The sequence below is a fragment of the Chanodichthys erythropterus genome, chromosome 17 (assembly GCF_024489055.1).
Source record: "Chanodichthys erythropterus isolate Z2021 chromosome 17, ASM2448905v1, whole genome shotgun sequence".
Classification (NCBI taxonomy): Eukaryota; Metazoa; Chordata; class Actinopteri; order Cypriniformes; family Xenocyprididae; genus Chanodichthys; species Chanodichthys erythropterus.
In genome coordinates, this window is record NC_090237.1 from 39275131 (window position 1) to 39419309 (window position 144179).

At 37.5% G+C, this 144179-nt stretch overlaps 4 protein-coding genes and 1 pseudogene across 4 annotated transcripts; all 5 read right to left on the minus strand.

The window, feature by feature from the left end:
- Positions 1–18623: 18623 nt before the first annotated feature.
- prss16 (serine protease 16) lies at positions 18624–32567 on the minus strand. The gene is made up of 12 exons (XM_067364451.1): positions 32510–32567; positions 30380–30525; positions 30109–30208; positions 29416–29545; positions 29208–29331; positions 28796–28873; positions 22749–22796; positions 22393–22677; positions 21624–21756; positions 19150–19329; positions 18817–18968; positions 18624–18683 (listed from the first exon to the last, which is right to left on the minus strand). Exons 1-12 carry the CDS (start codon positions 32565–32567, stop codon positions 18624–18626), a joined length of 1494 nt encoding a protein of 497 aa, XP_067220552.1.
- On the minus strand, positions 31455–47538 carry ech1 (enoyl CoA hydratase 1, peroxisomal). Its single transcript, XM_067365312.1, has 10 exons — positions 47273–47538; positions 41759–41927; positions 40016–40104; positions 38967–39091; positions 38653–38701; positions 35225–35289; positions 35035–35105; positions 34870–34941; positions 34636–34786; positions 31455–33317 (listed from the first exon to the last, which is right to left on the minus strand). The coding sequence occupies exons 1-10, from the start codon at positions 47301–47303 to the stop codon at positions 33213–33215; spliced, it is 927 nt and encodes a 308-aa protein (XP_067221413.1). The 5' UTR covers positions 47304–47538; the 3' UTR covers positions 31455–33212.
- A 31210-nt stretch (positions 47539–78748) lies between these two features.
- On the minus strand, positions 78749–106560 carry LOC137004269 (NACHT, LRR and PYD domains-containing protein 12-like). Its single transcript, XM_067364452.1, has 13 exons — positions 106469–106560; positions 96976–97085; positions 93151–93267; positions 90071–90184; positions 89859–89933; positions 87965–89755; positions 87608–87778; positions 84351–84524; positions 81459–81625; positions 81122–81287; positions 80762–80950; positions 79332–79505; positions 78749–78920 (listed from the first exon to the last, which is right to left on the minus strand). Exons 2-13 carry the CDS (start codon positions 97023–97025, stop codon positions 78749–78751), a joined length of 3360 nt encoding a protein of 1119 aa, XP_067220553.1. The 5' UTR covers positions 97026–97085; positions 106469–106560.
- A 28536-nt stretch (positions 106561–135096) lies between these two features.
- LOC137004820 (ladderlectin-like) lies at positions 135097–136912 on the minus strand. The gene is made up of 6 exons (XM_067365463.1): positions 136895–136912; positions 136681–136759; positions 136297–136391; positions 135624–135749; positions 135351–135462; positions 135097–135164 (listed from the first exon to the last, which is right to left on the minus strand). The coding sequence occupies exons 2-6, from the start codon at positions 136739–136741 to the stop codon at positions 135097–135099; spliced, it is 462 nt and encodes a 153-aa protein (XP_067221564.1). The 5' UTR covers positions 136742–136759; positions 136895–136912.
- Positions 136913–141032: 4120 nt separating this feature from the next.
- The window catches only part of LOC137004270 (zinc finger BED domain-containing protein 4-like), a 5093-nt pseudogene continuing 1946 nt past the window's right edge, over positions 141033–144179 (minus strand).

The window sequence follows — 144179 nt, forward strand, 5'->3', positions numbered from 1 at the left end:
CCTCTAGTGATTATGTGTCTGAGTTTTAATTTCCAACCTATTTTGGGTTCATTTTAAGACAGCCATATAGTAATTTTTAAACAATAGTTGGGTTAAATAAAACTGTCCAGCAAGTTAGTCAAACATTTAACCCAACTGCTTGATTTGTCCATATTTAACCCAACTTTTTAGAGTGCAGGTAACCTCTTTATATCTGTACAGTTTAACACCAACTGCGATCTTCCTTTAAAATCAATGCCTCTTGGTTGGACGTTTTGTTATGTGAAATAATGGCTTTTTTTTCTCTGTTAAGTGTCAGAACAGTTTTGTGAGCCATTGTACACCATTTTATGCTGTAGAAAATAGAAAAGAAATGAGACAAATGCAATCAGGTACCAATCAGCTGATAACACTAACTGACAATTGTGCCAACTTAACTTACTATAATAAATAACAGCCATGTAATTGTTTTAATTGCAGGGCAAATTACAGCAATATGTTCCTCTTATTTATGACTGTCTTAAATTTGAGGGCTAGCCCTTATATGGAGAATCTGTCAGAGGGACTAAACACTTAATAAAAACACATTAAGACAAATGGTAAATTACATAATGAAGTTTAACAGGGTTTTCTCACGCCAAAGCTATTTTCATTGCAAGTTGTCACGTGTTTTATGTTTTTATACAAATCATTACTTGCGGTATGCCCAAAACAATTGCTTTTCTTTTGTTTGATAATTGTTTTACTGCTTTAAAAGCTATTAAATAACATTTTAAGCACCGCGTACGTGTGAACAATCGGCTTTTAATATGTAGCCAACCAGCATAACAATCATTTAGAGCAACCTGTAACGGGAAAACACAGTTCCACGGCGGACCAAACGTGGTCTTGTGTTGTAAATCACCCTTAAATAACATAATAATTATTCCATACGTCCCCTGAACTCCTCTCCCGCTGGGCGAGCCCTCAACAGGCGGTCAGGACTTCAATCACCGCGGCGCTCTCCAGCGCTCTGCGGCCGGACCGACGCGCACGGTGGGCGGTGGGCGGCATGACACAAGCGGGGCAGAGGACCTGGCGATCTGCGGCCTTTCAACACCATGGGAGGGCATTGGCCAACAGAGATGATCATAGCTAAATAAAGGCATTAACAGCGGAACAACAGTGATTGTAAAGGCTCTCAAAGGAGCAACGCCTTTTGAATGCGACCTTTAATCGGATATTTCCACTTGTAACGCATTGATAACACAACATCTGCACTACTATAATTTTGCAAATAGTTTAGATGAATAATAATAGCTATTGATAAAATCATTTTTAACTACTGTGTGAAATAGCCTCTTTGTTGAAACCCTTTATTATTGCTATAGCAGGTCTATGAAAAGTATAGCCTACATCTTACCCAAGACTGAAAAACTCACAATGGTTTAGTTTTTAGTATTAATTGTGTGTTTTTGTGGGAGTGAAAGTGAGGGCAGGTTGTGTTTAGAGAATAAGCTCATTAGTGTTGTGGTGTGAGGCAGGCGGGTGTGATTTTTTTTGTTTAATGTGGCTGTTTGTCACTTCCTCTCAAAATGTGAATGTTTGTTCTGGGGCATTTGTCACTGTATTTGTCATGTGTGAGAGACATTGGGTAATGTTAGTCAAGACAACAGTAATTCATACAAAACAAAACGCATCGAATGATAAAGTTTACTTACTTACTGATCTTACGGCCTTTCCTACGTTTACAGTGTATGCTAAAGAACTGACCTCACAAATTAACATCCCAGCAACCTCACGCAGTCTCTCAGGCCTGACCTTTGACACCTGGATCAATATCTGCTGCTGTGAGCGCTGTGTATCCCTGAGGGAGTCGTTCTCTGGTGTCCGTTCACCCCAGATCCTCGGGTCAGGATCTCTCGGTCATTTTTGGTGCCTTTTTATGCTTATTATTAGGCATGTTTATAGTCCTTAAGGCGCTTCTCGTGTTACACAGAACGTCTGTGGTTTGATTTCAGTCAGACTCAGGCAATTTGTCTTTTAAAATGCACTGTAAACTTTTTTGCCAAGTCAGACCTAGATGAGATTGTAGCATGTGTTCGTATTAATCAAATTACGATTGGTCTTGGCATTGTGCGCATCCTCCGAAATACAGAAGTGATGCGCGACATGCTTTTAATCCTTCAAATATTTGATTAGGTATTGTGTCATAAGCAACAGATGAAGACTGCAGCCTGACTACGCAAAAGAAGACTGTAGCTCGATATCAAATATAAATATATAAATAAACATACTGACTGTGTCTCTATATAGGATGAATCGCTTTTGTTGCAGCATTCCTCACTTGTGAGTGGCTCTGAATGAAAGAAGCTGTTCACACTTTAGATTAGGATCCAATTTTGACTTTTAACTATGACTTTTTCCTCAATAAACCCCTAATTGCTCTTATTAATAGTTAGTAAGGTTGTTAAGTTTAGGTATAAGGGATGTAGAATATGGTCATGCAGAATAAGGCATTAATATGTGCTTTATAAGTATTAATAAATAGCCAATATCTTCATATGCATACTAATACACTCTAAAAAAAAAAAAAAAGCTGTGTTGCTTCAACCCAAATTTGGGTCAAAAATGGACAAAGACCAACCCAGCATTTTGTTTTAGTCTAAGCAACTAGTGAGAATTGGACCCAAAACTCAAGTGTTACCAAGAATCTGCTCAATTAATTGATTCATATAGCAATTAATTGCTGCTTTCCTGTTTATAAACAATAAACACTTTTTTTGTGAGGAACAAATTTACACTCTTTTCAAAATACTGGGTTAAAAACAACCCAAGTTGGGTTGAAAAACGATGATATGTCTGGCTTAAAATGAACCCAAAATAGGTTGGGAATTAAAAATCATTACTAGAGTCAACAATAATAATTAAAAGATGAACAATTATTAATAAGCAATTTAATAAATGTTTATTGTTTTTATTTATTATTCATTAAACTTATTAATACATGTTATTAAACATATTAATAAAATCTTAATTTCTAACATACTTTGAGTTCATTTTAAGTGAGCAATATAGTAATTTTTAAACAATAGTTGAGTTAAATAAAACTGCCCAGCTGATTGGGTCAAACATTTAACCCAACCGCTGGGTTAAAACAACCCCTTCACTGGGTTTAACCCAACTTGAGTTGTTTTTAACCCAGCACTTTTTAGAGTACAATTAAACGATAAACGTTTAGTAAATTGCTTATTAATAAATATTAATCTTTTGATTATTATTGTTGCCTCTAGTAATTATGTGTCTGATTTTTAATTTCCAACATATTTTGGGTTCATTTTAAGCCAGACATATAGTCATTTTTAAACAAATTGAGTTAAATGAAAACTGCCCAGCAAACATTTAACCCAGCCGCTGAGTTAAAACAACCCAATTTTGCTGGATTTGTCCATTTTCAACCCAACTTGGGCATTTTTTACAGCATAATTCTCTTTCTACGGTACAGGCTTTAAAAGAAAATAAAGAGGACACAGCAAAGCATTAGCAGATGTTATTAACATTTAATAAATCATGGTGTTTTTGATGTGGCATTGTCCAGTGACAAGACTTTTCTTAGTTTTCAGAACCGAGACAAGAGGACCACCACTATACTAAAAGGTGGACATGTTTAATTTTAAAATATTGGTCAACATGTACCATGGTAATACCATGCTATTCTTCAAAGAACATAGAGTACCTCATAAATACCACAAAGCCAGTAAACATGATACTTGAATGTGGAAATGTTGTTTTTCGGTGTACCTGCGCTGGGATGACACCTCTGACATGCAGCAGGTTAGTGCAGAGCATCAAAGAGAAGTCCGTCATCAACGGCCAACGAGGGGCGTAAAACGAGAGAGGGAGAGAGTGCTTTTTTATGAGCACGTTCCTCTCCAGTTACTGTGTCGTCTGGCCCAGCACCCATAAATATTATTTCACTTTTTCGATCTTTCTCATCAGGCCTCTTATCTGTCCCATATATGAGTTTACCCTCCGCCTGAACTCTGTTTTCTTTAAAATGCTTACCTCCTCTTATAGATGTTCCCAAAGTACAATAAAGCTGAATGTTTTTCTAAATTATTTTAAACAGAACGAGACACTATAAGTGATTAGTATTATTGATTGGTGTTTGCTATGACTGTTGCTCATACTTAGGGCTTGAATGAAATCTTAAATTGTGGGGCTTGTTGACGAGACGTGGCCCGTTACGTTGCGATGAGGCTTACAGTTTTCCCCTGATGGATGTCAATACTGGCAAAAAAAAAAAAAAAAAAAAAAGATAAAAAAATCACTATACATTTCAGGAGAGACCAGAATGTCACATAAAATGGTTGAAAAAATCCCCCAAAGACAAGAAACGAGACCACAGAGACGTCGGGATGGGCTCTTTTGACTTGGGCCAGTAGTATCCCATCCAGAATTTTTCAGCCAGCAAAAATGCCATTCAGCCATTAAAAAATGTTGGGTTAAAAACAACTCAAGTTGGGTTGAAAATGGACAAAATTTAGTTGTTTTAACCCAGTGGTTGGGTTAAATGTTTGTCCAACCTGCTGGGTAGTTTTATTTAACTCAACTATTGTTTAAAAATGACTGTATTGTTTGCTTAAAATGATCCCAGACTATGTTGGAAATTAACATTTTTTAGGGTGTAGTTTAAACAGAGATTAGAAGATTTGTTTACTTGGTTACTATTTTCCCCCTTTCTTCTTCTGAATTTATTCTTGTTTGTTTTCCCGGTTGTTCTGGTATTTCACCACATTTGGAAGCAAAGAAACCATGGCAGACTTTCCTTTCTTTCCCCAGAAGCCTAAGTCTGTCTTCCTCTTCATCCTCAACTCCCTCAATCTCTCCCCCTCTCCCTCCGATGGTCTTCTTGCAGATGGAGATTAACTCCGAGCCCGAGCACCATCCGTTTCCCTGACTGTTTGTTATTAAAGAGATGGATGGTGGCTTGCAGTGCCAGCCCGACACAACCGCAATTACAGCAGGGCCCATGATAGATAGAGGGAGAGAGGGAGGAGATGGAGAGAAGCAGATAGAGAGAGGGGCATCTATCACACCCCTTAATCTACCTGTCACTCCGGGGGGAGAGGCAGGGAATGAGTGAAAGAGAGAAATGAAGAGAAAAGATTTTGGTATGGCTTATCTTGCAAATCTTTCCGCTTTGATTGGAATTATCTTTAATTGCAGAAAACATGTAAAAATACTTCTAATCATAATCTTAACTCTGTGTAAGATTGTTTTAGGGTTAGTTGCTTGTAATTCTGCATGATTTACTGTTGTTATTGCAGTAAGTACATGTAACATGTAACAAAGACACTATAAAATAAAGTGTTACCAAAGAAATTGCTTCATTTACACTCAAAAAATGGGTACAAATGTAATATTTACGGATAATTCCATGTCAAATCAACCAAATGTCAGAACCGTTCCTAACTAAAATGTGTGAGATTTTTTTTTCTTTCTTCTGAAGATAGACAAACATAAATAGTGATTAAAGCCAAAATATTACATTTTCAGACAATTTTCACCTGAGATTTGGAGGGGTGTAAATGACTTTATAAAGACGGCAGCATCATTATTTTATTTTTACGCAGAGTTAGGTAGATCTATTAGTAAAATCTGTTGACTTTAGCAATCTTTGTTTCATTATATGCCAACAGTGACTGTTCAAAAATGTGGAAAAGCTGTTTTCGGGGGCTTTTCCCCAAAGTTTACATGCCTGTAACTCAAGAAGTATTCTTTTGATATCCTTTTAGATGTTGGTTCTTAACAAACTTTTCTTTGGGTATCTACATTTTGAAGGCTCTATATGTTTCAATCCCATGGGGGTCTCAATGTGAATAAATTGGTAAATTGTACACATTTTAAGTGGCCAAAAACCACATGTGGGTCACTTTGCATACAGCTGATACTTTTTTCTTTTAAAGACGAATGTCTGAAGAACAAATAATGTTTAAACTTGAAATGTATCTTGTTTCCCTCTTAAAAACAATTGTGTATAACATTCCTTTCTGAGTGCAATAAATTTTCCCTTTTCCCAAGTTTGCGTGCCTGTAACTCTAGAAGTATTGAATATATCCTTTTAGATTCTAATTATTACCAAACATTTGGTATCTTCATTTTTAAGACCCTATGGTTCAATCCCAGAGATCTTAATATGGGTTCATGTGCAAATGTGACTTTTCATTTGTATTTAAAGGGTTAGTTCTCCCAAAAATGAAAATAATGTCATTTATTAATCACCCTCATGCCGTTCCCCACCCGTAAGACCTTCGTTCATCTTCAGAACACAAATTAAGATATTTTTGATGAAATCCGATGGATCAGTGAGGCCTCCATAGCCAGCAATGACTTTCCTCTCTCAAGATCCATTAATGTACTGAAAACATATTTAAATCAGTTCATGTGAGTACAGTGGATCAATATTAATATTATAAAGCAACGAGAATATTTTTGGTGCACCAAAAAAACAAAATAACAACTTATATAGTGATGGCCGATTTCAAAACACTGCTTCAGGAAGCTTCGGAGAGTTATGAATCTTTTGTATCGAATCATGATTCGGATCGCGTGTCGGCTGAAATCACATGACTTTAGCGCTCCGCTGATTCATTTATGCTCCGAAGCTTTCTGAAGCAGTGTTTTGAAATCGGCCATCACTATATAAGTCAAAATGTTTTTTTTTTTTGGCGCACCAAAAATATTCTTGTCGCTTTATAATATTAATATTGAACCACTGTACTCACATGAACTGATTTAAATATGTTTTTAGTACATTAATGGATCTTGAGAGAGAAAATGTCATTGCTGGCTATGCAGGCCTCGTGGAGCCATCGGATTTCAACTAAAATATACAAATATTACAGTCCGTAAGTTTTGCCTCTTTGTCGCCATCTCTGTTTGAAACCTGCAATTGCAGTTATTTGTGGAATTACCATCTTTATGTGGGTTGTGCCTCGGCACGGCGCCTCAGAGTGGATGAATCTAATGTTTGCTGTCAGTCAAACTCTTGACTCTACCATCAGAAAGACTGAAAAGGGAAAACGGAGTGAAATCTCATTAGCCCTTTTCCACTGTTGGTCAGTATGAAACAGGGCTAACAACATGCCATGCTAGGCCAAGAGCCAGGGACCTCAAGTACCAAGGCCAAAATCAAGTTGAATTTCTAGTGTCGGCCCAGTAGCTCCGCAGTAGTTCCCTAAAACCCGCCCTTAACACGCCTCCACAGAACAATGTCACACGACCACACCATTTCAGCAGCTGACCGAAAACTAGCTAGATAACAAAATGAGCATGACTGAAGCAAATGTTTGGTCTTTACTTAAAGACTTAAGATTCCAACATCAATATTTGACCAATGTTTTACAATAAAAAACATTACAGTAACAGTAATTTATTAATTTGTGTCAGGAGTGCACATCAATCATGCTAAATCTGACTGATATTGACCATTTCACATAAAAAGAGTTTCAGTTGTATCTGCTTCCATTTATTTACTATCATAAGAATGCACAAAACAACTCCATTAAGGCTTTTAACTCCAAAGGGTTACACATTTAGAAAAATAATGATAAAATATCATATGTTTACAAACCCAATTCCAAAAAAGTTGGGACACTGTACAAATTGTGAATAAAAACAGAATGCAATGATGTGGAAGTTTCAAGAATACAGCATAGATGACATATCAAATGTTTAAACTGAGAAAATGTATCATTTTAAGGAAAAAATAAGTTGATTTTAAATTTCATGGCATCAACACATCTCGAAAAAGTTGGGACAAGGCCATGTTTACCACTGTGTGGCATCCCCTCTTCTTTTTATAACAGTCTGCAAACGTCTGGAGACTGAGGAGACAAGTTGCTCAAGTTTAGGAATAGGAATGTTGTCCCATTCTTGTCTAATACAGGCTTCTAGTTGCTCAACTGTCTTAGGTCTTCATTGTCGCATCTTCCTCTTTATGATGCACCAAATGTTTTCTATGGGTGAAAGATCTGGACTGCAGGCTGGCCATTTCAGTACCCGGATCCTTCTTCTACGCAGCCATGATGTTGTAATTGATGCAGTATGTGGTCTGGCATTGTCATGTTGGAAAATGCAAGGTCTTCCCTGAAAGAGACGACATCTGGATGGGAACATATGTTGCTCTAAAACTTGGATATACCTTTCAGCATTGATGGTGCCTTTCCAGATGTGTAAGCTGCCCATGCCACACGCACTCATGCAACCCCATACCATCAGAGATGCAGGCTTCTGAACTGAGCGCTGATAACAACTTGGGTTGTCCTTGTCCCCTTTAGTCCGGATGACATGGCATCCCAGTTTTCCAAAAAGAACTTCAAATTTTGATTCGTCTGACCACAGAACAGTTTTCCACTTTGCCACAGTCCATTTTAAATGAGCCTTGGCCCAGAGAAAATGCCTGCGCTTCTGGATCATGTTTAGATATGGCTTCTTTTTTGACCTATAGAGTTTAAGCCGGGAACAGTGAATGGCACGGTGGATTGTGTTCACCGACAATGTTTTCTGGAAGTATTCCTGAGTCCATGTTGTGATTTCCATTACAGTAGCATTCCTGTATGTGATGCAGTGCCGTCTAAGGGGAAGTTATTTCAAAGACTCACTGGTGTCTGAAAGTGAGTATTGAGCTGAAAATTGTTTAAAATGTCATAATTGTTGAAGTTAGCTGCTAGCCTGATATAATAACATGGGAAATGAGCAGCAGAGTTGCACATCTCCTGACGCCCTTTGTTCATGACCACTCCTCAAGCCCCAGTTGGCCCGCTTTGGACCAAAGTATTTGGTGGGCCCAAAGCCCCTGGCCGTTGGCCCCATGGAAGCCCAGATGAAGCCCGATCAAGCCCCGGAAGTGACAGTGGAAACGCGGCTACTTACATTTAGGGTTGCCAGGTCTGTGCAACAAAAGTAGTCCAAAGGCCAGTCAAAAATAGCCCAAAAATAGCTCAGTGTGATCTTCTCCATCAGGCAACTGAATTGTCCACTTAATTTGAATGTCTGGGGGGTAATTTGGGGGTGTTGAAGCACCGAAATCGTACGTATGGGGGTGGAAATCAACCTGCGGGAAAAAATTTTACCCAACGCAACAACTTAAAAGTTACCCAATTCCGTGGGAAAATCACAGATTTGGCAACACCTTTCACACTTCCACATATTCAAACCCATTACATTCAGCTCTTTTAACATGCAGTGAAATGGCATGAGGGTCCAATTGGATCTGGAAACTTCAACTAGCATGACCTACATAAAGCTCTACGTGTCTTAAAACAGGTGCTAAATGTATGCCATCGCTCCAATGGATATCAACTTGATACAGTTAATATAGTTAAACAGCTGTTTTTGAAGACGAAAGGCGCTAGAACAGTACTACACGAGAAAAAATGACTTAATTTTTCAAAATATCACGATCTACTCTCAGACAACCAACTAACACACACACCTGCAGCTAACCCAGAGTAGCATGTAACGTATGTGCTATACATTTGGTGTAATGCGATACAGTTTTTCTTTTCCAGTGCTACAAAAATGTTATGAAAAATCCAAGGTTCTCCCATTTCCTGCCCTCCCTCTCATCAGTCTAGAGGAGTGAAGGATGGGGTGGAGGGATTAATACTCTTCCGCTGGCCACCGAGATGATGGATGGACAGATGTGGAGAAGGACAGAGGGAGGTAAGAGAGAAGGCCAAGGGAGGAACGCTAAGCCAAGTGCTCGATAAATCTAATGGAAGGTCTGCTTTGCATCAGACACTGACAGACTGTTGCAGAGGTGTTATGATGAACGACTGCTTTACCGCTTGCTGATTGGACCAAATTTCATGCTTTTGGGGAGAGGAGAGCTGAAACTTTCATCTTTGTGCATAGTGTTTCACTGTTTGTAAGTATACACTGATGGGTAATAGGATCCAGATCAGTCTGTTCAGTATGAGAGGAGGCGTTTCTGAAGGTCCTGCTGACCTGGGAACAGTTATTATTTGAGAAGGGGTTTAAAATGAAGCTGAATTCAGCTTGAATTCATAAAATGACAGAATTCAGGTTTTATTAAATGCTGACTTTCTTAACTGCTTTAGATTAGTTGTTGGCATTATACTGACTTGACAAAGTACTGTTATTGAACATATTAAATGGTTAATTTGCTATGCTGAGATGAAACATTTTTCCTAAAAAAAAAGTTTCCTAAAGGGTGTTTTAACAGTGATGCCATAGAAGAACCATTTATTGTTCCCAAAAGACCCTTTCAGTGATCAGAAATATTTTTTCTTGGTGTGAAGAACATTTTCAGCCTAAAGTTGTTTTTAGGTTTATTTTTTATTCTTACGTGTTTGGTACTTTTTTGAGTTATTAAAAAAGAGTTGAGTTATTTAAAAAATGTTTTTTGTTAGAAATAAATGATTACTCTACATGCTATATGAAAAAGACAAAGTAGGAGACAGATTAGTCTGTAATCATCTTTTGGCATATTTAAATAGTGTCACCCAACAAAAAAAAAAAAAAAAAATTAACCTAAAAACATTTTCAGCTGGTTAAACTTAGAAATGAAAGTTCACCTACTGCCTTAAAAATGCGAGTTAACTCAACTTGAAGATAACCTTAGTTTCAACTCAAAAATACTCAAGACAATGCAATGCATTACTTCATGTTTGAATTTTAACTTAAAGTAATGCGTTGTGTTGACTATTTTTGAGTTTAAACTAAGGTTATCTTCAAGTTGAGTTAACTCACATTTTTAAGGCAGCAGGTGAACTTTCATTTCTAAGTTTAACCAACTGAAAATATTTTACAGTATACTGACATATAATGGCTATTGATATTTTTGCTATTTATATACCATCATATGTCACCAGAAGTCACCAAATTTTTATGTTTTGGTTTTCTGAACTTGCTGGATTTTTTTTTTTTTTTTTTTTTTTTTCACGAAAGTAAAATAAATATTAAATATAACATAAAACAAGCATATTTTTACGGAAGAGGATTAGGGCCTAGCAATAATAATAATTAAAAAAAAAACATCTCGAGATTAAAGTTGTTAAATTTCAAGAAAAAACTCATTACATTTCGAGAAAAAAGTCTAAATAAAATGTTGAGAATAAACTCAAGAAAAAACGTAATTTAACAAATTTGTTCTTGTAATTTAACGACTTTTTTCTCATAATTTAATGACTTTATTCTCATAATTGAATGAGTTTATTCTCAACATTTTATCTCGAATTTTTTCTCGAAATTTAACAACATTTTTCTCATAATTTACGAATTTGTTCTCGTAATTTAACAACTTTTTTCTCGTAATTTAATGACTTTATTCTCAACATTTTATCTCAACGTTTTTCTCAAAATTTAACGAGTTTATTCTCAACATTTTATTTCAACTTTTTTCTCGTAATTTAACGAGTTTATGCTCAACATTTTATCTCGACTTTTTTTCTCGAAATTTAATGATTTTTTTCTCAAAATTTAACAACTTTAATCTCGATTTTTTTTTATTATTGTTTGGCACTAATCCTCTTCTGTATATTTTACATTAAAAATATGGTACTTTTAGAGGTAAATAAATTCAAAAATACCCAAAAAATCTATCTATATATATATATATATATATATATATATATATATATATATTTGATCAAAGATAGTGAAATGACATTTATTAAAATAAATTTGGGATCACACCTGAGACCTTTGTGCCCAAATTTGTCCACAAATGACCAAATAAGGGCTGCTATATGAATGACGCTTGAGGGTTAATAATCTAAAGAACGTTTTCCACTGTAAAGAACCTCAGAAAGGTTCCATGGATGTTAAAGGTTCTTCATGGAACCATCAATGTCAATAAGGAACCTTTATTTTTAAGATTGCTACTGTAGCTGACTGAAGTCATCAAATTTGATGCTCATGTTATTTTAGAGCATGTGATGCTGTCCACTCTAATCAACAGACATATTTCACAACACAATTGTACATTGTCTGAAATGTTGTATTAATAACAAAGGCTCTGATGTGCAAGTACACTAGTTCTGTAGAATGGTGATCAGTATGTAGTTTCTGATGGCCTGAAATAATGGGCTGAACCATAGGCGAACTCCAAAATGATATACAATGATTGAAGGCAGTCAAGAACGGGAAAATTCACTGAATGCAGTTTCATTTCAAGATGTGCTGGAGTTCTAAATTGGTTTAGATTAGTTGTCATTATGTATACCATTATTGTACATACTCTTTTTCTAAATCCTTAACCCGAAATCAATATTTCTGACTAACTCCTCTCAGAGCTTTCAAGTCAAGTCACGTTTATTTAAGACGCACTTTATACAGTACAGACTGTTTCAAAGCAGCTTCACATTTCAAGCTACATCCACCAAACTTGGTGCAGTCCTTTCAGCCGGTTCTGACTTATATCTTGTCTAACAGACAAGTGGACGATCAAAGGGGCTGCATACATCTATCCGACCCTTAAAAGCACACTGAAGTGCCTTGAAACATGCAGCATTATCTGCGCCACTCTGTGCCGGAGCAGACTGTGTGCGGTTTGCGTGAACATGAAACCTGACTTCATTTGCTTCATTGGAAAGCATTTGCATCATCTGAATCGTTCCGGTGTTCATTTTGACAGCAAATTTTAACTTAGTTTTAGTCATAGTCTTTTGACTAAAATGCCATTTAGTTTTAGTCATATTTTAGTCATCTGAATTGTTTTAGTTTTAGTTGACTAAATATAAAATTTTAGTCGACTACATCCACTGTAGATTTAGTTGACTAAAATTAAAACAATTCAGAAAATCTAATGCCTTTAGTTAAATTGTAACACATTAATTCAGAATTTCTCTAAAATGAGTTTGAACGCATTAAAGACAGATTAAACTGCTGTGACATATAATGTTTTTATTTATAAAATTATGTAAAACACTTCTAAAGAAGCTTTTCATTGAATGATATATGCATTCTTTATAACAACATTCTTTATTCTTTCAAGCAGACATCTTTATTTGTATAAATTACATATATAATGAACCCTTATTAAAGCTATAAAAGAGCAGTGAATGCTTTTCTCTTCATCTTTTGTTGTTTGATTAATATGAAGCGCACAGGCGGCAGCAGGTTTATTAGGCTGCTGTCACTTAAAGACTGAATGCTGGGATCCAATACACTGATGCACATCCAATATACTCTCCAAAACTGACGTTTTGACATAATGTTGCGAAAGAGAGCTCATTTCAGTACTCGTGCACTGTCTGTATACACAGATGCACGCTTCAGAAAAACGTGTTGTTTTTTCAGATGTATCCACGTTTGCTCTTCTCCTCCTAGAATTTTTTGAACGTTTTATAAGACATGCAGCAAGTGTATGCCAACTTCCTGCCGGGTAGATCACGTTAAAACGTTACAAACCAGTTGAAATTCAAATGTGTGCATCATTCTGACTGGATCTATTGCCAAATCATCCCTTCCTAACATTTTCACGAAACATTTGATGAAAATGGCAATAGATTTTATTAATAGTTTTTAATATTCAAAACTGTTTTTATTTAGTTATCATCTCGTTTTCATCTGTGAAAGTGTCATAGACAAAAATAATGACGAATGTGATTCGGCAATGAAAATGAACACTGAATTGTTTCCTAGCCCCTATATATAGTGCATCATGTGCCATTCACCATGTAGAAAATAGTAATTGTGTGAACAAGTGACTGATTTTAGACACAGCTATTTATAATTTAGGGGGCGGGACACTTCAGATTCTAGAGAGCATTTGATTGGACAGAAGATCTGATGAGAAGCTGAAGTGCAGAGTGATGTCATCAAAATCATTTATCCATATTGGTGGAAGTGAGACTGTAAGTTTTGGACGCTTATATCTTTTAAATGTGAATTTTGTCATTGTTCTGGAGCAGACCAGCTATAGAAAACTGTAAGACTAACATTTATACTAAAAGCTAAAAAACTTGATCTCATGGGGACTTTAATGCTGCAGACAGTGTATACTTAATAAACTTTTTAAACTATAAGGGAAGGATTTGTCGAGCCATTTTCTTTGTTATTGCATCCTACCAAAATGATAAAGCAAGGTCAATCAAATCTTTCTTTCAGAAACAGAGCTCTTCTTGACAATGCACATGTCTGCAGCACGTATTTGTACAATGTAGCATGGCATCCCTGTTTACACAAGCGTGTGCTTTTGTTTCAGACCGCATGTGTGTTTTCAATCAGCATCTGTAGTCATCTGTAAGTGTCGTTGTGCTGTGACCTGGCTAAGATCAGATAAAGTATGCCTTCACCCCTCCCCTCCGCCTGCCGCCCTGCTCCATTTGTTATGGAGTAGCTGTCGGGCCGCTGTGATTGGTTGTTGTGGTAGACAGATAGCCGATAGGCCCTGATTAATAGTTGTGGCTCTGGCACTTGCTCATTGATCAAGGGAACAGGCTAAAGAGAGAGAGAGAGATCTACGACAGACTCTTAGCTTCTGCTTATCTGGTTGCAGTGATGAGATAAAGCCTGTTTGCAGACTGATTTTAAAAAAATGTAATTCATAGTGATATTATTTACAGTATAGTATGACTTAAATATGTATTTGGATGTGTTTTGCACAAAAGTCTAAATATAGTATTATGTAATGCAAACCTGATGTCATGCAAATATAAAAATGATGCAGATATTATTATTGGAAATGAGATACTCTCCTACTCAGAGCAACACACATACGTGCATATATATATATATATACTTGTTATATAACAAGTTGCTGTTAGATGTGTGAATTAGTGTTTTGAATATGGAATTTAGTGACAAATGCATATGGTATGTATAACATGTACTGCTTCAGCTTCAAATGTACAAATATTTATATAAATGTGTAATTTTAATTGCATATATATATATATATATATATATATATATATATATATATATATATATATATATATATATATATATATATATATATATATATATTAAATCACTCGTTGAAAATTTATTTTTTGCATTTACTTAAAATGCCTTGTGGTCTTAAATATGAGCAGTTGACAACAGCATCAGTGTCCTGGAGTCTGACAAATGCTTTTTTGAAGTACAAATATTACAAATATGTATACTCTCAGTTAACATAAATTCATATTATGACAAATAATTATAAAATAGTTGTTCAAAATAGATTTAGACGAAGTGTAGCATGTCACACTACAGGATCCTACTGTTATTTGTCATATTTAAGACATGATGAATGATCATTTACAGTATATTGGCAAGTGTATATGTATTCATATATCTGATTGAAAGGGAAAGAGCCAAATGGAGTGAATAGTGTGTGTGTGCTGAATGAGCTCTCTCAGAGGGGGGGTCAGTAGTGGGAGGTCGTGACCTGGTCGACCCTGGGGGAGTAGAGATCATCAATCAGCGAGAGGCAGGACCAAACAGCAGGAGCTGGACACACCCCCTGTCCCCTAAACCACCCCCTCACACACACACACACACACACACACACACTGCCGCCAAGCAGATGGCCTTGTAACCACTGGCTCTTGCTCACCTTACACACACTCATACATTCACAGATTGAGTGTGATTGATTTTGTGTTTCTGCCGTTGTTCAGACAGCATTGCACATGCCCCTATTTGTAAATTATTAGCATAGAAACGATTGATTACTCCTGTAATGTGCAGATCATGCAACGGGGATATATGAGAATACCAAGATAATCTTCTTAACATCATACATCTCAACATATTTTTCTTGATCCTGGAATTGCATAATTAAACTTGTAAAATGTACAGTATAGAAGGTTTTGCAAGACTCATCGATTATATAAATTAGATCTGGAGTTACATTTGAAGCAACTGCACTAAATCATTACTCATGCAATGCATTTTATAAATGTTTTCCTCCCTCTCTCATTCTGAGAGGTACTGACAGACCAACCTTCATCACAGCTAAAGACTGTTAATAGAAGTGGCAGTGTGTAATGCCAACAGCGCCTCCTATTGTATAAAACAAGCTGGCGGCTGGAGATATCCCATTATGGGTTTATCTGAATTTCAGGAATTTAAAGAAAAGTGTGCAAATTTGAGATTTTGGCAGAACAGCATGATCATTTGGAATACACAAGATGTGAAATTAAGAACACAAACACAACAATTATGAATTACTCATGCATTTTATTATCATAAAAGCTCTTATTAATCACTGCATTCTGAGCATTAATTAGAAGTTCAATCAATCAATCAATCAATCAAAGTTTATTTGTATAGCACTTTCAACACCATAACAATGGACCAAAGTGCTTTACATAAAGAGCATTATATAACAAATTAAAATCAAAAAGTTAACTTAGATTAGAACTTAAGTTTACTGAAAAAAGTAAAGCATAAGTAAAGCATATCACACAGCGTATCTCTCATTTTTGTTATATACTGCACACATATATAAATATAAATCTGTGAAAATACTGTGCATTGTAGTACAGGAACATTAAGAATATACTGTTGGGTTAAATATGGACAAACCCAGAATTTGGGTTGTTTTTACCCAACCTGCTGGACAGTTTTATTTAACTCAACTATTGTTTAAAAATGACTATATGGCTGGCTTAAAATGAACCCAATATATGTTGGAAATTCAAAATCAGACACATAATTACTAGATAATAATCAAAAGGTGAACATTTATTTATAAGATATTTAATACAAGTTTATTATTTAATTATTATTTATTAAAATTATTAATAAATGTTAATTTCCAACATATTTTGAGTTCATTTTAAGTGAGCCACACGTGGGTCGAACATTTAACCCAACCCAATCGCTGGGTTTGTTTATTTTTAACATAACTTGGGTTATTTTTAAGTGTAGCATGGTAGCATGCATTTCCATACAGAGTCAGTGATTAAAGGTGTAGGATGTATTTTCTGTGCTGCAGAACATTTTTTGGAGCAGCATACTAGCAATACTCTTTCAATTTCTGCCATATCGTAATAATGAACCCACTTTAAATTACTGTAGGTGTCTTTAACCGTATGCACTTACAAAGTTCACATTATTTGCAAGTAATCACATACATAATTACTCTGATGACAAAACCCCAACCCCAAATGTACTCCTAAATGCTGTAAAAAATGGCCAAATTTTGACAGTAACATGCTGATTTCCATTAAAATATACTGTAGAAAACATAAAAATGGTCATTTTCGCAAAAGTAGCCTACAGCACTCAAAGTCCACTCTCCGAGGCTGTGTTCAAAATCACACCCTAAACCCTCATTTACTACATTATTTCACTAATATAGTCCACTTGAGAGTGAATGAAAATGAATTAGTGAATTCAGACACTGATGAACACCTGCTGTTAACAAGCAGAACGACAGAAAGATAAAGAAAAAACAAGAACAGAAAAAAAGAAACACAAGAACTACAACTGACTTCCGACCACAGCCTTAGATGAAATCAACTGGGCCCGGTTTTTCAAAAGGTCTAATCCGGATAAAATTTATCCGGATTTAGTAATCCTTTTTTTTTGCGATCCATGATCACGTAATCCAGCTGACTTTTGGAGCCAGTTTTTTAAAGCAACATCGGATTGGATCAATCTGATCCGGATAGGAACTTTTCAGGATCACCAAATCTGGATTTCCAGTGCTCTACGGAGGCCCTAAAGGGACATGTTGATAGAAAGAATATGGGTTTTGAATTAAATATATTTTTGTTGGATATTTACAGCTGTTTAAGGATTGTTTTATGGCACCAAAATTTCTTTTTACTTTAGAGTAGGATACCGAAAGGCTACATATGTAGACTAATATCTGCATTTAATTTATTACTTTAACAGTTAAACTAATCAAGAGCAAGATAAAAATGTGTATGTATATTACATGATAAAAATGTTGTATTTTTTGACTAGTTTCTAAATTTTCCTCCTGGAATCCACCTTGAAATCCTACCCCCTGTTGGGATCAGGATAATCCTGTTTTTTTGGATCAAAGTGATCCAAATCCTACAAAAAAGTTCTGAAAAACCCAAACTAAAGTTTTAATCCGGATCAAAAACAAGATTGGATTACGTGATCTAATCCGATTATGTAATCCGTTTTTTCTTTTGAAAAACACATTTTCAAGATTTGATCCAATCCGTTATCCAAAATCCTAGTGGATTACTTTTGAAAAACCAGGCCCTGAAGATAAAAGAAGACATTAAAGATTTGATTAGGCAACTCCACAAACAGTATTAGCAGCTTCACTTGTTACTGTTCAGACTGATTTCCGTCATACGTCTACAGAAGCTCTGTTGGGCTCTTGACTTTTGAACATTAGTTTTTCTTTGGCTGCTGTAACTGTCTTTAAAATACAAGCTGGAAGAATGTGCGATCAGATGACTTTGGCTCATTATTAATGGACACAATCATCAGCTAATGGCCTGATTCACTGATCTCATTCAGAGTTTAATCTATAATTATATGGGTGATGTTTTATATTTTTGATTATGGTATCCCAGTGTAAGCAAAATTTTGGTTAGGAAGTCTAATGTAAAACAGATTTCAAGCACTCAGATCTCTCTTTTTCAATTAAAAGATAAAAAGAAACCCAGTTGGCACACTTTGATTATCATGTGATCATGAAAAAGTCATGCTGATCAAACCATATGGTGCGATGCTGCGCTTTTGAGCCACATGGCCACACGTCTTTCAATCTCCTGTGGGGATAACAACATGAAAATTGTTTAAGAAAAAAGGGTATGTCGACTTCCTAATTTTAAAAGTAAAAATAAACTACAATTATTAATTATTCCATAATCATTTTTCTTACAAACTCCATTACATTGTTACCTTCCTGGCGTGGTGCAGTGCAGGTTTATCCATTGATTTATCTGAGTTCATGTCCATACAGTGGGCGGTGCCGTCGATAAGAATGGCTCGTTCATCGTCCACCGAAGTGTCGTTCCAGACCACGCTCAACTCCATCCACGGGTCAATGTTGCCTTGGTCAGAAAATCAGGTCTTTACGAATCACATCACATAATGTTCAATCACTGCACTCTACACTGTCATTACATGCATATGAATGAACTCAAACATACATGATAACATTAGAAATTATGCTTTATCCAAGGTGAAATTATCTGAAGTATCCACATGAAAGGCAAAGGCACTAACGCTCACCATTGACATAAAGCACTCTTTGTGTTTGGGGCCGGTTCCCTCCATAGTACTGGTTGGTGAAGTCAATGCGGAAAGGCAGACTGTCCTGAGGGATGTTGAAGAGTCGAGAGCAGAGCTCCGCCTGAGACTGAAGGGTTACCATATGTGAGAAGGGGCAGAAAGTGTCCTCACATGTCTGATCTGCTCCATAAACCAACATAAAAGGTACAAAGTTGGATTATAAATTCATGAAAACTAAACTTATGAAAGATTACCTTAAACACCCTCAAGTTAAGTCTCCTTTATTTATATAGAGCTTTATACAATACAGATAGTTTCAAAGCAGATTTACAGTGATAAACAGGAAAATAGTGATTCAATGATGAAAACACAGTTCAACTCTGCTGCAAAGCAGCTCTGATAAGACAATAGTGTCATTGTTTAGTGTTGATTCAGTTCAATAACTGTGTAAAGATCATCAAATATGAAAAGTCTTTATCCAGCTCAGTTCAGTTCTCATTCAACAGTGTCAGTGAAGTCAAATCAATAATATTGCTGTATATTAAAGCGTTAGTTCACCCAAAAATCCCGTAAAACCTTCATTAATCTTCGGAACACAAATTAAGATATTTTTGATGAAATCCGATGGCTCAGTTCCATTAATGTACAGATCCATTAATGTACTAAAAACATATTTGAATCAGTTCATGTGAGTACAGTGGTTCAATATTAATATTATAAAGCCACGAGAATATTTTTGGTGCACCAAAAAATACAAAATAACGACTTATTTAGTGATGGGCGATTTCACGCTCCGAAGCTTCCTGAAGCAGTGTTTTGAAATCGGCCATCACTAAATAAGTCGTTATTTTTTTTTTTTTGGCGCACCAAAAATATTCTCATCACTTTATAATATTAATATTGAACCACTGTACTCACATGAACTGATTTAAATATGTTTTTAGTACATTAATGGATCTTGAGAGAGGAAATGACATTGCTCCCTATGGAGGCCTCACTGAGCCATCGGATTTCAACTAAAATATCTTAATTTGTGTTCTGAAGATTAATGAAGGTCTTATGGGTGTGGAACGACATGAGGGTGAGTAATTAATGACAGAATTTTAATTTTTGGGTGAACTAACCCTTTAAAGGGATAATGTTCTCAAACATGTGAAGTTTTGGGCATATTAGACATTGTATGTGTGAGTCACAACAACTTCCTGTTTCGTGGCATTAATCGCATACATTAGCGCTTAGTGTGTTATGCATGTATTAAAGGGATAGTTCACCCAAAATGTACTCACCCTCAAGCCATCCTAGGTGTATATGATAGGTCAAACACAATCAGAGTTATATTGAAAAATATTCTGGCTCTTCCAATCTTTATAATGGGAGTGAATAGTAACCGATATTTTGAAGCCCAAAAAAGCACATCCATCCATCATAAAAGTAATCCTTACGACTCCAGGGGGTTAATAAAGAAGTGAAGCGATGCGTTTGTGTAAGAAAAATATCCATATTTATAATTTATAAACTTGAATCACTGGCTTCCGTACTTTTCGTACTCGAGTCGAGAAATGTGGGAGGAGCTTGAGTTTGTTGTCCAGCTCTATTTGTTTGAACCGTGAGAGGAGCCTACTCTCACCTAATGCACCAATGTTGGACCTGAGAATATCCCAAATGAAATGTCCCACTTCAGACCTCAGTGAGTTCCAGTAAATCACACGTCAAGTTCACATGTTGACCACATGATGTCACCATGACAAATTGATGTTTTTGTGTCAATTAGAGCAAAAACACAATAAAAATAATATAAAATTGTTTTGAAAACAGCTGACAAAAAGAAAAAAAAAGAAAAAGTGAATGTAATGTCTAATGTTAAAGTTTGTTTTTACGTTTATGGTCATTGGACATCTTGGAAGGGACGTCATATGATCGATGTACCCTGAGTTCACATGCCGAATGTCTGACTTTGAGTGGCGTTTCAGAAGTTACTTCCTAGAAGGAGTTGGGAAAAATCCAATTTCCGAACAGCTTTTGGAAGTCAGTTATTATAGTCTATAAAGTTTTAAATATGGATATTTTTCTTACAAAAATCCATCGCTTCACTTCAGAAGGCCTTTATTAACCCCCTGGAGTCATATGGATTACTTTTATGATGGATGGATGTGCTTTTTTTGGCTTCAGAATCTCTGTTACTCTTCATTCCCATTATAAAGCTTGGAAGAACCAGAATATTTTTCAATATAACTCTGATTGTGTTTGACTGAAAGAAGAAAATCATATACACCAAGGATGGCTTGAGGGTGAGTAAATTATAGGATAATTTTCACTTTTGGGTGAACTAACCATTTAATTGTCCTTTGACGTTTTATTATCTAATGCAATGACTTTCAGACACTTTTAAGTGTGACTATACACTAGATGTTTGTGTGTAGATGTTTGATTGAGAACCAGAAATCAGAGAGTGATCATAAAGGTCTAGTACTCACAGAAGCCGAACTCAGTGCAGGTCTGGTAGAGCCACTGTCTGTAGCTGGACACAGCTTTAGTATTAGTGAGTTCAAGCACGAGCTTCTCATGAGAGACATCCAGACACGGGACATTCTCTCTGGCACGGTACATCTACGGAATATACGGCAAAAATACATTCACGATAAGACCTACACCTGTGCCTCAGAGGTCATGTTGAGCTTCATCCACAAAATCTCTGATGGTATTATCACTTAAATACTATTTTAATTTAGCAAAATGGATTTTATACAGTGAGAGGAAACTGTACAACTGTAAAAGAATCACATTTTTCAGTCAGTGATGCCCTCAGCTGGTTAGAAACGATATTGTGCTTTTCATTTTAGTTGCACAACATGAGCTCTGTGCAAAATTACAATACTCATATAATTCTGCTAGTGAATACACTGTATTAAAAATCCATGTGACACTGAAAGCAGTAAAGTGGATAGCAGTATGCTACATTATTGCTCAATGACCCTTGTAGCAACTCATAATGTAAAAACTTCACATAATGTAGTGTTCATTTGCTGCCTAATATACCCACCACTAACAGGTGCTGCGATGAAGAGATCATCAGTGTTATTCACTTCATCTGTCAGTGCTCATAATGCTATGTCTGATCAGTGTACATCTAAATGCTTACATTTGATGTGATCTGTTTATCTATTTATATTAAAGACACAATTTCACTTTTTATTGAAACCAAACCACAACATATTTTTAGGATACTAAATCAAGAATTGTTACCGCCGCTAGTTTGACCAGACGGTCATACGCCTCCTCCTTCTGCCCAAAAGCCTCACTCTTATTGGTCATGATGTCACACAGCTCTGCGATGCTGAATGCAACCCCCTCCTCATTGTACTGGACGGTTCCCATGAAGATATCAGCCAAACTCTGCAACAGCTCCATCTTGTCCTCTGGTTTCAAAGGGGTCTCACAACAGCCGAAGTCTTTTCCCACCTCTGTCTCATTCCCCATAAGCAGAGCTGCCTCAACTGCTGCAAACACGCCCTTCACTTCTGCTAGACACTGAGGACACACACTCGGATAGACACACAAATGCATAGCATAGCAACCCTAAATGTTTCAAAAACTCTTACCTTTTTAGAGCCGCCCACTGCCTCATTCATAAGACTATAAGCAACCACCTGCAAAAAGAGTTTTTAATGCCAAAACACCCAAAGGAATAACTACTGAAAGTCTTGTGCTCTAGCTCAGAGTTTCATGTGTGTATATGCAGTGAGTTTAACCCCCACACCTGAAATGTAACTTTTAAGTAAAATCAATGTAATATATTTTTTATTATATAGTATATTATGCAACTAATCAATATTTCTGCAGTAATTGTTTTTCTCATTGGAAATAATACATTCTTTTCTATGATGATGATGATGATGATGATGATTCAGTTAAAAGCAGTATTTCATGTTAAAATATAGGCAATCCAATATTAAAGGTGCCCTCGAATGAAAAATTTTATTTATATTGGCATAGTTGAATAACAAGAGTTCAGTTCATGGAAAAGACATACATTGAGTTTCAAACCCCATTGTTTCCTCTTCCTTATATAAATCTCATTTGTTTAAAAGACTTCCGGAAAACACTCGGATCTCAACATAACACAGACTGTTACGTAACAGTCGGGATCATTAATATGTACGCCCCCAATATTTGCATATGCCAGCCCATGTTCAAGGCATTACACAAGGGCAGCCAGTATTAATGTCTGGATCTGTGCACAGCTGAATCATCAGACTAGGTAAGCAAGCAAGAACAATAGTGAAAAATGGCAGATGGAGCAATAATAACTGACATGATCCATGATATCATGATATTTTTAGTGATATTTGTAAATTGTCTGTCTAAATGTTTCGTTAGCATGTTGTTAATGTACTGTTAAATGAGGTTAAAGTTACCATCGTTTCTTACTGTATTCACGGAGACAAGAGTCGTTGCTATTTTCATTTTTAAACATGTGCAGTCTGTATAATTCATAACCACAACTTCATTCTTTATAAATCTCTCCAACAGTGTGTCATGTTAGCTTTAGCCATGGAGCATAGCCTCAAACTCACACAAAATCAAACGCAACCATCTAAATAAATACTTTACTCACATAATTCGAAGCATGCATACAGCATGCATGACGAACACTTTGTAAAGATCCATTTGAGGGTTATATTAGCTGTGTGAACTTTGTTTATGCGATGTATATAGTCGAGAGCTGGTGGGGCCGTGCTGAAAAAATCAGTGCATAGTTAATGATGCCCCAAAATAGGCAGCTAAAAAAATTAATTTAAAAAAATCTATGGGGTATTTTGAGCTGAAACTTCACAGACACATTCAGGAGACACCTAGGACCAGAGGTTGCGTTAGACTTTAACATTGTCCGGACAGGGTCGTAAAAATTCTGTCATAATCTATTACTACCCGTCAATTTAATTTTCATATTTTAATTACAATAACACATTTAATTGCTTTTATTTTTGTTCACAAATAAAAGCAATTAAATGTGTTATTATAACATTTTAACAAAATTAATATGACTGGTAATTCACACGCGAAATTTCTCTGTAACGTGACTGTTGTATAGGCTATGTGTTGGTAGCCATTAAAGAAAACATAGTTTCATATTTATGTTTAAATAGTCCTATGTTATATTTTAAATTCATCTATTTGATTATGAAAAGTTAACAGCATTATGCATCATGAGATGCGCAGTATATCCGGAGACATGACATGTCAGACATGATTTTAAACACTTCATTAAGTTTTATTTTCTAGAAAGCCTTTCTTTAAAGTGAATTTCGTTTTGCAAAAATTGTATCTTAATTTTAATCAATGTTTCATTAACCAATTGCCTGGATGTAATAAATAAGAAGCAAATATAACAGACAATATAATCATGACATGGAGGCGCGGGCGCGATCACTGGCGCGTGAACTGGAGCGCGTCTTACTGGCTAAATGAAACGAAACTCAGTGGCTGCCTCACATACATGAGAAATATATCTACAGAAAGCTTTAAATACCTACTTTAACGAAAACGAATTAATTCAAAACGAAAAGAAATAGGCTACTCTGATTATGTAGACTAAACCAAATGAAGTGCATTCTCTCTCTAGCGCATCCGTAGATGATGAGAGTCAATATCAACTTCATCTTTGCAGCCGACACTGATTCAGAAAACATTACTTTATTAATAAACAATTAAAATGTCTCCTTGCTGTTTTGCGCATTCATGAGACCAATATCGATTCGTAAACCATAGTCGATCTCTTGGTAGGCTATGCTGTTTTCAGTTGATGATTAAACAGGGCATTGTGCGCCTCCCATCCAATAAATCGCAATAGGCTTAACGCTTTGTGTTGCTTTTCATATGGAACAAAAGTCTCAGATTTCAAATTCTGTCCATTTCATTAAGAAATTCAAGCAATAAATACCGTTTTGGCGCTCTTTAATGTGGCGTGATAGAGAGTTGTAGCTTCTGGGTAGGCCTACTCACCTGTGCGTTATCAGTATCAAATGCATAGCAAAAGATTCGTGCCAGTTTTTTTTGTTCTGGATCCAGTGCTCTGCTGCTACATTGGAGCGCACTCGCCACCAACTGGACAGGGGTGTGAATTACAGTTACAATTTACAGTAGATCACCCTGAGTGTAATCTGTCACCGTGACGGACGGCCTTCAGATTTTTCCGTCATTGATAAAAAAATTCCGTCAATGACGGAAAATTTTCGGTTAACGCGACCTCTGCCTAGGACTTATATTACATCTTGTAAAAAAAACAATCTAGGGCACCTTTAAAGCAGATTAGTGCCATCTCGTGGGAGTAAAAAAAACAATAACACATGTAATGTAATGGTGTAACCACTAGATGCCTGTATAGCTCTATACAAAGAGGCTTGTGAATTGTTTTTGGAAATAATTACTTACTTTTATTAGGTTGTGGATTTGGATATATATTTAGACATTTTTTTTGTAAAGGTTTAGATATTTGTTTGTTTGAAATGTTGATTTGATGAGTCAGTTTTATTACACTGGTCAACAGCCAAAATGCTTCTGCAGAGTTGTATTAAGCGCAGAGGCTTCACGCTTGCGTCCGTGGACGAGTCTCCCGCTCCTTCAGAGAGGAGTCCAGCTAGGGGCGTTTTGTTGTCACAAAACTTCCACGACAGACACATCCCTCACGGGCTGGGGGGCAGTCCGCTTGACTTTTGGAGTTTGGAAAGTGGCGCTTCGTGGACATAATCGTTTGGAGATGCTGGAAGTGTTTGTCACATACTGGTCAGACAAACCACATGACTGTGGTCTCGTACCTGAATCGCCAAAGAGGACTACGTTCTCATCCGCTGTGCAGGCTGGCGAGGCGTTTCCTTCTTTGGGCGCAGATCAAGGATGCTACACCCTCAGGTGCTGAGCCTCATATAGCAGATGCTCGGCCGAGTGGATTTGTTTGCTTCGAGCATGACTATGCTTTGCTGGTTCTCCCTGTCTCCTCCGTCACCTCTGGGAGTGGATGCACTGGCTCAGGAGTGGCCTAGGACCAGACTTTATGCCTTCCCGCCGCTCTCAGCGGTTCTGGTTAGGATACGGGTGGACGAAGTGAGACATCTGTTACTGGTGGCCCCATTCTGGCCCACTCAGATACGGTGAGTCTGGTCATTCTGCTAGTTGGCCCTCCTTGGGATGCTCCCCTCAGGCCAGGGGTATGATTTGGCACCCCTGTTTGATTTATGGAAACAGTGGGTGTGTGCATTAATGTGTTCTGGTCTCTTGGCTGAGATTGCAGACACTATTCCTAACTCTAGGGCACCCTCTCTGAGGCGCTTATATGCTTTTAATTGGAAGCTTTTTGCCTTTTGGTGCAGGAAGCAAGGCCTGGACACAGTTCATTACCCTGTAGGTTCAATACTGGAGTTCCTGCAGAGTATTTTTTTTGGTGAGGGCAGCCCCATTCTGATAAATCATGTGATTTCTGCAAGGGTCGAGATGGCTTAGGCCTTTCCGCCCTGCACGATTTCCTTCATGGGATTTATCTTTCATCCTGGAAGGTCTAACAGGCCTTCCATTTGAAGATCTATGTCGACCGCACAGTCCAGAGGCGTAGATCTGACCAATAGTTTGTGTGTTTTGGTGGTTAAAAACAAAGGAGCTGCTGTTACCAAGCAGAGAATCTGTGGCTTATAAGGCGCGTAGCATGGCTTCACCTCTAGCTGTGTGTGCTCATCCCACCAGAGGAATGGCTTCCTCTCAGGCTATCTTTAAGGGCTTTTCACTGGAAGATATTTGTGTTTTGCGGCAGGATGGTCATCTCCGAACAGCTTTACCAAGTTCTACGGTCTGGACGCGAGGATGGCTCCTGGCTCACAGGTTTTATCTGCTTGACTCTTTCCTCGGTCTTTCAGCTATCCTCAGGTATGGGAGGGCGTTATGGTATATCGTTCCCATAGTGACAGTACGCAGCGTTGCATGAACCTATGAAAGGGAACATCTCGGTTACGTATGTAACCTCGGATCCCTGAAGTGGTAATGAGACCGCCCTTTCCCATACCTTTCGATAAGTGCTTCCTTCGTACATAAAAAATCTGCTGAAATCACACGTAGCATATGTGAAGTATTTCTCGGGATGGTGCTAAGTGCTACTTGCCAATAAATGGCGTGATGGTATAAGGGCTTCAGACATCCGTCACACCAAAAGTGTTCCCCATAGTGACAGTACACAGCGTCTCATTCCCTATTTAGGGAACAAAGGTTACAAACATAACCGAGACATTTTCAAATAAGCCTGAAGGACTTGATGAGCTGGATCAGGTGTGTTTAATTAGGGTTGAAGCTAAACTCTGCAGGGCTGTGGCCCTCCAGGAAGTGAGTTTTGCACATTTTATCTCTGAAGCAGACGACTTCTAAAAAACTGTAGATCAGTGTTCTTATAATACAGTCAAACCTGAACACAGAGAAAGCATTTTGTTGCACATAACATCAAAATGTAATAAAAATTTAGCTTATCCATCTGGATCTGATCTGATTTCAACCTCTTATTTGAGTCTTCTGGCTCAATTTTGCCATTTTGTTACACCCACACCAGTTAATTTTTGTGTGTGTATAATAGTGTGTGTGTTTGTTTGTTTTCTTTTCTGTTCCTTTTTTTTTTACTGTATTGTGGGTGATTTGTAGATTGTACACATAAAAAAAAATGTATTTTTGCCTATTTCCCATTTATTTCCTATGCCGTTTTTTTTTTTTGTTTTTTTTACCATGAAGACCACAAGTGTTCCTATATGAGATAAATCAGACATACTGTATATAAACAAAATAAACATAATATTAAAATTTACACTGCGTTCCATTATGCAAGTGACATATCAGTAAGATTTCAGTAGAATAAACATTCAGATTTGTGTTGTTTGTTTGTTTATTTATCCATGTCTTTTTAGATAACTGGTATCAATCTCACACAAAATAATTTGCCAGATCTATGGAAACCCTACTTAGAGGTTGTTCCACATTATTAAGCAAGTCACAGTTCTCATGCAATACGGAGAGGAAGAAAGATCTTTCTGAAGATGAAAAGCATGAAATGGTGCAATGTTGTGCAAAAGGCACATGAAAACAACTATTATTGTGTGAAAAGTGAATGCGTATTATTGAATCATCATAAGATTTGTGAGTGATTTAGAGCACAGCAGAACTCGGTCAGTCTTATTAAGGAAAGTTCCTGTCAAAAAACGAATTGTATTAAAAGGGCAGCTATAAAGAGCACAGTATGTAATTGCACAAAACAAAAGACTGCGAATGCACAAGCAATCTTATAGTCATAAAGGTGTAACTCTGTTGTGGATGCGCTCTTCCCGTAACAGCGTGCTAAAACTCGCGCTGCACATGTTGTACTTAACCGTATTTTCCCTTTCAAAGTGATTCCAATCGTATTTCAAGCAATTCAAGACTATCATGACGAACAGTGTGCATCTGAAGTATCTCAGCAAGGAAATAACCCATTATTTATCGCTTTAAGATATCAGCCAAATCGGGTCAATAACAATAACATTACGAATAAACATATATCGGCCGATACTGAGTCTGATATGGTAGCCGATATACTGTGCATCCCTACTACTAATAATAATAGGTACAAGAATGAAACTCTTACCCTATTATAAGAGCTAAAGTCTAGCTGAGCTTGAACAGGGGCGGAGGATGCCACCGCTCCATAGATGAGATGAGGAAACTGGAAGAAAAAGACATTTTAGAAGATATATTATTTATTATTTTTGGAGTTTCACTGAATGGAAAAAAGCAGCTAAGGAAATCTCTCTAGTGTTACAAAAAAACAAAAGAAAATGATGGCAGAATTCAGTAAAACTTTAAAATAAGGTTCCATTTGTTAATATTTACTCAACATGAACATTGAAATATACTTCTAAAGGATTTAGTATTAATCTTAGTTAATGTTAATTTAATACACATTTACTATTACAATCAAAGTTTTTAATATAAAGTGGGACCAACACTTTTTTAGTGAATTCTTGAACTAAACAGCACAGATTTGTTTGGGAACAAACCTTTCCTCTTAGCCAAGCAGAGAGAGCTCCAGCGTAGGATCCTCCGAAGCTGATCCAGGTGTTCCTCTGGGAGAGGCCGAAGCGCCGGCTGATGTAATGATGGAACGAAGCCAAGTCGGCCAAACTGGGACAGAACGGAGATGAAGCAACAATTATCATAAATGTAATGGTGATCATCGTGATCTGTGAAAAGCTCTGTCATCATTACGCTTGCTGGCTGGAGAGATCTCTCAGTTTCTCCGTCTCTAGCCCATCGGGATTGATGCTCTGCCCGTAGAAGCGGTGCTCCAGCGACACCAGCAGCGCTCCATGTCTCTCTGCCATGTCCACATGGTGGCCTAACAGATGGAGTGAGGTCAAATGTAAAAGCCACCAATGTTTTATTTTCTATTTCTGTATTAGTATTCTCAAAATTAAAACTGCAGTCGGTAAGTTTTGCCTCTTTGTCGCCATCTCTGCTTGAAACTTTATTTGTAAGCCATTACTTTGGATAAAAGTGTCTGCTAAATGAATAAATGTAAATGCATAGGCTGTTTTTGAGGCGACCAGTAAATGCCGCGTGACTGATGATTCTATATTGGAAGTCTTCGCAGCCGACAGCTGGTTACAGCCCTCCAAAAAGTTATAAAAATATGCCCTGTAGTAACTGACAGCATGATGCTTTTCCTAACTTGTACTGAACCTGCAACATTCCTAAGAGCTCCGAGGATGCCATCATGCATTGAAAAAAATAACACTCGCATTTGGCGCCACCCAGTGGACATTTTATCTGGAAGCAGCAGTGAGATGTAGGAGGAGGTGGTGGGCTTTAGCAAAACGCATGTACTCACATTTTTCTCAGGAGATCAGGTTGAATGTAATAATATGACTTGAAGAAGAAGAAGAAAAAAATGGTGCTGACCGAACATCAGACTGAATTTGGAGAGGGGTCCCTCTCCTCCTATGTAGAGAAAGACTGGTCCATCTGAACTCTGCCAGTAAACATCGTTCACAAAGAATTTCTGTGCAGAACAAATATTAATGAATGATGATAACAAAATAGTTGACATGATAATATGATTAAAACGACATTTTATTTAAATGTAGAATTAAAGTGACACATTTCTTGTTCTTGTGTCACCCTGATGATTTCACACTCAGGATGAGTGCAAGGTCGTGTCTGTCATTTGTACCTGTGGGAAGGTTTTGTCGTTTTTCTTGTCGAAGTGGTTCAGGGCTTGATGAAGTGTGCCTTTTTTGGGAATGGCAGTGGAAGTGTGTTTTATTCTGGCCTGATGGATTTTATGCACATGGTCCTTCATTCGCCATAGAATTGGACCTAGAAAAAAAGAAAAGAAAACAACAACAACAACAAAGAAATATATATATACACACACACATAGAATGTTGAAAACACTGATACCATTCAAATTCAATTCAAAAATACTTTTATTCAAGGACGCATTAAATTGATCAAAAATGACAGAAATCTTTTGTGACCTTATGAATGTTTTTATTATTTAATAAATGATTCAATAAATTACGTATCACGTGCAAATAAATGCTGTTCATTGAACTTTCTATTCATCAAAGAATCATAAAAAAGGTGTGTAACAAAAATTCAGCTTTGATCACAGGAATAATTTACAGTTTATAACATATTCAAATAGAAAACAGATATCTTAATAATACCAAATATAAATATTTCACAATATTACTGTTTTACAATATTGCTGATGAAATAAATGCAGCCTTCATGATCATAAGAGACTTCTTTCAAAAACATAAAAAATTGGTAATTTACAATAAGATTCATTAGTTAAACATTTATTAATGTATTAACTAACATGAACTAACCATGAGCAATATATTCGTTACTGTATTTATTACTCTTTGTTAATGTTAGTTAATGAAAATACATGTTCATTGTTTGTTCATGTTAGTTCAGTGCATTAATTAATGTTAACAAGATTTTAATAATGTATTAGTAAATGTTGAAGTTAACATGAACAAAGATTAATAAATGCTGTATAAGTGCAGTTCATTATTAGTTCATGTTAACTAATGTAGTTAACTAATGAAACCTTATTGTAAAGTGTTTAAAAAAAATTAGTTTCAAAACTTTTGACCAGTACTGTATATGAAAACATAAGTGTATTTGGTAATGTAATAGTTTAGTAGGGTGGAGTAAGCATAAAACAGTTAGGAAGCATTTAGAAACACTAAAAAGAAACACTTTTTGTTTGACTTTTTTATACAGGATTCAATTATTCAGTACATACAATTTTGTTATATAGTATTTAATTAATTTTGTATTTGCGTTCTGTTTCATGCATGGGTTGTTCTCAGGAAACATGCCTGAAAAAACATTGATACTCAACCCTTAAGCGCTACATTACAAACATTAATTTCAACCCCATCAAATGACACTTTAGTACAATTTTGTAATTTTACAGCTTTGGAGTACCTTTATGTAAGTCACACACTATAATTAAAAAAATATTAATAACCAGTGATATTTCTCTCATGACATGCTGTGTGGTTATTAAAATATTTGGGGTCAAAGGTCAACTAGCATTACCACAACTGGAGCTTAAACATACTGATGAAGACTGTAAAGCCCCTTTAACACAGAGATTCTGGAAAATCCTGATAATATTTCCCCGGAATTGACCTGGGATCGTTTGATTTTGGTTCATTCACACTGCCAGTGATTTTCTGAGAGCTGTGTGGCATCGATGTGATTAGTAATGTCTCTAGAGCATCTTGTTTTTACACATACACTAGCGCACAGTCGATTGCACAGCCTCGGAAAGTATACTTCATTTAACTTGTACGAGTACAGACGTTCGGCGCATGCAGTTTTGAGCAATCTCTCGCCACGAGTTACACCCATGTAAACATCTTTGTATTCTTTCATGTTATAGTTGTACAAATGAGCACTTTCATTTGTACATTGAGGTACTTTCTAAACTCTTCACACAATCTGTCTATGTGGGCCTCAGTTGTCGCTGTAGCTCGCATGTGTTCCGCTCTGTTCTGTTTATGCAGTTTTTCTTTGACTACCTTGTGAATCGACGCCCCCAGAGCACGAGTGCCACCTTGTGGATAAACTAATTACTGCAAAAAAAAACCCTTAAATGCGCATGTGTGACCTGTGCAAACAATTACGCGGTTACAAAAATCCGGCGGTGCGCATACAGTACACACATACTCTTCTGACGACGAAATAGTAACCTGGTTATGAATAGATATATTACTTTCACAACTTCATGTTATTTTAATTGGGTTTTGTAGAAGTTTCAGTGCAGAATCAGTCTTACCGGAGTAAACCAGGTGGAAGAGCAGAACCACAGTAACCCAACTCATCACAGACATCATTGTGCCTGATTATCTTACAGACATCATTGTCAAAGATCCCTCTGCTTTGGTTGTGGACGATGGTTTCCAGTGTATACAAGACTGGAGCAGACCTTTTATACCCAACCGGAGAGTCAGTAATCTGATATGGTGCACAGTTCTGTGAACGCCTTCACAAAACTATATACCTGGACGCGGAGGAAACCACATGATATCCACGCTGCGATGATGTTCATATTACAAAACCAAACTAGTTTCTCTTCACTTCACTTAGTCCATACTGACATTTACTATGACCTGTACACTCATTTTAGCATTAGTTTTTTTATTAATGCAAAAATATTATCACAACATCATATCATTTAATGCAGAAAACTGGCAAATAATAGAGGTACAAACAGCCAAACTATGAATCATAAAGTACCTGTGCATGTTTTAGTGTGCATTCAGCACTGAACGTTTAGCATTTTTTGGTTAATTATCTGACATCTGTGAGCCAGAATTTAAGGCACCCATAGAAACTATTAAATCAGACGTTCATTTTAATTAACCAGTCCTAGAAAGACAACACCAAACCAAAAGAGTTCTTGAAATACATAATCACAAGATATACTTTAGATAAGAGAGCAGATCAAATCTATCTCAGCAGGTCTTGTGAGAGTCTTCTCAGAGCTTGGAGAAAATAATTTCTTTGAGGTTTTTCTTCTCCATCGCTGCCTGCGCGGACTTCATTAAGTCTTGGGTCTGGAGCATGCTCATATTCCAGGTGTTCTACACAAACAAACAAGAGCAGGAAACACAAGAACAGTTTCTCAGTTTAATCACTGGATGACAAACGTTGGTACTAGAGATACTAAATTTCTCCTCTGATCCCGATATCTGTTTATTCAGAGTGATATCTGCCGATACCGATAGTTTGGGGGTTCTGCCTTTTATACCTTCTTGTAAATTAACAATATTTTCATTAAAATTAATAATTAATCATTATATTTTGAAAGAAATCCAAATAAAAACTTTAGCCTCTCCATTTCATCAACTTGTTTCAGAATAACTGGTATCAGTTATAAACAAACACATTACTCAAATTAATATTAACACATCAACTAAATTCTTAAGATTAAATTAATCTTTCTTAAAGGTGCTAAAGAGGATGTTTTGTTTTATACATTTTTGCAATATTACTTGAAACTGTCTTTACTAACTGATAAAAGACTATTTATTAGGTGCACTGAAAGGAATAATATTAATATACATCATCTGTGCATGAGGTAGGGCCTTAAAAACATCAGCCAATCGTTTACGTGATCATCACGTAAACGATTGGCCCTCTGGCTTGTCAATCACTGCCATGACGTTCCTTGTGAGAGACGAGCGCGGCTGCGCGCTCCAGTAACTTTCCACACTCCACAGGCGCCGCATGCAATGTTTTTGTCCGGAGACAGGAGTAACAACTGCAGATTATGAGTTACCTGCGGTGAGTCCGACATAATGAATCCAAAAAACACGAAACTGCCGGTGGTAAACACTCGTGTTCCAATACTCGTGCCAGAGTTTTGGGAGGCGTTTCAGTAACAAAAAACACAGTAACAGTCTTTGGTTTCTCAGTCGACGAAAAGATCCTCTTTTGCACCTTTAAATTTCTGAATGTTATTAATTCATATAATTACAATTAATATTGAAAATCAAACTGGTTTCTTAGCATTGACGCCTTCACTTTTTTCACGTGTGTAAAGGATTGTGTATCACATGATTTTTCACACACGCTCACGACATTCATACCACATGGTAGAACTCCTCATTCTGAGCAACTTTACCTCTAGGACCGCCACACTGTTCGTTAAACTTTAATTACTTTAAAACTTTATTACTTTAAAAAACAACTGGAAAAACAACTAGATCTATGATCTAAGTCGTTAAATGTTTGCTACATAAACCATAATAACTTTTTGCGCATGTGCTCAAAGGCCTTAAAATGCTTGAACCCCAATATTTGCTGCTCGCAGCTATATTTATTATAATAGCTGTCACTTTGTCATTTAATATACACTTGTATGTTTGGATGTTTGACTGATGCGAGTTGTGATCTTACAATGTAGTTGAGGGCATCTGGAACACTGTGGTCTCTGGAGTAAATGAGGTTGACTTTGGTTCCCTGCACTGCGACAGGACTTTTGCTGGCAATCTCTCCTGCCATCTCCAATGCTCCGGCCATCATAGTCTCTTTATCTGGGAACACACGACTGTGGGCAACAAGAGAGAATTAACGCAACCATGTAGGAAAGATTTGCTTATTGCTTACTTACTTATTGCTTAAATATCTCACCTGACCAATCCACAGCTCTTGGCTTCATCAGCGTACAGCTTCCTTGCAGTGAAAGCCAACTCATTTACTAGACTGAATGATAGTGGGAGCAAACTTTACTATCAGTTGCATAAAAACAGGGCACTCCTACTGGATCTATAACATGCTTTAAAATTAAACAAGTACCTTCGACTTCCAATCACTCTAGGGAGACGTTGCAAAGTCCCGACATCAGCTGCCAAGCCAATGTCAACCTCCTGAACAGGAAAGGGTGATCAATTCAGGCATTCAAGTTTAAATCTCTGCAAATCTATGTTTATTCTAAAATGGCATTACATGATCAGTTAAAATGACAGTCTGATAAGAATATCCACACCTTGACCTGAAACCAGGCATCCTGTGTACACAGTCGAATATCACATGCTGTGATTAAGTCAACTCCTGAAAAAGAAAACACAATGGAATGATAACATTTATATATATGGTTACAAAGAATAGTTTTTCTATCTATCTGGCGAAGCAACAAACTTCTAGTAGAGGAAATAACTTCACTAGTACAGTTTTCACTAGTACAGTTTTGAAATAATCTCCAATATTTAACGAACAATTTGATGGACAGTGGCGGTCCTAGAGGCAAAGGTGCTCAGAATGATACACGATACATGATCATTTACGCACGTGAAAAACGTGAAGGTGCCCCCGGTGGCCAATTTCTTTCAAATTTCTTATGACCTCTAGGGCTGTGAGTCAATCAGGCCCAGCGAGTTTCTTTCCGATCAGCCTCCATTAACATTCTGATAGCTGCTTAAACTTCATTGGTTGATGGCAGACATGTTTTTTGAGATACGTCAATGTCCTTATATACCCCTTTTCCACCAAGGCAGTTTGAGTGCTGGTTCGGAGCCAGAGCCTAGTTTCAAATCAGTTCTTTGTCTTTCGACACACAAAGCACCAGCTCCGAACCAGGAAAAGTGGTTCGTAAGTAGCACCAAAACACTGCTGGGCTAGAAGTAAAAACCGCTTGCGTCAGGGGCTGGGGGCGGGATTACCGTGACCAACAAGACACCCTTGACCACCAATTTTGAAATAGCAGCTAATCGAGCTAATCAATTGTAATCTCCGTCTATATACAAATTACGGCAAGCCGTGTTTAGGTGCCGATGTAAGTTCGCAAAGCCATGAGCATCAACAGTAGTTAAACATCCGCGATTGTTGATAGAAGGCTTGTTCGAGATGCATCGGAGCAGCGCGGACCGATTCGGCGTGTGCCGTGGATCCGCGGAAGCGTTTGTAGAGCATACGACTCCTTGTGCTTTAGGATCGTTCTCGTGGAGCTTTGATGTCATGTGCCGACCTCTATGCGAGAAGCCGATGCATCTCGAACAAGCTTGGCAGGCGTTTTTATCTTACATTGCATTATACTATACATTTGTATCCGAGTATGTGCATTGCATGTACATTGCATGCCAATTTTTAAGTCAATTAGATTAACGGTGAAGTTGTTATAGCTATTTCCGTTTTTTTTTAGCTGTTATGATGCCACCAAGTGGCCAGTCACCACATCCTTTTTCACACAACCACAGAATGATCCCTTACATAGGTGTGCTGAGTTTGGTGAAAATATATGATTCCGTTCACGAGTTACAGCCATTTTATTCAAAGTGGCTCCGCCCACTTCTAACGTTTTTGTGGCCCTTAGTGATTCAAAATTTCAACTTTTTTTTTAATAATTATTGACAATCAGACTCTGGAGAATCTTGCTGCACTGGTTTGGTTTTCTCCAAAAACCTAGGACTAGTTCGCAAAAGTAGTTTTTCAAAAAAAAAAAAAAAAAAAAAAAAAAAAAACGAACAGAAAGACAAGAGAATCTGAGGCATGCATTTTGAGCCAAGGATTCCAGCGATATAAGGCCCAATCCCAATTCTACCCCTTCCCCTTTCCCTTTCCCCTTTGTTTCGCGCGTTCACGTGAAGGGGTAGGGGTGTCCCAATTCTCATTTGGTTGGAGGGGAAGGGGTAGGGGGAAGGGCCAGGTAGCCCTTCAAACGAAGATTTTTCGGGACCACACTTCAGACGAAGGGGTATGATAAATTTCCAACATGGCCGACCAAGCGAGCAGAGACCCATAAATGTAAGTATTTTTTTACGGTAAACAGTATTTTAGTAATAAATAATCACTTGTTTTATGTTGCCTTTAATCTTGTGTTCATGTATACGGTTATGTTCTCCGAAAAAAGATTTGTTAAAATCGCTATGAAAACAGTTCGCTAATGTTTTTTACTTTATGATAGTTCCACAACAATTTTTTATATGACTTTTTGCCGCATGCCTGATTAATGTATTGTTTTGAAGTAGGCGGGAACGAGAAGATAAACAACAACCATGGCGGACGATGCTGCTGAGACCAGTCAATGGAAGGGAAGCGAGGTCACAGATTTAATTAATATTTGGGGTGACAGCTCTATTCAGGCCAAACTCGAGGGCTCTTATCGGAACCGGGCGGTTTACGAAAACATTTCCAGCAAAATGGCCGAGCGTGGTTACAGACGATCCTGGCTCCAATGCCAGCGAAAAATAAAAAGCCTCCGAGCCAAATACAAGGAGGTTAAAGCCTGGAACAAACGAGGTGGCCGTCTACTTCCACAAACAACGAGTGACGTCGTTGACCGCTGCGTACTCTTCTGCGCATGCGGGTCACTTTTGGGTCATTTCACGTTCACACAGGAGATCACAAAAGGTCGCATTTAATTGAAAATGTGAACGGCCTTGCAAAAAAATCGAATTTTTTCAAAAAATCGGAATTGAGCATTAAGCCCTGCAGTGTGAACGTAGCCATAGTGGTTAACGTTACCTCTCTCTTTCGGTGAAGTGGTGCAGCTGCTCTTGCTGAATGGCACAGATTGCACTATGGACTATTGTACCTTTTGTATATTTTATTTTTTTTAACAGTATTTTATTTTGTATAATGAACAAGCTGCGATGTCAGGTTTCCACTGCTTTGTTGTGTGTGTGTGAGGCGCGGGCGCGATCAAACAGCTGTCTTTGCAGGGGACTTGGCTCATCATCATGGCAACGGTTCGTGGCCAGGTCAGATTACGTCAGAGTTTGTTGCCGTCTGTTGGAAAACTGTTCACACCGCGCAGACATCCCATGACCCGACAAACGCCAATGTTCAGTCGGGTGAAAACCGACTCCAACAGACGCCAACAGGGGTATCACACCGATCCAACAAACTCCAACAGACGAGTGTTGTCGGTGCAGTGTGAATTGGCCCTTAGAAGTGTGTGATAAACATCGGCGCATCTATGACGTAGGAGCTAGCGACGACTTATGATGACGTGTAACGGTCTAGTAGTGGTGTCCCATTTCTTAGGGGAATATTTTCAGCCCTACCCCTTGACACTCTTCAAGGGGCAAGGGGAAGGGGTAGGCGAAGGGGTAAGGGGAAGGGGTATAAATTAGAATTGGGATTGGGCCCAATTTGAGCCTATGCCTAATGGTTTAGTTGTTATTAGCCATTTCATACTTTTCCCTGCTGTAGCGCCCCCGTCAGCCTTGGTGACGTCGTAGATGGTGTATTACCAGTCCTCAAAGTTTCAAGACTCTATGACTTACAGTTTGATCACTTTTAGGGGAGATTGCTGATCCTTCGAAATTTTAACAATTACAAAAAAATAAATACAATAGGGTACAAATACTGATTGCTTCAAAATCAAATAATACTTAAGAAGAAATCTGATCAATATACCTGTTCTATAATAAATCTGTTCTATAAACACAAACTTCTTAACAGAGAGAAACTAACCTCCACCTATACATGCTCCATGAACGGCCACAATCACTGGTTTGGGACACTGTACAATGAAACACAAGAGACATGATGAAACATATGATTTGTGCATTGAGATAAAGTCTATTTGCCATTGAATGTTACAGTATAACCATATATTCCAATCCTCTAACCATCTTCATGTCATGCCTTTTCGACATAGTTCACAAATATGCATAAATGAGGAATCTTCATTTACAAGTACAATTCCGATATTACCTATATCCCATATATGGTATTCAATATATATATATATTCCCATATAGACTATATGGACATAAAATAGTAACCTTTTCAATAACAGAGAAGGTCTCTTGGTATTTAGCTATGATGCGGCGCACGTTCCATGAGATCCTGGCTGTGTCGTCTCCTTCAGGCTGAAGAATATCACTGGCCATGCCCATGAGGTCAATACCTGTACACAGATTATCACTGCTCAGTTAATGATGAAATATTCATATTATATGGCATATAATACATAAATACGCACTTATAAGTGTTAAACATTTCAGAAAATTATAAATCTAGCTATTGTTACTTGCTGAATTAGATCCCCACTATCAGTCTATGCTGTGTTCATTTCAGTTGCTAGTTGTCGAAATGCTGAGATAAAATATCATTTGTACAAATTTGAAAATGTATTTTCATATGAACACCAATCAACAAATCACACACAAAACTGAAAAAAAAAAAAAATGAAAAGACTAGCAACTGGTCAAATGCGGAAAGGTGTTTCAAGATAAATTTTCCCTCTTTTCATTTGCGTGATCTAAATGATCATGATGTGCAGCGTCAGTGCTATAAGTTGTATGGGCAGGCAAATATGCTGGCTCGTAAATTTTATATGTGCACAGATGATGTCAAAATAGCACTTTTTAGAGCTTACTGTACTTCATTGTATACAGTGCATCAATGGTGTAGATACAGTAAAGCTAAAATGAAAAAGCTTCAGGTAGCATTAATGACGCATTAAGAATTCTGCTTAAGCTCCCAAGGTGGACAAGTTCAAGCCAGTTGTTTGTATTCATTGATGTTCCTACTTTGCATGCTGTACTAAGGAATTATATGTATAATTTTATATGTCGATTAAGTGGCACACGTAATACAATTATAATGGTCATTACCGATCTTAAATTAAGTGATACAAGGTACTCCTCCTGGTTCTGGAAGCACTAGAACGCAAGTTTGTATGGTTCTTTTTAAATAATGTGTGTTGTATGTAAGGTTGTATGTTATTCTTTTCTTTTATTTTCTTTGTCTGATATGGACCTAAAGGTTTGGAATAAAGAATGAAATGAAGAAGAAAAAAAAAAAAAGCAATAGTGTTTGATATCTTTACCGGAAGTGAAAAGCTTTCCAGCGCCTGAGAAAACCACGACACGACACTCTGAGTCTTCAGCTATCTGATTGAAGCAGTCCACCATTTCACTGCAGGTGAAACAAAAATAAAGGTGTGTAATTCAGTCATGACGTGATTGTTTATTTTAGATAACTGAGATCAGTGTGCACTTCACTGCCATTCACATAAAGACATTTTAAGAGAACACAGAAATGGCATAAAATTGACACTTTTATATAACTCTTTCTAGTATAAATGATGAAATATACTTTTTAAACAATTAATATTTTATTAAATGTTACTGAACTGAATCAACATTGAATTGACTTGAGCTGAATAACAATATTGTCTTCTATAGAGCTGCTTATAGCTGAATTGAACTTGTTTGAAAACTGATAAACTTTACACAGTTAATGAACTAAATCGACACTGAACTGAATTATGGCACTATTGTCTTTTTTACAGCAGACTGATGAAGTTTGCATCAATTCTGTTATTTTGCTCCATATTGTTTTATAAAGCACTATATAAATAAAGGTGACTTGACTTAAAGTCCTTCAGTAGTCAATAATTGTATCCCTTAAAACTCATCTTTGATCACCAAAATGACATATTTCAACGTTTTTTCCAGCGATAATTTTTTTTATTCAAGCCTTAAATTAGCTTGAATGTATATCTACACCCTAACTTCATTTAATACATGCAGATCCATGAATATGCACAGCACAACCAGCTGGACATTAACCAATCTGGTTTCAAGAGCGGCTATTCAACCGAGACTGCTCCACTGTCGATCACCGAAGCCCTGCCGACTGGGAAGGCTGATTCCAAGTCATCAGTTCTCATTCTGCTGGATTTATCTGCTGTCTTTTACACCATAAATCATCAGATCCTTCTGTCCACCCTCTCAACAGTGGGGATTACAGGAACTCCACTTCACTGGTTTCAATCCTGGTCTTTCAGGATATCCATCTACTGGTCACTGGGGTTCCACAGGGTTCAGTTCTTGGACCTCTCCTCTTCTCCATATACACTACATCAGTGGGTCCCATCATACAGGCACATGGTTTCAACATTGCTATATTGACGACACAAAGCTCTACCAAAGTCTACTTTCGGCTTAACTGTTCAGAACATTTTTGTTCACAATTTCTTGCTGCTGGAATGATATCTCTGCGTTCATCTGAAAGTCTATTTGCCTCTTCATGATGAATTACTTGCTGTATTCCTCATTTGTAAGTTGCTTTGGATAAAAGAGTCTGTAAAATGAATAAATGTAAATGCAAATGAGCCCCTCCTCCACTCAATCACACTAGCTCAGAGATCCACTCGGTCAACTTGTATACGAGTCGATGAATCAGAACGATAATGCGTTTCTCAACTTTGCAGTATAGTTAATGATATAATAAAGCCCACCGTCACGTTGATGTGATTGGTTACAAAGCAGTTTGTGATGTCACAAACACCAGCGATTTCACACCGCCGGTCTTTGGTTCACTGCAGTTTTAAAGAGACAATACTCAGCAATGGTGTTGACTGATGAATTTGCACATGGTTTGTCTTAAAGCACATTATATACACCACACAGACATATAAACAACATTAAAAACTTGATTTTCACCACAGGGGGACTTTAAAACTACACACTAGTAAAATGTTTGTTAACAAAGCCTTACAGGAAATCTTTAAAGAAATGAATTATTCATATGGATATGAGCGTGTAACATGGATATGATGTCATACAGCCAGAATGCCTTGTTCATCGCATTGCGTTTCTCCGGACGGCAGATCTCAACGTGAGTGATGGTGTCAACCGGCCGGCTGACTGACAGGGTTGTGAAGGGGGGGGTGGGCCCTCCTGATGAAGACATTCCTCTAACAGCGTTCAGGAAAGGTACAAACAGACCCGTTTCTAGTCACAAAACACAATAAAATCACAGGTTTACACTTCTGACATGTAGAGGACATGAGTGTTTGAAATTACACTGCATAACTGGTGAGGAAAACATACATGCATACATGTGTGTTGGGAGTTAATATTTTTGTTTTATCATATAAACTACTCGTCATTTAGAGCATTTATCTGGATCTGCCAGTTCCAGCCTTACTGAAGAACCCCCAGATCATCACCGATCCTCCACCGAATCTCACAGTGTGGGTTGTAGTGTCGGCCTTTCCAGGTCACTGTCTAACATTAGAGGACCAGGTGTGGGCAAAGCTGGAAACTGGACTCATCAGAGAAGATCAGAATCATGCAGATCTGTCTTTGTGAAGAACGCGTGACTCCAGCCACGTACAAGTTTATCCTAAAAGAAAACATGCTTTCTTCTTCACTGACAGTGTTACCCAAATCGAAGGATTGTTTTGTCCCACAGGACAATGCTGCACTCCACACAGTGGAGCCAATCAAGGTGTGGATGGGGGACCACCAGACCAAGACCCTGTCATGGCCAGCCCAATCTCCAGACCTGAACCCACTGAAAACCTCTGGAATGTGATCAAGATGAAGATGGAAGATCACAAGCATCAAATTAAAGCAGAGCTGCTTGAATTTTTGTGCCAGGAGTGGCATAAAGTCATCCAACTGCAATGTGACCGATAGGAAGCATGTCGAGATGCATGAAAGATGTGATTGGAAATCAGGATTATTCCACCAAATATAGATTTCTAAACTCTTCCTAAACTAAAACATCAGTACTGTGTTATGCAAAAATGAACATAAACTGGTTTTCTTTGCATTATTCCAGATCTGAAAACATGGCATCTTTTTCTGCAAATAAATGCTCTAAATGACAATATTTTTACTTGGAAATTTGAAGAAATGTTATCATTAGTTTATAGAATAATAATAAAAAAAACATATTTAGCTCAAACAAAACACACACACACACACACTAGGGTGTAACTGTTCTTGGTAAATAGGGCTGTCAAACGATTAATTGCGATTAATCGCATTCAAAATAAAAGTTTGAGTTTGCCTAATATATGTGTGAGTACTGTGTGTAATTATTATGTATATATAAATAAATACACACAAATTAATGTATTATGTAAGAGAAATATCTTATTTATGGACAAAATATTTGTATTTATATATAATATAAATTATATAAAAATATAAATAAATACATATACTTGTAAATATTTCTCAAATATATACATTAATTTGTGTGTATTTATATATACATAATAATTACACACAGTACTCACACATATATTAGGCAAACTAAAACTTTTATTTTGTATGCGATTAATCGCAATTAATCATTTGATAGCCCTATTGATAAAAAAAACAAAAAAAAAAAAACGTATCGTTCTCTTTCAAGTCTTGCGCTTGAACATACAAATTCAAGCAAAAATTATGTCAGCATGCCCATCTCGGTGAATATCCTAGCAAACATAGTTGGTTATGTCTTAAGTGAACTTAAACACTGGAGAAAGAACGCATGTGTTCAGCATCAGTGTACTGATCTGTGCATTATCTTAAAGTGACAGCAGCCTTATTCCTTCTGTCTGTATCTGTTTTTAACGTTGATCAAACAACAAAAGACAAGGAAATCACTCACTGCTCTTGACTGAATAGCTTTTGTAACTTCATAATTATGATAAATCTTTATTTGATTTATACAGTGAAGATTATATGCAATGTTGTTTTACATTTGATTTGCTACTTTATTCAATTACTGTACCTGAAAACTACTGTTAGATACCTAAACAACCTGAAAAGCCCTGTTTATTTTAATTGTATCTTTGCTCTACTGTATTTATTTGTGCTGTTGCTTGTAGTTTGATTATTTGTTCTCATTTTCTCTATTATTGTCAGTAGTTTTTTCCCCCTGAACATAGCACATACCGAGCCGTACCAAAACCATACCCTAAAACCGTAATTATATATATATATATATATATATATATATAGGGAGTGCAGAATTATTAGGCAAGTTGTATTTTTGAGGATTAATTTTATTATTGAACAACAACCATGTTCTCAATGAACACAAAAAACTCATTAATATCAAAGCTGAATATTTTTGGAAGTAGTTTTTAGTTTTAGCTATTTTAGGGGGATATCTGTGTGTGCAGGTGACTATTACTGTGCATAATTATTAGGCAACTTAAAAACAAATTTATGCCCATTTCAATTATTTATTTTTACCAGTGAAACCAATATAACATCTCAACATTCACAAATATACATTTCTGACATTCAAAAACCAAACAAAAACAAATCAGTGACCAATATAGCCACCTTTCTTTGCAAGGACACTCAAAAGCCATCCATGGATTCTGTCAGTGTTTTGATCTGTTCACCACCAACATTGCGTGCAGCAGCAACCACAGCCTCCCAGACACTGTTCAGAGAGGTGTACTGTTTTCCCTCCTTGTAAATCGCACATTTGATGATGGACCACAGGTTCTCAATGGGGTTCAGATCAGGTGAACAAGGAGGCCATATCATTAGATTTTCTTCTTTTATACCCTTTTTTGCCAGCCACGCTGTGGAGTACTTGGACGCGTGTGATGGAGCATTGTCCTGCATGAAAATCTTTTTCTTGAAGGATACAGACTTCTTCCTGTACCACTGCTTGAAGAAGGTGTCTTCCAGAAACTGGCAGTAGGACTGGGAGTTGAGCTTGACTCCATCCTCAACCCGAAAAGGCCCCACAAGCTCATCTTTGATGATACCAGCCCAAACCAGTACTCCACCTCCACCTTGCTGGCGTCTGAGTCGGACTGGAGCTCTCTGCCCTTTACCAATCCAGCCACGGGCCCATCAACTTTCTGCCTTTCTTACCTTGGCCATGTCTCTGAGTATTGCACACCTTGTGCTTTTGGGCACTCCAGTGATGTTGCAGCTCTGAAATATGGCCAAACTGGTGGCAAGTGGCATCTTGGCAGCTGCACGCTTGACTTTTCTCAGTTCCTGGGCAGTTATTTTGCGCCTTGGTTTTTCCACACACTTCTTGCGACCCTGTTGACTATTTTGAATGAAACGCTTGATTGTTCGATGATCACGCTTCAGAAGCTTGGCTATTTTAAGACTGCTGCATCCCTCTGCAATATATCTCACTATTTTTGACTTTTCTGAGCCTGTCAAGTCCTTCTTTTGACCCATTTTGCCAAAGGAAAGGAAGTTGCCTAATAATTATGCACACCTGATATAGGGTGTTGATGTCATTAGACCACACCCCTTCTCATTACAGAGATGCACATCACCTAATATGCTTAATTGGTAGTAGGCTTTCCAGCCTATACAGCTTGGAGTAAGACAACATGCATAACGAGGATGATGTGGTCAAAATACTCATTTGCCTAATAATTCTGCACTCCCTGTGTATATATAAAATATATATATTATTAGTGCTGTCAAATCAATTAAACTCAATTAATCGCATCTATTTATATATTCTTTGTTCATATGTGTGTACATGACTGAAAATGTCATGCCAGTGGAAATAACAAACCAAGTAGAATATCTGCAAAAAAAGGACACAAGAATTAATAATAAATCTCAGAATTAATTTTGCCATTTTAGCAATCACTGGTTCCAGCTAACTTGTAATTTTTAGTGGATGTGGATTTATGAAGTTTGTTCCAGGTGTGCTTTAAATTCTAGCACTTTAAATTACAATCACATTATATTTCTATTATATTATATTTTCATTATATTTCACTGTCATTTTAGGCAAACGGGGGTGAGGAATTTGCCCACAGTACATCCCTGATCTGGCAAAATATTCTATTATTATTAAAGTAACATTTCCAATAAAGTTTAATTAGTTAACATAAGGTAATACGTACTAACAACAAACAATACTTTGACAGCATTTATTAATCTAGGTTAAAGTTAATTTCGGCATGCTGTATCCTAATACATTAATGCATTGAGAAACAGAGGCGGAGATGGAGACAAGAAATTGTTACAAAGGGAGGCATTTTGGATTTTTGAACTTAAATCTCTATTTCCTGATGGCATGAATGAAGAACTTGAACTTTCTTGTTTCTTGCAAAAAAATTGTTTTTGCAACATTTATTTTCATAGTTTTTTATGTATTTTTCATGTAGTTTATGTTCATTGCCTTTCAGACACTCTTGCTGTGACAATTGTGATAATTGATCATTATTGGTGGTAATTGATGATTGTGATAATTAATTTTTTTTTGCTTGTATGTGTTTTTATTTCGCTTATTTTATGTATCTTAATTTTACTTATGCAAAGCGCTTTGAGAAATGACTTTAAAAAGCACTATACAAAATAAAGTTATTATTATAACTGGATTAAGCTGACAGCTCTGAATTGCTTGTCTTTCTAGAAAGAGGGTGATTGTTTGTTGCATCTTGAGCACTGAGGATAGCAATCTGCTGAAATGTCTGCTCCTCTGTTTTTAACTCACTTGTACTTTGCACTTTATTGCACCATGCAATTTATATAATACATTTTTGTATTTTTCTAGACCTTAGTCTTTTTTTTTTTTTTTTGGATTCATTTTTCTGTTTTGCTCTAGTTGCTCTCTTTTGGTTCTACGCACCTGAAGGAAACAAGAATTTTGCAACTGTGAGCACAACTTTCTTTGATTTAATGCATTGAGAAACAAAATGAAATAATAACAGTATATTTATTATCCACATGAAATATGTTTACAGTGATTTAATACATTTTATTTCAAGTTAAATGTGGACAAAGTATCCCCAATATATATAGTATATTGTTTTGCTTAAAAATGGCTTGCGTTCTTTGCTTAAATATATTCCAACTGATTTGATATTTTGTGTAATATATATATATATATATATATATATATATATATATATATATATATATATATATATATAATGTGTGCTTTAAGTGTCCAAATACTAATTGTAACCAATAAGATCACCAAACAGAGACATTTTCATAGAATGTTTCCAATTATACATTATTATATTATTAATTTAAATTCACTGCCCTGCATGCTATGCCTTTTTAATATTTGATTTATCCATTAAATGCATTTAATAACTCACTCAAAGAGAGAAATAACATATAAGTGAGCATGTGACCTTTCACCCAGTGAACAGAGCTCGAGTCTGTAAGGACACATTCACCTACATTCAGTCACAGTAACAGTAATAACAAACTGGTTTAAAACACTAACAGACTTCAGAGTCTTGATTCTTATATTTTCCAGTGTTCAGTGCTTGTAGCATATCTAGAAACGATGAATGTGATTATTCTGAACAAATGCAGTTAGATGATCAAACTGGGTGACTTACTTCTGAAGGCAGAACTGAACACGAGTGCCATCGGTGCCCTTTGACCAGTTAGTTTATTCCCAATCACAGACTGTTTATGAAGACTACTGACTCCAGTGATGTGGGGTTATCTGTTTAACTGGCTGAAAATAACAAGTTACTCCTCACAACAGAGTGACAACCCTGATAATATCCGTCTCTGTCTTTAATATAATTGTTTTATTCTACACCTTTTATTTTTTTAGGACGTCGTCATGTTTATCTCTGACGTACGGCGGTGTAGTGAGTGATCTCTTCTTCTTCTGAATTCTGCCGTATTCCGCACCATAGGCACATACCGCCACCTGCTGTTTACATTCTTACATGGATTATAGTCAGGTCTCTCATTATTTCGGGTCTCTCGTTGTTGTATTTCTGCAGTGTGTTCAGTATGGAGGACCAGGGGTGCCACTTAAAAATAAAAAGAAGAACCAATTAATTAATTTAATAATTCAAACATAAAAATGTATATAAATGATTCACTTTTTATATGGGCAAATTAATAGACATATTTAAAGTTGTTTATTTAATTCCTGTTTTTAAATGTAGTTTAATAAAACAATAAAACAGTAAATTTAAAAAATCTTTTTTGAATGAGTAAATAAATAGACACATTTGAAATGGGATTTTTAATTCACTTTTTAAAACGTAGATCAATAAAACAATAAAAAGTACATTAGCAAATCATTTTAAATGCGCATTTAAATCGCTTTTTAAAAAAGAATTTGGCAAATGCTTTTCTTTCTCAGTTTGCCAAACGCTTTTCTTTATCCATTTGTCAATCGAGTGGTAAAATGCCATTGGACAGTACAAACGTGGGAGCAACCAATCAACTTTCGCCTCAATTTGAAGAGCCAACCCTCTTTCACTTGTAACACTCACTGTCATTGGACAGTGAGAAAAACTATACGTTACGTCATTACAGCGGGAGTTTGAAGAAGAAGACGAGTTCGAGCAACGCAATCACACAAAATGTCAGGGGAATCTGAACGTGTTTGGAGAGGTATTTTGGAGGATTTGTTAGCTTTAGCTGATTTTTGCGAAAGAAGTTCTCCTCTCGATTATCATTTTATATGTAAAAGGGTTTTTCAGTTGAGGGAAGATGTGGCAAACGCAGCAGATTATTGTGGTTGTACAATAAATGGAAGGGTTTGGGTTATGTTTGATGGGGTCATTCAGCGACTGACCGCAGCCCTCACACTATGGTTGTACTTTCAAGCATTCTTGAACAACACCAGTCGTTGGATGTACCAGCAGAAGAGACCGCAAGATGTATTGGTGTGTCGCTAAGGACAGTCCGACGAAAACTTGCACATAATGGTTTAAGGTATGTAAAAGAAAATGTTTTATTATGAATAGGCAGGTCAATCCTAAAATGTTTTTGGAAAGAATCGGCTACCATGCCTTGAGCGGCCTGCACACGTTTAACTTATAGCGGTCAATCGCATGACTGATTGATTCGTAGTATTATGTATAGCAGTGAATCTCAACCTTTTTTGAGTAATGGACCCCCATCATATTTAGAACCATCCTCAAGGACCCCAGAATAAAATTGGCTCATTGGTATCATTAATGTCTTTGTGACGAACAAATGCAATCGAATGTAATTTACTACTACTTAAGTTGACTTGTCCTATATTCATATCGTCAGTTATATACATGTCAAATGTCAAAGTATACAAAAATCATATTCAGATATTTTATAAGGTCCCCCTGACGTTATGTCAAAGACCACTAGGGGTCCATGGACCCCTGATGTACAGTATGTCGAAATATTAGGCTGACTATTAACTACAGTTAAGTTGGTTACGTGAAAGTAACACCCTAATGTGATTGCTTTAAAGAGCAGTGAAGTCGGAATTTGTTAAAATATTATAATATAATTGTATGTGAAACTTGTGTGTAATACCTTACTATAATTAAAAATGGTTTGTTTTTAGGAAACGTGACTTGTACACCTCCATTACGAATGAGGAGTTGGATAGAATATTGGTGGAAATACACCACAGATACCCTAATGCTGGCTACAAGATGATCTTGGGACACTTCAGATCCAGGCAACTTCTTGTACAAAGTAGGAAATGTAGCAAATATTAACATTTTTAATAATCTAATGTCTCATCCAGGGTTTGAAATTAACACATGCCAGGCCTGCTGAAAAAGACAACTATCATAGAATTTCTAATGGTTTCCATTTAAATACCATTATGAACCATTGGCTAGTGATGCACTGAAATGAAAATTCTGGGCCGGTACCGAAAATTCAGGATGCACTTTGAAGAAAAACTAAAAACACCAAAATTGGACAGAATATTTTTTTATAACAATACTAAAAAAATTATTCTTAAAAAAAAATTTCAGCCGAAATTCCGAGGCACACCACCCTACTGGCTTTTTCCATTAAAACCATTGCAAAATTCCTTTCTTTTATGTTGTGGGCATTATTTCAATAAGATTTAATGGTGTTTTATTGGTCCCCAACTGCCAGATAACATCCCATCTATAAAATCAATCACATACCAGTAGGCACCATTATAGTTTCTGTTATAAACAATTAAACCATTAAAATTTCTATTGTTTTGGGCAAGGTTCTATTGTTTTTTTCAGCTGTTTTTTTTTTCAAAAGTAATGCTGTCAAATCACTAGCCGATTTGGTAAGTTATGTTTCATAAATTGTTCCCTCACTTTATTGGGAAGTTTAAATCAAACCAGTGCAAATTGAGCACATTTACTCAATGTGTGAGCCATGTTTTGTTGTACTTGTACATAGCCATCACTATGCAAGAAATAACCGTGCACTTGTTCGTTTGAGTCTGCTTTAAATTATGTTTACTTTAAACTTATTGAAATTTATTCAAGGAAAGCCCCTTGAGATGCAGCATCTCGTTTTCAACGGGGACCAAGAACATACAACAGATACAGTGCACTCAATACAATACAATACAAAACAAACAGAACATTACAAGACAAATCTGCTCAAAAATCCCCCCACCCAGGACCATTTCAGAATCTGCAGGGTATACAAATGTTTACAAAGACAGTTGTTTCAGGAACCATAACAATTACAAAAACTGACAATCAGTTTTCAAGAACAACATATTTCAAGGAACCATTACAATTAAAAGCATTTACAATCAGTTTTCAAATAGTTTAACAAAGAAGTTCTAAAGGAGCCTAAAGTAGTATTAGATCTCACAGATGGAGGCAGATTATTCCAGTCTGAAGGAGCATTATAACAAAAGGACCTCCGACCGACTACTTTGCACATAACAGGTACAGTAAATGTCAGACATTGAGAATGTCGAAGAAAATAAGTTGGAGTATATTGTACAAAAAAACTTTTCAGATATGGTTGTAAATTCAAATAGATGCATCTAAAAATAAATTGAAACCAGTGATACTGTCGTCTTTTATCAGGCAGCAACAGGGACGGACTGGGACTAAAAAACGGCCCTGGACATTGACTAGGCCCAGCCCAAAGCAATCGGCGTGCGGAAACTCGACAACATTTGTGGCTCATGGTACTATACCATCCAAATTATAGCAATAGCACTGATGTTGACTAGATGTTGTGTTAAAAGCATATTATCCTAGATTAACTTGAATACTCATATAGCAGGGGTCTCAAACTCAAATTGTTGCGGGGCCGTTTCAGTGATTGACACCTCCTAGGAGGGCCATATTAACCTTCAAGCGCAAGAAAGCGCAACATTTCAGAAAATTTACTTTCCTTTGCATTATTTCTCATTTACTTCAAATTTCATTAGGCCTACTAAAATAATTTTATACCAATACTATAAATATCTTATTTACCATACTAAATGTAAACAGCAGTGTCTCTCTCATTGTTACAGAGTGTAATATAATTATATAATACTATTACTAACATAATTCTACTAATATAGTAATATAATACTACTAATGTAATACTATTAGTTGCAATAGTCTGGTGCAACTTCTCACATCCAACAAGATGCATGAAATAAAAAAATTGTAATTTAGGAACAAAACCAGCAACACTTGTGGCGTGGAGAGGTCAGAAATAAACAAAAAAACTAGAGCTATACATCAACTTTATTTTGCCAAAAAAAATAAAATCTCTCATTGTTACATACATTTAGTTTTTAACATCTAGTGGAAGTATTTTCCCTTACTTTATGTTAGCTTAAATAACATTAAAATCTTGCACTGAACAACTGTACTGAACACAATCCCTGAATGCATTTGTACACTTTGTTTCTTGACAGACACCCGCAGCGCTTGTGCTCACACAGCTGAGCCACACTTGTCCAAGATGCCGTTTGAGCATCGGTAACGTTTAATGGCTGCATCGGACGCGTTTCGGTGGTTTAAATCGGCGCTCGTGACTTAAAGTCGAGTGCTTTTACTGTAATTTAGGCAAGCGCGCTCATAATAGAAGCGACGCGGTTGAGAGCGCGGCTCATGGTTGCATAGCAACGACAGACGGAGACGCCACTGGAGCGAAAGCAAGAAGGAGAATGCGGCGCGGCCACTTATGTGACGCGATATGTGAATGCCCTCATAGAACGGCGACTTTTCTTTGCATATCAGACCGGTAGCAACTAGAGAAAAATAATAATAATTTAGAAGGCCCCATTATGTTTTATTTTTGAGATCAGTTGCGGGCCGGGTAGAGGGGGTGGGCGGGCCGGCAGTTGAGACCACTGATCTAACGTCTTTGCTGTTGGTTTCTTCCTACTCTTTCACTTCTTCTTCTCCTTACTTGGCGGCCACGGCCAGTGCAGCTGGCATCCAACATAAAGGTGCATTGCTGCCACCTAAAGTACTGTAGTGTGAAACAGATTAGTGGGGGGAAAAAAACAGGTGATGAACATGTGCGAGGCGGGTGGTGGGCCGGCCCGCCGGCCGTCCTGGAGTACCGGCCGTTCTGTGATTCTCCAGATCACACAGATGGCCAGTCCGCCCCTGGGCAGCAACCAGTTAAGCTGATTATATAATTGGCAATGATGAGTTCTATATGGACATTTTAAAATGAACCTACACAGATTATTAAATAGAACATCTAATGGTTTAAGATATACATTGTACGTGTTTTGATAAACTATATCTGCATAATCAATAATTGGTAAAATTAATTGGGTAATTATCTTTTTTCGTACTCTAAGTGTAAAACAATTTGATGACCTGTATAGAGGCATTAAACAAGAGTATGTTCGTTTTATTATGTAATCAATATGTGGTTTGACATTTAATTCTGGATCAAGCCAAATTCACAGATATTTAACAGAGGTCTCTTTTGTCACTGGAGTACCATTATCAAAATACAGGTTAAGTTCAGCAGATTTAAGAGAATGATGAGTACCAAAGAGCATACATAATGATTTTTTCATATTGAGTTTTAAGAAGTTACTTTTAAGCCAATTTAGAACTGATTTAAGATCTGTCTGTAATTTGTTCTGAAGAAGAAGTTTGAACTTGAAAAATAGACAACAGTATCATCTGCATATAAATGTACTTGACAATTATTACATACTTGGGGGAGATCATTAACAAAAATAGAAAAAAGAAGGGGGCCAAGGATAGAACCCTGTGGCACACCTTTTTCAATAATTCATTCATCAGACTGTGCATCTTTAAATTGAACAAACTGACGTCTGTTATGGAGATAAGCCTATGGATTTAACAGCATCAAAACTTGTGCCAAATAAATGTGGGTGATCCACAAGACTACTCTCTTCTTCGGTTCGATGAACATAATATAAAAAAAATAGCAAAAATGAAAAATAATATAGGCTCTTCTTTCAAATAAAAAGTGTTTTGAAATGCAAATATTGTGAACCTACAAACTGAAATTATGGCAGAAGAAAATGTTTGATGGTAAGACAAGCTCTTAGCAATGCAAGTGAAGTTTACCGTGTCTGTATTTTCATCTGATAAATCGATGAACAGTTGGTCAGTATTCTCCTCAGTGGGTGACTCGATGATGAGTGAATCACTGTCTGAAGTATGTGCATTTTGTTTTCCTAATAAGAAACTGAATATTAAAACTAGATTATGACCAGTCAGTGTTTTCCATACCTGCAGCTCTAAATGTGAACCTTAAGTTAATTGAAATTGAACTGTTTTTCACAGGTAAGACACCTCTCCATTGGCCCAAGCAAGGGAGATTCGCAGACAACCTTAAACATTTAAAGAGCAATCTCAAAAGTTTAGATAACTGTAAAAAAATAAAGAATAAATTCTATTGTGATTGTGATTGAAAAACTATTGTGTAGCCTAAAATGTAATAAGCACAGAATTTATCAAAAAAGTCATTAGCCGCTTTTCCACCATCAGGTCGAACGGTTCTTAAAATGGTAAGAAAGGGTTCCAGTTGTGTTTCCACTGGAGCCTGGTACGGCACAGCACGGCATGGTTACAAACGGTTCTCGGCCCAGAATTCTCAGCACGGTTGTCTAATAACTGTGCTGAATCGTGCTGGTAAAATTAGTGAACTGACGTCGGCACACAGGATTAGACATTTGTCTATTGCCTGGCTACCAGTTTCTCTGTAGCTGTCTAAGAGCTCTATTAAAGCAACGTAAACACAAATAAATAATGAAATTAAAAGAAATATCTGATCATCCTCCAGACGTTATTTACATCTCGTATCATCAGTAAACCATTGCGGTACCAAGGCAGCGACTGATGTTTTTGAATTACATTCCAAAGAGCAGCTGTTACCAGCCCCAGAGTGGAAAATGAAATGGAACCTTACCAGTTGATCCGGATCGGCACAGAATGGAGCGGTTCCGCATTGAGAAGCATTCAGCCCGACGGTGGAAAAGCAGCTATTTACTCTATAAAAAAAACCTTACAGAACAGGACAGATCTATGTCTTTTTGCATAGGACGTATGTAGATGACAGCATGTCCCATATTTTCTTTTAGAGTCTTAATAGTGTATCCTGTGTTTGGGCAAGGCAACACCACTAGCTTCCTAGATCGGGTCATGCCTGATGTTTTTAAAATCTCAAAAACCCCACAGTCACAGTTTTGGATATGTTGTTAGAATGTAGTTTTTAAATTCTTCTGCATTATTTTCATCACCTGTAAAACGACACAAAAAGAAAAGATAAAGCAAAATTTTAGGAAGCAAAACTTTGGCATTTTACCAATTCCTAAACATTTTACATTGTTTATAAACAGAAAAACCATACCCACCAAAAAATGTAACTTTTTTCTCTCCAAGTCCTGCAGCTTCAAGTTCCTCCCTTTCAAACGTTGTTGGTGCAACACTTTGTGTCATACTTCTTAAGCAGCAGAACACTCTTGTGAAGCTACTGCGAGGTCTTGTAGAACGATTACGACGACTTAAAGATCTTCTGCTGGCTTCTGCTCCATAGCTTGTGAAAAGTCGATTTACTTCAACTATAAATGTGAGAAGAATGTCAATGTAAACTTCACTCATAACAATGACATTTTAAAAATGCTTTGTTTAAAGTGCAGCTATTTAAAAAAAAAAGATTTAGAACTGTATAGACCTTAATAGACCTACATAGATATCCCGCAGGAATTTGTGAGACTGTGTCTCAAACAGTGTACACCTTTAAATGCTCGTGCTCCCCGCCCCCAAGCTTGCGACTCCATTAAACATTAATACAGAAGTTCACAGAGCAAATATAACTCTCAAATTGGATCGTTCGTGATGCAGCATATCAGAGCACGTAAGTATGGCATGTATTTTGTGGATGTTTGATAACATCTGATTCTGAATGAGTTTGATAGTGTGCTGCATGGCTAACGTGGCTTAAGTTACACACTGTTGGGAAAGACTCAATAAGAATGAATATGCGTTTATGAATTATACAAACTGCAAGTGTTTTCGGGTTAAAAACATAGACTGTAAAGAAATATGGACATAGTGTCCGTGATGTCACCCATAGATTTCTGAAGAGCAGTTTAGAAGTGAAAATGAGGCCACTGCCATCTTAGCTGCACGTCACCACACGTCACTCCCGGATAACTGAAAATGGGCAGAGAGGCGGGAGTGCCTGGTTGCTGAAACCACACCCACCGAGCACGACGTGATCATGTTAGCAGGATCTATCTATCTATCTATCTATCTATCTATCTATCTATCTATAATATCAATAAAGGTAAGCTATATCATTAGAAAGTTCTAAATGTTTACTGTCAATCTACAGTGTTTTTTTTTTTATGATCACGATATTTTTTTACGGAATCATAAAGGGACTTCATACCTTTTATAAGGTAACAGTGATCACGAGATGAATCCAATCCGATATTTACATCTCACAAACAAATGAGCCGCGTCCAAAGTATAATTTTTCAAAATACAGCATTTATATTTATATCATCCAAGCAATTTTGTCAGATTTTGTGGTGTCTTGGGCCATATTCTCAAAAATGGCTGGAGAATATGGCCCAAGACACCACAGAATCTGACAAAATTGCTTGGATGATATAACTATATCTGCTGTATTTTGAAAAATTATACTTTGTAGTAAATCTCACGAACAAAACTTTTAGCCCATACTAAGATGATCCAACAGTGTGTGTTCTGTTTATCTTCCGCATGTGTGCACATTAGGGCTGTGAATCTTTGGGTAGACAGCGATTCAATTCGATTCACGATTCAAAGGTGTTCGATTGGATTCAAGAACGATTTTTGCAAATTCAGAACGATTCGATTCGAGACGATTCACATTAAAATTCAATGCAATCCGATTAATTCGATTCGATTCTGCTTTTTAATATGCATTTATAGGGACACTGAAATACTACCCTCAATGTGTCTTAGTCAGGGTGTGAATTACACAGCGGCCTTCAGGGAGTCAGAGAGTAAGGGCAAAAACAAACAAACAGAAAAACCCTTTTGTCTGTTGTTAATGTTGGTTCATGTTAGTTCTCAATGATGCAACATAACTTTATTTTAACAGCCTATAAAAATTGGCATTTGTGGAAATTTACATAAAACAAAACTTTAAAAGGGCTTTAAAAGTATTTTTAGGCCTAGTTCATGTTAAATATAGTGGAGGATATTGTTAAAGGCTACACAACCTTATTAAACAGGTACATTAAACATATAATGCTCACATGGAGAGACTATCATGCACTTTCCCAACTACTAACTTTTCTTCACGGAATAGTTATAAAAGCCATCTTTGTTCTCTTTATATGGAACATTTTCCTTATGGTGATTCTGAAAGAAAACGCGCTGGGTTTCTATAGTTCTGTTGCTATAGTAACGAACGCAACTTTAACGCGCATCTGATTGATAAACCGCGCGCTCTTATGTCAGTGTTGTAGTTATTTCAGCAGTTTTGTCGCACATTCAGTTTAATGACATTAAGTTAATCATTTCATTTATCATTCATTGAACTGTGCGTATGCATTTAGACACTTACATTATATGTTTGCTCCGATCATGCAATAAATGCGCGCCTTGAAACTGCTCAGGTAATGTCAATGAACCATTTCCGACTTTTTCCACGCAATAAAAGCGTTTTATTTCCACAGTAGTGACCGCGCAATGACTTGGCAGCTTTATCAATGGCTTGAGCAGTCTGACTCAGGACTATTGTTGTCTTAATAGCGAACTGTCCCATGCTCATGTGAACAGCAGTGGTCGTCCTGAGGAGAACTCAAACGTGGGCTACGAACTGAGCACGAACGCAATCTATTATGGCGTTCGGACGAGCTCATTAATATGACGTTGCAACATGCACTCGTCTCACTGAACGTCACGTCTGCGTCTGCCGAACGTGACGTCTGCGTCTGCCGAACGTGCCGTCTGCGTCTGCGTCTGCCACATTACAGTTCGACTGCCTGGACGTGACGTCTACGTGACGTCTGCTTTGCTGCAAGGGTTTCCAGCACATTCCATACACTAATTAGAGCTTTATTATACCTATTCATTCTCTATTATTGTTTACACTTATCCTCAATTATGTTTAATTAGCAATTAAGTGCTTTTTACCTTTCTTATGTATAGCTTTTTATTCCAAAAAGTAAACATTTATACAAATGATATAACAAATTCTGTATGCAATTGCTTCTTCCACATATCCACGACTTCGGTAAAGTTGGTTTTATATTCGCACATTCGGACATCGGTATTCAATAGCCTTGTTAATCACACTATATTTTAAATTCAGTGGACATTAAGTAAATATGCTATAAAAACAATTGAATTGCCTATCTGTATCAGTGGATGGTGTAAGTTGACAAATTCGTTGGTTGTCAATATCATACAAAATTTGCAAACATTAATTTATTGCACATTTATTGGAAAGTCTGAATTTATCAGAAGTCTGAATGTGCGAATATAAAACCAACTTTACCGAAGTATATCCACGGATGTTTTGAAGAAATCATAAAAAAGTTGTTCTAGCATGTATTCACCACTAGGAGTCTCTAGACCAACACCAAAAGAACGAATGTTTAAACACTGCTATATTATGGGCTAATTTTACTAAAATAAACAATATTTGCAATCTTTTATTTTGGAGTTGTAATATTTAGATTTATAGTTTCGCCAAAGTGATTGACAGGCGATCTGTTAGAATACTATAAAACATTTACACCTCAAAAGACAAAAGCGAGCACATTTTATTATTATTTTTTGTTTTTATTTATTTATTTATTTATTTTAATCAGTAGTGCACATTTATCTAGGGTAATTTTTTTTTAATTAGTATGGTAAAATGCATGACATGTTTTTTTTTTTCTTTTTTCTTTTTTCTCATCCATAAATATTATTTTATGCAAGTCGTGTTGATTTGTGGGTGACAAACATATGCTCATTGTCGGCTGGCCGCTCGGTTGTTCCTTAAAAAAAAAAAAACTTGATTTTAACAAACATAGAATGTTCCCAAAATATTTCTAAATTAACTAAAGAAACGAAAAGAAATTGACCACCTTGCCATTAAAAACAAAACTGAAATATTGTAATGGCTGCACATCAGCTGTGTTTGGGAAAGAGAGAGAGAAAGACAGACTCAGCTAAAATGTAGTCTGATTATGGTTATGGCTAAAAATCCCAGAAAATATCGAGATATCATTTTTGTCTCTATCGCACACCTTTATATAGCCTATTCAATTAATCTTTTCTTGTTTGGTACACAATCCACTGATCATAAAGCTTAAAAAAACGTATCTTTTCTCAACGATATCTGGTTGTCCTGCATCTTCAATAAACAAGTTAAAGTTAGTCCATAATGCAGCTGCTAGAATTCTTTCCAGTAGTTTTTACTTCTATTCATGACTTCTTTGTTAACTTATCTGTTTTCTTTTCTTCTTGTGGCTACTGAAACTATTTATTTATTTACATACTTGTATGAGCACCCAATCATTTATTTCTGTTGTCGGATAAAATGAATTAAACATGGGCCAACGACGCCATCTATTGGTGAGCGAGTGCCAGCGTCGTTGTTTAGCTCTATTTTCATTTCACGCAACGATAAGGATCGAGGACACGACAAATAAATAAATAAACAAACAAATAAAATTGGTGAATCATTTATATAAGGTTTTATTTATTTATATATTGAAGAGGCGGGGTCTGGTTTATAGTGTTATTATAATATTGTTACAATTTAAAATAATGGTTTTCTATTTTAATATACTTTATATTTATTTCTGAGATGCAAAGCTGAGTTCTCAGCATCATACTCCAGTCGTCTTTGACGCATGATCCTTCAATGTCAACGTCGGAAAAAATCGTGCTGCTTAATATTTTTCTGTGATATTTTTACAGGATTGATTGATGAATACTGGCAGATTATTATTCAAAATATAGAAATCTTATCAATTTAACATTATTGCTGAATAAAAGCTAACATTTTCTTTTTAAAAAAGAAAGGAAAACATGATAAAATAATATTAGAATCCTAATTTATATTTTAAATGTAAAATATAAGAAGAGAGGTGCTTGAAAAACTGAACATTAATCAGGCATAATGCATTTTTCCATGTATTTTATTATTATTTACAGCAACAGTCTCAGATCTAGCAGCTGATTGCGATCGATGGGTTGGCCATCAAGCATGTAGGCTATATTAAAAATGTAAAAAGATTAAAAAAACAATAACCCCCAAATGTAAAAAATTTCAAAACGGATTTCATTAAAACTAAACGACATGAGTATACCTAAGAGCAACACAAACTTCGCTTTTAGGCTTTATACTTTTTATGTTATCTTTATACTTTTACAATTTAAAAAAGTAAAAAAAAAAAAAAAGTCTAAATTGTTATATATTAATATATGTATATTTAATATGCACGTAATTAATGTATATTGAGTTTGCCGGGGAAAAGTTGCACTAAAAACTGACAAAAAAAATTTAAAAAAAGTCAGACGCAGACGTCACGTTACAATTCAGACTGAGATGTCACGTCCATTGAGAGCAGTGAATGAAGTGCAGGTAAATACTGCATTGGCTCACACACTGCACTGAGCCGTGTGAGGACCGTGTTCTGATACGTGTTAGCGAAAAAATAAATAAATAACTTCACTGCTACACGTGAATCACGCGTGAACGTCTGACTCGACACTTCACTGCCACACGTGATTTACGTGACGTCTGCGTGACGTCTACGCCTCGTCTGCGTCTTAAAATGAATGGATTTAATAGCAAAAAATTAAGACGTCAGTGAGACGTTCAGTGAGACGAGTGCAAGTTGCAACGTCATATTTTTGACCTCGTCCGAACGCCATAATCTATTGAGTGGCGGTAAAGAGTGCAGCGCGTGTCTGTGAAGGAGAGCTGTGAGGGAAGGCGCAAAATGACAGCGCACAACGTCTCCATCAAATCGCACATGTAGTAATGTAATGTTTATATATTTTAAAGCATTGAATCAATATATAATCGTGATTAATCCGATTATTTACATTTTACATCGATTATCGACCGAAATAAACGATTCACGATTCAAAAAACATGTTTCAAGATCGATGCATATGCATCGTCAGGAATTATAATCGATGCATCGAGAAAACGAGTGAATCGTTACAGCCCTAGTGCACATGTACACAGAGATGATAGCATGTGAAATGATAATAACCACATGGCTGTTCTCTGTGAATACAGTAAGAAACGATGGTAACTTTAACCACATTTAACAGTACATTAGCAACATGCTAACGAAACATTTAGAAAGACAATTTACAAATATCACTAAAAATATCATGTTATCATGGATCATAAACAGTTATTATCATTCCATCTGCCAGTTTTGCTGTTGTCCTTGCTTGATGGCTTCACAATACCTGCAGAACTGTGCAGGTCCACAGTGTTAATACTGCCTTCCCTAGAAGATGGGCTGATGCAAATTTTAGGGGCGTACATAAAAATGATTCCGACTGTTACAAAACAGATTTACATAAGGAGGAAACAATGGTGTTTGAGGCTCACGGTATGTGATTACCATCTACAGAAATCTTATTATTCAACTATGCCAAGGTAAATACAATTTTCACTTCTAGGGCACCTTTAATTTAATTTAATTTAAATTTGTCTATTTGGTTTATTTTATCTATTTAATGTACATTTTACTTAATCTATGATGCTCTGTTCAGTTTCAATGTGTTCAAAGGCTTTCACGTATTTCTAGTGAATGTCTAGTTTTGCCTTGTAATTACAGTTCTGCATTCTTTAGTAATAAAAATAATTTATATATATATATATATATATATATATATATATATATATATATATATATATATATAAACTTATTTTGAGACGATGGTAGTGTGCTTATAGTGTGGTGTGTCATTTGGGACACACCTGCTCTGTCACTTTTGTTTCTGTCAATGCTGCTGTAATGAACTGAAGGAATGAACGAGGGAGCGGCTTCGGATCGGAGGGTGTCACATGCTATAGCTGCATTCACGCCACCTCGTATCTGAAACTCATGTTGATTCTACATTTGATGATGCAACTTTAATGATTGATGGATATAGAATTTTTAGGAATGATAGGAATATACATGGAGGAGGAGTGGCAATCTATATTCAACATCATATACCTGTCCAAGTGATGCCAGATTTAATGTATTCTGGTATTGAAATAATTTGGTTAAAAGTTAGTCTGAAATATCTTAAGCCATTACTCATAGGGTGTTGTTATAGACCTCCAAATGCTAATAGTGAATATTTAGATAAAATATGTGATATGTTAGATCATGCTAATAGTATGAATATGGAAACTTAAACTTAATGGGTGACTTTAATATAGATTGGAATTCTTCTGACTGTCCTAAGAAAATTAAATTAATGAGCACAGCAATAGCATGTGGATTATCACAGGTAATTAACAAACCGACTAGAATATGTTTGAAAAATAATGGTACTCGATCTGTTTCCTGTATTGACCACATGTTTATAAATAGACTACAAGTTTGCTCAAATTGTGTATCAGTGCCAGTTGGTTTTAGTGACCACAATCTTATTGCAATTGTAAGGAAAACAAAAGTTCCTAAATCGGGTCCAAAAGTAATAATGAAAAGGTCATTTAGAAGATTTAATCAACTACAATATGAAGATGATGTTAAAAATACAAATTGGTCAGAGGTAATTCTACAGAAAGATCCAGAGAAGGCATTTCAGATTTTTGATAAAACCTTAATGACTATTGTAGAAAACCATGCACCAATAAAAAAGTTTACTGTTCGAAATGTCAACACTCCATGGTTGGATCAAGAATTAAAAGATTTTATGAAAGAGAGAGATTTAGCTAAACAAGCAGCAATTATATCCAAATTTAAATCGGACTGGCAAGTATATTGTAAACTTAGAAATTTTGTAACTAAGGTAAATAAGAAGAAAAAGAAATTGTACTATACTAAGAAAATTACAGAAACAAAACACGATAGTAAACAATTATGGAATACACTAAATAATATATTAAGAGGTAATAATAAATCAACTCCAGCTTATTTAGAATATGAAGGTGAATTTTTTACTAAATCAAGTGACATAGCGAATCATCTTAATGATTATTTTATAAATAAAATAAATAAGCTTAAAAATACTACACAGCCATACAAGACAGATTTATCAAATATATTAATAAATAAAATGATGGAAGGTAAAACATGTAGTTTCAAATTTAAGAGTGTCAGTGGTTCTAAAGTGGAATTGCTTCTGATGAATTGTAAAAATAAACCACCTGACGTTGATTTCCTTGATCATAAGTTGCTGAAGCCAATAGTCTCAATCATTGCTCCCAGTATTGCTCATATAATTAATTTGTGTTTTACGAATAATATATGTCTACAAGCATGGAAAATATGTTGTCATGGTGTCTTCACGAATGTTCCTGATTTCTCTGTTTTGGTTTTCTTTGTGTTTTTCTTGTTTTGTGTTCGGACTGTTACTGTGGATTTTGACCCTTGCCTGTTTCTGGATTTACGCTTTGGATTACCCCATTAAATTACTGCAAATGGATCTTGCTGTTTCGTTTCTGTGATTTTACGTGACATGTTACAGTTTTTTACGATTGCTTACACACTAAAATGAAAAGTAGTACACTATTAGCAAAACCTTACACTCAAGAAGCAAAACATCAGCCCTATTTGCACAACTATAAGCACCTTGTCGACCTCACACTTGTTGCAAAACTCTACACACAGTGATTTGCAAAACACTAAACACACTTAACATACACTACACACAAAAATCTATCATGAAGTCACTTGCAATACCAAAGCACTGACTGTCAAATTACCGCAGTCATCAAATGTGCAAACACTTGTTTGCTTAATTGTAGACACACCAATCAGGTGTATAAGCACTATAAAAAGCAGCTGGTGAGTTCATCGGCCTTAAGCACAATGGAAAGAGTCAGAGAAAGAGTAAGACGAGGAGGAGAATGAGGAGGAGGACAAGGAGGAGGAGGAAGGGATGGAAGAGGAACCAACAGAGGAAGAGGAGGAGGAAGGGGAGGAAGAGGAAACAACAGAGGAAGAGGAAGAGAAGGAGGCCATGCTGGAGGTAGAGGTAGAGGAAGAGGAAGACAAGAAGGTGCTCAAACAGGACCGAATCTGACAAATAAGATCCGCGCAACACTGGTTGACCATGTTGTCAACCACGGCCTGACACTGAGGGATGCTGGACTGCGAGTACAGCCAAATCTAAGCCAATACACAGTGGCAAGTGTGATAAGAACATTTCAACTGGAAAATAGGTGTTGTAAAAATATCATCATATCAAAAACATCTGCACGGTTTCAGTAACTGCTTACAGTACTGTATTCTATGCACTATCAGCACTTCTGCTACCTTTTCCTGTGAAATTACTGTACTATTGTATATTGTTTTTTTTCTACATAGGATTGAGGGTCGGGAACGACAAGGGGGAAGGCTTCACAGAACAGCAAGAGAGGGAGATAGTAAACATGGTTTTGGCCAAAAATGCCATAACACTCAATCAGCTCCAAGCTAACATTGTCAATAACCACGCCACTTCCAACGATATCCATCAGGTCTCAACATCAACACTGGCACGCATCCTAAAAAAAAAACATATTACAGTTTTTTCCAATTGCTAACACACAATTTTTCAAACTAGTCTGGTTTTATCAAAACACTTACAGTTTTTTACAGACGCTAGGACACATTTCTCAATACTTAGGTCACTTTTGCAAAACTCTTCACACAGTGAGCACAACAGAAGTCTATGTGGGCTAAACTGAGGATCAGTTATCATTGCTTTGGCACAAAATGCATTCAATGACTACATCTCTCAAATTTCATGAATTCTTTTCTCACTCAGACACAACAACTGCCAAAACTCTTTGTATGTACAGACCGATTTGCACATGCTTACATACTGTTTTCAAAACTGTTAAACTTATGTTCAAAACAATAACATCATACAAAACTGAATAAGGCAGAAATATGCTGCATTTCTATAGTAATATTGTAATGAAATATATTCTGAATATAAAAAATCAAATACTATCAGAGGAATTAGATGAAACTGAACACCTACACAAGCATTTGTTTTTCAGTTTCATTACCATCCATTCAAAAGGGGAAACTTAGGAATAATTTTGTTCTGTAATGTAAACATGGACCATGTAACATGTACTGCGGTGAATTATAAGCAGTAGAGAGTGTCATTCTTGTTTTATAAAGAAATTTAAAAAAAGAAAACATTGTATAATGCTAACTGATGTTAGTGTTTTTAAGGTCGATGTTTTATGACTGACAAAGTGTGCTTGCTTGGTGAAAACCTTTGCTAGTGTTCTGGAAGAATGAGTTGATTTGAGACATGAATGAAGTGTTTTGGTAGATTTAGTGCATTTTGAATGTGAAATTAACTGCTGTGCCAAGATGAAAGTTGGTTAGGAGAACTGTGTGAAGAGTTTTGCAAAAGTGACCTAAGTATTGAGAAATGTGTCCTAGCGTCTGTAAAAAACTGTAACACAATTCACAAAACCACACACCCAAACTGCAAAATACCTCATATATCCTGCAAAATGAAGCACTGCAACCGAAACTACACAGAGCATTATCAAAATCAAACTTTTGCATGAAATGGCACACACTTCATTCATATTACCAGATTTTTGCCTAACCACCTACACACTGTTGGGCATAATGAAAAGCACACCCATCTTTAGTATGCTTTGCCATAATACTAAAATATGTATCAGATTGTTCACATGCACAGAAATATTTGCAGATACACACACATGCTGTTGCAACATTTTTATTTTTTTTCCTTCACTACAGTAAACAAGTCAGTACAACATAAGCACAGCAGATATATTTACATGGGACTGAACAAAAATATTCTTACAAAAAGTAAACTGAAAAAGAAAATTTCTGAAAAAATATATTACAGTAAAAAAAACAAACAAAAAAAAAGGCAAGAAAAATAATTAGGCAGCATCTTGCCGCACAGCCGGGTCTGGCCACAACGCCTCGTCAACATCACAGGCAATATCTTCCCTTGCCAGACAGAGGGAAGAAGCGCCTTGAGTGCCTTATCCATCCCTGAATTGCACCCACATCAATCTCATCACATGCCTCTTCCATGGCCTGCACAAGAGGCATGCGCACAAGGAGCTGCCGGTCGTATACCTTCCACCGCCATGCCGAAAAGAATTCTTCTATGGGGTTCAGAAATGGTGAGTATGGTGGGAGGTATTGCACGAGAAATGTTGGGTGGTCAGCAAACCAGTTTTGGACTGGGGCTGCACGATGAAAGCTCACGTTGTCCAATACTACAACGTACCGGTTTCTTTGATGGTCTGCATCATTCATACGCTCTGGTGGTATGAGAATGTTGTGAAGTCTGTCCAGAAATGTGAGAATATGGGCTGTGTTGTATGGTCCAAGTTTGGCATGACGGTGGAGGACACCATGCATATTGGAGATGGCAGCGCACATTGTGATGTTCCCACCACGTTGGCCAGGAACATCTATAATGGCTCTGTGGCCAATGAGGTTTCTCCCTCTTCTTCTGGTCTTTGCTAGGTTGAACCCAGCCTCATCTATAAAGATTAACTCATGTGGGATTGCATGAGCATCCATTTCCAGTACTCCCTGAAAACAAAGAACAAAAATCACTCAATATGGTGTTATCCAGTACACTGGGAAACAATGTTGTGTGTAGTGTACTGCAGTCAATATAGTACTTACATCCACATATGCTCGTCTGAACTCTTTGTTTCTTTGAGAGTTTCTCTCAAACGGCACCTTATAAAGTTGTTTCATTCTGATTTGGTTTCGCTTGAGAATGCGAGCCAATGTGGACAGACTAACTCGTTGAATGTTGTTGAATAAGGTGTTGTCTTGGATGATGTGGCTTTGAATTTCTCGTAATCTGATTTCATTATTTTCCAAAACCAAGTTTACAATGGCAGCTTCCTGTACCCCGGTGAACATTTGGCCCCTTCCTCCACCATGGTGTCGTCTCTCAGTCCTTTAGAAAAAATAAAATAAAAATATATATAGGGCTTGGACAATGCAGCCTAAATATTTTCCCCCACAGTAGAGTACATTGTACAGGAAACTTGTACAGTTCATGAATGGCTGATGTCATACACTAAGTAAACAGGTGTCACCCAACTGATACACTATGACATGGGGTATACTACATGTGTACTACATGAAATTTTGGTTACATACCTGTTCTCCAGTCTAAAGGTCCGGATGACAGAGGCGACAGTAAAACGGCTCAAGTTTGGCTGCACTCTCTGTCCAGCCTCACGCATTGTCAACCCATGGTTGATGACATGATCTACTAAGGTTGCTCTGATTTCATTTGAAAGTGTTTGTCTTCTTTGGCCATGAACTCCTCTACCTGCTCTACCCCTACCTCTCACTCTTCCTCCCCCTCTTATTCTCAACCTCCCTCTTCCTCTTCCTCTTCCTCTCTCTGCAATGTCTTCCATTGTTGTTGTAAAAAAAAAAGGTTCTCACCTGTGGTCTTTTCATAGTGCTTACATCCTGATTGAAGTGTTAACAATTAACCACTGAGGTGTTTGGCCAGGTGGCACATGTAATTGGCCAATTAGCTCATGTAGTGTCATTTTGAATGGCAGTGTTTTGAAATGGCAAACATGTGACTTTATGTCAGATTGTTGTGTCTTATGCAGAGAACTGTATTTAGTGAATTTAAAAAGTGCTATTTTGAAATGCAAAATGTGTGTAAAACAGAAAAGGTGTTTAGACTTTTGGAGACTTGAGAAGAAGTTTTGCTCTCTGTGTGTCAGTTTAAATAATTGTGCTGTGCATGTCATTTTAGTGTGTTAGCAATTGGAAAAAACTGTAAAATGAAGCAAATTTATCAAGTGCCTTTCGAGCGCAATTCCAAACGAGTGAAACGACTTCTGCATGATTATGCAGAAGTATGTATTCACTAGCAGTGTGATCTTGCATACTGTCTCATAATCTTACTGTACTGTAATATGTATACTAGATCTACACTGAACTACACAATTTTGCCTGACACTGTTCTTCAGAGAGTTTTACGAATGGATGGAGAGGAGATCCAGCATGAGTTCATTTACGTAGATGAGGCTGGGTTCAACCTGACGAGAACACGAAGGAGGGGAAGAAACATCATTGGCCAGAGGGCAGTAGTCAATGTCCCAGGGCAACGTGGGGGTAATATAACACTCTGTGCAGCCCTTACACAGAATGGGGTCCTCCACCGCCATGCCCATATGGGCCCTTACAACACAGCACTCATACTTACATTCTTGGACCAATTGCACAACATAACAGCAGCAAATCAAATCGATCATATGCAATGCATTGTTGTCTGGGACAATGTGTCTTTCCACCGCTCTGCTCTGGTTCAGAACTGGTTTCAGCAACATCCACATTTCACCGTCCTATATCTTCCACCATACTCTCCATTCCTCAACCCTATAGAAGAGTTTTTCTCGGCATGGCGGTGGAAGGTATGTGATCTCCGTCTCCAGGCTGAGGTACCCCTCATCCAAGCCATGGAGGAGGCCTGTGACCAGATGGAGGTAGCAGCAATGCAAGGATGGATTCGTCATTCAAAGCGTTTCTTTCCAAGGTGATGAAATTCTTTGGCCAGATCCAACTAGGCGAAGAGACAATGTCTAGTTTTTTTTGTTTTTTTTTGTTTTACAGTAAACTTACAGTACAATACGTAAAGTGACATTTTGTTACAGTATTATGAATCTCCATGTCAACATTTTGGGCGTGTTGACAAATGAGTTTCTTCAGTCTGCAACATTGGTCTTGTGTAGTGTTTGGTGAATTTACATTATATTTGTACTTTGTTGATGGTAGCCTACTCTAATCATAGGGAAGTAGAAGTGGTAAAAGTGTTTTACGTTTATCACAGCAGAGTGTAAATCATGCAAACAGAGTATAGTAAAGTGAAACGTGTGTGTTTCATATGGTAACAAAGTGTGGTTTTTAAACAGAAGTGTATAGTTTTTACAAGAGTGTTTAATTATGCAAAGAATCTGTAGTGTTTTGCTAATTGTGTGTGTGGTTGTGCTAATTGTGTGTAGTGTTTTGAAAACACGAGCTCTGTTTTGAAAATCGTAAATGTATTACAGTTTTTTACAATCACTTCTCAAACTCTTCACACAGTTCTCCGAACCAACTTTCATCTTGGCACAGAGGTTAACTTCACATTCAAAATGCACTAAATCTACCAAAACACTTAATACATGTCTCAAATCAACTCATTCTTCCAGAACACTAGCAAAGGTTTTCACCAAGCAAACACACTTTGTCACTCATAAAACATTGACCTAAAAACACTATCATCAGTTAGCATTATACAGTGTTTTCTTTTGTAAAATTTCTTTATAAAACATGAATGACACTCTCTACTGCTTATAACTCACTGCAGTACATGTTACATGGTCCATGTTTACATTACAGAACAAAATGATTCCTAAGTTTCCCCTTTTGAATAGATGGTAATGAAACTGAAAGACTAATGTAGGTGTTCAGATTCATCTAATTGTTTTGATAGTATTTGATTTTTTAGATTCAGAATATACATTATTTCATAATCATATTACTGTAGAAATGCAGCAAATATCTGTCTTATTCAGTTTTGTATTATGTTATTGTTTTGAACATAAGTTTAACAGTTTTGAAAACAGTAGTATGTAAGCGTGTGCAAAATGGCCTGTATGTACAAAGAGTTTTGGCAGTTGTGTCTGAGTGAGAAAAGAATTCATGAAATTTGAGAGATGTAGTCATTGAATGCATTTTGTGCCAAAGCAATGATAATTGATCCTCAGTTTAGCCCACATAGACTTCTGTTGTGCTCACTGTGTGAAGAGTTTTGCAAAAGTAACCTATTGAGAAATGTGTCCTAGCGTCTGTAAAAAAACTGTAATAGGATTGTTATTACTTAAAGGTCTCGTTTTTCGTGTTTTTTTGAAGCTTTGATTGTGTTTATAGTGTGCAATATAACATGTGTTCATGTTTCACGTGTAAAAAAACACAGTATTTTTCACATAATTTACTTATCTGTATACTGCTGTTTCCACTGTCATAAAAACGGGCTGATGACTTCCTTGTTCTATGAAGTCCTCCTTCAGAAATATGTAACGAGTTCTGATTTTGCCAGCGGTTCCTGTGTTGTGATTCGACAGCAGCTTGAGCGCACCTTGCCCGGAAAGGTCGCGCCTCTTACCATAACGTGTGCTGCACATAGTTTTACAAGTGGATTATTGTGGTGTGCCAAATGAACACAAAAGACAATAATTCCCGAGAGACTGAACTCTTTAATCTCCACAAGCAGCGACAGAAAATGTACAACGTTAGCACTCACTCAGAAGAGTACCTCATACGGAAAACAGCCATATACATAAACATAGTCCCCTCTTGTGGCCATTATGTGCACTGCAGTCCAACATGAACTATTGCAGTAAGGATACCACAATTATAATTTTCGGGAACCGAGTTAAACATAAATTGTAACCATTGATCTCTAAGTACAGCGTCCCTGGGAAGGCCAAACAAAGGTGATTGGACTGCGGGATGAAAATAACAGCGTTTTGACGACATGGCGACAAACACACTCTACAAACGCAACTCTTGCTCTTCTCCATGGGAGCGCAACAAGACCACGCCCCCTTTTTTGTGTATTCCTGTGGGAGGAGGTTAGTCAAAAAACTGTTTTAGTGACGTCATTAAAGAAGGAAGTAGAGGGATGTAGTCCAAACTGGCCATTCGATGTAGGCGACTTCTGTTAAATAAAATATCTCGCTTGGCATTGAACTTTGAGCTTTAAAATTTTACAGATTTTATTTATACTCTCACAACAACATTACACACTAACTAAAGTTTGAAACATGGGATCACGAAGAACGGGACCTTTAAGTACCTGCGAAATGTTTGGAAACAATAATTGATTTTAAAATAAGTCCCTTCTGCTCACCAGGGCTGCATTTATTTGATCAAAAATAAGGTAAAAACAGCAACATTTTTATTTGAAATTCTTACAAATAAAAAAAAGTTTTCTATATTTTATTAAAAAAATGTTTTATAAAATGTAATTTATTCCTGTGATCATATTCAGCATCATTACTCCAGTCTTCAGTGTCACATGATCCTTCATAAATCATTACAATTTGATCTGATGCTCAAGAAACATTTCTGATTATTATCAATGTTGAAAACAGTTGTGCTGCTTCATATTTCTGTGGAAATGGTGATATTTGTTAGTTTTCTTTGAAAAATAGAAAGTTCAAAGAACAGCATTTATTTGAAATTATATGACATGTATTTATCAAATATATTATTTATTAAATATTTATTAAATAGAAATATTCTGTAACATGTTTAATGTCTTCACTGTTCACTCACTTTATCACTTTAAAATATAACTGTTACAGATCCCTTGTCTTCCTGGACTCCATATCCCATGATCCTCCTGTTTCATCACCTGCACTCACTTCCCTCGTCAGCTCCTCATCATCACAGATCACCTGCACCTGGACTCTATCATCTGCACTCCCTTTATAATGCACTCACTCCCTGCACTCCTTGTCCGTTCTCTGTTGTGTTAAGGTTATGTTTGGTGTTCCTGTCTCTGTTTATTAAAGTACTCAACTTTACTGTGGAAATCCGTATCAGCCTCATCTCTACACCAGCGCACTGTAACAATAACGATTAAAAGTATTAATTTTTCTATTTTTTTAAATCTTACCACAAATGTTTAAATTGGATTTCCACAACAATTTTAAGCGGAAAAAAATGCATTTTAAACTTAATAATATAAATAGAATGTTTGAGCAGCAAATCAGCATCTGAAGAATCATGTGACACTGAAACTTCTCTTTGTAAACAACAACAGAATTATATACTATTCTAATAACTAATATTGCGTTCCCAAATGCAAATTTAAAGGTCACAATCAAAGTAGCATTTACAGTGAATCGAAAATGAAAATGCACCACTGTTACAGCAAGCATGCAGCGCGTCAGACCATTATTTATTTAATTAATTATATCACAGCCGTTGCGAATTTTATATTAAATTCTCACCACCATTCATAAAGTTACTGAACGAGTAACACTTTTCAGAGCTAATTTTACTCGCATTTTGCGCGTTGACCCATATGAACTCTTTTACGGATTTTCTCCTTTCCAAACCGCTGGGGTGCTGCAGTGGCGTCTGCCGCTAATAAGCAACCATGAGCTGCGCTCTCCATGACGAGTTTGTTTCCGCAAAGGATATGGATTTCCAGCACCGAAAATCACTTGCAGTAGCTTTGCCACAGCAGATTTATTTAAAATGTGTATCCGTGTACAGCTCTGATCAGATATTCCTACATCTTTGCTGACCTTTGTTCTGCAGATGGCGAGGCGCTGGACCATTCCGTCAGGGACGTATTAGAAAACATAAAACATTTTTGCGGTATTGCAACAAAAAATATTTAAGACCTATCCAATCTGAATTTAAGACATTTTAAGACTTTTTAAGGCCTTTTATTAGGAAAAATATATTTAAGACTTTTTAAGGACCCGCGGAGACCCTGGTTTCAATACTATAAAGCACCTTTGTTAAAAGGGTTCACAATCTGCTGGCATGGAAACTGTGATCAATATCTTCAGCATGATGAAGAAAATGAAGACAAACTTTGCGCTGTTAATTTGACTCTATTGTGGTCGCTACAGTTATGCATGGCTTGAAGTGAAATGGAGGCCGACCAGCCCGGCTCGGGCCGGGAGGCCCTCGTTGTATCAACAGGAACAAAGCGAAGAACTAGAAGTCTAGAATCACTAAAAACTGAGTGTGATTTTTGTGTGGGTTTTGAACTCTCCAGACAGTCGACACTACCAAATCTTGGCTTGACCAATGAGAAAGGTGCAATTCTCTGGCGGGGGATTTCATTTGTTTAAAAATGAGTTCATTTACATGGGTTTGTAGGTTTGTGTCCATTTATACTCTGATAAATATAACAAACATACAATGTATTCTATGATATTTCGATGTCCACCAACAAGTGAGTAATTTGATAGTAAACATCACCTAGATGAAATACATAATCTCATAGTTCCAACTTTCAGGCATGCCTAACACTATACAACATACGAAAGAACAACATACAAACAGTAATAATAGACACAATGTACTGGGGAAATGCATGTTCATTCATATAGACAAGGTTTTCAATGAATTATTGGCAAAGAATCCAGTTTGTAGACAATGTCTGGTTCTAGTGGCCTGTCTCTAAGGGTCTTTGAAATGTGTGTGAAGAGCACATTGTGCAGATGGGGTGATAGTGCTCAGTAGGGGAGCCAGACCTTACGGGGTCTGCATGGGTGATTGCTTTTTACAATTGTGTTTGATCGCTCCAGATGCTACAATGTTTAAATCTAATTTTCTTCATTATCTGCGAGTACCATGCTTTACCATGCCTCAGAGAAAAACATTATTTTGTCAAGTAGTTAACATTGCATAATCAGATTCAGCTTTATTTTTAGTAACAGTAATACAGCATTTTCTCCATCATACAATATGTTTTAAAATTAATTGCATGCCATTTATCAACACAAGCCATCCAGCATTTAATATGATATTGTAAAATCGATCTGTCTTACTGCAGTGTGTAACAGTGTCTCATACTACAGTAACATTAATAATCGCATCCATGAACATGATTTTTTTAGTCCTATCCCGATTCTATTCCACCAGAGGTGAAGACCACATTTCCCAAGATTCTGCACTCAAACTGTTTGTTTTGAATAGGTGACCTATTCAAAAAAAATCTACATATTGTAGCTTTAAGTTGTTTCCGCTTTTATAAGAAAATTCAAGTGATTGTACCGGCACCTACTGTTTGTCATGATCATGAGTTGACATGATCCAACATGGACTTTTGTTCAGCTTTGACTACATCACCCATAATTCACCTCCTGGACTCATTATCCTCATTTTATTGCAATCAGCTGTTTTGTGTTGGTTCATTAATGTCTGTCTACTTATACTCAGTTGTTTTTACTACTGTCATGATCATGAGTTGGAGTGCCCTGTTTAGCCACCAGAGGGCACACCAACATGGACTTTTGTTCACCTTTGACTACATCACCCATAATTCACCTCCTGGACTCATTATCCTCATTTCATTGCACTCAGCTGTTTGTGTTTGTTCATTAGTGTCTGTCTACTCAGTTGTTTTTACTTTTGTTTGTGGTTCGTTGTTTTTGATACGTGCACTTTTGTATTCCTGGCTTTTTGTTTTTGTGGACTGTTTACGTGGAGTTTGACCCTTGCCGGTTTTTTGGATTTACGACCTTGGATTTCCCTATAATAAAGCTGCGCTTGGATCCTAACATCTTGTCTGTGCATTCCGTGACAGAACGAACCACCATTGCAAGATCCAGCAGCAGGAGGGTTCTTCCGCCAGCCACGGGCAGGGAGCGTGTGGCTTTGCTGGGGGCGGTGAGGGCCTTGCGACAGGGAGAAGAGGAGGTAGGTGTTTTGCCCAGTATTTCTGGACAATGGCGGTGGGGCTAAGATACAATGATGAGGCTCTCAAGGACTTGTTTAATGGGGGTCTAAGGGACCCTCTGTCTCAATGGGAGATGGAGGGGCTTCAGGTCCTGGATTTTTGGGGCTTTGTTGGCTACCTCTCCCATGGAGTCCACTGGGCAACACCTGCTCAGCCAGAGAGGCCACTCCAGAGGCCGCTCCAGCCAGTGAGTCTGCTCCAGAGCCCGCTCCAGTCAGTGAGTCCATTCCAGAGGTTGTTCTCTGTTTTCCCAAGTGTCTTGCCCTGCCGGCGCCAACTATGCGCCTTGCCCTGCCGGTGCCGCTAGAGCAGCCCGAGCCCCCAGCCGTCGCAGAGCAGCCCGCTCTCCCTGATATGGCCACGGAGGGAGCTACCCGCTCTCCCTGATATGGCCATGGAGCACCCTTGGTCGGCCCTGCCCCCGCCGCCCAGGCCGCCAGCCCTCCTGCTGCCGTTTGTCCTGCCGCAGCCCCAGCCTGAGCCCGCTGCTGTCCCAGAGCAGCCCCAGCCTGAGGCCGCTGCTGTCGCCGAGTTGTCCGCTCTCCCTGATATCACCACGGAGCACCCTTGGCCAGCCCTGCTGCCACCGTTTGTCCTGCCGCCACTGCCCAGGCCATTTGAACTGTTGAAACCTGCCTGGTCTGTTCCTCCAGCAACGCCTTGGCACTCAGCCAGGAATCCAGACCTGCTGGAACCCGCCTGGTCAGTTCCTCCAGTGCCACCCTGGTAATCAGCCAGGACTCTAGACCTGCCGGCGCCCGCCTGGTCAGTTCCTCCAGCGCCGCCCTGGCATTCAGCCAGGATCCCGGCCTTCTTAGAGCCCCTGTGGTCAGTTCCTCCGGCCCCTCCCTGGCTTTCAGTCAGAGGCTCTGGTCTTGGCCAACCGTCCCTCCCCAACATGGACTTTTGTTCACCTTTGACTACATCACCCATAATTCACCTCCTGGACTCATTATCCTCATTTCATTGCACTCAGCTGTTTTGTGTTTGTTCATTAATGTCTGTCTACTTATAATTGGTTGTTTTTACTTTTGTTTGTGGTTCGTTTTTTTTTTTTCTTATGTGCACTTTTGTATTCCTGGCTTTTTGTTTTTGTGGACTGTTTACGTGGAGTTTTTTGACCCTTGCCTGTTTTTGGATTTACGACCTTGGATTGCCCTATAATAAAGCTGTGCTTGGATCCTAACATCTTGTCTGTGCATTCCGTGACACTGTTCACACACAACATAGCCCATCAGTTCTAGTAACTTGACATCACAGCCTGTTCATTGTCAAAATAAAATACAGTCAACCAAATATATAAAAAGTTACACTGCTCATCTAAAATAGTAAGTGTACATTCAAAGTGTTTAAATAATAAATATAGTTTAGCAAACAATGTGAGTGAAAATGAAAATTCTGTGGATACAGATACACATTTGAATGATGGATCAGATGTTGGCAATGACTGCGATAGTTGCTGCTGGAAAATGAATTGAATGATTCTGGTGAATAGAATAAAGAGTTAGTTCACACAAAATTTAAACACTGTCAATAAAGGATTAGTTCACTTTCAAATGAAAATTAGCCCAAGCTTTACTCACCCTGAAGCCATCCTAGAGAACAAGAACACCAAAAACACCAAGACGCAGCTGCTTTATTTGATTATTTAGTCTTAAAAAAAGCAGTTAAAATCTTGCTTCAAGAAACCCATACAGATTTATAAAATCAGGCACACTGGGTTGGAAATTGGAAGGGCAATGCACTATTGAGTCATGGAACAAATTTAAATGCAGGCATTGCCATTTTCATCACGTATTGGTAACCAACCAGTAATGCTAGAAATTATGGCTGGTAGAATTTACACTTTCTTTCTATGCACCAAGTGTTGGTCATATTTCATATTATTTAAAATTTTTGATTTTATTTTATATAGTACCTTTAAAAGTTGCATTTACATACAAATAAATTACATTGAAATAAAAAAAATAGAAACATACATCAAAACAAATTCAAGAGACAAAGATGTAAAAAACAAACAAACAAACAAACAAACATAATATTCAGTTGTATGCTAGCCTGAAAAAATATGTTTCAAGAGAAGATTTAAAAAGACTAAGAGAGGCTGCATGTCTGATATCAGTGGGAAGAGAATTCCAGAGTTTTGGAGCCACAGAAGAAAAGCATGGTAACCCATAGAATGTAAACACATTGAAGGAACAATATAAAAAAAAAATTAATCAGAAGAGCAGAGATTTCATCTTGGGGTGTAGACAGTTTAAAGTTCAGACAGGTATTGTGGCACTAAACCATGCAAGGCCTTGTAGTTAAGCATGAGAATTTTAAAATCTATGCGAAACCTGACAGGGATCCAGTGCATGGACTCCAAGAATGGAGTGATGTGCTCAGTTGTCCTGGACCTTATCAGGATTCTGGCAGCTGAGATTGACCAGTTTTTCACCCATGGAGAAAGATAACAAGGGGGCAGTCTTGCAAATGTGACCAGTCACGGAAAGTAGGGACACAAGTCGGTTCTGGGGCATTTTGAGTTATTCATTTATTATACTCAAAAAAGCTCAAAGGGCAGAAAAATGACCTAAAGATTTTGCAGTTCTCGCCTGTTCTCACCTGCTGGGAGTGACAAAAGGGCTTGTTTATATCTCATTTAGATAAGCCATACCCCCTGTAAAGCTGCATGGTTGCATAGCAACGACAGACGCAACAGGAAAAATCGGACCGCATACTATTAATAATAATGATAATGTGCATTGTAAATGTCAGTAATTTATCTTTTTTGACATTAGGGGCCCTATTTTAACGATCTGAAACGCAAGTGTCAAAGCGCAAGTAACTTTGTGGGCGGGTCTCGGCGCTGTTGCTATTTTCCCGGCGGGATAAATGGCTCTTGCGCCCGGCGCAAATCTAAAATGGGTTGGTCTGAAGTAGCTTCATTATTCATAGGTGTGGTTTGGGCGTAACGTGAAATAAACCAATCAGAGCGTCATCCAACATTCCCTTTAAAAGCAGGTGCGCAAGTTCCATTATGGATTGCTATTATTATGGCGTATTTACCAGGCGCACGCCAGGAGCGGTTCACAGCCGAGGAGACTGATGTTCTTGTAAGAGCAGTGAAAGACAGAGAAGTTGTGTTGTATGGGGATGGGAGAAACCCACCCAAAATAGCGTCGGTTAAACAGGTTTTTTCACATCTTCGTGGCACACCACAATGATTTCCGTCATCTCATGTGTTAATATTTTTTTAGTGTTACATATTAACATATGATTTGCAAAAATAACTGTTGCATCTGTGTAGATTACATAAGCAAAGTGTATGCACGTTGTGCACGCTATACATTATGGTCAAGCATGCGCCCTTAAAATAGCATAATGAACAACGCGCAACGCGCCACTGACTTTAGACTAGGTTTTTTCTGGTCAGTGGCGCAATTGTTTAATGGAACAGCAAAATAGCACCAGGGATTGTTTGCGCTGGAACACGCCTCCTTTTTTGCGCTGAACCGCCCAGGGAGCGCAAGTTCATTCACTAGTTTAGGGACGTGCTTCTGTGGAGGGAAAAGCGCGCTTTGCGCGGGTGCAAAATAGGAATGACACATGCGTCGGTGTACAAAGTCAATTGCGCTGGGTGCAAGATAGGGCCCTAGGACTTTTTGAACAGGATTCTGTGATAACCGTATAGTCCTGGTTTAGACCTCAGTTAGTGGTTAGACCTGGTTTGAGTCAAAGGATTAAAAAAATCCTGTACATTAAACTCTTCAATAAATACTTTTACTTTTGACTTATAACGCACATTTTACGGCTATGGATACTTTATACTTTTACTTACGTAGGAATTTAATCTGATACATTTACTATTACATTAGTAAATCCTTGTTAAGAATATTAAGTAGTAACTAGCTAAAATTATTAGCGTCACATTCAATTCAAGAATAGTAAGGTGTACATGAGCTAAGTCATTCACACCAGTCAATTCAAGCAGATGAAGCGTTATTCAAATTAATAGCAGATGCTAACATTACCATCTAAAAAGCCCATTATAGTAATGGGGGTTTTTGGCAAAACCCCCATTACTATAATGTTTTTGTTTTTTACATCTTTGGTTTTTGTTTTTTTCTCTTTGTCGGGTTCTTCTTTGTGGATGTAACCATCTCAGAAGTTTGCACTATGCGTCTGTTTGCCTCTAAATGTCCAATAATTCGCATTTTCTGCCACTATTTTTTCCGCAGCTAAAGAATCCAGCCGTATGTTGTACTTCAAAACATTTTCAGTGTAACGGCCACGGATCAGCTGGTCTGCGATATTCTTTGCGGCGTCCATCTTCATTAAATTTTGTTAACAGCTAGAGCTGGCCAGAGCGCTGCATAAATAAGTAGCCACGCTTCCCTTGGAGGGCGGCGGCAATAACAAAAGAAACAAAAGCCGGCGTATCCGATTCCAGTATGGAAATACAAACAGACAATGACACGCCCATACTGCGAGATAGAATCCCAGAAAAACAAGCCGTTTTCAACCTCAAAATGTACGCTTTTAAATAAACCAATACTGCTACCTAAAACACAGGGATGCTTCTTCGTGATCTCAACTAACAGATTCTGCAAAAAAACGAAAATCACCAATTTTTAAAAAAAAAAAAAAAAAAAAATGCTTCTTTCTCAGTTTGCTCAATAGTTGTGCTGCCGACTTGTGTCCCTGGTTTCTGTGACGGGTCACAAATGTTTCTGAGATTAAAAATGTCACTCGTGAAGGAATGAGGATCAAATGTTAAATTTGCATCCAATATATGTTTAATGTCTTTTTAATTGTGTAGAATAAAGGATATGTGAAAGTCAAAGTCTCTCTTTCCCTCGTGTTTCAAGTCTAATCTGCTTTTTGTAGCCCATTTCTGTATGAAAGAACTAGTGAATAATGCTTCCTTCTGCAGTAAAGGTCAGAAGGCCTTGGGAGAATCTAAGGAATCAAATAAGATGTTTCCAAGTAAAAAAAAATACTTTAAACATTTTAAAATAGCTTTTTCAATTGATGTGAATTGTGTATATCACATAACAGCTTCACTCCTCTGTCTCCTAGTTTATTCCCAGCCAGATCCAGTTCTCTTAGATGTGAGGGGTTTGATCTCAGAGCTGAAGCCAGAGCAGCACAACCTTCATATGTGACACCACAATAACTCAACCTGTAGAGAACAATGACATCAATAGATCAATGCCATGTAATGTAATAAAATAAAGGTTACTAATGAAATTTCCCAGTTTGATACTTTCATGTGTGATTGCATCCTTCAAATTCTGAAAATGTGAAATCAGCCTATAAATGCTATTTCATGTGTAAAGGTCAATTCACACCGCACAGGCTAACACCATAAAAACACATTTGTTGGGTTTTTTCTGATCAGTGTGTTGGCATCTGTTGGAGTGTGTTTTCACCTGACTGACCATGTTCAATCAGTGTTTGTTTGTCTGTTCGGGCAGTGTGAACATTACAGTTATTTTTCATAAAATTCTAAATCCAACTGCCAGCTTGTTTTTTTGGTGTTTGTTGCCGTTTGTCTGTGCATTGAGACTGGCCTTAAGAGTCATAATCTCACCTCAGTATTTCCAGTTTACAGTGAGGATTCTCCAGTCCATCAGAGAGCAGATTCACTCCTCTGTCTCCTAGTTTATTCTCAGACAGATTCAGTTCTCTCAGATGTGAGGCCTCAGATCTCAGAACTGAAGCCAGAGCAGCACAACCTTCACCTGTGATATCACATCTGTTCAACCTGTAAAGAACAATGACATCAGTAGATCAATGCCATGTAATGTAATGTAATAATGGTTACTAATGAAATTTCAGAGTTTGATTGTGCTGGTAGAATCCGTGAGGTGACGTCGCCACTCAGTATTGGTCACTTGCCTGTTCCTAGCTACCAGTTTCTCTGTAGCTGGCTATGTCTTCTATTTTCAGAGTGATGTAAACAAGTTAATGATAAATTTAGAAGAAATATCTAATCATCCTGCATTACGCGGCCGTTATTTACATCTCATATCATCTGTAAACCATTACGTTACCAAGACAATGACTGACGCTTTTGAGATCTCATTACATAACTGTACCGATCCGGGCCAGCTGGTACGGTTACAGTCTCATTTTCCACTGTGGGGAAGATAACGTCCGGTCTTTGAACTGTAATACAAAAGCGTCAGTCGTTGCCTTGGTAACACAGTGGTTTTTAGCCTCTTGTCTTCTATACTCTCTGATGTAATTGAGCCCCATTACACTATTCCTTCACGAGTAAATATTTTTTTTTTTTGTATTTGTTTATAACTACTACAATATTACATTTCATATACTGAGCTGTTTTTGTTGTATATGTTGCTAGGAAGATACCCCAGAAGATGGTTCAAGTATAGCTCCATCATTGTTCAAAGAAAAAAAAAATCACTTTATGATGTTAGTTTTAATAAATAAAAAAAAAATAAATAAATAAAATTCAAGGAAATTTCTCTGGCATTTCTTTCTTTTTGCTGTATCGAAAATGTACCAAACCATGACACCACTGTGTCGTATCAAACCGAACCGTGAATTTTCTGTACCGTTACACCCCTAGCGATTACAGCCTTCAAATTCTGAAAATCTGAACAACTGCCTACAAATGCTATTTAATGTGTGAGAATCATAATCTTTCCTCAGTATTTCCAGTTTACACTGAGGATTCTTCAGTTCATTAGAGAAAAGCTTCAATCCTCTGTATCCTAGATTACTCATAGAAAGCTCCAGTTCTCTCAGGTGTGAGGGGTTTGATCTCAGAGCTGAAGCCAGAGCAGCACAACCGTCACCTGTGACACCACAACGGCTCAACCTGTAGAGAACAATGACATCAGTAGATCAATGCCATGTAATATAATGTAATGTAATAATGGTAACTAATGAAATTTCCCATTTTGACACTTTCATGCATGATTACATCCTTCAAATTCTGAAAATGTGAATAACAGTCTGTAAATGCTAATTTATGTGCAAGAGTCATAAGCTTACTTCAGTTTGTCCAGTTTACAGTGAGGTTTCTCCAGTCCAGCAGAGAGCAGCATCACTCCTCTGTATCCTAGTTTATTCCCAGACAGATCCAGTTCTCTCAGGTGTGAGGGGTTTGATCTCAGAGCTGAAGCCAGAACAGCAAAACCTTCACCTGGGATGTCACAACTGTTCAACCTGTAGAGAACAATGACATCAGTAGATCAGTGCCATGTAATGTAATTTAATAAAGTTTAATAATAAAATTTGCTAGTTTGATACTTTCATGTGTGATGGCATCCTTCAAATTCCGAAAATATGAAAAACAGTCTGTAAATGCTAATTCAGGTGTAAGAGTCATAATCTTTCCTCAGTTTGTTCAGTTTACAGTGAGGATTTTTCAGTCCAGCAGAGAGCAGCATCACTCCACTGTATCCTAGATTATTCCCAGACAGATCCAGTTCTCTCAGGTGTGAGGGGTTTGATCTCAGAGCTGAAGCCAGAGCAGCACAACCTTCACCTGTGATGTCACAACTGTTCAACCTGTAGAGAACAATGACATCAGTAGATCAATGTCATGTAATGTAATTTAATAAAGTTTAATAATGAAATTTCCCAGTTTGATACTTTCATGTGTGATTGCATCCTTCAAATTCTGAAAATATGAAAAACAGTCTGTAAATGCTAATTCAGGTGTAAGAGTCATAATCTTTCCTCAGTTTGTCCAGTTTACAGTGAGGATTCGTCAGTCCAGCAGAGAGCAGCATCACTCCACTGTATCCTAGATTATTCCCAGACAGATCCAGTTCTCTCAGGTGTGAGGGGTTTGATCTCAGAGCTGAAGCCAGAGCAGCACAACCGTCACCTGTGACACCACAACGGCTCAACCTGTAGAGAACAATAACATCAGTAGGTCAATGCCATGTAATGTAATACAATAAAGGTTATGGTCCCACTTCATATTAAGTGGCCTTAACTACTATGTACTTACATTTAAATTAATCATTTGATACAATGCACTTATTCTGTAAATACATGTTTTTACATTGTACTTATATTTTACAAACATCTGCATGTAATTACCTCTGTAATTAATTTCTGTAATTACATTTATAATTACACTTTTGTAGTTGACCCATCCCTTACACCTTACCCCTACCCTTAAACCTACCAATACCACCAAAGCTTTCCTTAACCTTACCCGTATCCCACCTCAATAGCAGCAAAAGTGTTTTGCAATTCAATATGAACCCAATAAGTACATTGTACTTATTTTTTGATGCAAGTACATAGTAGTTAAGGCCACTTAATATAAAGTGGGACCATGGTTACTAATGAAATTTCCCAGTTTGATACTTTCATGTGTGATTACTAGGGGTGTAACGATACATGTATTGAGGCTTTCTGGTATTTCCGGAGGCTTTCCGGTATGAGGCTTTCGGTTCAGTACCAAGGTGAAAAAATATTATAGCAATTTATAGTAAATACTATAGTGTTTTTGAACCATACTATAGTAAATTGTAGAATTCTGTATATATTATAGTATTTCCAACACAATTAATGCTATGCATACTGTAATATTACTTATAGTGAACTGATCAACTGTAATAAATACTGTAGTATACTTTAGTTTTTACTACAGTTACCTGTAGTAACACTAAAGTAACACTAAACACCAGAGATGTTCACAGGTCAAGTCAAGTCAAGTCTGGAGTCTTTATTACTGGAGTCTGAGTCAAGTCTGAACTCTTTTATCTGGAGTCCGAGTCGAGTCTGAAGTCTTTATCACTGGAGTCTGAGTCAAGTCTGAAGTCTTTATCACTGGAGTCTGAGTCAAGTCTGAAGTCTTTATCACTGGAGTCCGAGTAAAGTCTGAAGTCTTTTATCTGGAGTCCGAGTTGAGTCTGGAGTCTTTATCACTGGTGTCTGAGTCAAGTCTGAAGTCTTTATCACTGGAGTCTGAGTCATGTCTGAAGTCTTTTATCTGGAGTCCGAATCAAGTCTGGAGTCTTTATCACTGGAGTCTGAGTCAAGTCTAAAGTCTTTATCACTGGAGTCTGAGTCAAGTCGGAAGTCTTTTATCTGGAGTCCGAATCAAGTCTGGAGTCTTTATCACTGGAGTTTGAGTCAAGTCTGAAGTCTTTATCACTGGAATCTGAGTCAAGTCTGAAGTCTTTTATCTGGAGTCCGAATCAAGTCTGGAGTCTTTATCACTGGAGTCTGAGTCAAGTCTGAAGTCTTTATCACTGGAATCCGAGTCAAGTCTGAAATCTTTTATTTGGAGTCCGAATCAAGTCTGAAGTCTTTATCACTGGAGTCCGAATCAAGTCTGAAGTCTTTATCACTGGAGTCTGAGTCAAGTCTGAAGTCTTTATCACTGGAGTCCGAGTCAAGACTGAAGTCTTTTATCTGGAGTCCGAATCAAGTCTGGAGTCTTTATCACTGGAGTCTGAGTCAAGTCTGAAGTCTTTATCACTGGAGTCCGAGTCAAGACTGAAGTCTTTTATCTTGAGTCCGAATCAAGTCTGGAGTCTTTATCACTGGAGTCCGAATCAAGTCTGAAGTCTTTATCACTGGAGTCTGAGTCAAGTCTGAAGTCTTTATCACTGGAGTCCGAGTCAAGTCTGAAGTCTTTTATCTGGAGTCCGAATCAAGTCTGAAGTCTTTATCACTGGAGTCTGAGTCAAGTCTGAAGTCTTTATCACTGGAATCCGAGTCAAGTCTGAAGTCTTTTATCTGGAGTCCGAATCAAGTCTGGAGTCTTTATCACTGGAGTCTGAGTCAAGTCTGAAGTCTTTATCATTGGAGTCTGAGTCAAGTCTAAAGTCTTTACACTGGAGTCCGAGTCTGAGCTGTTTTTGTTTTATATGTTCCTAAGAAGAAACCCCAGAAGATGGGTCAAGTATAGCTCTATCATTGTTCAAAGTAAAAAAAAATAAAAAAAATAGATCACTCTATGATGTTACTTTTAATAAAGAAATTAAAAAAAAAAAAAAAAAAAAAATCAAGGAAATTTCTCTGGCATTTCTTTCTTTTTGCTGTATCAAAAATGTACCAAACCATGACACCACTGTGTCGTATCAAACTGTACCATGAATTTTTTGAACCGTTACACCCCTAGAGATTACAGCCTTCAAATTATGAAAATCTGAACAACTGCCTACAAATGCTATTGATTGTGTGAGAGTCATAATCTTTCCTCAGTATTTCCAGTTTACACTGAGGATTCTTCAGTTCATTAGAGAAAAGCTTCAATCCTCTGTATCCTAGATTATTCCTAGAAAGCTCCAGTTCTCTCAGGTGTGAGGGGTTTGATCTCAGAGCTGAAGCCAGAGCAGCACAACCTTCACCTGTGGCACCACAACGGCTCAACCTGTAGAGAACAATGACATCAGTAGATCAATGCCATGTAATGTACTGTAATGACAAAAATAATGCCTATGTAATGTAATGTAATGTCTATCTAATGTAATGCAATGTAATGTTATGTAATAATGGTTACTAATTAAATTTCCCATTTTGACACTTTCATGTGTGATTGCATCCTTCAAATTCTGAAAATGTGAATAACAGCCTGTAAATGCTAAGTCATATGTAAGAGTCATAAGCTTACCTCAGTATTTCCAGTTTACAGTGAGGATTCGTCAGTCCATCAGAGAGCAGCATCACTCCACTGTCTCCCAGTTTATTCCCAGACAGATCCAGTTCTCTCAGGTGCAAGGGGTTTGATCTCAGAGCTGAAGCCAGATCAGCACAACCTTCATCTGTGACACCACAATGGCTCAACCTGTAGAGAACAATGACATCAGTAGATCAGTGCCATGTAATGTACTGTATAGCGTTTATTCATTACTTCCATGAGGTCATTGTTTCTACATTGAATTTAACTGTTTAAGTAAATACATTGTTAGTTAACTGCTCCTGATAACAGGTTCAGAACTTTATAATCCAATTCAATTGTACCCTCTTTGTCATTTTATCTGTAGTTAATAAAATGTATTACTGTGTTTATTTCAGCTCTAAACATACAAAGGTTAATGTACAGCCAATCTTGTAAAAAAAAAAATCCACCAACACACACACACACACACACACACACACACACACACACACACACACACACACACACACACACACACACACACACACACACACAGGGTTGTTTTTGTGAATTGTGGGGACATTCCATAATGGTTTTTATACTGTTTTTATACTGTATGGACCTACACTACCCCTACCCCTAAACCTAACCATCACAGGAAACTGCACATTTTTACTAATTTGTCTCTGCAAATTAGGCTTTTAAAGTATCGCCATGATTGATATTTGCTTCAAAATTTTTAAATTCAATTCCAAATTGATTGAAATCTAACATTACATCCTGAGCAGGATTAACAGAAACTGGCGGACTAACATCAAACTTTTCAATGAAACCGCCTTCTCATTTCTATTAGCCTGCAACGTTTACATTTGTTAAAGCCACACATAATGCACATTCTAAATGGTTATGTTTGAGCCTTTTGGCTCAGGCACACATAGTCGAAGGCCACTAGAGTTAAGTCATTCGGCGTGGTATCCCAGGCACAAATAGCCATATTGTTCACTAGAACCAAGCCATTCGGCGTGGTAGCCCAGGCACATATAGTCTAATAGGCAACTAGAGCCAAGCCTTATGGCCCCACTTCTCATACTCAAAACTAATGGGCCAGGTACACATAGCTAGCATACACATGGTTCCTATGGCTCTTTGGAGCAGCAGCAGTACATATGTTGTACATATGCGGTAGATCTGCGGGGGGTGAGGGCTGAATAGTCATCTTGCCTTCTGCGTTGATGGGATTTTTTCTGACATTCAGTACACTTGAATTGTATTGTTAAAATTTCATATCACCTGCTTTGTTGAGGGGTTATTCATGTACGCTATATCAGCATGTCTTACTTGCTCTTCAGCAGCAGCAATAATCAACAGCAGCAGCACTAATAAAAGCAGCAGCAGCGTAGCAGATCGTACCCATTATCATGCCAAACACTCCGTGAGCTGTCATGACAGAACTACATTATTACCTCTTTAGCCCTGCCTGCTGATTCATGCATGTCATGTAATAGTTACGGAGACCCAGACATGACATGCAGAGAAAAAATAGTAGGCTAAATCGTTCCCTCAATTTACTAAATCGTGCGCATGATTTACTATCTCATTTCCTTCGATGTACTAAAACGTGCAAACAATTTCCTATTACGTTCTCTCGATTTATAAATCATGCATGATTTACTAAAACTAATTAGTAAAATTAGTAAATCGAGGGAACAAATTATTAAACTGTGTACACGATTTTTTTTTTTTTCTTGCATGTCATGTTCGGGGTTCCGTAAGTAGTAAATACAAGAGACACAAACACAGGATTACTACAGCAACTGAACCATAGAGGATGCTTCTCAGAATGACATGATGGTTGAAAGTGCCAAGTTGTGGAATAGCACAGTCTTTGCATTACCTAAGCATGAATGAACTTTATTTTTAACAAAGTTTCAGATTGCATCAGCAAGACATTGTTTGTTTAATCGCTTCATTTTACTGCAGATTCGTTTTTAAATTACACAGTTCGAAGCAGGCTTTTCAGAGAGAGTGAAAATAAAAGAGGATGCAGTGGTGACTATATTGGATCCAAAAGTAATGTTGCAACACACAAGTGTAAGTAACAGTATTTTACAATGTGCTTTGTCTATTACAGGTTGTTTGAAATGTTCTCACTTTTACTTTACGGAAAATTATGAATGATGAATATAATAATGACAATGTGACAAACGATGGTACATTCATTCATAATTCATTTACACAAAACACTGCAAGTTATCCTGTCAACTACAACTGTGGTAACTGTGGTAGGGAGTGGTTGACCTAAGGGGAAAAAATGGTTTAACAGCTGATGACACTAAAGGGAATGTTGGGTTTATGTCAGAAAATACAGCATTGTGTTTAGAATCGAGATTGCTATATAATGGTACACTCAGTGCTTGAAGTGGAAAAATAAGTTCCGGTACTTCCAATGCTTGTTCCAAAATGCGTTCCAGAAGAAGGGAGGGCACAGTGGGCTTCCGTGCATGCAACATATCAGAAGTGCCATTACGCAAGGAAAACTGGCGGTACGCTAAAGGTGAAAATACTGTATCGGCCCACTTCAAGCACTGGGTGCACTATACAGGATTTTTAGTTACTGTTTGCAAACACAACATTCAAACTTGTCCCATCCTCATGGGCAGAATATTGTCAGAAGTGCATGATTGAAGTCCCCTGATATGATATCAGTTGCACATGCAGCCCCACCGACTCGAAGGACTATCTGTGGGAAGATGAGTGATGAGCTCTTTTGCAAATATTGTGTTTATCATGCATAATTATTAAAAATTTTGCACATACGAAGGAAAATTTATTCTAATAGTTAGATGAATGGCTATATTGTGCAAGTGAATTTAGCCGTCTTCAGTCTTCAGCTAAATAATAATTATGTGTCATCACAAAAATTCAATTACAATGCCGAAGCTTCAGACACAGACTATAAAGTCCTCACCTGAGTCGTGCATCATTATTAGCTGGAGTGAAACACTCACTGACCAAAGGCTGCAGCCAAGAAATGTCCAGAGCACAGGAATTCAAGAAGAAAATATGAAAATAAAGGCACAGGGCAGTGTCACTGTAGACACAAACACCACCAAATACTTGTAGTAGATCACGATTGAGAGGCATTTTTTTTTGTCCATTTATAAAAAGTCTATTTTTTTTAAATATACTGCATAGTGCACATTTAAGGGTCAGTTTATGTGTAGCTTTTGATGAAAATACTTCACTATCTCCTTCAGTACGAAACTTACTTCAGTATGTCCAGTTTACAGTGAGGATTCTCCAGCCCAGAAGAGAGCAACTTCACTCTTGAGTCTCCAATTGTATTACCAGATAGATCCAGTTCTCTCAGGCATGAATACTGTGACCTGAGAATGGAGGCCAGAGAAGCGATGCTTTTCTCAGATAAATACTTATCAAGCCTGAGAAAAAATAAAGGCAATTTTTAATTATTTTATTTGTATTGAAAGAACAACAGAAAAAGGAACTGAAAAAAGGTTACTGGCATTTTTCAATTCTACCCCCTGGATGCACCTAAACTATGTAAACATCACCATTGATTCATAAATGCATATGTGGCCAAACATGTACTACATATAGTTACTTACTGAGCTGATCTAGATTCTTCAATCACAGGCAGCAGCTTCAGAAGAGCTTCATCTGGAGTGATGTGTTTTCCTGTATATCTGCTCAGTTGAAACACATCAGTTTCCTGCTCTGACGTCAGCAAAACATAAACCAAAGCAGACCACTGTGAAGGTGACGGCTCAATTTCTTTTATTTTACCAGATTTAACATAGTGCTGAATTTCTTCCATGAGGGAATGATCACCCAGTTCATTCAGACAGTGGAACAGATTTATGGATTTCTCTGGAGATGGATCACACCAGATTCTCATCTGGATGAATGCAATGGTTCCATCATTACTGTGAGGGGTGCTTCCGGTCTGTGATAATACACCTTGTAAGAAATTCTTATTGGACTCCATTGAGAGGCCTAATAGGAAACGAAGGAAAAGGTCCAAATGTCCATTTTTACTATCTAACGCCTCATCCACAGCTTTCTGATGCAGGTCTGACATTGAAATCTGATTTTTCTTGGCTTCATAAGTTGGTGAAATGTTTTGGTCAAACATGTTTCTGTTATTATTTATGAAGGACAGATGCACATATAGAGCTGCAAGATGTTCCTGAATGCTCAAATGAACAAAGCAGAACATTTTCTCCTCAAACAACACAAACTCTTCTCTGAAGATCTGAGTGCACAATCCTGAGTACACCGATGCTTCTGTCACATCAATACCACACTCTCTCAGGTCTTCCTCATAGAAGATCAGGTTTCCTTTCACAAGCTGCTGAAAAGCAAGCTTCCCCAGTTTGAGAATCATGTCTTCATCTTTCACTGTCTTCTCATAATCCTTCTCATGTTTGATGCTGGTCTGAATGATCAGGAAGTGTGTGTACATTTGAGTGAGAGTCTTGGGAATTTCTCCACTCTCTGCTTCGCTCAACATCTTCTCTAGAACAGTGGCTGAGATCCAGCAGAACACTGGGATGTGACACATAATAAAGAGGCTCCTTGATGACATCAGGTGTGAGATGATCCTGTCGGCGAGACTCTGATCACTGATTCTCTTCTTGAAGTATTCCTCCTTCTGTGGGTCACTGAAGCCTCGTACCTCTGTCACTCGATGGACACACTCAGAGGGGATGAGATCAGCTGCTGCTGGTCTGGAGGTGATCCAGATGAGAGCAGAGGGAAGCAGATTCCCCACAATGAGGTTCATCAGCAGCACGCCCACTGAGGCTGATTCAGTCACATCACACAACCTCACATCACTCTGAAAATCCAGAGACAGACGACACTCATCCAGACCATCAAAGATGAATGACACTTTATATTTACTGCTGGAAATATCCAGATGTTTTGTTTCAACGAAAAAAATGTGAAGCAGATCTAAAAGGCTGAGGCTATGGTCCTGTATTAAATTGAGCTCTCTGAAAGGAAGTGGAAATATGAGCTGGACGTCCTGATTCTCTTTCCCTTCAGCCCAGTCCAGGATGAACTTCTGCACAGAGACTGTTTTTCCAATGCCAGCGACTCCCTTTGTCAGCACAGTTCTGATGGGTTTGTCTTGTCCAGGTAAAGGTCTAAAGATGTCACTGCATTTGATTGGTGTGTCCTCTGTTTCTGCTCTCCTGGATTGTGTCTCAATCTGTCTCACCTCATGCTCATTATTGATCTCTCCACATTCACTCTCTGTGATGTAGAGCTCAGTGTAGATCTCATTTAGGAGTGTCGGGTTTCCCTGCTTTGACGTTCCCTCATATAGACACTGAAACTTCCTTATCAGATTTGATTTGAATTTGTCCAGAACTTCACCAAGTTCAGATTCAATGCTTTAGAGCAGATTGCATATAAAAAAAAAAGAAATGCTAGTCAGTGAATACACTCAAGTATATTGACCTATATCAGTAAAGTGAATGTGAGCTGTGTTTTCACCTGTTCTCTGTGAAGCTGATTCTCTGTTCTGGTGTCCTGCATAGCTGTTCATTTACTGGTTCCTTCTGCTGTACTCTGAGGAAACATGTACAAACTCACTTTTCTTGAATTTTAAAGAACACTTAATACATTGAATATTACCAGAAAAACAGGTCTTAGAATTACAGTTAGACTCAATACATACTCAATATAATGCATTATTCTTTTCCTACCCAATATTAGGGTGAAATCCAGTTTTGAATGTTTCTGGATGGTTCATGGACTGGTCACTCTTCATGGATACACAGCTGGGTCCTGCTGAGTCTGATCTCTCTTTCTGAATTGAACTTCAGTTAACCAGAAATTTAATTATTTTGTTGTGTTATATGTGGATATGTTGTGGTCATTGAGGTCCAGATTGGTTTATTTTTTACTTGGTTTACTAGATATGAATTTATTAAAGCAATGTTTCTATGAATAGAGAAATTAAAGTCAGTCTTCAAGTATTGGTCTTTTAAAAAGGTGGACAAATTGTTCCAACATTATATTAGTGGCCTTAAAGGGTTAGTTCACCCAAAAATGAAAATTATGTCTAACCCATAGACCTTCATTCATCTTCGGAACACGAATTAAGATATTTTTGACGAAATCCAAGAGGTATATGACTCGTCCATAGACAGCAATATAATCAACACTGTCAAGGTCCAGAAAGGTACTAAAGACATTGTTAAAACGTGACGTGACTGCAGTGGTTCAACCTTAATTTTACGAAGCAATGAGAATATTTTTTGTGCACAAAAACAAAACAAAAATAATGACATTATTCAAATATCTCTGCTTTTCCCTGTCATTATCCTTATGCAGGTGACGCAGGAAGCACAGTGAAGTATTCCGTGTTTATGTCCAAATGCTGGCTCAGTATTGGCCAAAGCTGATCACGTGAGCAACAAGACGCATTGCGTGTGATGCTGACGCAGGGAGCTGGCCAATAATGAGTCGGCATTGACGTAGTTATTTTTGTTTTGTTTTTGCGCACAAAAAGTATTCTCATCACTTCATAACATTAAGGTTGAACCACTGCAGTCATGTCAACTGTTTTAACAATGTCTTTAGTACCTTTCTGGACCTTGAAAGTGTTGATTATATTGCTATCTATGGACGAGTCATATACCTCTCAGATTTCATTAAAAAAAATCATAATTTGTGTTTAGAAGATGAATGAAGGTCTAACGGGTGTGAAACTATGGAATCCCAAATCTGCAAAACTTAAAAATAAATAAATACATAAATGAATATTAGGGCTGGGCAAGTTAACGCGTTTTTATCGCGTTAACGCATTAATTAATTAACGCCGACAATTAGTTTATCGCGCGTTAACGTACTTTTTATTTTGAAAGTCCGTTGCTCACTGCGTTTGAATACACATAGATAGACTACAACCGAATACAACACAAACCATGGGTCACAGGAGGGGTGGGATGTTTATCAGTAGGCTACTGGCTGCTTGGGATGAGCGTCATCACACGTCTCAACCAATGAAAGCATTTGTTGTGTGCCTAGAGAGCTACAGCGCGAAAATGAAAATATCTGGTGCGGACCAGTCTATGGTGCGGACAGAAAAATGGAAAAAGGTACCCACTGCTTATCACTCAATAAAAGAATCACATTGCTAAGTGTTTTTGAACGTTTTGGTTTCGTTTGGTTTAATAATTAACATTACCTTTGCGAGTCTGACTCTCACTGCGCTCGTGAATTAGCAGAACTTGACGGGGACATTCAAATGCTTAACAAACGCTTCATGTGACCAACAATTCTGTACATGTTTATTAAAGCATACTGTGTGGATATACACAAATGAGCCCAAAATATGAATGCAACACGTTTATATCTTAAACGGTTTCCTCTCATGTCATCTCAAGAAAACGCTTAATGCACTTAGACTGATATTAAAGATACCAAATTCTATTTACAAATAAAGCACATGCAGAAAAACGGATGACACCAAAATATAAACTTTCAGTATCACTTAAAATGTAACCATTTTATAAATTTTCTTCATAACGGTTTTATAAAGGTAGCTTAGTGTGGTTGTCATTTGTTGAAATAAATATAAAAATACAGTGTGTTCGTGTCCGTCTGTCCGCTGAATTTGACCCATAATCTCTGATTCTCCTCACCTATGATCATGGAAAAGGGGAATTACAATGAAAACAGTTGTAGGCCTACTCAATATGCTCGTTTAAGCATCATTTAAACGTTTCCAACAAATAAATGAATCGACTTTTCTCAGTGTGTTAATTACATAGATTTATTTGGATATTCATACGATGATATTCATACGATGGCTGAAGCAGCAGTGAGCGCCCAGCGTGCGACACGGTAAACAGATCAACACTGTAAACGAAATCCTACAAAACTTCAGTGAAAAAATAAATAAAATGATCATGCGATGCGATAAAATAGCTTCTATTCCATGCAAACGATACCATTAAAAATGTTAACGTTCCACTTAATGGGAGAAACAAAACAAAAGGTAAGCAAGAATCCGTATTAATTTCAGTACGAGGGCGACACTGTCAAAATGGCGGCTCCGCTCCGGCATGCAACGAGGTGTGACGTCGGTTCGTATTCTCTATTGCACTTTTGTTCATACAGCAGTACTTTGAACGAATAAAATTACCCAATATACTACTTTTGATTTCATTATAGAATTTTGCGCATGCTGCGATTAATCGCGATTAATCGAAGAAAAATTCGCGATTAAAATATTTAATCGTTGCCCAGCACTAATAAATATACAAAGAAATGTAAAAAAGCAAAAATAAATAAACATACATAGATAAGCAAAAATAAATAAATAAATACATAATCATTTGTACATTTATTTTTCCCACATTTATTTATTTTTTACATTTATTCATTTATTTATTTCCATATTTGTTCATTTCCACATTTATTCATGCATATTGATCAATGCATTTGAAACGAGACCACAAATTCACTTCACATTCATATTTCCTACTTTTACATGCACAACATGTGACAAATGCTTAAAATAGTACAAATTTATAGAAATTTATAAAATCTATAAATGAATGTCTTTTAATTCTGAAAGTTATACACAATTGTACAACTGTACTTATAATTGTACATACCTGATTATATGAACATATATTTTTGAAAATAAAAAAATATATATTTTATAAACGTATATAAAATAAATATTATATTGTACTACAAAGAATTTTATCATTTTACTATCACAGGTAGAAGACATCAAATAACATTAGTGTCTCTTTAATACTTCTTTTACCTTGTATCAGGAGAAACTCTTTCATTTTTGAACGTTATTGGACGTCCCATGGACTGGTTACTCTTCATGGACACACAGCTGGGTTGTGTTGAGTCTGATCTCTCTTTCTGCATCGAACTTCGGCAAGACAGAAGGGAAGTTATTCATATGATGAGAAAAATAATTATTATATTGATTATACAACATTTTCTGATCAAAGTAACTATAGCAGAATAAGTCTCTGCAGTATTTCAAAGGTCATGTCTTGTGATTATCGCGGCCTAAATTGATTGAACTTGCAGCAGCTTTTCAAACACTTTCAGGCTCTGTCTAACACCAAATAATAAGATGACACAAAATATATCAGTAAATTTGCTTATGGGATTTTCCGACCAGCACATATGGTAAATGTTTGGTCTAACACAGATATTATACTGGTCTAAAATTACAAGATATGGGAACCAATCGAATTTCTTTTTGTACTTTGCTAGCTGGCTGTCAACTCAAAGGTGGACAGAGAACATGAACATGAAGAGTGTTTGTGCTGAGGAATGTCACAGTATCACAGGTGTAACGAAACGGGACTCAGGCAGAGATCCATTTGCAAGCTTTATTACAAAAGTAAGCGTGGTAGTACAGGCAGGGACTAAGCAGGGGAACAGCAGGAACAGCAAGGGATAGGCAGAATCGTAGTCAGGGTACAGGCAGTAGATCGAGTCAGACAGATATCATTCACAGTCCAGGAAACAATAAACAGTCCAGAGGTATGCAACAAGGGTTACCAAATGGGTAACCAGACAGGATACAAGGAAATGCTCAGAAATGTAACACAAGTGAAAACAAGACTTCACGGTGAGGTGGTGTGTGTGAAAGTCCTTTATAGTCCTGGTAATGAGCTGCAGCTGGGTGTGGTGATTAGTGAGGAGTGTGGAGTGTGAGCAGGTGACTGGCAGAGAGGATGATGGGGAATGTAGTCTGTGAAGACACAGGAACAGATGGTGATCATAACAACAGGCCTGGCTGGAGATAATTATGTTGTGGGATATGTGAATATATGCACTGTGGCATAAAAAAAAAAAAAAAAAAACAGAAACAAAACTGTCAGTAACAACATGAAAGCGAAAAACTTGTTTGCGAGATAAAATATGCATTTAAAATCGTATTAAGAAATGACACAACCCAATTTGTTATAAACCACAAAGAGACGCATATATAGTTAATTTGAGCTGCTTACGTCAAGTACCAACAGTGCTTTAATGTTTAATGCAATTGAGAGATGTTTTCCCCAGTGCATTAACTTACATTGCACATATTTCCAATTCACAGATTGGCATAAGCATATATAAACAAACCAAATTAAAACTTTTGCTTGTATGTCAAACAGATGGAGCTCAACAGAGATGGGCACAATAATTTCAATTAAAACATGCATTTTAATGCATCATAAAATTTACCCAATAAATTATATATTTATAATAGTAATGAGATTTTAACCCTCATATGGTCTTTGGGATCCATCCGGACCCCTTTTGATGTTTCCCTCATTAAAAAACATTGTTCCCTTCATCTCAGTTTCATGAGATTTTGTGAGTTTTGTTACATTATCTATCTAAACACACACACAAAAACAGGCTTGATTCAGTTGTTCTGAAGGTACGTGTTTAAAAAAAAAAAAAAAAAAAGAAAAAGAGAGTCAAAATTCTGCCTCTATCACCTAGATCAGTGGTTCTCAAACCTGTCCTGGGCCCCCCCCCCCCACCACTGCACATTTTGCATGTCACCCTCATATAACACACCTGATTCAAGTCATCAGCTAATTAGTAGACACTGCAATTGTTGAATTGGGTGTGTTAGATGAGGGAGACATGCAAAATGTGCAGTGGTGGGGGTTCCCCAGGACAGGTTTGAGAACCACTGACCTAGATCAATATCCTGAAACAAGTATTTTTTCAGAAAGAATTAATATTTCATATGAAAGCTAATGGTGTAGTTGAGTAACTTTGTGGTAAATGTGTAATATATATATATATATATATATATATATATATATATATATATATATATATATATATATATATATATAAAAATCGCTCTGTAAATGTGTGGGGTTTATTTCTTATTTATGTGTGTATAGCTGGTGTTGTATTCTCCCAGGTTTACGAAGCTGTCCGCTGTAAAATGTGCTGTACACAAGCTAACGTTTGGGTTGTTCTGCTCAGGAACAGCGTAATAAATAAATCTTTACCACTGATTCCTATTTTCATTTGTTTTTGGATAGTCAAACAAAGGGGTTTTGCTTTCACATTCAAACACATATTGACTCCACAATTCGCTGCCTCGCCTTTTCTTTTTGTGTATGTCTTTGGGTGCCGTTATGCTAATATTTTACATTGTGACTTAGATGTTTGTGGAAGTAATACCTGGACTTCCATCAATGTGTTTTAGGCAGGTACACAAACAGATACATTACACACAAAGAAAAAGTAAAACATTAAAATGCATCATATGACACCTTTAAAAAAGTCCAATTTACATTTAGACCCTTCAATAAATAACAGTAACATGTTAAATATTGAATATTGAATATATTAAATATTGAATTTACCTCGGCATAGTTGAATAACAAGAGTTCAGTACATGGAAATGACATACAGTGAGTCTCAAACTCCATTGTTTCCTCCTTCTTATATAAATCTCATTTGTTTAAAAGACCTCTGAAGAACAGGCGAATCTCACATAACATCGTCTTTTACGTAACAGTCGGGATCATTAATATGTACGCCCCCAATATTTGCATATGCCAGCTCATGTTCAAGGCATTACACAAGGGAAGCCAGTATTAACATCTGGATCTGTGCACAGCTGAATCATCAGACTAGGTAAGCAAGCAAGAACAACAGTGAAAAATGGCAGATGGAGCAATAACTGACATGATCCATGATAACATGATATTTTTAGTGATATTTGTAAATTGTCTTTCTAAATGTTTCATTAGCATGTTGCTAATGTACTGTTAAATGTGGTTAAAGTTACCATCGATTATTACTGTATTCACGGAGACAAGAGCCGTCGCTATTTTCATTTTTAAACACTTGCAGTCTGTATAATTCATAGACAACTTCATTCTTTATAAATCTCTCCAACAGTGTGTAATGTTAGCTTTAGCCACGGAGCACCATCAAACTCATTCAGAATCAAATGTAAACATCCAAATAAATCCTATACTTACGCGATTAGACATGCTGCATGACAAACACTTTGTATTAAATATTAATACAATTAAAGGGGCCACAACCTATATATCGGTGCATAGTTAATGATGTTCCAAAAAATTAATTAAAAAAAATCTATGGGGTATTCTGAGCTGAAACTTCACAGACACATTCAGGAGACACCTTAGACTTATATTACATCTTTTAAAAAGACATTCTAGGGCATCTTTAAACTAACTTTTGCTTTACAATGGTGGACAAACAAGCTTATATTGTATGTAACACTTTTTACATACTGTACTATAACATGTAAACCTTTTGCCACACAATGCAAAGCATTCAAAAATAAATGTTTTTCATTTCCTTTCTTTTTTTAAATAAATTAGTAAGAAATCTGACTGGTTGGTAATATTAGCTATAGCTCACCATCGTATAAGATAAAAAGGAATAATAGTGAAAGTTAATTGGGAAAGTTTCTAAAAAGTGCATGGAACCTTAAATTACAACAAATTCCAAGTGTGTCATTAGTTCAGTTCAAGTCATCAAAATCTCATTCCAGTCAGGCAACAAAAGGTGGAAAATCGTGATTTTCTGTATATTTAGAGCCTGTAAGACCCACTTTTTGATGGTGTACCTGCATTCTGAAGCACAATCTCCATCTCTCAGTTTATTTGAAATATTCATGGTTCAGTCCTCCTGGAGCAGCACAGATGGACCTGATGAGCCTGATGTCCTCCTCTGACCCTGAGTGGAACAGACACAGGCACACACAGCTTCAGAACTGTAATATTTGGATTAGTTGTGGTGGATGTTTAACAAAAGACCTTCATGGTTAAAATCGCAAGACTGTGCTTACTAAAAGTTATAAAAGATAAAAGAAAAAAAAGTTAATAAAAGATTAGCTTACTCCTCATTTCGAAAACAACTTGTTTAACACTAAATACTCTATTCACAAGAGAAATATTAAGAAAATAATCTAATTATCAGTTGCTTACAAAATGATTAATAATTCACATATCACTAAATCAGTGGAGACTATAATTTAACACAACGTGATGTTTATTAGAAACCTCATTGTTAAAAAGGTATCAATGTCTGAGAGACTTGCTCTGGCAATCAGCCAATGTCAGAGCCCGCTGTCAAAGCAGCAACGTAAGGACACTATGCTCCGCCCATTTCCAGCAGGTGGCATTGATTAGCTTCCCTGAATATAGGCTATAGCTTCTCATGGAGCTGGTGCAAGGCCAGGGTAGAGGGAACGAGTGGTACGGCGTGTTAGATTAAAACAACAAGCGAGGAAAACCCGAAAGTTCTGTAAGGCAGAACAGAGAACAAAAAGTTTGCTGTTGTGCAGTCATGGACGAAGATTCTGAAGAATCGATAATGGAGGACAGGGCAGAATTCACGGAGGTATATTCAAGGAAGAAAAATTCAAAACGCAAGAAATCTTCTAAGGACCAGGAAGATAGTGGGGACATGGTGGTAACTATACAGGACACGACTAAAAGAAAGACCAAAGCAAGTCAGGAAAATTCAAGAGAACAAATTGTGCAAAAAACTGAGGAGAATGGTTTCAAAGTAATGTTGACATTTGAAAAGAGCTCAGGAAAGCACTTGCATCCAATAGGATTATCTAAAGCGATTGATAAAATCATTGGATCAGTTGTTTTGGCTAAATGTTTAGAACAAGGGAGAGTTCTGATTATAGTGAAAGATGTTGGGCAGAAAAACAAACTACTCAAAATGAAAGAAATGAATGGGGAAAAGATCACAACCAAAGAGATTGGAGTAGCTAAGGCTGAAAAGGGGGTAATATATGGAATCCCAACATATATAACCACTGATGAAATTCATGAAAATATGAAAGGAGGTAAAGTGATTAATGTGAGAAGACTGTATAAGACCAAGGAAGGACAACGACAGGAAAGTGAGAGTATCTTGTTAACATTTGAAGGGAAAATGCCTGAAAAGGTAAAATTGGGATATATTAGCTATCCAGTACGAGTGTATGTCCCAATGCCATTAAGATGTTTTAAGTGTCAACGAATTGGGCATGTGGCTGCAGTGTGTAGGGGAAAAATAAGATGTGTAAAATGTGGAGGAGAACACGAATTTGACAAATGTACGGAGGTAAATGGACTAAAATGCTGTAACTGTGGTGGTCCTCATAGTGCTGCATATGGAGGATGTGAGGTACAAATTAAAGCAAGAGAAGTCCAAAAATATAAGGCTGAGCACAAAGTCACTTATGCTGAAGCAGTGAAGAGTTGTGGAAGTAAAGACAGAAGAGAAGAGGTAAGAGAAAAAAACAAACAAGATTCAAGGAATATAGAAATAGGAAAAACAAAGGAGATGGAATGTAAACATCAGTGTGATACTAAAGAGAATGCACTAATTATGACAAAAGAGAACTTTCTAGCCTTTATTGTAAAGGTAATTAATGTCACTGCTATGTTGCCAAGTAGATCAGCTAAGATCAAAACAATTCTAGAAGCTGCTTCAGAATTTCTAGGGATCTCTGGGATCTCAGCAAATATGATACATGAGATTCTTACTCGATCAATAACCGTAGAAGCTTCCCAGGTATCGGAGTAGATTAATGGTGATAAATATAATTCAGTGGAATGCAAGGAGCCTTGTAGCAAACGGTCAAGAATTCAAAAAATGTGTATTTGATTTAGAATGTAAGCCAAATATTATTTGTGTACAAGAGTCATGGCTCAAGCCAAATTTGCAGTTTATATTACCAGGGTATTCATCTATTCGAAAGGACAGAGTGGGGAAACAAGGAGGAGGGGTAGTAACATTTATAAAAGAAGGAACTATATATAGAGAATTAAATGAGATCAAGGATATTGAATGTGTCATGGTTGAAGTGTATTTAAGAGAAGAATCCATTGTAATTTATAATTTTTATAATCCATGTAAGAAGATTTCAATTAATTTGTTTGAAAAAATTGGAAAAAGAAGTAAGGAATTATGGTGTGGTGATTTTAATGCTCATAATTGGTTGTGGGGGAGTAAAATATAGATCACAATGGGGAAATAATAGAACAATTTATGGATGATAGAGGTTTAGTATGTTTAAACACAGGAGAAGGCACTAGGTTTAATATAAAAGAGAATACAGTATCAAGTATTGATTTAACACTAATATCAAATGGAATGGCTGAAATATGTGAATGGAAAGTAAGTAGTGAGAGCACAGTTGGAAGTGATCATTTCCCAATTGTTTGTAGAATAAATGTAAATAGTTGTAATACAGAGTGTTTTCTGCAAAGAAAATGGATTTATGAGAAAGCAGATTGGAATTCATTTTCCAAGTATTGTGAAACATACAAGGATACAGTGGTAGAAGATTCAGTAGAAATATTCTGCAACTCAATTACTAATTTAATAATGGAAGCGGCAACTATATATATACCACAAAGAATTGCAGGGAAAAAAAATAAAAATATTCCATGGTGGAAGGAAGGGTGTAGTATAGCAATAAAAGAAAGAAATAAGGCATTTAAACAACTTAGGAAAAATATGAGTATGGGTAATTTGATAGAGTATAAGAAAGCAAGAGCTAATGTAAGAAGAATAATTAAAAATGCTAAGAGAGAAGGATGGAGAGATTTTTGTTCTACTATAGGAAAAGATACTCCTATGGATAAAATATGGAATATGTTAAGAAATATGAGTGGGAGAGGGAGAAAGACAACTCAAATTCCAGTTTTAATTGAAGAGGATACAGTGGCAGTAACAGATATAAGTAAAGCAAACATTTTAGGTAAGGTTTTAGAAAAAGCACATAAAATAGAATTGGGAAAAGAATATGAGTTAAGAAGAAGGGATATTTTAGACAAAAATCCAGAGATAATGAAGAAGAAAAATAGTAACAATAGTTGTATGGATTCAGAGTTTACAATTACAGAATTGAAAATTGCATTACAAAAATGTGCAAATACAGCTCCTGGATGTGATAGAGTAAGTTATATAATGATAAAGCACCTGTCGGATAATGTATTATTAACGATACTCAAGTTATATAATAAAATATGGTTAGAAGGAATACTTCCAAAGATATGGAAGCAAGCTGTAGTTATTCCTATTTTAAAACCAGGTAAAAATCCAACAAACCCAGGAAGTTATCGACCAATTGCTTTAACTTCAAATTTATGTAAAATAATGGAAAAAATTATAGTTCATAGACTGTCTTATGAACTAGAAAAGAAGGGTAAATTATGTAAATATCAGTGTGGATTCAGAAATAAAAGATCAACAATGGATGCATTAATTAAAGTTAGTAATGAAATAGAGAAGGCAATTAAAATGAAAGAAATTATGGCAGCAGTATATTTTGATATAGAAAAAGCGTATGATACAGTATGGAGAGAAGGGTTGTTAATTAAAGCATCAAGGATAGGAATAAATGGTAAAATGTATAATTGGTTATCTCAGTTTTTATTTGAACGATCATTTATTGTACAAGTAGGAGCATGTCAGTCATCAGTTTTTAAAGCAGAAAATGGTATTCCACAAGGTAGTGTTATAAGTCCAATTCTTTTTAACATTATGATTAATGATATTTTTGATAATTTAGGATATGGTGTGGGTTGTGGTTTATATGGTGATGATGGGGCTATTTGGAAGAGGGTCGAAATATATCTCAAGTGATATCAAATATGCAAACAGCTATTAAAAAGGTGGAAAAATGGAGTATAGAATGGAGTTTTAAAATGTCAACAAGTAAGTCATGTTTTATGCTATTTAGTAAGAAAAAAGTTGCTAAAAATATTGATCTTTTATTGTATGGTAAGTCATTAGAACAAGTAAAGGTTTTTAAGTATCTTGGAATGTGGTTAGATGGGAGATGTACCTGGAATAAACATGTTGAGGAAATGGATAAAAAATGCAGGAGGATTTTAAATGTAATGAGGGCAGTAGCGGAAAAGAATGGGGAGCTGAAAGAGATTCAATGTTAACAATATATCAAGCCTTGATAAGATCTGTAATTGATTATGGATGCATGATCTATGGTTCAGCAGCAGAAACAGTATTAAGAAGATTAGATAGGATCCAATATAGAGCTCTTCGAATATGCTTAGGAGCATCTAAAACAACATCAGTCAATGCCCTATTAGTAGAGACTAATGAAATGCCATTGAGTTTAAGGAGAGCTAAATTGTCTTTGGTATATATGTCAGCTTTAAAGAGTTATACTGGAAAACATATAGCTAAAGATGTTTTAAATAATTGCTGGGAATACAACAACAAAGGGAGAGGATATGGATGGAATATACATCAGTTAGCAGAGAAATATCAGATTTCAAATATAGAATGTAGTGTATCACCTGTGTGGGGAGAGGTCCCAACATGGATAATTCCTGATATTAAAATTGATTTAGAGATCCTAGAGAAGAAAAGGGAATGGGAGGAAATAGGTAAGATTAAATATAATGTAAATAAGTATATTCAGGAAAGATTTTATGCAAGTATGCACATTTATACGGATGGATCCAAAGACCCCAAAACAGGTACTACAGGAGTAGGAGTGTATATTCCAGATTTTAAAATATCCATAACTAAAAGATTAACATCTAATTTGTCAATATATTCTGTTGAAATGATTGCTATTATAATAGGATTAACATGGGTAGAGGAAGTAAATCCAGACAGAGTAGTGATATGCTCTGACTCTGCTTCAGTTTTAACATCGCTATCAACTCATCATTCTTCTAGAGAAGATCTTTTGTGTGAAATATTTACATTATTGTGGCGGATTCAAAGTAAAGGAGTGATAGTTGGATTTTGTTGGGTGCCAGCACATGTAGGAATAGCTGGTAATGAATCTGCTGATGAATTAGCAAAAAATGCTTTAAAAGGGAAGTCATAGATTTTAATGTTCCTTTAAGTAAAGCTGAAGTTAAAACTATTATTAAGGAAAATACTACTAAAGAATTGCAGCAAACATGGAATACCGATAATAAGGTAAGGAATTTATATATTAAAAAAAGGGTAAATTCTAAAAGAAATATAAGTGGTTGAAATAGGAAAGAAGAAGAGGAAATAATTAGGATGAGACTCAGACATACGGGATTGAATGCTTCATTGTTCATAACTGGAATACATGAGACCGTCTGTGTGAGAATTGTGGGAAGAAAGAAACAGTGGAGCATGTAATATATGATTGTAAAAGGTATGATGAAGAAAGGAAGGAATTAATATCATTTTTAAACAAAAAAGGAAAGGTAAATAAGGATTTAGAATATTTATTAGGATATGATTTTAATAGAGATAGAGTTGGATACAGGATATTAATAAAATATATATATACTACTGGGCTAAGTGAAAGGATTTAAATATAGAACGTGGATGCTCTAGTCTATACTGGATCTTAGGAGAACACGGATTTAGACTGGAGGAGCTGAACACGCAGCGTCAGGTGGTTCCTGGGAAGAAGGAATAGGATAGAGCATCAATAAATATTTAATTAGATATGCAAGTATATGTGAAAAATTAGATGAGAGCAAAAACAAGGAAGGAATTTAATATAATAAATCATGACTGCATAACAGCAAAAGTAGGTGGCGATATGCACACAGGATGCAACGCGCCAAAAAACTAACGAAGAAGAAGAAGAAGGAGCTGGTGCAAACAAACAGACCTTTGCTTCCTTCATGTTGAGTGTTGTGTGTGTCTATACTGTAGTACGACAAAGTAAGTGGATTTATGCATTGTTTGTTTGTTGTGAGTGTAAAGATGTATTATCCATTTGAATATCCTGAATTTATATCATGCTTTGTTTATATTCATTGTTTAAAGGTGCCCTAGAATTAAAAATTGAATTTACAACAATCCCTAAACTGATTTCAGCAGTTTTCTTTACTCATGGTGGACTATTCTATTTATGATCTTGTCAATGACAGCAGCCCAAATTCCAGGGAATTAGTCTTTTTGTGTGTTTTGCTGAGGAGTTATTTTCAGTTAGACACCATGATAGCAGCAGCACTATTAAAGCTGCAGTAGGTAACTTTTGTAAAAATGTATTTTTTTACATGTTAAACCTGTCATTATGTCCTGACAGTAGAATATGAGACAGATAATCTGTGAAAAAAATCAAGCTCCTCTGGCTCCTCCCAGTGGTCCTATTGCCATTTGCAGAAATACACCGCTCCTGGTAAGAACCAACCAATCACAGCCAGGAGGAGTGTCTTAGCAGTGTCAATCAAGCTTGCGTGCGCGCTGATCACACTCCTCTCATGCACAGCGCCAGCGCATACAGGCGTCAAATTCAAGATTATCGGTGTGCCGCAGCTTTGCTTATGGCGGAAAAACAATCCAAACTGCAAATTCCTCGAGTGGCACCTGCTCATGAAATAAAGACGGGTAAACGGAAAAAGACAGATGACGATGATAAAAAAGCCCAAAAGAAAGAATTAGATAGAGCCCGAAATAAAAAGAGGGTAAATATCGGAGCGGCTTTTCCGAGGTGGAGGGAGCTACGTGTCCTGAAAGGATTAAAAACCGATGCAGAGTCAGCCACATTTCTGCTTGACAAGTAAGTATCCCTGCTTGATTTGTTTCATTTTTTAAGAACTACACAACTAAGATAATTTCAAAACAGGCCTGCCCGTCCCCTGCCTGATGCTTCCTCTTCTCCCCGCCCGTTGACTCCTCGAAGTCGCTGTGGGTGAATTCCTCGTCGGAGCCCATTGACTCAAAACTCTAGCCGCATAACATACAGATAAAATGTCACGCACTGTGCAAACCAACTAATGAAACCTACTAATTCACTGGCTTGTCATGTTGCTGAAATAATGTACTAGCAAACCTTATTTAGCATTACATATCGATAGAATAATTACTTGCATACTGTAACGTTAGTTACCGTTATATTATCATACTAGCTATTTATTACTTCTAGAAATAGTGCAAAGTCATATAGTTACATTAAATGTATTGCAAAATACGTAATGTTTTGAGGACCAAGTTTGTAGTCAAAGTATGGGAAGGCAATAGTCAATGTAAATCATATTGTTGATGTTTCGTCCGTACCAGTGAATGTGCCATAACCGTTTATCCGCCTTACTAGCCTGTGCGTTCACGGCAGGCTCAGTTGCGATGGGGGAGGAGCTGTGGAGGGAGGGCTGCAGCGCAGCATAGAGCAAGGGGGAGTGACCTGTGAGTTGTGCTTGTTCAAATTTTCAGGCTAAGTCAACTTTTTCAAAAAACTCCCTACTGCAGCTTTAAGAGAATATAGGTCCGGGTTTTATAGTCTATTTGCTTAATTCCAGTCATGTCATTGTCATACGAGGGAAAGTTATGTATAGCTTATGTTTTAACTTTGATCCATCCTGAGTGCTTGTATTGAGCTGTATGTAGCTATAAAGCTGTATGGCACACTGGATTAAAGTGTATACTACATTAAGTGAGATGAAATGTGTAATTTTACATTGTTGGCAAACAACACTGAGGTGTTGCATAGTTGAAATAATTAAAATATTTTAAATGTGAAATTTTATATATATATATATCATCAAAGGATCAATGTTTATTAAACTGTTAAACACCTTTGCTGAAGCATTGTCTGTTTTCTTGCAGTTTTTTTAGTCTTAAAATGTCTTAAATTTTACAATATTAAGCCTTAAAGGTCAAATGGTGAATAATTTAATTGATGGGGTCTTAATTACAGCAATAAACGTTATTTCAGAAATACTGATGTCTAGAGAGAAATCCATTGTACATGTCACACTTTCTGTAGAATAAAGTCCTGCTCAGATGTAGTACAGATTTCTGTCTAAACAAAAGGAAAATTAAACTTAAATGGTTCCTGCAATGTGTTAAATTACCCATCATATTCCTACCTAAATTTAACATCTGCACTGGACAAAAGATTTAGCACTGCCTTTTATGCTTAACTTGAACAAGAAAAAATATTCATTTAAAATATCAAATAAATGTCATAACCATTAAATTTAACTTTCTCATGCATATCAACACATTGTTACATCACTAATTTTATGTTTTAAAACATAAGTAAACTGTTTGTGTTTCTTAAAATATTGCTTCAATTAATTTTATGCCAGATAGAACCTTATAATTCCAAGCGAAAGTCTTTTTTTTTTTTTTTTTTTTTTTTTTTTTGAATTAGAATGTTCTATCTGCATTTGACCTGTTCCAAAAATCTCCATTTACAAATATGAGAGGATTTTGATATTTTACAGTTTGAACACATTTAGGGTCCCTGTCATTTTCATGTTTGAAAGAAATATAAGAAATATAATTTTTGCTATATTGAGATTTAAAGTTTTTGCACTCTATATCTCAAAACTGCTCAGAATGTAGTTAGAACCTTATAATTCCAAGAGGATGAAATGTTCTATATAACACTGAACCACAACTGCTTTAATAAAATATAAACATTATTTTTAATTATCACCTTAATTTTTTAATGAAAATTACATAATCCATGATTCATATTTTACAGTAATAAAATAATAAAATTAAAATTCTATTATTTTATTACAGTAATCAAATCAAGTAAATTAAATGAGTAAATATAATATAATATATAATATATATATAATAATATATTTGAATTGAATTGAATTAAATAAAGTAGGTAGCCTAAATAAACAAGAAACACTTAAACTTGTTTGCTTTAAAGTGTCCTCTACAGTGGACATGTATGAAATCAAAGCCCTGTTTCTTAACAAAGTCGTATTTTGATTAGAAACCCCATAACATTTTCCTGAGATGTTGATTTATGACAAACAATTTGACAGTCATACGTAGGCTACATGATCATGTATTTGTTATTTAACAAAATATTATATTTCCATAAGGGTGTTAAACTTGAAGTAATTTTTAAAGACTAAGGAGAGGGAGTGGTCATGATGATCCTCAGAACATTTGGTTTCTCTGAAAAGCTCTGAATGTGCTTCTTTACAGGAAGGACTTAAACTGTGACAACATGTAAGGGCTCAGAAAAATTCATTAAAATACAATGTTCTCTACAGAGGACAAAACTCCATAGCTGTGTTTCAGGAGGATAGACCTAGCCTATATAAATAAGTTTCTATATTTGCGTATGCCAAGTAAAAGAGACGAAAATGGTTAAGACGCGTCTGAAAACTCACCTGGATCAAAAAGTCGTCTTCATTCGTAGATTCCTGCTTAAGCACTGCAGATGTATAGAAAGGCTTATTATTTTGCTAAAATGTAAAATAATATCCCATCAAAATGGCGAAATGCCTGTTTACTTTCACTTTCCTGGTTTCACTTCTCAAGTTTTAGGCTACTACATCAGCAACAGGGAAAACAGGGATCGTCTCCATTTTATTGTCCCTCCTCAGTTCATAGATAGATAGATAGATAGATAGATATCATTGCCTGATTCGTTTACTTATTCATTATTAGATTTTTGGTATTTATTAGTGATGTGCTAATTTATTAGGCTAAATATATAAAATTAATATTAATATTAAAATTAAAATAAAGTAATGCATAATATCGTCAGCTCTTAAGTAGCTCTTTTAGCCTGACGCAGTGTGTGGTGGGCTGTAACACTGTTAACTATCAAGAAGTTCATTTTTCTTGGAGTTTTTCCTATTGTATCTAAGATAGCCTACATCATATGAGGATGAAAGTCAGAATGCTGGAGTAGCTGTTTCCTGAGTGCAAGTATAAACAAAGAGCTTAGAACCCAAGAGGCGACACTTTGATATTTTTTGGGTAACAGCCACTAGATGGCGCTCCGGTAGCGAAGCCACTATTATGGGGTGAACATACTAATATCTTACACACCCAAAATCGGCGAATTTCACTGACAGATCAGAAGCGCAATAGAACAGTTTTTTTTAAATTAAGTCACCAAATTGTATGGCTCCTACAGTAAATGTTGAATTGTCTTTATATATGTTTTATTTTACCAGTTGTGGAATCCAACCATTCATCCATCTGAGGTAACGTAGTTAGCCTACTTTATTGAGTATTTCCATTTTATGCAACTTTACACATTTATTAATAGTAAATTAATAATTAATACATTAAGATCATCATGTTTGCAGCGAACAGACCTAGTGGAGTAATAGTAATAATATCTAGGAATTGAAATGACTGGGTTTCTAGAGAGCAAAGGTTTTGTGAAAAAAGTGGAAGATTAAAACACAAAGGGTCTCATTCATGAAACATTCGTAAATATACGAGTAAATATGTGAGTGATTTGCGCGTAAACAGACTTTCCCGAAAACTCTTCTCCTGATTCACAAATACTTCGTGAACGTCAGAAGTGATAGTGAAATGTGTGTGTGTGTTAATGAATTCCAATCAGTCGTAAATGGGACGCGCGTGCACGCTCATTCTCAATTACCATAAATCCCGCCCATTAAATCCGACTGACAACTATATATGGGCATCATTTTATGACACCAAATGAAGGATTTTGGCCATTTTATAGGAAACAAGTTCCATAGTTTGCCCAGCCCTATTGAAATCAGTTAATTATTTGATTAAAGTGCTCCGTTTGCAGATGCTATAGGTGCGTTCACGCGGCCTCGTAATTCCTGTAGTTACAAGATTCTAGCTTGTAAAAAGCGTTCACGTCCTCGTAGAGTTCGTAATTACAGTTTGTAAGCTGGGAGTTTTCTGAAAGCTCCCACATGTAACATGTGGCCACTATACCACCTGACCGCTGTAGATTGATTTATTAGGCGTTGATAGTGGTGCCATGGAAACGCATAATTTCCAGTCCAAGTACCAAAAGGACGTGAACAGCTCTGAATATAACGTCATTTCAAGATAGCGGTAAATACAAGGTGACGTGAACGCAGCTTATTACTGGCTCTCACAACAAAAGTAAAAAGAAAAAACGTATGTGATTACTATATATAATATTTTTTTCAAAATGCTGTAAATATGTACCTTATTAAGGTGAATTAAAATGCAGCCTTATTAATGAGCAAAACGTTCGGATGTTAAACGCACTATTTACGCGTGACTGGGAGCAGGTGTAGATTTCTTTCGTACCAACTAACATTTGGAAAATACGAACATTTTAATGAATCCGAAAATTTACGCCAGAACCACTTTACACACGACTTACACAAAAAATCGTTCTGCTCGTGTTTCATGAATGAGACCCAATGAGTGTAAAATAAACTGGGGATATTATGTGTTTTCATCATTCAGGTTGGATATTATGTGTTTTCATCATTCAGGTTGGATATTATGTGTTTTCATCATTCAGGTTGGATTTCAGCTTTAAATGTAATTTTTTTTTTTTTTAACAAAGCAGCTGATATTGCCATAGAAACGAGTGGACTGCCGACTCGCTTTCACCCCAAAATGGCGGAAACGCAGGGCTGCTGCTGGGCGCCGGTGTTTCAATGGAACGTTCTATATAGTGTCTCTTCTTGTTAGTGGATATTCTTTGGTATAAAGCAGGATGCCGACTAGGTGAGCTTAAGAAAGTTATAGCCACCACCTCAAGTACTGACTGAAAGGAACGATGGCTGGCATGGTGTACGGTGTTCATATTAGGACATTCTTAGACCTCAGTCGTACAACGAAAAAGTTTCAGCCATTGGATGAAACGACATCGTGCCTCAGACTGAACGGCTTCAGGTCTCAGGGAAAACAACGTCAGCTGTGAGGTCTCGTACTATTAGGCATTGGACGAAAAGGCATCAGACATAAAGGCATCAGGCAAAACGGACTCAGACAAAAAGGCATCAGACATAAAGGCATAAGGCAAAACGGACTCAGGTGGAGTGTGGGGGTTCGCATTGCCTCGCCCCATGTGATGTCACATGCACACGGTTCAGATCTAAATAGAAGAACAAGAACGACAGATGGATACAGAGGAGGTAAGCCCACATGATATATTTTATTTTGTTTTATTAAATGCTACACTAATTACATTTTATACAGAAAAGAACATAGATTTCATGAATTTTATTTGCACTTTTAAAAAGTTAGCCAAATAACATATCGCAACTAACGTTAGCTAGCTTGCATTTGGCAAACTATTGTGATGTTAAAGCATTTTCACGCTATTAGATTGCTTGATTAAAATGTGATTGTATTATGTAACAAAACATTTTAAAAACAAAAAACAATAAACCCAGACAATCGGCTAGCATTACACTAATCAAAAGCAAACAATAAGGCTGGAAATGAGGGATGGGGACGGACGGAAATAAGATAATTATTTTATATATTCTATATTATTATAGATAATGGAAGTTTTTATATTTAAATACATCTGAAATATCATTGAGAGTACCACCTCCCCTACCTCCAAACTTTCAGTCAACTCAGTTAATATCAGCCATTTCCACCAGTGGTAATATGCTAATGTCATATTGTATTATAACTTTTTCAGAACAGAAATATGGATAAGGTGAAGGCCTATGGCAGTCTAAGACAACAACTGAATAATGGTATGTAATGGGCTTTTTGTTGTATAATTGAATAATGTTCTACTTTGCCTGATTTGTAGATGAACTTACGCAAAAGGGCATTGATGCCAGAGTCAAGCATTTATTGAGTGGAGGAGATTAACAAAGTGCGGGAGAAGGAACATCAGGTAACTTGTTTTTATCTTTACACATATTTATTTGATTACTTTTTTTCTAGCCTATATACTTCGTTTTTCTCTTTAACATTCTTGAAACAAGCAAATTCAAAAATCAGAAGGCGTTCATGGGTAAGAAGACGAAAAATGTATAGCGTCCTACAGAAATATTGTCACCCTTGGTAAATATGAGCAAAATGGCTTGACTTTTTGTTATTCTGATCTAAACTGATCTAAAACCTGTGGGATGACCTGACAAAGAGAGTCCATTGGCACAGACCTCTGAATCTGAAGAATGGAGTAATAGTCTCAGATATCTTGTCATGCATTCTTCAGAAAATTCAGAGCTGTTATTATTTGAGTAACAAATAATTGTGTGTGTGTATATATATAATATATATATCTCTCTGCCGCAAACCCTTGCACTGTGTATTGTTTCCTGGACTGTGAATGCTTTCTGCCTGCCTCGATCTATTGCCTGCTCCTTGACTACGATTCTGCCTTTCCCCTGCTGCCCTTGTTTGCTCCTGATTGACCCTGCCTGTACGACCACGCTCCACCTTTCAATAAAGCTTTGCATATGGATCTTACCTTGAGTCCCGATTCGTTACAGAAGACTTCGCCGCCACAACGATCCAGCAGATTTTCTGGGGAACACTGGTCCGGTATGAACGTTACACAACTATTATGGAGTACGCAGGGTACACGATCCTTGGAGGAATATATTGGTGAATATCTGGACATTGCTTATTATTCTGATCTACCTGACTGTGTTTTGATAGACTTTTTTTGTGATGGCGTTAACCAGCCACTCCAAAATATACTAAGACAAGAAGGACCGCGTTTATCACTCAGCGGTTTTATGGATTATGCTTTATTGACTGTTGGCTCTCCATTTACTGTGGGTGTCTCGGAGAAATGCGACACCACAGTGAATTATGTAATGGCTGCCACGCCAGAGGCCACTCAAAAAATGGCGGCTACCATAATAACAACACCAAGTCAAGTCACCGCTGATCTCCATGAACAAAGTCAAATCACCCATGATCTTCATGAGCCAAGTCAAGTCACAGCAGATCACCCAGAGCAACGTCTCGTCTCCGCTGATCGCCCAGAGCAACGTCACATCTCTAGATCAGTCAGGGAGCGGAGAGGGTTGCCTTCCAGTATGGCTGATCCACCGCTGACTTCAGCCCGAGCGGCTGGCATTCCTAAGCCTCCGCTGGCCGCTTCGCTCTCAAGCCCGCCGGTCGCTTCACTCTCAAGCCAGCCACACGCTTCGCACTCAAGGCCGGTGGACGCTTCATATGCGAGCTCGCTGGTTGCAACGCACTCAAGTTCGCCGGTTTTCACTTTGAGTCAGCTTTAAAGAGCCAACTTGCTGTTCTACTAAAGTTTTTATTATTATTAAATTGGCTTGAAAAATGCCAAATTACTGAAATGGTATTTAAACAACTTCTTCTTCTGAGACTAAAATGTCTGACTCTTACTTGCCCTTGGGCTTTCAAGCTAGAAGCACCAAATTCAGGTCTATCCATCCATCCATCCAAAATTCTAGATTTTAAAATGACTAAACTTAAAACTATTTCATACCTAAAACTATTTCAAACTTAAAATCATCCAACTTAACGCTGTCAAAACTACTTTTAACTTTCTCAAGCCAACATCAAAGTTTGTCTTGTTACATTTTACTATCTAGTTGTGCCATTATGATTCGTATATAGAATGTTTCTGGGAAAATTAAAGGAATGTCAACACTTAAACCAACCAATTATTTATCTCGTGTTACAAGATAAAAATGACTCCCATGGAGTGGAAACTCAGAACTGCAAAAAAAAAAAAAAAAAAAAAAAATCATCCTTGAACAGGCACCACCACAGATGATTGTCACAGGCACTGAGGGGTATGATGAACTCCTAAAACTTGGCCAGGACGCATTTTGGTCAGACAAAGAGAGAGAGGGGAGTGTGTTTACCCTCTGCTAGGCAGATGGAATGAGATAGATGAAAAAAACAGTTCCACCAGGAATTTGGATCTGTGGCTGAGATCCCGAACCTCTGGAAGCGAACATTTTACATTGGATGTAGAGAAATGGATATCACAATGTTGAAATATTATGTAAATTTGCTCTTGTCTTAATACAGTACCAATTGCCTTGATGAAACCAGCTCAATATCAGGTATGTACTGTATCATAAGTTTTGATGACACATTTTAAATCCCTGTAACACAGTTCGTATGTGCAGGAAGAAGGAGGCGGGAACCGGCGAACGTTTAACAAACTTTAATATAAAATAAACAAAGAACAAAACAAAAGTAAAATGCCAGCAGTTCCTCACAGACAACTGCTGGCCACACAAACATAACAAAACATAAAATAAAGTCCAGGCCTGGTCCTCTCTCGTCCTTCACTGTCGTCGTCCTCCTCCTTTTATGCTTCCGGAGCTCCTCCATGAGAGACTCGAGGCGACTCGCAGCTGATGCTCATTATCACTCGTTCATTATCACTCCCTCACGGCTCTTGCCCGCCCTGCTCGTCACAATCCCATACATGATAGTTGTTCATTAATTATATTGTTTAGTATGCATTTCATTTATTTGTGTATTGCTCCCTTCTTTTCCAAGGAATTAAAGAAAGTGAAGCGGACTCATCTTTGGTAACTTCAGTTTACTAATTTATATTTGTAAATAAAGTCTTACTGAAAAATTACTGTTCAATATTTGGATGTTTAGATAAGACTGATAATCTTGATGGTTGTTTGTAGGATTTCCAACCAAAGAGAACCAGATATTTAGGAAGACTTACAGACCAAAGTGTAGTGAGGTGCTTAGGTTCAGGTCAGCGTGTTGGGATATCATACATGCATACATTCATGCATTCATTCAGAGGCAGAGAAACATCCTCAAGTCCTGATTCAAAATCGGAATCGGATGCAGTGAGATCCACTAGTGCGGATCTCAATCAATTGCTATTTTGCATTTAGAAAATTCAAACAGGTCCTTATTTGGAAACAACACAAAATTAATCAACAATGTCAATATGCTTTTTGAACAAAGCTCAAAAAAATGTCAAGATTATCAAGAACAAAGAAAATTGGTGCATTATTCATATAAAACTATTATATAAATGTCTTTCCTTAATGATGTATTTAATTTAGTTACACTGTTTGTTTTTAAGATTCAGAATGTTTTTATATTTGTAAACAGTACAGTAATGTTGAAATATCATGCATTTCAGTTATATGCATATATCATGCATTTAATTTGGTTAGTGTTACCACTATTGAATATTTAGTAGTGCAAAAAACCTAATGCCTGTTTACACCACAAATAGTTTTAAATTACACATAGATGGTGCAACTGTCCCCAGAATACTTTAAATATATTGCATAATTTTAAATGTATATTAAATGACTAGTTTTTGTGGTTTCTGAAGCTTGACATCTGTGGTCAGAATGAACGGTGTAGTAAATTATATAAATATTGTTACTTTTTTCTGTTTTGTGCTTCAAGCGGAAATAAGAAATATGAGTTAATGAGTAAATCATGGCATGATGTTCATTTTAATGGGGTTTGATTGATTTTTCAAAGCAAAGTGCTAGTGGTTACACACCTCCAGAAATTGTGTAAGAGAATACCATGAAGGAAGGCATAGAATCTACAGATGTGTCGTCCAATGTTGTCACCATATTACCGTCATGTAAGTAATATTGCCAATCAAGACATATAAGTTTGCAGTATTTTTTGCATTAGTTTTGTTAAATTAGGATTATAGTGGATAGATTCTTTAATGTTAAATGCATTAAATTTATATACTTTTCAATCTTTATTACATAGTATATGTTCCACGGCTGCCATATGTGGACGAGTCCCTAATCCATTACAATGAAGACAGCCTGTTAGGCATGTTTAAAAAAGCTACTTAAATGTCCTTATTTAAATTAAAGTTAATTGAACTAAGGCCTAATTGTGGCTTAATCTAAGCCCTGTCTATGAAACCAGGCTGAAAAAGTAGCAGAGTTAGTTATCTTTGAAACCTTTAGTAGTCAACAATTATTTCTAAATAACTTTGTCATAGCCAATTACATTGTGTGTATCTCTCTTTGGTGAAATGGAAAACCCTTTCATAAGTTTGTGATTCCAGTTTGTATTTTATTTTTTTTTGTTAGCTTGAAGGAGATGAAAATTATTTTGTTGCCCTGGACATCTCAATGGCCATTGAGTACATCCATTCAAAAAATGCAATCCATCAAGATTTAAAGCCAGCCAATGTTTTGGTAAGATATATATGTATATAATATTTTTGTTTTTCCTAGTTACTAACCAAAATTATTGGTAAGCTTAAAATGAGAAGAAACTATATAATTGTAATGTTTTAAAAACTATTTTGTTACTCTAAACAGATTTATGAACAGTTTTCAAAAAAGGCTGTACTCACAGACTGGGGCCTTGCCAACATCAAAGACACGGTTGTACTGCAACAAGGAAGCAGACTTACTGGAGGAATGGAACCATGGGTGGAACCTTTCTGTATATGGCCCCAGAATGCCTTGTTGAGTTCAAACAGGCTTCTAGAAGCTCTCACATTTGGTCTTTAGGAGCAACATACCTAGAGATTTTCACAAAAACCGTGCCATGGACAGTCAAAAACCAAAGACAGCTGTGCGGTCTAATGGCCACAAAGGTGCCAACATATGCTTTGCAACACCTAAATGACAAGTACAGGTTTATTGATAAAATGTTGCACTATGATGCAGCATCCAGGCCTGATGCTTCCTCTGTGGTGCTTTCCAAAAAAAAACACTGGAGGGGCTAGATTTAAAGAGCCGTTACAGTTACAAATGGTAAACGTAACAGTTTGTCAAAACCTGACATCGGTTGGACTTTTCCTCAGTCACATGGACAATGTAACATTTCTTTTTCAGTTTGTACTACAAATACTAATGTTGGTGAAATGTTAACATTTTGTAGTTACAACCCTTCTTTCTCTAACACTGTTGTTTGTGGTTTTATCCACATATAAACAATGACATACTTTACTTACTTATTTTAGGCAGTGAGGGCAGGAGAATTTACAAAATTTAACACAATTTCATGGTATGTTCATGATGTAAGTTTAATCGATACTGTTCTGATGTGAAACACCAATACATTACTTGCTCATTACTGTAGGTAGTGAGTGCAGAAGAATGACAAAATTCCATGTTATGTTCATGTTGTCAGTTTAATGTATACTGTTCCAATGTGATACACCAATACATTATACAGTACATTACTATAGAACAAATGTTATGCAATTCAAAAAAGAACAGACATACATAAGAACAAACATAGACATGTAGATTTAAGATTAAATCTCGCTTCAATACAAAAACATACCCTTCTGCGAGTTATTGTTTTTAATGTTGATCATATTATACCAGCAAGAATATTCCCCGAATATAATATAATATATAATTTCCCGAATATTGATTTTTACCGTGTAAAGCAGAGCAGCACACAAGCTGTGTTTCGAGAACGAATCTGCAGCTTGGAACGAATCGTCAATGATTCAATGATCCATTCATAAATAGCTACAGCCACTTGCTTTGATACTGAAAGAATGAATGACTCGATGATTCACTCATAAAAACAGTGACTTACCGCCACCTACTGGCAGTTTTAATGTAATATTTAAAAGAAAAAAAAAGATGAAAAAATATTTAAGGCATTATTTATTTTACAAAGGTATTTATAAAGGTACAAAAATGCACTGGAAAAATCAGTTTAAGAAGGTTATTGTCCCTTAATGGAAATGTGTAACTGCAGTCTAAGTGGAAAAGAGAGGGTATGACAGATGTTACATCCCTCAGGAGGTACGACACTCTAGAAAGTGCTACTGCTTTGAGTGCAATGTCAATACAGCCTGTTACCTTAATTCAAATTTTCATAAGCTTACATGAATTGGTCTAAAGAGAAAAAATATATGACTATTTTGTCTAAAGACTGCATATAAAATAGCTATCAAAATTAATGTTGGTAACTGTAGTTTGACTAAAAGTAATGACTAAGACTTGACAAAAATGTGATGACTTTTCGTAGACTAAAACTAGACTAAAATATATAAAGACTAAAATGACTAAAATGTGACTAAGACTAAGGAGCATTTTCGTCTTAAGATAAAGACTAATGCTGCGTTCCAATTCGCCTACTTATACTACACCCTAAAAGTATATACTCTTTCTGTGAACAAAAAGTACTTACTTTTGAGTGTGTAGTAAAAGAGTAGACAAGCTTTGGGACATACTAACACGTCATACAATCGCGTCTTTTCTCTCTGTCGCATCCAGTCACCGTAAACTGCCCTGTCAATCATCTTACATCCTCCACATTTCATTTAGTTAATTTCCTACCGTATCGGAGAGAAATGCAGCACGTTGATCTGCAGTTGCGGGTCTTTCATGTGGAGAACTCTCCTCTTATTAATGCATAATGATGCATTTAAAAGTTAATGGCCAATCGGATCTTTATAAAAGTCCACATTGGTATTTGCAGATGAAAAATAACACGGGTAACATTAAATTTATATTTTCTATCAGGTTAAACTGATTATTAGTCACTCAAATCTCTCAGCGTCAATCGCGTATATCCGCCATGTTTTGTAGTTTTTAACACTTTTTACTTATGTTTGTAGTTCTGAACTGAATCCTCGTCCAATGCGCAATGGGTTGTGGGCAATATTAGCCTCTATAGTGTGCACGGATCCACACTTCGAAAATCTACCGGAAATAGTAGACCATCCGGGGACTTTTGGCATACTCTTTTCAACATACTATGCTTTGGGACACACTTATTTTAATCTCACATACTATTTAGGATGGATAGTATGGACATTGGAACGCAGGGTAAGACTAAATCAAAAATGGCTGCCAAAATTAACACTGATTCACACGCACTACATTTCCCATCTGCCCCGTACCTTGGACTAATCACCACACCCAGCTGCCGCTCATCTACTGGACTATTTAAGCCACTCGCAAACTCACAATCTTTGCAAGGTCTTGTATTGCCATGGTGTACATTTCTGAGAGTTTACTATTCTGATTGATCCCTGTTTATGAATCTCTGCTGCCTACCTTTGGACTGTTTGTTGTTTGCTTGGACTGTGACCCATATCTGCCTGTGCTACAAGTACGATTCTGCCTGTTCCCTGCTATACCTGTTTGCCCCTGTCTGACCCCTGCCTGTTTGTACCACGCTATCTGTTAATAAAGCCTGCTGATGGATCCCAACTCGTGTGATGACTCGTTACAGAAGACCTCGCCAGCTCAGACCAGCCAGCTCGCAGCCCACCAGCACCAGCTAAACCAACCCGCCTCACTCATGGAGGAACTGGTAAAGATGCTCCAAAACCTCCATATCCCCACACCAGCGGCGCCTTCACCATCTGTCACGGCCGCCATTACCCACGCAGCAGAGACACCATCGCCGGGAATCCACGCCTCTCACTCCCGAAGAAATTTGACGCCGATCCAACAAAATGTAAAGACTTCATTCTTCAATGCTCTATCCTCATTAGTCAACAGCCTGCATTATATACCACAGAGGCAGGAAAGACTGCATTCATCTACTCATTATTCACTGGCAAGGCTTTGGAATGGATTACAGCGGTATGGAGAGAGGATGGGTCAGCTTTACCCTCATTCGAGTCTTTCATGCAGAGATTCTGGGAGGTTTTTGATCACCCCAGTGAGGGTAAAGGGGATGGCGATCGCTTGATGGAAGTCACTCAGGGGCGGAGTTCGGCAGCTGAGTATGCATGCACTTGCCTTTCGCACACTGGCTTCACAGACAAACTGGATGGGTGACCCTCTTAAAGTATTATTTTGAAGAGGCTTATCTCATGAACTACAGGCAGAACTGGCCTGCCGTGATGACGGCAAGAGCCTGGATCAATTCGTAGAACTGTCAATCCAGATTGATAATCTCATGCAATCTAGAAAAACCACTCATTCCCGCAATGTTTGTCCCTCTCCTCCTAATTTAGGTAAAGTTGGTTTTATATTCGCACATTCGGACATCGGTATTCAATAGCCTTGTTAATCACACTACATTGGACATTCAATGGACATTCACAAGTAAATATGCCATTAAAACAATACTTGCCTATTTTGATCAACTGTGAAAAATGTTGTAAGTTGACAATCGTTGGTTGTCAATATCATGTAGCTGCTTAAAATTCACAAACATTAATTTATTGCACATTTATTGGAAAGTCTGAATTTATCATAAGTCTGAATGTGCGAATATAAAACCAACTTTACCCAAGTCTCCTCCTGTGGTCCCCGATAACTCTGAACCCATGCAAGTTAATTCCTATCATCTGTCTGAGGAGGGGAGAAATCGAAGGATGAATCACCGACTTTGCCTATACTGTGGTACCCTGGGTCATATGAGAAATTCCTACCCAGCTCGTCCCATGGCCAGTGAGTGTCATTAACCAATGCTACAACTCTGACATGTGTGTTACTGTGCCCATAACCCTTATGTTCAATGATCAACACATTACCACCACTGCATTGCTGGATTCGGGTGCAGCGGGGAACTTCATGTCCCATGGCTTAGCTCATCATCATCATCATCACATTGCTTTAATTGAAAGCTCTTCTTCTCTGACAGTGGAAGCGATAGATGGCCGACCGCTGGGCACCGGACGAGTTAACGCCATTACCCAACAACTAACCATGAAAATGGGACTGGTCCATACTGAAACCATTCAATTCTACATTCTGCCAACATCCACTGCTTCCATTATCCTGGGTCTGGCCTGGCTGCGTAGTCACAATCCACAAATCTCCTGGAGAGAGGGTCAGATCACTCACTGGTATGAATCCTGTCACGTTACAGTTTTTTCCAATTGCTAACACACTAAAATGACATGCACAGCACAATTATTTAAACTGACACACAGAGAGCAAAACTTCTTCTCAAGTCTCCAAAAGTCTAAACACCTTTTCTGTTTTACACACATTTTGCATTTTAAAATAGCACTTTTTAAATTCACTAAATACAGTTCTCTGCATAAGACACAACAATCTGACATAAAGTCACATGTTTGCCATTTCAAAACACTGCCATTCAAAATGACACTACATGAGCTAATTGGCCAATTACATGTGCCACCTGGCCAAACACCTCAGTGGTTAATTGTTAACACTTCAATCAGGATGTAAGCACTATGGAAAGACCACAGGTGAGAACCTTTTTTTTTTTACAACAACAATGGAAGACATTGCAGAGAGAGGAAGAGGAAGAGGAAGAGGAAGAGGGAGGTTGAGAATAAGAGGGGGAGGAAGAGTGAAAGGTAGGGGTAGAGCAGGTAGAGGAGTTCATGGCCAAAGAAGACAAACACTTTCAAATGAAATCAGAGCAACCTTAGTAGATCATGTCATCAACCATGGGTTGACAATGCGTGAGGCTGGACAGACTTGAGCCGTTTTACTGTCGCCTCTGTCATCCGGACCTTTAGACTGGAGAACAGGTATGTAACCAAAATTTCATGTAGTACACATGTAGTATACCCCATGTCATAGTGTATCAGTTGGGTGACACCTGTTTACTTAGTGTATGACATCAGCCATTCATGAACTGTACAAGTTTCCTGTACAATGTACTCTACTGTGGGGGAAAATATTTAGGCTGCATTGTCCAAGCCCTATATATATTTTTATTTTATTTTTTCTAAAGGACTGAGAGACGACACCATGGTGGAGGAAGGGGCCAAATGTTCACCGGGGTACAGGAAGCTGCCATTGTAAACTTGGTTTTGGAAAATAATGAAATCAGATTACGAGAAATTCAAAGCCACATCATCCAAGACAACACCTTATTCAACAACATTCAACGAGTTAGTCTGTCCACATTGGCTCGCATTCTCAAGCGAAACCAAATCAGAATGAAACAACTTTATAAGGTGCCGTTTGAGAGAAACTCTCAAAGAAACAAAGAGTTCAGACGAGCATATGTGGATGTAAGTACTATATTGACTGCAGTACACTACACACAACATTGTTTCCCAGTGTACTGGATAACACCATATTGAGTGATTTTTGTTCTTTGTTTTCAGGGAGTAGTGGAAATGGATGCTCATGCAATCCCACATGAGTTCATCTTTATAGATGAGGCTGGGTTCAACCTAGCAAAGACCAGAAGAAGGGGGAGAAACCTCATTGGCCACAGAGCCATTATAGATGTTCCTGGCCAACGTGGTGGGAACATCACAATGTGCGCTGCCATCTCCAATATGCATGGTGTCCTCCACCGTCATGCCAAACTTGGACCATACAACACAGCCCATATTCTCACATTTCTGGACAGACTTCACAACATTCTCATACCACCAGAGCGTATGAATGATGCAGACCATCAAAGAAACCGGTACGTTGTAGTATGGGACAACGTGAGCTTTCATCGTGCAGCCCCAGTCCAAAACTGGTTTGCTGACCACCCAACATTTCTCGTGCAATACCTCCCACCATACTCACCATTTCTGAACCCCATAGAAGAATTCTTTTCGGCATGGCGGTGGAAGGTATACGACCGGCAGCCCTTTGTGCGCATGCCTCTTGTGCAGGCCATGGAAGAGGCATGTGATGAGATTGATGTGGGTGCAATTCAGGGATGGATAAGGCACTCAAGGCGCTTCTTCCCTCGATGTCTGGCAAGGGAAGATATTGCCTGTGATGTTGACGAGGCGTTGTGGCCAGACCCGGCTGTGCGGCAAGATGCTGCCTAATTATTTTTCTTGCCTTTTTTTTTGTTTTTTTTTTTTTTACTGTAATATTTTTTTTTTCAGAAATTTTCTTTTTCAGTTTACTTTTTTTGTAAGAATATTTTTGTTCAGTCCCATGTAAATATATCTGCTGTGCTTATGTTGTATTGACTTGTTTACTGTAGTGAAGGAAAAAAAATAAAAATGTTGCAACAGCATGTGTGTGTATCTGCAAATATTTCTGTGCATGTGAACAATCTGATACATATTTTAGTATTATGGCAAAGCATACTAAAGATGGGGGTGCTTTTCATTATGCCCAACAGTGTGTAGGTGGTTAGGCAAAAATCTGGTAATATGAATGAAGTGTGTGCCATTTCATGCAAAAGTTTGATTTTGATAATGTTATGTGTAGTTTCGGTTGCAGTGCTTCATTTTGCAGGATATATGAGGTATTTTGCAGTTTGGGTGTGTGGTTTTGTGAATTGTGTTAAGTGTTTTGATAAAACCAGACTAGTTTGAAAAATTGTGTGTTAGCAATTGGAAAAAACTGTAAATGCCTGTCCCATCTGTCTTCTCTACCTGTCAGAACGATCCAGCCAGTTGAACCAGCTGAACCACCCACTGACTTTAATCTGCCCACCGAGTACAGAGACCTGGCCATAGCCTTCAGCAAGGTGCGTGCATCACAACTCCCTCCTCATTGTACTTGCGATTGTGCCATTGATCTCATTCCAGGGTCTACTCCTCCCAAGGGCCATATATTTCCACTGTCTCAACCCGAGTCTGAAGCCATGAGGAAATACATTAAGGAATTGACGAAGGGGTTCATCCGTCCATCCACGTCTCCCGCTTCCGCAGGCTTATTCTTTGTACATAAGAAAGATGGTGGCCTCCGTCCCTGCATCGACTACCGAGGGCTCAACGATATTACCATCAAGTTCAGATACCCGTTACCTCTGGTCCCAGCTGCCTTGGGACAGCTGCGCACCGCCAAATACTACACAAAGCTTGATCTCCGCTGTGCCTATAACCTAATCCGAATCAGAGAGGGGGATGAGTGGAAGACCGCCTTCTCTACAGCTACTGGGCACTATGAATATCTTGTTATACCATTCGGGCTCGTCAATAGTCCTTCCGTGTTCCAGGCGTTCATCAACGATGTCTTCAGAGACATGCTCAACAGATTTGTGATTGTCTACATCGACGACATTCTGATCTACTCTAACACCATGGAGGAGCACATTCAACAGGTCTTATATGTTACTGTCTCCGTGTAATCAACAAAAACGTGAAACTTCGAAAATGGTGCATGTGCGTATTTTGTGTTCACGAGCTGTTTCTTGACAAAGTGATCTCTCCAACTACTGGCCTGGCATGCATAATACAGCCTTTTAGCCCTGTTTACGCCTGGTATTAAGAAGCATTTTGGTTGATCAGATCACAAGTAGACAAGGCAGACACATAACATTACCCGTTTACACCAAGTGTTTTAATCCGTCTCTTTTGTCCACTTTCAACCACTTCTATTCTGATTTTTTCGAGGTCTAATTTATCATTTTCACAGATTTGTGTGAACGGGGATTGTTTTGATAACGCTATCGTCTGTTTTTAGAGCATTGTTGTCGTGTAAACATACCCTAAATGTATAACTGATGAACTTACCTTCTTTAATTAAGCCGTTGTAATCAACTCCATCTGTTTTAATCAACTTCTTCTTTCCTCCATATATGACTTTGAAGAGCATTTTTGCTAGAGTAACAAACTAATAGTTTTTGTTTGATTACCGTTTGAGCAGAAGCTGCAGTTCATTCAGTACACTCACAAAACAGAAAAAAAAACAATTAATTTGAGTTAGTTGAAATCCATTAAAAAACTTTATGGACAAGCTCTGTGTTAACGACGGCCATTATCAAAATAGGCGTGCCTCCTGAGAGGGCGAGTCGAGACTCAGGGCGGAAAACTCTGCGCAGGTGCAGTGAGAACCACGAATCAATTTCTTAAAATACATTTATAAAACTTAGTGGCCAGACGATTAAAACTGTATCTATTGAAAATACTGGTTCGCCAAACATACAGTCATTAATCATGAACCGATTAGATTAACTAATCTTATAACGATCTTTCGCATATTTTCAGCCCATGTGCAATATTTTCTAATACATCCCTGATATAGCAATATATATTTATATTTTATGGTTTATTAAGAATACGATTACATATATACAAATAATTTTATATTTAAAGCCAGTGCACATGCCAATACACATAAGCTATGTTACACATGCTTAAATGAACTGGCTCAGAAACGACACTTAACAAAAGCTTGAAATGATTAGCTAAATATAATATAGATAATTTATTCTCCTTTCAATCACACAATTCGTTAAAAAACGATTGAAACTTACCATTTAACCAGGAGCTACTGGGATCTCCCTAGTAAATTTTCCAACTGAAATGAGTCTTATGGAATTGTGGGAAATACACTGCATGTTGAGTTAGTAGTAGTAGTAGTAATCTTTATTATCACTGGTCACCGGTACCAGCGAAATTAGCCATCAACCTGTCCATACATACAATATGACATGGGGGAAGACAGGACAGGAAGACAGGGATTGAGGAAGAAATACAGCATAATATGAGGGAGGGGAGGAGAGAGAAAAAAAAAAACAACCCCCAGACTATGCTCCTCTGGGGAGTACAGTGTGGGAACAGGAAAAGAAAAAAAAAAACACCTCAGCAACATAAGCACATAATCAGTACAGCATAAACACACGACTTGCAACAGGGGAGGCAGGCAGCCATCCGGTCCTTAAAATTTTTACACTGGAAAAATAACTCTCTTAAAGCCTACCCGTCGCACGCAGCGTCAGCTAGCGACCACTAAAGTTCTAAGAGCAAAATAGAACCGAGTAACAGACAGAGTAGCTATTTAGCTCGACTAGAGCTAAAGGAAACCAAGCTCAAGGCAGCAAATGCATAAAACCAGACCAAAAGTTGGTTTTAGTATAAGAGCTCACCTCGAGAGGCAAGCTACTTCAGGGATGTACTCAATAAAAGCACTTTTTACTCTCTAAGCGAGAGGAGTACAAAGCCAAACTCCAGCGTGACACATAGGAGGCCTGTGAAGGCCTACAACCCGTATACATGCAGCGTCAGCTAGTGGCATCATGACCCATCCATGGGGATGAGTCACATAGAAACCCACACAAAACTGTGCCAACGTGCAGACAGAAAGGAGGCCCTGACGGGGGCCTACAACTTCTATGAACACATGGCATCAACCAGTGGTAGCTTCATGACTAGGGCCAGCCTGCAGGCCAAGCTGGGGCAACACAGAGGGTACAAAAGGAGGCCTGGCCAGGCCTACTACTACTTTTACCACCATGTGGCGCCAGCCAGCCAGCGGACATAACATTCCAACAGGCAAAGTACCTCAGTACACATATAAATCACATATATCATGGACTACGGAAGGCCGAACAGGCCTATTACCCCAGACAACGTGAGCAAAAGCCTGAGGCAGTGCTAAAAATACATGAGCAAACTCATGACCATAACCAACAGCGCACAAAAAAAAGCTGTGATAAGAGAGAGGCTACAATAAAGAGCCAACAATCTAACAGCAAATGCAAGACAGCTGCTGTGGTCATGATCGACCGGGAGATAACAGAGATCATACTATTCTAACCAGAATAAGACTCTCTACACTCAACAGATGATGCACTCAGTGAAACACACACCCTAACCGGGGAGTACAACAAAACAGCACGTTCATAGATAGAGGCTAATCACAGCCTGCTATCACAGAAACAGGCATTAGCCTGTGGCAGCACATGAGTGCGAGTGCGAGTCCGCGTCGGGAGTTTAGCTACTCAATGTGAGCGTATGGTCAAATTTACTGACGAGTTGTTAATGATATGAAATGCGGGGTCATAAATTTAGTATGTGTCCTTCTAGGATCGCTTTGTGTTTATACTGAGTTACAAGTGCCAGCATCCACAGACAATTATACAGCGTAGACTGTTGCAATCCATATCTGCCCTTTAACGAGACTGTTGACTGAGACGTAACAAAGTGAGCCATAGCATACTTTTAGAAGGTACGTGAGTATTTTATATGGTTGTTTTAATGTAATATGATGGATTTGGGTAGTAAAAATGTGAAATGGTTTTAATTACAGGTTATAAATCCTCCTTCTGGTTCAGCGCCACTGTTTCTTTCCATTAAAAATTAAGGTTTATTTGTTTGGTTTTGTTTTGTGTATATTTAGTTTTTGGGGGGGGGGTTTGTGTCATTATAATTTCAGTGACTTTTCTGTATATTTTGTTGTACAGTTTTGTTTTATTGATTGGTGTGCTACTGTATGAGAGGACTTATTTGGTTTGTGTGATTTTTGGTTTGTGTGTTTCACGTATGGTTTGCTTTTTTTGATTAATTTTTTTGGGTTTGTGTTTCCTCCTATATGGTGGTTATCCAGTTATGATTTAAGTTGATTTCATTTGTTTTACTGTGGGTATTATATTTGTTTTTTTTTTGTTTTTTTTTATCATCTGTTAATTTCTAATTTGGTTGACTTTATTCATTTATTGTATTTTCATTTTTTTTGTGTAATATTCAGTTGATTTGATTGATCCTGATTTGTTTTGTATATTGTTTAATGTTTTTGTTTTGACTTATTAGTTTTTCAATTTTACATCTTAATATCAATATTGCTGCGGATTAGATTAATTCAACAGTATTATATGTGAGAAAGATTGTGATTGCCTTTCTAATAAAGCGTAACCTTTTTTTGCACTTTGGTTTCTGGTTCATTTATTTGAACTGCCTGTTTAAAAATATAATTGGGTCCCCTACCCAAGAAAAGTGGGGGTGGCGTAGTCAAATTGGTCAACATTTTTAATAGCCATAGGTCACATTTTGGCGTAGTCGGCAGGGTCACACTTAAAGAAGCCTGAGTGCAAAGGGTTTTATTTTAGGGTGTGTATTTGGTGTGGTGGGAAAGAAACGGTGGTTTCAATAGATCAAGGACTTCGTCATCTTGTCTCAAGTTGATCATCTTTCATCGGCTGTCTTTTAATTGTCCTGTTTTTGTTTTTGTTTTCTTTTTTTCCTTCTTTGGTGTGAGCAACATTGTATAATGGAAGAACAACTCAAAGTTTTGTCTGAAATGGTACAACAATTGCAGGCTGATAACCAGCAACTTCGGGAAGAACTCTTTAGGAGGCCTGCTAATGCTGGTGGTGAGGCACAAACTGTTAGCCCTAGGCGTGATGTTGATGCCCGTTCGTTTGTTAATACATCTGCATCTGAACGTTATGTGTATGTTCCACGTGAAAGAAAATGTCCCAGGTTTTCTGGGAAAAGATCTATTGACTTATTGACTGACAGTAGAAGATTGGGTAGAAGAAGTACGTAGGTCTTTGATAGTTCGTCCAGTCCCAGTGGCTGAGAAAGCGTTGTTTGTTTATGATCTTTTAGATGGAAAAGCTAAGGCTGAAGTAAAATTCCGCCCCTCTAGTGATCGGGATGATCCTGAAAAAATCTTTACAATTTTACTTGATATGTATGGTTGTTCTCAGTCTTTGGTTGGTTTGCAGAAGCAGTTTTTCCAACGCCGCCAGCTGGAGGGAGAGACACTGTGTGAATACTCGCATGCCCTCATGGCTCTAATGGAGGCAATGGAACGCAAGAATTTGCCAGGTATTTGTAACCCAGACCACACACTACGTGACCAGTTCATTGAACATATGCATGATAATACCCTTCGTAGGGAGTTGAAACGGCAGGTGCGGTTAAATCCCGAGATGTTCTTTCTGGAGGTTCGTTCTGAAGCCATACGGTGGGCCGATGAGGGAGAAGCCACCGGTGTGAGACCACGAGCTCACTCTTGTGCTGCAGATGTTCAGGTAGTGGGTAAGTATAGATCTAATTCTCTCTCCCCTTAATTTACTAATGAATTGGGTGAACTAAAGGATTGTCTCCGTAAACAACAGGTGCAGCTAGATGCTATTTTGAAGCACTTGAGTATAAGTCCATCAAATACTGTAGGGGGTGCTGTTGGCTCCCGTCCGGGGGCTGCCCGTTTTCAAGCCGATGGTAAGCCAATCTGTATGCGTTGCAATAAAGCCGGTCATATTGCAAGGTTTTGTAGATCTGACTTGGTGGGCATGCAAGTGAATTTGAGGGAAGGGGCAGGAACTGGTCGGGGACAGTTAACCCAGGTGCAAAGTCAAACAGTTGCACAGGATACCCCAGTGCAATCGGGAAACTAGCACCCTCTGGTGTTGGGAGCCTGGCATCAGAGGGGGGTTTTCCTGTCTCTAAAGGGTTATTGGAAGAAGATTTGGCTCAACTTATTGGACAGTGCCCTATAGTGGAAGTTTCTTTTGGGGGTGTGAAAACTCCTTGCTTACTGGACACTGGATCTATGGTGTCAATGGTCACAGAGAGCTTCTTTGAGTCCGCATTCCCTATGCATATTAGGGAAGGTTTGAAACCTTGTAGCTGGCTGCGGTTGAAGGCTGCTAATGGGGTGGACATTCCTTATTGTGGCTATTTGGAGCTAGATGTTGAGGTTTTGGGTAAAACTCTCCCTAAAATGGGGTTACTAATTATGAGAGATCCGCTAGATCCCCTTACACGGCAACAAAAGCTTGCAGTCCCAGGTCTTTTGGGCATGAATATTTTGAACTGTTGCTATCAAGAACTTTTTTTTCAACATGAAGAGAGTTTGTTTTCCTCCCTTACAGTTAAGCAAGCAGGAAGGGAGTGGAAACGGGCTCTCTTAGAGTGCCAAAGTTTGGCTCTCACTGCTGAATCTGGATTGTTGGGGAAGGCAGTTGTAAGAGCAGGATCGGCCATACGAGTGCCAGCAGGCTCGCTTCAATGGGTTCCTATAACTGGTTGTCAAGTTATGGCTCGTGTTATTACCTCTGTGTTCTTGGAACCCCCAATAGGTGAGGAAAGTGTACTACCTGCGAATATCCTTATTTCAAAGTGTCTTCTACCTGTAGAACGAGGTGTAGTTCATGTCCCTTTAGTAAATCTGGGGGAGAAAGATCAATGGCTTAGGCCAAAAACTTTTCTAGGCCAGTTGTATAGGGTTGATCTACAGTCAGCTTTGGACACCGAATTTGAGGAGAGAGTGGTTAGTCAGGAATTTGTGAATTGTAATCAGGTTATGGGGGCAGGTAGTGGGCCATCATTGGATCCAATTGATGTATCATGGCCCTCGTTGTCTGCGGCACAGTCACAACAGGCTAAATGCCTTTTGACCCGTTTTAGCTCTGTGTTTAGTAAGAGTGAGGGGGACTTGGGGTGTACTCATCTAGTTCAACATGAAATACCAGTTTTAGATAATGTTCCTGTTCGCCAACGTTATCGTCGGTTGCCCCCCTCTCAGTATGAGCAAGTTAAAACTCATATTAGTGAGCTGCTTGAATAGGGTATAGTCCGGCCGAGTTGTAGTCCCTACTCTTCACCTATTGTTGTGGTACAAAAAAAAAGATGGCAGCATACGTCTTTGCGTCGATTACCACTAACTCAACGCTAAAACACGGAAAGATGCTTACCCACTTCCAAGGATTGAGGAGTCAATTGATGCGCTAGCAGGGGCTAAGTGGTTTTCTACTCTTGACTTGGCTAGTGGATATAGCCAAGTTTCGGTGGTCGAACGAGATAAAGAGAAGACTGCTTTCTGCACTCCGTTTGGCCTTTTTGAATACAATCATATGCCTTTCGGATTGTGCAATGCACCCGGCACTTTCCAGAGGCTTATGGAGAGGATTTTCGGTGATCAACGTTTCCAGTCTCTTTTGTTATATTTAGATGACATTGTCATCTTTTCTGGTTCCTTTGAACAGCATCTTCAACAGTTGGAGATGGTCTTAGGGCGTCTTCAACAGAATAATCTGAAGTTGAAAATTCAAAAATGTCATTTTTTCCAGAAGGAGGTTAAGTACCTGGGCCACATCATCTCCTCCCATGGAGTGTCTACCGACCCAGAGAAAATCAGTGCTGTAGCCAACTGGAAACGACCCAGCAACCTTTTGGAGTTGCGCTCTTTTTTGGGTTTTGCATCGTATTATCGAAGGTTTGTAAAGGGGTTTTCTCGATATGCAGCACCTCTACACAGATTAGTGGGAGAACTCCAGGGTAGGGGAAAGAATCGAGGTTCAAGTACTAATACTCTTTTGGAAGGACGATGGACAGACGTTTTGGAGAATGCCTTTGTGGTTTTGAAGAGGTTGTTAGTAGAGGCCCCAGTGTTAGGCTATGCCGATTTCTCTAAGCCATTTGTGTTGGAGATAGACGCTAGTCAGGTTGGTCTAGGCGCAGTATTGTCCCAAGAACAGGAGGGTCAGCGGAGGCCTATTGCTTATGCCAGCCGTGGTTTGCGCCCTGCAGAAAGGAACATGTCAAATTACAGTTCAATGAAACTGGAGCTCTTGGCCCTTAAGTGGGCCATCTCCAAGAAATTTCGGGAATATTTGTTGGGTGCTAAATTTGTGGTATTTACAGACAACAACCCCTTGAGTTATCTGCAGACTGCAAAGTTGGCTGCTGTAGAGCAGCGTTGGGTGTCTGAGTTGGCTTTGTTTGACTTTGAGTTAAAATATCGTCCTGGTACGTCCAATCGCAATGCGGATGCACTCTCCTGTCTGCCCATAGATTCAGCTCCTAATAGCGTTAGGGAGGCTGTTCCTGGTATAACCTTGCCTCAGGTGCTTTCATCAGTTCAGTGTCCAAGATCTGCTCCTAATCTTATCTTAACGTCAGAAATAGCAGCTGTGCCTTTCCGTGATAAGGCAGATATGCAAGCTATTCAGGCTGCAGACTCTCACATTGCTGCATTTTTGAAATATTGGCAAAGAGGGGTGCCCCCTACTCGTTATGAAGGGGCTGAAGAGTCTAGGGAAGTAAGGGAGTTGGTTCGTCAATGGAAGCATGTTCGACAGAAAGATGGAGTTTTGTATAGGGAAGTCTTCCTGCCTCCAGGTAAGGTTAGAGTACTGCAAGTTCTATTGCCTGCGGTTTTAAAGAAGGAAGTTTTGGAGGGTCTTCATGACCATCATGGTCACCAAGGTATAGAGAGGACAACCACTTTGGTGAGGGAGAGATGTTTCTGGCCTAATCTGCGGCATGATGTTGAACAATGGTGCATCAAATGTGAGCGCTGTGTGGTCTCCAAGGCCCTACGCCCCAAAGTTCGGACAACTATGAGGCATTTGATGGCTTTGCGGCCCTTGGAAATTCTCACTATTGATTTTACGCTTTTAGAACGGGCAAGTAATGGATGTGAGAATGTGTTGGTAGTTACCGACGTGTTTTCTAAATTTACTCAAGCTTACCCAACTCGAGATCAGAAGGCTAGCACTGTGGTCCGTATCCTGACGGAGAGGTGGTTCTATGTTTATGGGGTGCCAAAACGTATCCATTCAGATCAGGGGCGAAATTTTGAAGGAGAATTGCTTAAGCGACTGTGCCACCTGTATGGAGTTCAGAAGAGTAGGACCACAGCATACCATCCAGAGGGAAATGGGCAGTGTGAAAGGTTTAATCGCACTTTGCACGATCTATTGCGTACTCTGCCCATTGAAAAGAAAAGGGTATGGCCACAGTTTTTACCACAGTTGCTCTTTGCCTATAATACCTCTGCACATCAATCCACTGGTTATTCCCCCTATGAGCTTATGTTTGGCCAGAAACCAAGGCTTCCCGTGGATGCCCTTTTAGGGATGGAGGAAGAGAGTATTCCAGCGACGGCTCAAGACTGGGTGGTGAGTCATCGGGACCATTTGGCTTTAGTGTATGTTAAGGCTAGTGAACAGCTGGGAGTGGCAGCAGCTCAGCGGGCACGCCATTATTCCGAGTTGGTGCCTATTTTGCCAGTACGTACCTTGGTTCTCTGTAAGAATCATTTCCCAGGCCGACATAAGATTCAAGATGTGTGGGACTCAAAGGTGTATGAGGTAGTAGAATGCTTGGATGGGGTAGGCACTGTTTATAAAGTAAGACAACAAGATTCCGCAGTGCACACAAAGAATGTCCACCGCTCAGATTTGCGAGAGCTTCCTGACTGGTATGTACCCTCTGATGGATGTGAAGTTGAGGCAAATTGTTCTCTTCTGCGAGAGTATGGTCATCAGAGGCAATTGTCTGATAGTAAACTGTGGTTTTACAGGTAGCCCAGGAGGGAGGCCCACCAGCAGTAGTAGCTAGTGAAGATTTGAGTGAGCAGGAGTTGGACCAGTGTTTAATTGAACAAGCCATTGACCCCCTAGATTTCCAGTGTCCAGTGGAGCGGGCATGGGATTCCCCTGACTTTTCTGAACCAGTTCTTGGCTCTCACGATCCTTTAGAACGGGAATTGGAGCAGGGACAGGCAGAAATCAGTTTACGCGGTCGGTTAGAATGAGGGCTGGCCAACATTCAAATCCATTTAATCTTCCAAGGCCGGTGCGATCCCCACAAGAGCAAGTTCCCCCAAATTCAGTTTCATTAAGTTCCCTACATGTCCTTTTTAGACCTTGGAATTAGGATAGGTGTGATGAGTATAAGTATTGTCACCGGGACGGTGACCTTTGAAAGAGGGGGTGGATGTAACCGGAATGAGTATGCGACGCCTTTAATGGGCAGGTGACGTGATAGGGCAGGTTACTTTAAAAGTCTCGCGGGTTTTGGCAAAACAACATTTGTTCTCGTTCTCCGCTGTGAACGAGCGTGTGAGGAGTTCTCTCTGGTGCATTGGAAGAACTGCTTCTGTGTGGTTATTGCTCTCAACAATTCAGCGTGAGTAAACGGGGTTCTTATTAATAGGAATAGATTTTAATGAGAAACGTCTAATGTGCCCGTTAATGTGTTTTTAGGATTGGTCGGTGCTGATGACCTGTTGATGTGAAGACGCTGTGTGCGTGCAACTCCGCGAGTCCGCGTCGGGAGTTCAGCTACTCAATGTGAGCGTATGGTCAAGTTTACTGACGAGTTGTAAATGATATGAAATGCGGGGTCATAAATTTAGTATGTGTCCTTCTAGGATCGCTTTGTGTTTATACTGAGTTACAAGTGCCAGCATCCACAGACAATTATACAGCGTAGACTGATGCAATCCATATCTGCCCTTTAACGAGACTGTTGACTGAGATGTAACAAAGTGAGCCATAGCATACTTTTAGAAGGTACGTGAGTGTTTTATATGGTTGTTTTAATGTAATATGATGGATTTGGGTATTAAAAATGTGAAATAGTTTTAATTACAGGTTATAAATCCTCCTTCTGGTTCAGCGCCACCGTTTCTTTCCATTAAAAATTAAGGTTTATTTGTTTTGGTTTTGTTTTGTGTATATTTAGTTTTTGGGGGGGTTTTGTGTCATTATAATTTCAGTGACTTTTCTGTATATTTTGTTGTACAGTTTTGTTTTATTGATTGGTGTTCTACTGTATGAGAGGACTTATTTGGTTTGTGTGATTTTTGGTTTGTGTGTTTCACGTATGGTTTGCTTTTTTTGATTCATTTTTTTGGGTTTGTGTTTCCTCCCATATGGTGGTTATCCAGTTATGATTCAGATAAGTTGATTTCATTTGTTTTACTGTGGGTATTATATATATATATATTTTTTTTTTTTATCATCTGTTAATTTCTAATTTGGTTGACTTTATTCATTTATTGTATTTTCATTTTTTTTTTGTGTAATATTCAGTTGATTTGATTGATCCCGATTTGTTTTGTATATTGTTTAATGTTTTTGTTTTGACTTATTAGTTTTTCAATTTTACGTCTTAATATCAATATTGTTGCAGATTAGATTAATTCAACAGTATTATATGTGAGAAAGATTGTGATTGTCTTTCTAATAAAGTGTAACCTTTTTTTGCGCTCTGGTTTCCGGTTCATTTATTTGAACTGCCTGTTTAAAAATATAATTGGGTCCCCTACCCAAGAAAAGTGGGGGTGGCGTAGTCAAATTGGTCAACATTTTTAATAGCCATATATTCTAGGTCACACTTGAATATAATTCAAGGGGCTTATGTGAAGACATTATAAGCATGAGAAAAGTTCTAAAAGGTGGAGCCTAGCAGCACTGCAGAACTCATCTTCTCGAAGACAAAGGCGTACCACCTGGGAAAAACAGCACCAGGAAGGCTAATAACAGCCTATAACCTTAGCTGTTAACCTCTGCCATAGCACCTACTTTTCACATCGAAGGGGAAAAGAGCATACGGCCCGCAACTCCCTCAGGAGGAGGCCAGAACTAGGAACTATACAACCTCACAGGGATAATAATAATAAGGGTGATGTAACAAACAAACACCTAAACCTAGCTCTAGCCTAGCCGCTAGCTAAGGCCTACTGGGCTAAACAAGGCTTGGGCTTCATTTTGAAACCTTCAAATATGAGGAGAAAATGAAGCACTGCAAGAAAACAGTGTCAGGCAGCTAATAAGCCGTCATGTACACAAATAACTGAAGCGACGAGTGCTAACTCAAACCAAACTAAAGTATTAGCTGAGAAGCTACTCTAACATAGGAGGCTACAAAATAGCGGCCATAAAGCAGCCTGCATATTTTGACAATTAGCCAACCTAATGCTACAGTTATTTTGCCCAAAAGAACCCCTTCTAACTTTACTGACTACATGCTCAGGAAGGGTATACAGGAAAAACAAGGTCTACACTTTTTATAAACATAAATATATAGACCCAGCTTACCTTCATGCGGCTCGCAGAACGAAGATTTTCCCTCCTTATTTTAATGCATGAAGAAGGATGAAATCAAAAGTTCTTTTAAGCCTAAAAGCACTTTCACTAATAAGCCAGAAAAAAAATATTATCAAAAGGCCAGCCGACAGCCTATCTGTAAAAGTAGCGCCTGAGCATATATACAGTATATGGGAGGTGAAAGAAGAAGAAGAGGAGAAGGTAGATATAAATTGCCCTTTAAATAACTGGGGGATCGATTATAAACGCAACAGTGTTTACAATTGATCACCCATCTCACTCTCGCTTCTTCCTCCTCCTGTCTGTCTGGCTCAGATCCAAATCTGAATGGCCAGGGGGTTTTCCATGCCCTCCTGATCTCAAACGCGGAGATCAGGAGAGAATGGAAAGTCTATGGGAGCTGCAACATTCACGGACAGAAAGGAACCGTTCGTTGAGCCGTCCACGTGCGGCCCCTTTCTTAACGCGCTCACATGGCAGCTGCAGCCCGCCGAAAAGCGCGTCCCAAAAACACAGCAGCTCACATACCCAGCGGCCAGAGGAGCGCTCGCTATCGGACATGGTGACATCAAACACGAACGTCACCGTCATCCGACTCACAACCTCGTCAGCCACGAGGAAGCCAATAGAAATATAATTCTTCTCAGACTTCCCAACGAGCTCACCTGCGAGCCCTATGCTTGCAGCCACCATATTGCCTCAGCACACATGGGGCTACAAAAACCAGGCACAGATGCAGACACCTCCTCCCTCAGGAAGAGTGTCAAATGAGAACGGAGTGTCGCAACAGGAGAGATGCTCACAGTGAACAATAGACAAACACACATAGACGGCGCCCTCAAGCATGTAACAATGAGTTTTATCTTTACTCATATTGTAATCGTTTCACAGACAGTATTGTGTGGAAAAAGGTTTGGCTTTTACCTAATCAATACTTAATTACAAACAAAGTTAAAGAGGTATCATTTAAATTATGCATAGAATTTACTTTGTAAAATTTGAAGGTGATATTGATTTAAATTGCACTTTTTGTGACAGTTGCTCTGAAACTGTGGTTCATTCATTTTGGCACTGCCCATTTTTAAGACAAATGGGTTTTTGGTTATTTGGTCTTTTGAAGAACTGTAGAGACAAGCAGAGTCAGGTTTATATAATAAATTGTATTCTTTTTAAAATTCCATGTCCACAAATGCAAGTTTTCCTGTAAAAAATAAACCCCCTTTTACATCATTCAATAAAGAAATTGAGCTTTATATTGACTTCTAAGCATTCTATGAACCTTCTATGAAGTAAAAAGCAAATTTGTAAATGTTTAAATATCTTTATGTAGATCTACATTAAGCCACCACCCACTTCCCCACCCCACCCTTATGTTCAACTCATTGTTACATTTATGTATTTTCTTGTATACTCTAATATTTGTAACACACTTTTTTTATTGTTGTAAAAAAAAATCCTTAAACCGTGCTATATACTTACATTTTTATACATGAATTTGATTGTCCACAATGCACATGATTTGTTTTATCAATGCTTTTATTAATTAGAGGAGTGTTTCAGAGAATGTATTAAAGATGATTAAACTGAAGAGGTATAGAAGAAAAGATTAAAGCTTAGAAAAGATTTAAATGAAGTTTAATTTCAGAACAACATTTTTTGGTAAAGATAAGATCAGAAAGTGTACAATCAAAGTGACCGTGGAGCAGCATGCCTGCATATGATCTCACACGTCTGTAACACAAATATAGCCCATTTGGGTTGAACAGCGTGCATCGTTCCAGCAGCGGTTCGCTGTAGGGTGGAAAAAAAATATATTATTATTCTGATCATTATAGTGGTGTTAGAATCAAAATAAAATAATGTTTAACCTAAGGCACTGTGAAATAAAAATGAGCCACACCATGTTACTGTGTGATATGAAATTATATATTGTAAATTGTAATTTGAAAGTATTAAAAAATCAGACTGAATTCTCACAGCTCCAGTTGATCTCCACACAGTTCTCTGGACCACCAAAATTGTTAGGTTCTCCAGAGCACCAGTTGATGTAGTCATTCACAGTTCCATCACTCCACAACCACTGTCCATCCTAAAGAGCAAATACATGATTATAAGAGTGCACTACTTTACTCAGAAAGAAGCTAATTAAGTTTTACATCATCTTCATTAGAAACAGTGCATTTACTCTTTAAAGCAGAAATTTCAGTCTAGAGAAACAAATAGGTCTCTTTAGGACACAATTTAACTTACTTGTTCTCCATCATGAGCACCAATCCAAGCTTGTGTGGAAGAAGAAGGCAACAGACCCAGCAGAAAATCATGTTCCAGTTTATTATGCTCAGATGCGAGATTCGCACCAAGACTTTGGCAGTTTCTCTGAGGAGACAGATTTTTTTACTATCAATACAAACTCTAATCTTTTTACCATAAAGCATAAGTGACATATTAGTTTCAGACAAATTCTGCTCTGATTTGCTCATATTTCTATAATCTTTATTTGCAGAAAAGAAAAGTTTACTTAAAATAATAATAATAATAATCACCATTCCCACTTTATATAACATTTAAACTAATCATTTGATTCAATGCACTTATAGTTTACGTACATGCTTTTACAATGTGCTCATATTTATGAAAAATTAAATAAAAAATACCTGCATGCAATTACAGCTGTAATTATTTTCTGTAATTAGATCAATGATTACACTGTTGACCTTCTCTTACACCTTAACCCACACTTAAACCTAACCACACCACCAAAACTGTCCCTAACCTTACCTGTACCCCACCTCAATAGCAGCCAAACTGGTTTGCAATACAACATCAACACAATAAGTACATTGTACCTTATATATTTATTTATTTAATGCAGTTTAAGACACGTAATGTAAAGTGTGACCAAATCATCTTACTAACACATTACCTCTGCTGTGATCCAGTTAACCGACTGAGGGAAGTACTTGAAGCACCGGAGTCCAAAATTTGACCATCCAGCGGGGCATTTCATGACTAAATCAACTGCATCCAGTACATCAATGTTAGGACTTTTTTTTGTAAATAAATAAATATATATATATATATATATATATATATATTTATATATATATATATTTTTTTTTTTTTTTTTTTTTTCATAATTATTTTATCTAGCTTATTTTATGTTTGTGTGATTATGTGTCTATATTATGTGTACTTTGACACTGTAAATCCCTCATTAATCTTGTAAATATTAGTAAATGGAACACTGTACATTTCCAAAATGCTTTTAAAATGGAATAGCAAGAGTTTTTACAATTAAATGTTTTACCTTCTGCATTCCCCATGGAGTAAATAAGGAAAAGAAGCATTAGACTTGTTAGCATTGCCATGATGAACCTGAAATGTACCTAAAAATTAATAAACAAGAAAAGTTAAATGTTTGCACTCATGCTGCACACTGTGGATTCTCAATGTATTTTAAAGACAAAGAACAAATATATTTTAGAAATGTTATTCAGTAGGTTTTTGTTCCAAAAACTCACCTTGGTTTGGTTGTTGCCTTCAGAATCTCAGTGGAAGATTTTGTGAAGTTTCAGAAAGAGCCCAGCTTTTATATTTAATGTCATGTTTGTATAGGCTTCTAGTCACAAGGATGATATTCAGTTGTTTGATATGCAGACATAAAATGCAAATTTTGGAGAGTGCTGCTAGATAAGCCTGTGGAACAAATGTTAAGTTAACTAAATGTTTATTTTTAAATATTTGAATAGTGTAATATTAAGAATCATTTTCTTCTGTATAAACTTTAAGAAACATCCAATACTTTTTTATGAATGGTGCATGTTTAAGAATTGCTAATGTGTATTTCCAATTCATTCTAATGTGTGATCTATGAAGAAAGAACAACAATTTGTTTGTTTCACTTTGCTATACTTTTTTTCACTTTACTACTTTTAAACCCATCAAATGTGATGACAAAATGAAATAAAAAGTAGATTATGAAAATAATGACTCTTAATCAAACAAAGGGATCTGAAACAATTCATGAAGGGCCCTGCTACTCGTGTGCCACAGCTTCTTCATGATTCTCTGTTTTGGTAATCATTTCTTCACAGAGATTAAAAAGTTAAGGCACAATTACTCTTTTCATCACTACCACCACTGGAAAAACGGCACATTGCACCCAGTTTCAGAAAATTGTGTTCCCTCTTGTTGACACTGCCCTCCGGCTCTGGAACCAAATAATCTCATTTATTTAATTTCAAAACCACAGCTAACATTAAACATACTAAATTTAACGTATTTAGCACATATACTCTACATATGTAATGAACAAGTAAGATATAAATTGTCACTTGCAATAGTGCAGTCAATGCTTATAGAGTCTATATATAGTGTTTACCTTCAAAATTTGTGTTTAGTGACACAATAGTTAATGTAATAATATTATTATGTCAACTGAACTAGTTTTGCAATTAGTTTGAATTTTTAACTTGCAACCATGCATTTATTTAAGTTGTGATAAAAGACCCCCTGATTTAGACTACTTTTTAGAGTGCAGTTCAATAGTCAGGACACTGATCAGGGAGTCGGCCATTTTAAGGACTGTCTCAAATGCAAAATTCTTCCAGTGCACTGAAACATTTGCTCCCTAAAAAGTTCAACAATGCATTGTGAAAACCAGGAGCATCGATGCATCGTTCCCTTGACAGAAATTCTGAAGCATGAAACATGATCACAACAGCCAACTCAATACATATTACATGCAAAAGAACAAAAAGTAAAGAAAAAAAAGTTATTTAATTATGTTTCAGCATACACACATAGCTAGACAGGTAATGATCATAATCTAGCAATGGTATCTATAAATAATTTTCAGCTGAAACATTGCAGGGATATGTAACTGTGGCGAGCAGGGCGGGCGAGAGCCGTGAGGGAACGGCACGAGGCCAGTGACGCAAGTGATAACGAGCCTCACCTGGGAGGCGCACTGGCCTTGAGTCTCTCACGGAGGAGCTCTGGGAGCATAAAAGGAGGAGCGACGACCATGAAGGACGAGAGAGGACCAGGCCTGGACTTTATTTTATGTTTTATTATGTTTGTGTGGCATTACTTTTGTTTTGTTCTTTGTTTATTTGATGTTAAATTTTTGTTGAATGTTCGCCGGTTCCCGCCTCCTTCTTCCCATATATACAAACTGTGTTACAGTAACTATCAATGTATTAATCTGCTGTTGTTCATAAACGGCAGCAGTGGCATTGTACAACAAAGAGGACGTTGCCACATTGCTGAAGCAAGTGATATATAAATAGTTATGAAACATGATGATCACTTTATTTGTATGATGGGTAAATACCACATTCACAAAGTAAGATACCTTAAATTTAATCCTAACTCTAAAACGCTCTGAAAACATCCTATCTTATAGGTTGTTTTTTTTTTAAATAGATTGTAAATTCTTTCTGTATCCCCCAGTTGTTGTTGTAAAATATGGATCCAACAAAAACATCAAGTTGTCTTTAATCAAATCTAAAGTTCATCTCCACATACATTAAGCTATTTCACATTAGTAATGCTGAAGCAAGTGATATATAAATAGTTATGAAAAATAATAATGTAAATATGAAAAGTTATGATAAAATGATGTTTGTACAACACAAGGAAACTGGGAAAAGGTGTTCTCAGGAATACCAGCAAGACCAACAATATTTGTGCTAGTTCTGATCCATGACAGTCACTGATAATGGAGATAATATTGTTAATGTAAATATTTAAAGACAAATTTAAATGCAGATGTTTTTAAATATTTGCCAAATGTGTCGGCACGCAATGTTTCTGGCCTTCTTTGATGAATTGTTTAGTCCAGAAGTCATTATCATGCGAAGATTTAGTGAAGATTTAATGAGTTACATATCTGTGAGATATAAAAAGGAAATATATTTCAATGTTATTTTAGTGAATTACCTGGTTGTATCTATAGCTAAAAAATAAAAATAAAAATAAAATATGTATTAAACAAATATGTATTAAGTCATCTTCAATCAAAGCTAATGTTATTTTTTTCATTGTCACTCTAACATTAAAATGTACAGTATTAAATAATATTAAAATGCAATGTATATGACTCTGACAATAATGTAGCATCACTGTCATCTTGACACAATACCAGGTAGATTATCGACTACGTATAATATGTAGGAATATTGTTTTCTGTTTCTGCTCTTTCTCCGACTGCAGCTTTTCATTGTGGGGCGAACTGCCCTTTTAAATTACATCAGCTAATCATAAAAAAGCATGTTATGTCTGCTCTGATTTGCTCAGTTTTCTATAATCTTTATCTGCAGAGAAGAAAGGTTTAAAAAAACATTTAAAAAATCACCATTCCCACTTGAGTAGTTAAGTGTCTTTAACTACTACTGTACTAGCATTTAATCTAATCATTTGATTCATTGCACTTATTGTTTACATGCATGCTTTTGCATTGTGCTTGACCAAAAACCACCAAAACTGTCCCTAACTTTACCTGTACCCCACCTCAACAGGGCAGGTGTTGAGCCGAATTTTGACTCCCTGCCAAATTATTACTGCCTTTTGAAGTCACAATCAGATTGCCTAATCCTCACCCCACCCTTATCCTAACTCCTCCCCCACACCTAATCGTAAACCTACAGTACCAATACTAGGGGGGAATTTTGAACGGGATTTTGAACTGTACCTAGTGGAAATTATGCCCCTGCTTGCGTTATATGTTATATAACACTGACATGAATGTTAAAAAATCACACTGTCTGGGTAGAAAAAACTGCCATTAATTTGTGAACATTACTAGTATCTTACAATTAGATAAACTGTTCATTCATTACATCACTTTACCTCTGTCTTTAATAAACTGTGAAAGTGAACATTAATGTAAAGTGGAAACCTGTGAATCATTTATTAATGAGTTATAAACATAATTAACCTGTGAATATGAACCTTAATGTAAAGGGAACACATGTGAATCATGTATTTATTAATTATTAATGTACACACAGAAGATAGAAAAATATTTTTTTCTGATGAAATATTTTATTTTTGATGCATGTATCAGTAAACAACTTTAAACTTGAAACAAAAAGTTTAAACTTTTCTTTTACAGCGCAAAATTGCAGAGCATGACTTCTCATGAAACATGGCTTATGCAAGTAAACTCAAATTAAAACATTCAGCGAAGCAATCAAGTATTACAAAAAAGATAAGCATCACACCTATAAGCCAAACATATTTGATACAAGCTGAATAAAGGCACCTAAATATGTATTATTTTATTTAACAGTTGTATAAATTATTAAATCAATGACCGTATGCACGTTACAGAACATAAGCAATATTAATATGCATTCAATAATTATTTTTGATATCTTGATAAAGGCCACCATAACTTGAGGATATTTGGCTTTGGCCATCCGCACTTGCAGTGCCTGCGTGGGAGCGCCGGAGTGGTTATTTGTTTAAGATAATTATAAACTAACATAGCGATTACTCATATAAAATGAACACTAGATGGTGTCCGATACAGACGGAGTATTTTGTTCTCATTTTTCACATCCATTGAACAACTTTACATACTTTTTAACCCCTGTACAGCGAATAGCATTGAATAACAGAGAAACAAATGTGTAAATTAGCAGTTTTCAACCTTTAGAAATAAGAATTTACAAAGGTGTAACGTCCGGCCTGCAGACCCCCCCCATTTCTGGAGAGGAAGTCGGCCACAGCCATCTGAACACCCGGCCTGTGGATCACCTTGAATTTAAAAGGCTGCAAAGCGAGATACAAACGAGTGATCCGCGCGTTGGTGTCCTTCATGCAGTGGAGCCATTGCAGAGGGGCATGGTCCGAACAGAGGGTGAATTCCCGCCCCAGGAGATAATAGCGGAGGGTGAGGACGGCCCACCTGATGGCTAAACACTCTTTCTCCACGGTGCTGTACTTAGCCTTTCTCTTGGAGAGCTTGCAGCTAATGTACAGCACCGGCCGCACCTCACTCTCTATCTCCTGGGACAGGACCGCACCCAGCCCTCTGTCCGACGCGTCTGTCTGCAACAAAAAGGGGAGAGAGAAATCAGGGGAATGAAGTCAGATCAGTCAACGGGCTGGTGAGGTCAGAATAATTAGGAACAAACCTCCTGTTATATCCCGCCAGCCCGAGGAACTGTCTGACCACCTTTTTGGTCTTGGGACGCGGACAGGTTGCAACCGCTGCTGTCTTATCAATTTGGGGACGCACCTGTCCATATCCCAAGTGGATGCCCAGATACCTTACTTCCACGTGCCTAATCGCACACTTCTTCGGGTTGGCCGTGAGCCCAGCCCCTCTCAGCGACCTCAGGACAGCCCTCAAATGCCGCATATGCCGCTGCCAATCGTTACTAAAAATAATAATGTCATCCAGATAGGCAGCCGCATACGCAGCATGGGGCCGTAAGATCTTGTCCATGAGTCGCTGAAAGGTAGCCGGTGCCCCGAACGGAAGGGTCACGAATTGGTGTAATCCAAACGGCGTCGTGAAAGCGGTCTTTTCTTTGGATAATGGAGACAAGGGGATCTGCCAATACCCTTTGGTTAAGTCCAGTGTCGAATAAAAGCGAGCTGTACCAAGCCGGTCAAGCAGTTCGTCCACATGCGGCATGTAATTAAATGTTTTCAATTAGCAGATGATACTGCAATTTTTCTAATAAGATTTATTAAGCATTTATAATATGTGAGTTAAAAACGGCTCACTATTTGGCAGGTATTGCATTAAAGTCGCCCTTTTTATTCATGCAGTTATAACTGCATTATTAATGATTTATAATGCATTTGTAAATGACTTATTACTCAATAACAAACACTTTTATAAATTGCATAATATATAAAGGGAACCAAAATTTCTACACTATATTGATGATGCATGATGCTGGTGTTTTCTTTTACTGTTTGAGAAAATAAATATCCTATTCACTTAAACAATCTGTGTTATTGTTTTGTGGAGACTGATGTGACAATATGTCTGAAGAAATGAAAAAGACTTATTACACACCATCTAACCCTGGTTCTTTAGGCGGTAAAAAATGTTTAAAAGATGCTGTTTTAAAAGAAACAGGTGTTCGTTTATCCAATAAGCAGGTTTCAGACTGGCTCACTGGTGAGGATCAACCTGTTTTGTCAATTTGCATGGACGCGTGTGTTAAAAACAAGAGTGGTGTAGAGGTTGCTAAAGCTTTTGAATCCATACTGAATGATGGACGAATACCGTTGAGGGCACAGACAGATAAAGGGAAATAATTCCACAATAAACACTTTCAAAATCTAAAGGAAAAATACAACATCATGCATTTTACAACACCAACTGAATTAAAGGTGAGTGTTGTCGAGAGATTTAATAGAACCTTGAAATGTAGAATGTGGCAATATTTAACAACTACAAACTCCAAATGCTACATCAAGACATCACACAGGGATATGATGGCAGTCATCACAGAAGTATCAAGATGAGACCGATTGATTTGTGTAAAGAAAACGAGTCTCGTGTTACATAACCTTTGCAACCTGAATATGAAAACGGTTCTACAGTGCGGGAGTTTTACCAGTAAGCATTGGCTTCTGGAAGGCATCTTAAAAATCAGCCTCTGTCTATTGATAGGGAGGACTTTCTGAACAGCTATACACTCTATGTATTCAACTTCACACCAGACGAGGAGTGCAGTCAGCATGTATCACTTATCAAGAGCGGAAATATTAGACTAGAAGCCCGTTTTAGACAACCACTACCCCGAACTGTAACGTTATTAATTTATTCTGTCTTTGACAGTCTAATTGAAGTTTCAAATCGCCGCCAGGTACTGGTTGATTACTATTAACAATAAAAATGAACACTGTACAGCTTACATCTATCATCGATAATGTTTCCTGCAATGTCCATTCATTTTCTCAGTGTACTACCGTGCGATTATCTACCAAAATCACCTCTAAGGAAGCTATAATCAATGATTATTTTAAACACACATACATCATGGGTTCCAGGTCAGCACTGGCTAGCCATCTACATAAAGGAGAATGGTGTTGGATGTTTTTTTGACAGATTTGGTAACAAACTGGATCATCGTTTTCTGCCATTTATCAAAAACTTTTTAATTTGCAATTCTAAGGAGGTCCAATATTCAACTGTGCAAGTCAAAGATTTCTCATCAGACACATGTTGTGTTCTTGTGTGTTCTTCCTGTACCACATGGCAAAGGGGTTTGATTATGATTGCGTGTCGAAATTGTATAGTGATGATTGTGTTAAAAATGACAAAATGGTGTCAGCATTTGTGAAAAAAGTAAAGCGTTCCTGATGTAATGAAAATGTTTTCAAATGTGTTAAGTGGCTGCAAACAGGTGAAATGTTTATGTTTATATTTTTTTAAATAAAACAACCAAAACAAAATTTGAGTATTGTCTCTTTTTTTTAATATACATTTTAATTCAGTGTTATTAATAATAATAATCATTTTTATTAATAATAATAATAATAATAATAATAAACAATTATACAAGTGTACAGAACACAGAGATTTAAAACTTAACCAATGTCCATGTTCCAGATTGGGTGTATTGAAAACTTGATCTTCAGAATAATTCGAAGGAGTTGATGGCGTACTCGGACGCACTTTCTGTTTTTTACTCTTCTTAGATGAAACAGGCACAGTCTGTGTTGTTTTGGGGTTAATTGTACGTCTGATCTGATGATTTGGTACCATAGAGTGTGGTAAGTTTAAACCAGCAAAAGCTTCCAGAAACTCGTTCCACCCATCTGGTATCCGTT

Bases quoted from the DNA above. Each gene is read 5' to 3' on its own strand.
- prss16 (XM_067364451.1), bottom strand. From the start codon at position 32,567: ATGATGTCTGTGATGAGTTGGGTTACTGTGGTTCTGCTCTTCCACCTG. The intron at 29,546-30,108 runs GTCAGCACCATT...TCCATCTGTTAG, and splicing joins CAAATTCAGTCTGATGTTCG to GCCACCATGTGGACATGGCA. The intron at 18,969-19,149 runs GTGAGCGTTAGT...TTTCTGACCAAG, and splicing joins AAGAGTGCTTTATGTCAATG to GCAACATTGACCCGTGGATG.
- LOC137004820 (XM_067365463.1), bottom strand. From the start codon at position 136,741: ATGGCAATGCTAACAAGTCTAATGCTTCTTTTCCTTATTTACTCCATG. The intron at 135,750-136,296 runs GTAATGTGTTAG...CTGTCTCCTCAG, and splicing joins TTAACTGGATCACAGCAGAG to AGAAACTGCCAAAGTCTTGG. The intron at 135,463-135,623 runs GTAAGTTAAATT...TTTGCTCTTTAG, and splicing joins GTGCTCATGATGGAGAACAA to GATGGACAGTGGTTGTGGAG.
- ech1 (XM_067365312.1), bottom strand. From the start codon at position 47,303: ATGGCACTCGTGTTCAGTTCTGCCTTCAGAA. The intron at 35,290-38,652 runs GTTAGTTTCTCT...TTTCTTTTTCAG, and splicing joins TGGAGCATGTATAGGTGGAG to GAGTTGACTTAATCACAGCA. The intron at 35,106-35,224 runs GTGTGGATATTC...TTTCCTGTTCAG, and splicing joins ATGCCTGGTTTCAGGTCAAG to GAGGTTGACATTGGCTTGGC.
- LOC137004269 (XM_067364452.1), bottom strand. From the start codon at position 97,025: ATGAATATTTCAAATAAACTGAGAGATGGAGATTGTGCTTCAGAATGC. The intron at 84,525-87,607 runs GTAAGTTTCGTA...TGTTCTCTACAG, and splicing joins TGTAAACTGGACATACTGAA to GTTGAGCCATTGTGGTGTCA. The intron at 81,288-81,458 runs AACTGAGGAAAG...ATGTCATTGTTC, and splicing joins TCCTCACTGTAAACTGGACA to TCTACAGGTTGAACAGTTGT.